Source organism: Vicugna pacos, chromosome 3 (genome assembly GCF_048564905.1).
Source record: "Vicugna pacos chromosome 3, VicPac4, whole genome shotgun sequence".
NCBI classification, from domain to species: Eukaryota; Metazoa; Chordata; class Mammalia; order Artiodactyla; family Camelidae; genus Vicugna; species Vicugna pacos.
The window spans coordinates 86,673,486-86,802,776 of NC_132989.1; the positions used below are offsets into that span (position 1 = coordinate 86,673,486).

The 129,291-nt window shown below is 39.5% G+C and overlaps 2 protein-coding genes across 7 annotated transcripts; one reads left to right on the forward strand and one right to left on the reverse strand.

Annotated features, from left to right (window-relative positions):
- Positions 1 to 3,410: 3,410 nt before the first annotated feature.
- On the forward strand, positions 3,411 to 39,892 carry MOCS2 (molybdenum cofactor synthesis 2). 5 transcript variants are annotated; one of them, XM_006205983.4, is made up of 7 exons: positions 3,411 to 3,516; positions 5,250 to 5,371; positions 6,536 to 6,680; positions 8,848 to 8,975; positions 9,559 to 9,709; positions 10,602 to 10,725; positions 12,591 to 12,715. In XM_006205983.4, exons 3-7 carry the CDS (start codon positions 6,544 to 6,546, stop codon positions 12,657 to 12,659), a joined length of 609 nt encoding a protein of 202 aa, XP_006206045.2. In that variant the 5' UTR covers positions 3,411 to 3,516; positions 5,250 to 5,371; positions 6,536 to 6,543; the 3' UTR covers positions 12,660 to 12,715. The 5 variants fall into 5 exon arrangements, 4 of the variants coding, with proteins under 4 accessions (XP_006206045.2, XP_072814805.1, XP_072814807.1 ...); XM_072958704.1 differs by lacking the exon at positions 3,411 to 3,516 and adding an exon at positions 3,559 to 3,873; XR_012071501.1 differs by lacking the exons at positions 3,411 to 3,516; positions 5,250 to 5,371; positions 12,591 to 12,715 and adding exons at positions 36,563 to 36,667; positions 37,627 to 39,892 and having other exon boundaries at positions 6,549 to 6,680.
- Positions 19,588 to 112,987, reverse strand: ITGA2 (integrin subunit alpha 2). 2 transcript variants are annotated; one of them, XM_072958703.1, is made up of 30 exons: positions 112,813 to 112,987; positions 88,582 to 88,702; positions 74,574 to 74,683; positions 71,971 to 72,062; positions 68,403 to 68,517; positions 68,114 to 68,241; positions 65,662 to 65,810; positions 60,823 to 60,973; positions 60,390 to 60,555; positions 57,790 to 57,866; positions 55,613 to 55,751; positions 54,154 to 54,299; positions 52,450 to 52,593; positions 50,439 to 50,642; positions 49,597 to 49,733; positions 48,229 to 48,368; positions 44,966 to 45,117; positions 42,684 to 42,794; positions 42,021 to 42,103; positions 39,575 to 39,716; positions 38,381 to 38,473; positions 37,719 to 37,795; positions 37,549 to 37,632; positions 34,182 to 34,284; positions 32,642 to 32,752; positions 31,554 to 31,658; positions 29,635 to 29,748; positions 25,977 to 26,066; positions 22,676 to 22,792; positions 19,588 to 22,212 (listed from the first exon to the last, which is right to left on the reverse strand). In XM_072958703.1, exons 1-30 carry the CDS (start codon positions 112,868 to 112,870, stop codon positions 22,132 to 22,134), a joined length of 3,540 nt encoding a protein of 1,179 aa, XP_072814804.1. In that variant the 5' UTR covers positions 112,871 to 112,987; the 3' UTR covers positions 19,588 to 22,131. The 2 variants fall into 2 exon arrangements, with proteins under 2 accessions (XP_072814804.1, XP_072814803.1); XM_072958702.1 differs by lacking the exon at positions 19,588 to 22,212 and having other exon boundaries at positions 22,230 to 22,792; positions 112,813 to 112,973.
- Positions 112,988 to 129,291: the final 16,304 nt, after the last annotated feature.

Genomic DNA, 129,291 nt, shown 5'->3' on the forward strand with positions numbered 1-129,291 from the left:
CTATGGTCTTTATACCTACTTCATATTTATTATGTTCTATGTAATTGTTTAACCTCTTCTTTTTCTCTGTGCTCATAATACAGTTGACTCTTGAACAACATGTGCCGACCCTCCATGCAGGGAAAATTCACGTATAACTTTGCCATCGGCCTTTGGTATCCATGGTTCACAGATTCCATCAACCCCAGTTAGCACAGTACTGTAGTGTTTACTGTTGAAAAAAAAATCTGTGTATAATTGGACCCATATGATTCAAGCCCCTGTTGTTCAAGAATCAACTGTAATTGTTTTCAGAATCTCCTCTAGACTTACAGTTCAATAAATAGCTACTAACCATGTGTGGTTATTTATATCTAAATTAATTTTTAAATAGTTTTAATGTAAAATTCAGTTCCTTGATTGCACTAACCACATTTTAAGTCTTCAGTAGGCACTGTGGCTACTCTAACAGGTAGCACAGTTATAGAACATTCCAATCACTGCAGAAAGTTCTACTGGACAGTGCTGCTCTATACCAATAATTAGGTCTCTGCTTATATTTTTCTGCTTTCTTATATATTTATTGCTTGGTTTTGTAACAGTCCTATGTTACTCCTCGACATTTCCTTGTAACCTTTATTTCTGTTTTGTGGTTCTATCTTATCCTTGAAGTCGTCTTATACAAATTTGTGTCCTTGTAAATTCTCTTACAGTGTAAAGCCCTGTGGGGAGGTTTTCCTTGGCAAGGATTTTTGCTTTCTACTATATTTTTTAATCTATCATTTGCAACCTACATTTTAAAATATTTGTTTAACTTTATTTAAGTTTCACCAAAATATATTTTCCCTTGTTTACATTTTGTTTCATTTCTCATTTTACTGATACTTAACATGGAAAGATTTGTCCAGACCTATTTATGCTCATTTATAACCTAAATTCTCTTTCACTCCATTCTTTTTTCCTTACTTTATAAGCGATGCTGCAAGGTTGGCAAATATGGCCTGAGGGACAAAGTGGCCCATTTCCTATTTTTAAAAATCATTTTATTGAAACAGAGCCCCACTCATTCACTTACACGTTGTCACCAGCTGCTCTTATGCTACAACCGGAGAGGTGAGCGACTGTGACAGAGCAGAGTGGGATGTCTAAATATTTACTGTCTGGTTCTTTACAAAAAAGTTTGCCGAACCCTGAGGTACAGAGAAGGAAAAACGTGGAGCCTGAGGGCAAGGGGTAGGATGAGAATTGAAGTTGGAAGAGACTTTTCTCTGCTAAGCCTGCCTGCATCCTCCACTGACCCAGCCAGGCTCTGTTCTCTCTTTGGGGCTTTATTAAAGATCTTCAGCCTGGGTCTATTTCATAGTGCCAGGAGCACCTCTTTATATCCAGGGATAAACTTGGGTGTATCATCAGATCCTCCTCAGCCGCTAGTTGGATTTGGGCCTCTGAAACTTTTGTTACTTTGAAGGAAAGGCAGCCCCACTTGTGCTCTTGCCCTGTATTCAGGTGTCAGACATTTCTACTCTTAGATTGCTGACAGATGTGTGAAAGTGGATTTGGCTCCCCTCTTGAGCACCTGCAGGATGAGAAGGGCTTTTCCTGGCCTGTCCACCAAGGATTCTGGGCTCAGCCCCTCCCTGCACCTGCAACTGCCTCAGGTCTCTTTTTATTTCTGAAGGGGTGGGATGGGACTTCTGTAGATTTCTGATTCACCAGCTTCTGTTTGGTAAGATTTTTTCAGCTTTTTGTTTTCCTCAGCTCTCCCTCTTAGTGCTTCCAGAAAGTGAGTACTAGGAGCTTTCTAGAGCCTACACCAAGCTCCTTAAAAGAGCTTTGCTTTTCGTTTGCTAATAGCCCCTGTGTGGTATTTTTTCTCTGCTTTTTAAACTATTTGTTTGGTATCGGTTCAATTTTACAGTAATGAAATTCTGAGATCTGGCTTTCCTCTGCCATCTAAAGCTGGGAGATTGTACACTGGTTTTGGAATACGGTCAGTCAAGAACACGACCTGCAATTGGAATAACTAACCGCAAGGGGGAGTGCTTTTTTAAATTTTTCATTTCCCTCAATAAACAAGTGTATGTATTTTATCCTAGGTTTTATGTTTGTATTCAAAATGACCAATGAATAAAATTATACAGGTTCAACATAAACCCATCTAGAATTGCTCATTTTAACAAATCACCCTCCTGACCCTAACGACAAACATGCACCCTGCTCCTCCCCTACTCATTTCCTTATCACTCATCACACACTGTCCTTACTTGTTTTCTTACATGTAGCCTGTCTTCCTAACTAGACAGTAAGGTACAAGATGCAAGGTCTTTATTTTTATAGTTCACAGATGTATCTTGAGTGCTTAAATAACAATAAGGACTCAATAAATATTCATAGAATGAATACATTACTTAGAAAAATAAAGCAACACAGAAATTACAAGAGGAAGCAAAAGTATTTTTAATATCATCCACAATTCCACTGGCCAGGTACAGCAACTGTTGTCATATAGTGAATGTTATTCCATCCCTTTTCTCTGGGCATTAAAGTTTACACACACATACACACATATGCAATTACACTATATACTATTTTCCTTTCAAGATTTTACTTTATTTCTACTTGGATTTAACAACAGCAAAATAACTGAAGTGAAACGCAAGAAATTAAAAATCCTGAGATTATTTATTCACAAGACATAGTTGCCCCTAAAAGATCCTTCTAAACTTAAGATTATGGGAAATATTAAGAGGCTTGAATCAATGTTTTGTAATTAGATCTTCCGATTTTGAGCAGCTTCTATTACTTTTTCAAAATATTCTGATGTCATTTATATTTTATTCCATCACCATAAGCCCACAATTATGTTTGTTTTATATTTAAATGGATTAAAATCTCACCTCCAGTTTATTTATTTATTTATCATTAACTTCCTTGTTACTGAGTTTTAAAGTCTGATTACCCTCCTGATTGATGGGATTTTCGCCCAAGGAGATTTTTTAAAGAAGGGCTCTTGTTTATGGTATTTTTTCAGTTTTTGTGGGCTTAGGAGTACCAGGTTTGGCCTTTACTGACACCAGCTTGGCTGTATGTAATATTCGGGGTCATGCTTTTGCTCTCAGCCTTTTTAAGGTATTGCACACCAGCATCCACTGGCATCAGATGTTTCGGACAAGTCTATGGTCATTGCCGTCATTCCCCTGATTTTCTACCTGGATGTGAATATAATTCTTTATCCTTGATGTTTAACAACTTTGCCAGAATATATGTTGGTATTAGTCCTTGTCAGCTTTTCCTGCCATGGGCTAATACTTCATATCTTCAGCCTCATTTCCCACTTCCTTGCAGGGACACGACCACCTTGCCAACTATTTGTCCTTCTGTGACCTCATTATGCTGCTTTATATCCCTCTGGCTTGGCACAGCCTATTAAAAATCCCTCACCACTACCCCAACCTACCATTTGCTGCCGCTCATTCCAGCAGATTTAGCTAAAGCATCTATCCCCTCCATGAGGACTTCCTAGAGCACAATCCTCAGGTGACCGGCCACCCTCTCCCTCCACTCTCATGAAATGTAACATGTATCCCTAGTATTACATTTGCTGCACTGAATTACCATTACTGCTTTATGACTGTCTCACATCCAGGATTGTGAGCTCTAAGGGGAGGGCTGCCTAACTATACCCTCATATCTATGCAATTCAGAGCAGTTCTCGTTGGTAAAAAGGTGGAGGTGTTAGATGGAGTATGCGGATAAATTACTAAGCAGCTAGTAAACAGGAAAAGCGGAAATTTGATACAGTTCGAGTGCTCGGATACGTTGAAGGCTTTAAGTCTTTATGGAACAGTAATCCGGAAGGCGGGGTAGCTAAAAAGTGTCAGAAGAAGCCTACAGGTGAGCAAGAGGAAAAGCCGAACTGCCGGAACGCAGGTGGCAGGGTTCCAGCAGAGCCTGGGGACTGCTCTCCCGCATCTCGACTTCTCGTAGGAAGAGAAGGCATGCGTGGTCAGCCCTTTTGCCTTTTAGTGACACCTACAGCTCTCGCTCACCACCGCGACCCACCAGCGCGTGAACCACCTTTCCGCGGTTCGGTCAGCGGCGCAAAAGCTGCGGGAATAGCGGGGCGGGGCTAGCTTTGCGCATGCCCTGTGTGGGCGGAAGGGGCCGGCAGGTTGCGCCTGCGCGCTTCGTGGACCTGGCGTCTCCGCCTCCGCGGCCGGGACGCCGAGCGAGGGAGACGGGACGCCTGGCGGGATGGTAACGCGGTGCCAGGTGAGGATGGGGAGCCGTCCAGATGTGTCTGTTCTCGCTCTTTCCCGCCACAGACCTAGCCCTGCTCAGCTAGGCCCCGGCGGCCGTCGCCACCACGGGGGCCCCTCCCGGCTTCGGAGACTTTGCGCCGGCCTCCCCACTGAAGGGCAAGACCACCCCTAGAACTCTTGGTGCAGGTGACGGCGTTTGGCAGGTTTCTAAAGGCACCCACGGTCTTTGCCCACCTTGCTTCTAGATTGTGCGTTCGAAGACAGGTTTCCAACTTAAAAAGAAATGCAGTTAACTGAGAACTCTGATGAAATGTGCTTCATCTGTGCATTTGCAAACCTTTGATTACTTGCAGACTTTTGATTATTTCATAGAGAATAATTTGCTCTGAGTGACATTTGGCTTATTTTACTTGGTTGGAGTCCTTAGATACCAGGCAGTCTGCATAGGTTTGTCCTAGGAAATACCAGTTTGTCCTGTATTTCAGGCCCATCTGCTTTTGTAAATATCAGGGTTTGTGTGTTACGTAACTTAATTCTGGACAGCTGGGTTCAGTGTAATGTAGACTTGAGTCAAAGGTTCTGTGACAATCGTGAAAGACGTGTCTTTCCCGTATTTGGTCATTTATTTTATTTGTGTAATTCATCTCTTGACTCAGACATTTGTTCCTTCACTGCCTAAGTATTTATGAAAGGTGCTGTAATATCATGTTAATTAAAGGCCCACTTCATGGTTTCTAAGAAGATATTGTTAGAGTTTTAGTTGTGGCATGCGAACATTTATAAAAGTAAAAAGCATCCAGAAATTAGTCTGAATTGTACTTAAAACAAATTTTTTTCAAAATTTGAACTTGTAGATATACTGAAAGTTTTATGGGCACTTAATTTTCTCTAACTTATGAAGTGTCTTTAGATTAAAGAAATACATCTGGAAAACAAGAAAACCCAGCAAGGACAGTCAGAAAAGGACTATGAGTTGTTACTGTTAAAAGCGTTTTCTCTCTTTTTCAGGTTGAAGTGTTGTATTTTGCAGTAAGTGCTGAAATAACAGGAATTCGTTCAGAGACCATTTCTGTGCCACAAAAAATAAAAGCATTACAGCTGTGGAATGAGATAGAAACACGCCATCCTGGGTAAACATTTGTAGAATGCATGTGATTAACAGTTCTTAATATTTAAAAATGTGTGAGTAAATGATAAAAGTTAAAAAAAAGTTAATTTTGATTTACATGCTTAATGTCAAAGGGTCGTTAGTTGTATTTTTCTGAAACTACTCTTAAAAACTTAAATTCTAGTTTTTAAATGCAGAATTGCTTAAGAAAAGTTAAAGATATTTTACTGAAAAAACACAGTGAACTGAGATACTCTCAAAGAGACATGATTATATTTGCTTTTATAATTTACAAAATACTGAAAATGTAGATTTTTGCATCTTTATAACATTATATGAATTTGTTACAAATTCTGTTAAAAATGTGTTCTTTAAACTTTTATGTCCTGCCCCTTCTTTAGATAACTCAAAATAGAAATTTCTAAGATTGAAAGAAAATTGAAGGACAACAAATCTTAGCTGCTGCTAAATTTGAGTTTTTGCAATATTTGATTTTTTTCCTGGTTCTTGAAAATGTATAATTTTACTGCTGTTTTTTCTGTCTCAAGTCTTTTGTGGAACAGAATATGAAAGTGGTTTATTTGAACGTATTCCATGAATATTAATAGTGTCACTCAAATCCCAGTGATGTGTAAAAGATAGTCTACAATGTATGTTCAAAAAGAAAACCATTCTTTCTTGGCTTCATGTCTTTTAAATTCTTAAAGTGCTCTGTTAATCAATGAAATGTGGTGGGGCTTCTGGCCTATTTTACCTTTAATCATTTACCTACTGAGAGGCACCTGGTGCTTTGGAACCTTCCTAGGTACACTTAGTATGCTTGTTTACTAAAGAAAGCTCCTGGTAAAGGCAGGAGGTACTAATTAAGAAGTTTTCCTTTTTTTTTTCCTGACCTGGTCTGAATGTTGTCTCCAGTCTAGTATTTTTTTTGTTTGTTTCTTTAATTTCCCAAGACACATAGCATCCAATAAAGAGTTGTTAGCAGTTTACTGTGTTCTTTGTGGAGAATAAGTGTATTCTTTAGTGGATATATCTTTTCTCTGCAAAATATCAATTTGTTTAATTAGTAATTTTGTAGAAGATGCTTTATAAAGTAGTATTTGTGTAACTTTAGTTGCAGCTGAGAAGATTTGGGGTCTCACACAGCATTGCTGCATCTAATTATACTTTTTTTAAATTCCTTCAGGTTGGCTGATGTCAGAAATCAGGTGGTATTTGCTGTCCGTCAAGAATATGTCGAGCTTGGAGATCAGCTCCTCCAGCTACAATCAGGAGACGAAATTGCCATTATCCCCCCCATTAGTGGAGGATAGTGCTTTTGAGACACTTGGGTATGTGAGATACACTTTCCTTAACCAATCTTGTGGAGAAGGATCATGTAGATGACAACTTTTAAATGGTTTGATTTAACTGTGTCCTCTTTGTAAGTCTGTCTGCACCAAATCTTATGAAAGCAGCAACTCTTGCATTGATGCAGACAGACTTATACTCGTCATCTCTTTATCAATTCTGTTGTAAACAGTTTGTCATTTTGATACATTCATTCTATTGATTTATCATAGTTTATTGAGATTTTATTTCATGTCAGGCCCATTGCTGGACACTGGAGTGTTTAATATCTCTGTCTTGCAGAGGGGAAACTGAAATTCAGAGAAATTAAAAAGCTCATCTGTGATCACATAGCTAACAAGTGGCAGAGCCAACATTTGAATTTGGATTATTGGACTCCATGCACTTTTTCACAAATATGCTTGTTAATATTGGGCATAGAGAAATGTAGAAAAATTGCATTACTAGAGAGTAAAAAGATCACCCTTCCTAAAAAGAAAGCTTACCATTTTCTAGGTATAAAGAGACAGCTTTATTACAGCTATATTGCAAGTGACTCTAGGACCAATGTCATCTTTCCATATTTCCAAATAATGTAGTCCATATCTGAGTAAGGTACTGTACAAGAACATTTCTCAGTGTGATCTGGAGAGACAGAATGAGGCTTTATTTGTGAACTGAGGAATAAATAATGTAGAAATTAACAACCATCCTCAATTAAAAACTCTTGGTAAGTTAGGAATGAAAGAAAACTTTCTTAATTTGATAGTGTTTTTCTCCAAAATCAAGAGAATGTATCATACTCAATGGGAAAACATTGATTTCATTAAAGAAAGAAACAAGCCAAAGATGCCTATTTATTTTTTTCACCTACTTTTTTCCCCTTACTCTCCTGGAGGGTAGTGCCCCAAAATATGAAGAATAAACATCGCAAAGCAAATTGCCAAGCATGTTGATCGTGATTGGATTTTCTTAGTTCTACTGTTTGGAAATAATAGAATTCCTTGTTAGATATGTGTCTCAATTTTATTTTGATTATAGAAAAGTGCTATTTTTTGGAGTTTGGAATTTATTCATAAGACAATGGGCTGCCATGGAAGGTGTGCGTGTGTGTCTGTGTGTGTGGTGACTAGAGCTGTTCTTTGGGAAGACGACGATTACTCAACAGCATTGTGTATTATTTGAGTTTGATAGGATTTTAGAACCTATGTTCTTATAGCGTCAAGTTGTGAAACTCAGGGTGTGATGTTCGTAGACCATGTTTGTATTTACTGTATCATACTGCAAGAGAAAGAAGTAGAAGCAGCTTGGGTGGCATGTACAGGAGGTTGAAACATCCTGGAATCCACTGGCATATGAAAATTTGTCTTTTTTTTTTTTTTTTTTCTCCTGATAGCATGAGCCTCTTATCTTAACCACACTTCCCCAGCCCCCATTCTCTGTCTCAGAACCCTGTTTATTTCCATATGCTTTCCGTAATTGTAATTCCCATTTATTCCTTTGCTCTTTCTCCAGTGTAAGCACCCTGAGTGCAGAAGCCAGGTCTTTTGTTCCCTGGTCTATATCCAGCGCAGGGGATCCAGTTTCTGACCCTTAGTGAGTCTGTTATAAATGCTGATGAATGAAATGACAAATGCATGGCAAAGGACTTTTACAGCATCTGGTGAAGAGGCATGCAGTCCATTCCCTTATTTCCTCAATTACCTAACTGAGCTTATGTCTGATAGTGAAATAAACCTAGTTCCTGTGGAGTCACCATCATTTCTGCTCTCTCTCCTTTTTAGATAAAGAAAAAGGCAATTCTGGGTGTGGTGCATGGTAATATAGGTGTTAGAGGTGATGTGCATGTGGGTGAAGGTGTCACGTCTGAACAGGAGGTTAAGAGTAGCAATTCCAGAATTTGGAATACATTGGCATATGAGGTAGATTACATTTTAAGTGGTCATGTTAGTAGTGAATTCCTTTTTTATCATGCTTGATTCACTAGGGATATTTGTGAAATTACTGAGTTCTGCTAAAATTTTACACTTGCTTGTTTTTATCATTCAGATCAAATCATGCCTCCTAACACATCTAATGCGGAAAAAAATATAAATTGAAACACAGCCTATAAGTGGAGTGTTCTGCCTCTGGTACCAATATTTAAGTTTCTTACTATCTTATTTCTAGGAAAGATGTGAATGAAGTTGAAGGGAAATCTAAAGACATAATAAAACTCACATCTGAGAAGCTTTCCATAGATGAAGTCTCACGGCTGGTGATTTCTCCACTCTGTGGTGCAATATCCCTATTTGTAGGTGAGTTGCAGTTTTTACAGCACCTATTGACTATACAAGACAATAGAAATTATCAAGTGTTTCTCATGTTCAGTTTTAATAGAGGATTTTAAGATACTGAGCAGTAAGCCACGATGACCCATGGTAGTGAGTAGAAATTTTTTAGTTCTTGTTTTGTTTTAGTAATCTTCAAATTAACCTATGTTAAAGGCGAAGGAAAAAAAAGTCGGATAATAGTCATTATTAGCAGAGAGAATTCTGTATTTTCCAAATATTGAGAGGAAAGAAATGGTGAAGATAGTATCTTAATGATAATCCTGAGAAGATAGTTTTCCTTTTAAGGGTCAAGTGCTAATTGTTAGAGTACTTACTGGTTTGTTGTATGAATGTTTTCAGTAAGCTTGGCGGATCAGTGTCATTTTACTTCCTTATCTTTGTGATAATTACCTTTTGATTTTCTAATCAAGTTTTTGTCTTCAGAAGATTTCAAAGTAATTTTTAGACAATCAGTATGCTACTTGTCTATTCAAAAATAATCCTTTTTTATTCTGTTAGTATGCATTTCTGTTTTAAGGAGAAATTTTAATAGTAATTTTTTTTTTAGGGATTACAAGGAATAACTTTGAAGGGAAGAAAGTCATTAGCTTAGAATATGAAGCATATCTACCAATGGCGGAAAATGAAATCAGAAAAATTTGTATTGACATTAGGCAAAAATGGCCAGTCAGACACATAGCAGTATTCCATCGACTTGGGTATGATTCCCTTTATCAATTTAAAAGTTAAGCATAGTTGTTTTCCACTTTTATACTAATTCTGATTCTAGAATCTTTCATTGGCATCCTGCACTACCCTGGGAGGGAGATTTGTGTATTCTGGCAGAGGGTGCCTTTTAGGCTGCTTGTTACGTTGTAGTATTTGGAGAGTGGCTGATGCTGGAACAAAGTCCAAACGTGCAAGACTCAGGCTCTGTGCCCAACAGCCTGGGCTGATATGTGCTAAAGGCCCTGAGGCCCTTTCAGAACTATTTTGTTGTCTGGACTCTGTTTAAATGACAGTCTCTTAAGAGAATTTTTTTATATAAATGCCTTTTAAGGTCCTTAAATTAGTTTGCCTTTTTGTACCACAAAGAAGAGTGACGTTCCATACTTTGAAAAGAACCTCACAATTGAGACTAAATTTATCATCTATTAGTTATTATTTTATTAGTAAGTGTAATTTTAAAAATAATGTTAATAATTCTGTTATTTACTATTTATTGCTATTTAATATTTTAAATTCTCTGTTGTATTCATCCTGGGATAACTTTGTATCTTTCGACATTACCTGGCACTGTGCCTCGTTTGTTTGAATCAGGTATTTATTTGTTGAATCAGTGAAAGTTGCCTTTCTCCTTGGTGCCCATCAAATAAATTTAGTGAGTAGCTGTTAACAAGTTAGTCACAGCCTCGACCTCCCCTCTGCCAAAAGCAACTGGGATGAATTAATGTTTTATACTAAATGGGATGTTTCAGTAAAACAGAACTGAGTGTTTGGTTCCAGGGATGCTTCACTGGAAATTCCCCCCTCCCCATGTATCTAATAGTAGATTCTTTAACAAGTATCCTCAGAGGAGATGATGAATTTTTTTTCTTTGTTTTGCTAAAGCTTAGTTCCAGTGTCGGAAGCAAGCATTGTCATTGCTGTGTCCTCAGCCCACAGGGCTGCAGCCCTCGAAGCTGTGAGCTATGCCATTGATACTTTAAAAGCCAGGGTGCCCATATGGAAGAAGGTAAGTCCAGACCATCTCTGATTTTGCCTTTGGGCATGATTTTTCTCAGGAATTTTTAAAGGCTAAGGAAGAAGAGTACATACAGAATTTGTATTCATGGGCCTTCATTGACTTTGTAGAACCTTGTTTTTTTAATCTGTGAAATAAGATGTCTGTGTAATAATCTACTTTTGAAGGTTGTTAAGCATGAAAAATACGTGCCCCAAAGAATGCATGGTGCGGAGTAGACCACAAGTGGTAACAGAATTCCTCGTCTGGGCCATTCCGGTGGTTCATATATGAAGTAATACTTAGATTAGAATTCCCTTCAGTTAGAGGGTCTTTCCTTTGGAGAGTGGGAATAATGTGTGGCTATTTAAACAGTGGCTAAAATAGGGGTTCCTCAGGATAAAAGAGCATTCTGGAGCTCCCTCATCTTTGGAAGAGAAAAGGATAGGATATTGCCTCCTTGGAGAACATGCATAGTGAGTGGATTTAAAAGCCTGAATTGGAAATTCTAGCTTATTTTCTGTCCGTACGTGAAACCCATCAATAAAAGCAAACAATTCTCTGGTTAAATAGAACATTCTGAAGAGGTGAAAAGGCCCAGCTCCCTAATTTCTTTCCTGGTGTGCTAACCTCCACAGTGGCATTGCTCTGTACTCTCAGACATGTGTAGTGACCTTTAAGAGCCTAGAACTGCCTGCAGCTTTGTGGCTGAGAGCAAGGCTGAGGAAGGCATTCACCGCCCAGTAGAGCAGAAGGCCAGGAGCTGAGGCCAGAGGGCGAGTCCTTCCTAGGAGCCTCTTGGCCTCAGGCAGTGGTGCAGTGAGCATATTGGACTCTGAACCACTGTGACATTTAGTGACCATATTTACTGAATAAAAATTGAAACCCACTGAAACTCAGGTATCTGGCTGATTTGCTGTGAACAGGGCGGCCACAGTTTTGATGGAACATGAGACAGGCCCCTGGAAAGAGCCAGGCACGGAGAGCATTCCAGAATGAGCTGTGAGCCTGGCTGACAGCGGTGGCTTTCTTTCCCCGAGAGGAAAGAATGAACAGTCAGCTGACAAAGTAGATGAGAGGGAACCCCCTTTACCCCTAAATAAGGCAGTGGGCAGGAGTTGGGGCACGCTCTCGTTTTTATGCTCGAGGACCAGCTGGGCTTTCTATTTCCTTTTCTATCCGTAGAGGGTGGGAGGGTGTACAGGTGTTCAGAGGACAGTTGAATTAGGATTTCTACTCCTACAGAAACAGAATCTGACTAGAGAGGGGGAAGAGAAAACGATGATTCTTATTCCCCTTCCTCCCCAGGTTAGCTGAATCCTAGTCTGGTTCTGGTCTCAGCCTGTGCTTTAGATCATCTGTGATACAGGCCAGGGGTGGACAGGGGGCTAGGGCACATACAGAGCGTTTGTCCCCAGAACGCAGCGCAGACTCATTTAAGAACCTCTGTGGCAGTTTCTTAATTTCACAGCTAATAGAAATGTCCTTCCTGCCTTTGGAAAAGCATGTTTAGAAATAGTAGGAGTGTTTGGAAAGAAAAAAAGGTTTAAAGACCTTCCATCTTCCCTGTATAACCTTTGCCAGGCTGTCTCCTGTCTTGGTCCTGAGTGGAATTAATTGTGTATTCCTTTCTGTGGTTGCCCCTTGTCTTGTTAAGGCTTCTCTTCTGTCATTTCTCCTACCGGACTGAGTCCTTGCATGTAGGGAACATGTTTATTCATTTTTCTGCTCTCAATGCCTTATGCAAATAGCCATTGGATTGTTAAAAGAGCAACAGATTTAAATAGTTGTGATACTCATTTTCATGATTTATTCAAATATACTTGCATTTATTAAAATACTCTCTTTTGAACTTTTGTTATGGCTCTGTTTTTTAGGAAATGTATGAAGAATCATCATCATCTTGGAAAAGAAACAAAGAATGCTTTTGGGCAACCAGTGATTAAATCATTTATGGTTTTTAGAGTCCTAAGATCTTATTTTGATAAATTTTTATCTTTGATCACGTTTTGATTTTTCTTCTCCAGAAAATAGTGTACTGATACGTAAATGAGTGGAAAAAAAGAGAGAAAAGTAAAATAAAGTGTGTTTAGAATGAGGGCTTATATGGGAACTAGAGACAGAGGAAGGACTTTAGGAAAAGAATGGAAGAATAATTTAAGTTTGAGGAAGGATACTTGTGGTAGGCATATTATTCCATGACTAAGTTCTGATTGTAACTTACACTGAAGTGTGGCCCCCTTCTCAGTGACTGTGTCTCAGAGGCTGCCCCCAGCCCCTCACCCCTATACCCAGTGATGTCATTGTTATCAGGGGTGCATTATAGGAATATTGGCAGAACTGGAAGTTACAAAGGTCTTTACCAGACACTCTTGATATGATGTATTTTTAGAATCTATGTATTTTAAAAATAAGCTAAATAAACACATGATTTTAAAGTTTAAAAGCTGTATTTACCTATTTTTAAAAATTCAGTAATAGCTATTTCAAAATATGGAGATTTCTATTATTTCAGAATGTGTAATCTTACCATAATACCTACTGTATTTCGTTAGTTATTAGTATTGTATCAATACATGAATTAGCTGAAAATTGTAAAACCAGGCAAACTAACTAGCAACAAGGATGCTTTGTGCTATAATGTTAGTTATAAAATTGGATCCACAATCAACTGAAAGGGAAAATTATATAATTATTTAGTAAAAGCATTTTCAGATCATTTTTAATTGCTCAAGTAACCTTGTCATTAGTGAAGTTGTTAATAAAGCTGTGCTTTCTGGAATCTTTATACTAAACAATGGTCCAATTTTTGTGTGGACAATTTATATGCTATTTTGATAGATCTTAGTATATAAATTCCATACAGTTTGTTTTGTAATTGACATATAGTGGATTTACAATATTGTGTTAGTTTCTGGTGTACAACACAGTGATTTGGGGTTTTTTTGGCAGATTATATTCCATTATAGGTTTTTACAAGATACTGGGCGTAATTCCCCATTCTATGCAGTAATTCTTTGTTGCTTATCTGTGTTATGTATAGTAGTTTGTATCTGTTAATCCCATACTCCTAATTTGTCCCTCCCTGCTCCCTCTTCACTTTGGTAACCATAAGTTTACTTTCTATGTCTATGAGTCTGTCTCTGTTTTTAGAGATTTATTTGTATTATTTTTTAGATTCCATGTGTAAGTGGTATCATATAGTATTTTTCTTTCTCTGACTTATTTCACTAAGCATGATATTCTGTAGGTCCATCCATGTTGCTGCAAATGGCAATATTTCATTCTTTTTTATGGCCGAGTAATATTCCAGTTGTGTGTATTTGTGTATATAATTATACACATATCTTAAGCCAGTTATCTTTGATGGGCACTTGGGTTGCTTCCGTGTCTTGGCTAGTTTAAGTAGTATGGCTGTGAACATTGGAGTGCATGTATCTTTTTGAATTAGAATTTTTGTGTTTTCTGGGTATATACCCAAGGGTGGAATTGCTGGATCATATGGTGGTTCTATTTTTAGTTTTTTAAGAAACCTCTATACTGTTTTCCATAATGTCTGCACCAATTTACATTTCCATCAGTAGTGTACAAGGGTTCCCTTTTCTCCACATCCTTTTCAGCATGTATTATTTCTAGACATTTTGATGATAGTTGGTTTGGACTGGTGTGAGGTGATTACTTCCTGTGGTTTTAATTTGCATTTCTCTTGTTTGTTTTCTGAGGGGGAGGTAATTAGGTTTTTCATTGGTTTCCGCTTTGAGGAGGTACTGGGGATTGAACCCGGGACCTCTTGCGTGCTGAGCATGCGCTCTACCACTTCCTTCTAGCCTGTAGTTTCCACAGAGAAATCAGGTAATAACCTTACAGGGGTTCCCTTGTAAAGGATCGTTTGTTTTTTCTCTTGCTACCTTTAGAATCCTCATTTTAACTTTTGCCATTTTAATTATGATATGTCTTGGTATGCGTCTCTTTGGGCTCATCCTGTTTGGGACCCTCTGTGCTTCCTGTACCTGAATATCTGTTTCCTTTTTTAGGTTTGGGATGTTTTCGAAGATAAGACATGACACCATAAAACTCCTAGAAAAGAACATCGGTGAAACATTCCTTGACATAGATTTGAGCAATATTTTCTTAGATCAGTCTCCCAAGGCAAAAGAAATAAAAAGAAAAAATAAACAAATGGGACCTAACGAAACATTAGTGAAACACTTTTTACCTGAGGAATTTATTTATTCAAATCTTGAGTGCCTGTTCTGTGCTGGGCACCACCAGTGGTCCTTGTCCACCATCTTTATGGACCATGGGGAAGGTCCTGTGTCCTGGCTTTGGCTGGGACCTATGGGACAGCCATGTAGACATTAGGAATCTCCTCTGCTTCTTTGGTGCTTATTCCTTACCTGTCCAGAAGTTGGGCCACAAGGATCTTGGGAAGGCAGACAAATCCTCCACCAGCTATTTCTCTGCTGTGGTGTCTGGCCTCAGCTTTACCCTCTCTGAATTCAGTGCCTCCCTCTCCCTTCCACCAAACTATCCTGCTCCCATTTGAGAACAGGGGCTGGTGATTGGACAAGAGTCAGTTGCATTCTGTCTGAAAGCACGTTATCATTAGGTTCCTGGGCCACCAAGTGTTCCTAGGATTTTGTACCTATGTGTTAGTATGATATTTGTTTATTATGTCATATATGTTCCTCTGAGATATGTGTGGATTTCAGGATTTTCCTTGGCAGATATTTCTCCAGAGGGTCTTTATTGATGGTAGTTACATTTTTAAAGAATATGACTTTCTTTAAGCATTTTTTTTAAAGAATCGTGCCTTCATTAAGTTGGGTTTGTTTTAAATTAAGAACACAAACTGTTATGCTTTTCAGTCTGCAATACAAAGGTTAAGGAGTTAATCTGGGGCATGCTGAAATTGGGATGGGACATCTCTGATGAAAGCTTTTAGTTCATTGCAGTAGGACTTAAATGGGGTCTTTGTTGATCCTGACTTTCCTGGGAGTGGCAGAGTTAATTGGTGGTGAGACAGTAAGGGGCTAGCATCACTCTGACACAGCCTTTCTAGATCTGTAACTTGGCTGCTTAAGGAATCAAGTGAGTAACCTAAGAAAAATAAGCCTTTAAGTGGATTGTAAGGTTTAAAAAGTCGCTTCGGAACTGTGGCTCTGTATGACAGCATAGGTAAGTCCACTCAAGAAGTAGGAAATTCAGATGACTTGCGTTTCAAGTTTTTCAACAGGTAGTAAAATGGAAAGAATTTTATCTTTGAATGAAAGTAACAACAGATAATCAACATGATATATTTCATGGTTTTGTGGATATTTTTGTCCTTTGGATATGATGTTGAGTCACAGTACATTTTCAGTATGTTTTGAGAAATAGTGATTAAGAAACCAGAAGTTTGAGTGTGGATCTTAGATCCCTGAATGACCTTTTGGAGGATTAGAAGATGAGACCTGGGTATCTCTTGAATCCAGCCCTGCCCTTGCCCTTGCCCTTCTCTTCTTCCTCTCTTTATTTAACTTTATAATGTGTAAATGGAATTGCTTGATACAGTCAGAATTCAGCTGGAGTGATATGTCTAGGGGAAAAAAAGTGTATTCTAAATTATCTAGAAAGAGTGCTATGAAATCTAAAGCTGATTTTAACATGTTCTAAAGTGTAGCTATGATTTGATTTACATACATTTTTGCTTGCTATAATTTATTAAATATTTTGACTTTTCTTCCTTTACTCCCTTAGTTTTCAGCTTATTATGAAAAGTATAAAAAGGAATGCCAAATATTTCTCCCTTTAATTCACATCTCTCACTGACAATTTGGAATTCATGATGTTGACAGGTTTTTTTTTTTAATTGAAGTATAGTCAGTTACAGTGTGTCAGTTTCTGGTGTACAGCGTAATGTCCTCATCATGCATATATATACATATATTTGTTTCCATATTTTTCATTAAAGGTTATTATAAGATATTGAATATAGTTTCCTGTGCTATACAGAAGAAATTTTTTTTTTATCTATTTTTATATATAGTGGTTAACCTTTTCAAATCTCAAACTCCCAAATTTATCCCTTCCCACCTGCTTTCCTCCGGTAACCATAAAATTGTTTTACTATGTCTGTGAGTCTGTTTCTGTTTAGTAGATGCATTCATTAGTGTCCTCTTTTTCCTTTTTTTTTATTTTTATTAGAGTCCACATATGAGTGATATCATGGTATTTTTCTCTTTCTGGCTTACTTCACTTAGAATGATGATCTTCAGGTCCATCCATGTTGCTGTAAATGGCATTATTTTATTATTTTATTTTTTATAGCTGAGTAGTATTCCATTGTATATATATACCACAGCTTCTTTATCCAGTCATCTGCTGATGGATATTTAAGTTGCTTCCATGTCTTGGTTATTGTATATAGTGCTGCTGTAAACATTGGGGTGCATGTATCTTTTCAAATTAAATTCCTTCTGGATATATGCACAGGAGTGGGATTGCTGGACCATATGGTAAGTCTGTTTTTAATTTTTTTAGGAATCTCCATACTGTTTTCCATAATGACAATCCATCTGTCACTTCTCTTGAGGCAATAATTTGTGTGATGTAATTAGGTAGCTCATCCAGCAGAGGGCGGTGGAGTCAGGGCTATGTAAGAGCAACTCGCGTTAGCTTTTTATTTTGCACAGAACCAAAAAGTTCAGTTAATAGCCTTTTTCTTTTGGTTAGGTTGGAGTGGTCCTCAGATAAAAATCAGTGCCTGTTTTTGAGTAAGATGATTTCCGGTTTTTAACTGGTATTTTAGTTTAAATATTAATGGTTGTGGTAGGATGAGGAATTTTTTTTAATGCTCTGTGTAGTTTTTTAACAGGCGATGTAGAATAAATGAAAGGAATTATTTTTTAAAGAAACAAATAAAAAGCTGTTTTTTTGATTTGGGAGAGAATGGTAGCTTTGATACAGGTCTTAGCAGTACTTCTTAATCTACTCTGTGACAAAACAAAAATAAATGTTGTTCTTCTCCAAAGTTGTATTCTAGTGGACAGAGCACACCAAACACACTTACTGGTGGTGGTTCTGCAATAAGCTGCTCTTATGACATAGTTCACCAGAGCTGAGATGGAGTGAATGGAGGGCGGCGTGTGAGGGATCCCCTGATCGGGAACAGAGATGCTTGTGCCTCAGTGTGAAAGGCAGCACATTCCCCCTAGGCTCTGCATCGATGCACCAGCTATGCAGTGATGGCCAGTCTCTGAGCCTGGTATGTAGCTTGTTTTATAATCATACTTAATCCTTAAGAATATATAAACCCTCTTGCTTACTGTTAAAAAGTTTAAACTATGCAGATGACAGCTCTGATAGGGTGTAACACTTTGGCCAATTTTTTTCTTTTTTCTGTCACAAGCACATATTTCTGGAGGTAAATTGTGCCTTGGGGCAGTGCTTTACAAACTTTAACATAACATGAATCATTTGGCGATCTTAAATTTCCGACTGGAATTCAGTTCTCGTTGTCGCCTGGGATCTGCATTTTGTAACAGGTTCTGGGTAATGCAGCGCTGCCTACCCTTTGACTGCACTGTGAGGAGCAAGGTTTTACAACTAGTCTCCGAACTATGAAGACAGTTTAAGGTTCCTGCAAAGCATCTTTGTGGCCAGTGCTACTAATGTAAGAGATTAGATACATCCTTACTTTTCTTACACTGTCCTGAAGGTGTTCTTAGGCACAGTGAGTGCATAAGATATAGTGAAACACATAAGTTATAAAATTCAAATTCCAAAGTAAATAGCTTTACTTTCAAAATGATTTAATGATATTTAGTAATGTGGTATGGTAAAGAGTGGTTTACAATTAAGTAATACTTTTCATACTTGAATAGGAGAAAAGCTCTTGTTGATGACAGTTCCAATTTGATTTTTTGTTTCTTAGAAATCAAATTGTGACACTTCATTGTACAAACATGCATACATTTCAGTATTTTTGGTGTGAAAAAAACCAGTTAATCAAAAAAAAGCAAATATACTTATCACATCTTAAAGATTTATACATTACATATGAAGGAAACTATCCAAGACAATCTTTTAAAAAATACACATTTTGAACATAGTCGTGCAATATATACATTTATATTTTGACTTTTATCTGCCAAAATATTTCAGGTACATACGAAACCATCTTTTTATATTTACATAATGGCTACATTTTCATTAAAGTTCAAAGTAGTAGTTAACATTCTTATTTATTTCAAACTTTACCCCCATGTAAATACCTTTTACCTCTAGATGCTTAGTCTTTTGAATTGATTAAAATGAGTATGTGTTAATGAAGGGCATAGTCCTGGAAGGTTACGTATGTGATTATTTTGTGTGTGCAAATTGAAGTATTAAAGGTGGACCAGGGAGCTCAGTTTGAGGAATCCTGTTTAATGTCTTAATTTATGAGATTTTCATATATTAAGTTATAGCTGTGTATCAATAGTTAAATACATTATAAAATTACACCTTTTATAATAACTTTTAGTATAATCACTTGTGTGATTATGATAAATTGGTTGTAGTTTTCTTTTCACAGTTAATAGATAACTTTGACTACTTTATATACAGCCAGCTAGGAAAAATTTCTGGCCAGCTCTTAACTTTGCTGCAAAAATGATGCACAATTTCAAATAATGCAATTTCTTCACAGACTATTTTACCATGTTACTATTTTATAAGGCTTGTGTGGCAGCCATGCATATAGCACCTCCATTTTTATCACATTTTGTATATATTGTCTATACACCATTTATGAAATGGAAATTTAAGACAGCATCTTTTAAGCCCCATATTCTACTTAACTTTTAAAACAAAAGTATGACTGAATAAGAATACATAGCTGTTTTTTTCAAACAGTTTTTTAATTTTTTGGATGAATATTCAACCTTTGTTTAAAAGTGTTTGAGAAATAATTCCTCTCTAGAGCCTCTGCCTCAAATCTGTTGTATATTTAGGCAACTTGCTCTTAGTAAGCACAGTGGTTCTCAATCGGGTGATATTGCCTCCCAGGAGGCGCTCCACAATGCCTGGAGGCAACTAGTGGGAGAGGCTGCTGCTGGTACTGGTAGGTAGAGGCCAGGGATGCTTTTAAACATCCTGCCATGCACAGGACAGCACCCACAAGAATGAATTACCTGGCACCCAGTGTCAGGAGTGTTGCGGTTGAGAAGCCCTGCCCCAGTGGGATAAACAGTGCAGAGACAAGTCGTGACTTTTTAGGGGGAAAAAAAAGGGAAACTGCCATCAAGGCAGATTGTCTAAGGCAGGTCTTGCCAGAGCTCTGTGTGTATGTGACCTCAGCTTAGTGTTTATCTGAGGAAGTGAGGCAGAGTAAAAGGATGACATCCTGTAATTCTCAGTATATTACATTGAAGAACTAGCACATATATACAGCCGTTACCCAGTTTATTAAATAGTCTTTATCAGCTTAATGCCAATTTCTCCTCCACTCTTTTTTAAATGAAAATTTTATTGGACTGAGACAGTGTTTGAGTCCACACAGCTGTTATAAGATTGGTTTCTAGCACCTGTAACTAGAGAATACCATGCTGTTCTTGCTACAAACTCCAGGCGCTTTATGGCTAATTGTTTGCTTTTCCTTTGTTTCGTCAAATACAAAGTAATGAAACTGTGCAGACAGCCCATGACTGCCATTACAGAGGCCAGGCACACATGGGCAAACACCTGTTTTACTCTGACTTCCTTTCAGAGTCAGATTCTTGGAGGATTGTCTATTTGCATTACAAGAAACCCAGATAGTAGATTTTTAAAGTTAAAAGCGTCGCTGCTGAGCTCCAACCCAGTCTCCCCATTTCATAATGAGGACACTGAAGTTTACAGAGGCTGAGTGACTTGTCTGAAGCTTTAGGTATGTATATTCTGACATAAAATAGTCCCCCGGCCTTCACTGGTGCCCCCTCTCCCAGTCCCTCCTAGAGCACATGTGGGCTCAGAACCAGTGAAAAGAAGGTGCAGAAGAAGTGGGTGGTGTTGCTCATGAAGGCCCATTTACATCCTAAGGACCAGGATGCTTGTTACAATATGGATCAGCGGGTCTCATCCCAGTCTGACCCTTAGACTCTCAGGCTCTGGGGACTAAGACGCTGCCTGGGGAGCAAACTCCCGGGTGAAAGTCCTTCTGGAAGTTTAAGTCCTTCAGAAACAGACAAGCACAGCTGGTGTACGTGCTGACTTGGTGGTTTCTAATGTCTCCTTGTAGCTTCTTGCAAATTCCTGAGATGTTTATACTTTACCTTGTTTATGCTGCCTGAAATCCCAACAATTAGAAATTCACTTGCTTATTTTTCTTACATGTTTAGCAACAAATGAAAATAGCTCCCTGAAGTTAAGGGGATTGTACGGGGATTCACTCCAAGTATGGAAGTTAAACAGATGACTTCCTCTTCACACCTGGTGAAGAATAGCTGTCCCGGGAATGGGAGAGGGTGAGTAACTCTGGCGTCCTAGAGAGGAAGGCAGGCAGTAGTAGCCTTCGAGAATATGGGGCACCAGGAGGTTGGGGAGAGGTTCAATGTGGAAGGAGGAAGGTTTCCAAAGAAATCACTCACCTTTTAGCAATTCACAAGGTCCCTGCCTGCCAGCCAGCCAGTCATAAACCCTAAAGGAGAAAGGAAATTTCCTCTCCCTTCCAGGTGGGACCTCCAGCAGAGAGAAATGCGGTTACACATTTTAAACAGAAGTTTGTGCTTTGGCCCCTAGACACCCCCCACCCCACCACCTGAATGGCAATTTCCCCTGCAGTAGGCACACAGGAGGCTCCTAGCAGGCGGTCAAGCATGTTTTGATAAGTCCATCATTGCAAGAAAGGGACTGGGAGGAGGCAGCTGTGGGCTGACAAAGCAAATTTTACCTAGGTTATAAACAAAATTATCACTGAAAATATCCTCTGTGGCAACTTTTGATGAGCAGCGTAAGTTGAAGACCTGTGTTAGTTTCCCATCAGCATTAATAGCCAAGCTTATTACACACCTATACCAAGTACTCTTCCACTTTTGTTGTTGTTTAAAAACAATCATTTTAAATGATTGGGTCCCCCCCACCCCCAGATAAGGGTTATTATATTTTTCTTTAAGACGTCTACTGTTTGGAAGCATTTCATGTTTCTGACACAATACACATTATAAACTGAACCAGCCAGCGTAAAGATCACTTTTTCCCCACATAAAATAAGTCTTTTACCCTTTATACTCCTAACCCTCTCAAACCTCCCACGATTTCTTTACAAACCGACCTGCAGTTTTCTTAAAATATCAGGCTAGTGTACCTATCACATTATAAAATTACACTGGGATTTTAAAAAAAAAATCCATTCATGCAAATAGCAAACCCTGGCTGTGACGCTCCCACTTCCCACGGCAGTGGGAACTGCTGGGTGATTCAGCTGTTGAGTTCTGTGGTCTCATCTATTTCATCTGGATTTTTGGTCATTTTTTCATATTTTCTTTTGAAGAATCCAAGCTGTAAGAGATGATGTACAGACGTTACCATCAGAGGCTTATTTTCTATGGGGCTGGGACCCTGCTAGCTGACGGCTTTTTCTAAAGCCCTCTGGGAATGATGGGGCTCCAGAAGAGGCAAGTGTGTGGAGTACTGACCTGACATCAGCCCCTCCGCAGGGAGAGTCATACCCAGAGTTGAACTGCACAAAGTTATATTTTCAGGGTCTACTTACACTTGCAGCTGAACAAACATTCAAGGGTCTGATGAAAGGAAGATGGAAAAAAAGGGACCAGGACCAAGGAGATAAAATTCTTACTGTTCCCAAGAACATGAGTGAGAAATTTCAAGTAACCTTTTGTTTCCTTTTTTCTTACTAAAGGAGGAGAAAGTACCATATAAAACTTAGGGTTGCTGTTTGATAAGGAAATTCAAGACAGAAGTCTTCAGGAATCCGTAATTTAAAATATGAAACATGTCTTACCTTCCATAAAATTGCAACCAGAGCTAATAGCAAAAGGATTCCAGCGATTACACTTCCTACTATAACTCCAGTTGGTACTTCGGCTTTCTCATGAGGTTTCATTATCGTAATGGGGATCTGTAAATGTGTATACACAACAACTGCGTTAATTAATTTTAGCACGAAAAAAGACTGAGATGGTCTAGCCAAATCCTGTAATTTTGTAAGTGACGATCTAGAAAGGGGATGTGACTTCCTCAGGCTCATGATCCTCAGTTAAACACTGTGCAGTACGAGCTCCAGAGAAGACAAGCTCCAGAGAAGATGTGCCTGCAGAATACAGGCAAGGCAAGCAGGTCTTCCCGTTTCCTGCCTTTAGTTGCAGCAGTGTTCAGCAGACACATCATCTCTGGCAGTCTCAGATGCTTTAATCACTTATGAAATGGCAACTTCAGTTGTTGGCATTCAGTCTCATCAAGTGAAAGCATTTAGCACCCAGTCTTTGGGAGGGGACTCAACAAATTAACAACCCAAATAAATCCCTTATGGTTAAACAACAACAACCATAACTTTGTACTGGGGTCCTAAAATAGTTATCTCACTCTCGCTCAAGATTACTTGATATGGATTGTTTAAAAAGTAGAAGTAATATCTCAAGGCTCAAGCTGACCTTTTCATGATAAAGTGTCCCTGAGGCTACATATGATTTTTTTTTTTTGTATTCCAGTAAAACTATTTACAGAAGCAGGTGGCAGCCTCAACCTGGGCCAATTTTGCCTGAAGTTTACACCCCCCCCCTTTTTTTATTAAGTTATAGTCATTTTACAATGTTGTGTCAAATTCCAGTGTAGAGCATACATATATTCATTGTCACATTTTTTTTTCGCTGTGAGCTACCACAAGATCTTGTATAATTTCCCTGTGCTATACAGTATAATCTTGTTTATCTATTCTATATATGCCTGTCAGAATCTACAAATTTTGAAATCCTAGTCTGTCCCTTCCCACACCCCGTCCCTTGGCAACTACAAGTTTGTATTCTGTCTGTGAGTCTGTTTCTGCTTAGTATTTATGTTCTTTTTTTTTTTTTTAATTCTACACATGAGTGATCTCATATGGTATTTTTCTTTCTCTTTCTGGCTTCCTTCACTTAGAATGACATTCTCCAGGAACATCCATGTTGCTGCAGATGGCGTTACGTTGTTGGTTTTTATGGCTGAATAGTATTCCATTGTATAAATATACCACATCTTCTTTATTCAGTCATCTGTTGATGGACATTTAGGCTGTTTCCATGTCTTGGCTATTGTAAATAGTGCTGCTAAGAACACTGGGGTGCAGGTGTCATTTTGAAGTAGGGTTCCTTCTGGATGTATGCCCGGGAGCAGGATTCCTGGGTCATATGATTTTTACTGTCCACTTCCTGGCAGACTCTGTGGCTTTGTAATAGCCTGGCTAGCAGTAAAACTGTATATTCTATTTTTTTTAATTGGAGAAAGAATCATAATATTTTCCTCCACACAGTATATTCTTAAAGAGCTACAGTGTGGAGCTAGACAAAGGGAGAAAACCGAGCTCGTTTACTTGGTTTAACACTGAATTACAGCAGCAGGTGAGGCGCTTTTCACCACAGAATGTGAGTTGGGCTAGACTTGAGTCTGGCCTTCTGGTGACTGTATTTCTTCTCATTTGGGTCTTCAAGAGCTAAAATAAGGTTTTATAAACTTAGGAATAATACAACTGTAAATTCATGCAGCTTACTGGTTAGTGGCAGTCACATCCCTACTTCTCTCTATTCCAGTATTGCCTAGTCTGGGCTACATGCGTCTTTTGGGAAACACAAGTACAGGATTTCTGTATCAGACTTTTAAGTGGGACTGGGATTCTTATAAATTTAAGACTCACTCATTCACCTATAGGGATATGTCTATTATTTGGATTCCAAAATATTTTTAAATGATTTGGATTCAAAAAATATTTTTAGAGATACAAGTAATAGTTGGCCTCTTATTTATTAGCATTGTTCAGAGAAAACCAGGAAAAGAAATATCTCCCAAAGGGTTAAAATTATTAATTTGAATTTTTAATTAACATGTATTTAATACTGCTTTCTGAAAAAAAAAAAAGCCTTCAGCAGAGGTCCAGGTATTGTCTGAACACTACATTTTTCTGAAATGAACTTTTAAAATATCTATAGTACCTTCCCCTAAAGCTAAGTTCATAGTACTTTGAATTTGAAGCCCACGTTTCCTTTGGCTCCATTTCTGATTTTCCACACCCCAGCCTCTGAAGAGAGGGTGTAGGCCTCTGCTGATGGTCCTAAACCAGAAGCAGAAAAGCACCTTCTATTGTGTGGAGCCATTTCTGCTGAGACAGCAGTGGGAGAGCAGCGCTGGCAGCTCCCCTCGCAGGCACTGCGAGGCTCAGAGTGCACGAGGCCACGGGCTTTCTAACCAAGTCCATAGGCTGCAGCAGTGGGCTGAGGCCAGCTGCCAAGCTGGCCTTGGGGGCAGACTCTTGAACTGGCTTCCAATTCAAGAGTTCCAATTCAAAAGCATCGGGAGGAAAATGCCCAGAGCGTTGCCAGCAGATTAGCTGAGCGTGGAAATCCCACTATATCTAAATATGGCATATTCTAACCAGAGTTCCGGAGCAAAGGAAAGTTGTCCCATGCCAGCCCTTGGAACAATAAGCCTCTGTTTTCTGTGAATGTACGTTTCTTTGCCAAATCTTTTTTTTTTTTAATCAAGAGGAGCATTTATAGTTTTCTGGACTGAAGAGCTAATGAATGGATATTTCACACAGTGTCAGCGTCTAGTTGTAAGGGGTATTACTGGGGAAAAAAAAGAGCCCTCTACTAAATACCTTATTTATTAAGCATACTTTAGCACATCTCTTTAAAAAATACTCTAAAGTACAAAAATGTGATTCAAGTGAGCATGACTTAGATTTCATGGCCCAAGACCTACACTGCTTTATGTAAGCATGAGCAGGACGGAAGAGCTGGTGGTGCTGGCTGGAAAAGCGAAACGGGAGATGGGAGCCACAGCAAGATGGCGCCCCTTCCCTTGTGCCTTTCGTCAGATCGTCACTTCTGATCCAGCTTTGCCAACTCACGGGTGAGGAGGAAGGCAAGGATACCACTAGGATTTTGGGAGTTGCAAATGCCCTTGCCAAAAGCTCAGCATGATAAACATTGGACTTTCAGAGCTTCAGTAAGACACTTCTGTATACACGCAGCTGAGAAGACTGACTATTCTAAGCTGTCAGAAGTGGAACGCCTGGGATCGCCTGTGTGATGCACAGGGTGTGATGCACTCACCGTGACGGTGTTTTCTTCGATCACATAGATCTGAGGGTTATAGGTGTCGATTTCTGCAGCTGCTGTCAACTGTACTGTCTGGAATGTCGACTGGAACATAAGAGTAAAGAATATGTTTTACCCTAAATGCATAAATCTCAGCAGGTTTGTTATTTATTTCCCATGGAAAGTGATGAGCAAACGCCAACTCTTAAGACTCAAGCATCTGTATGCTTACATCGCTGATACGTGACAGGGCTACCTGGGAGAAGGGCCTGGGGGACTTAAACTGCGTGGGTGACTGGGCCCTGCCACAGTTAATTAAACCGAGGCCCTGGGGGAGTGGGGTCCAAGCCTCAGCAGGCTAAAACATCACTCCAGGTGATTCTGACTTGAAAACAGGGATGAAAAACAAGGGTTTAGCAATGAAGTTTTTAATTGGGAAAAATCATAGTTTAGATTTTTAAAAGTTAATGAAGTTTGTGACATGAGGGAAAATTGAAAACTTGGTATTTTTAAATACCTACCAGAATAAGGCACAAAGTAGAATGGAAAAATCAGATTAAAAAGGACGAGAATTTTTCTTCTGGATACACGTGTGTACAGTAATACTGTTTAAAAGCTTGAACTTGACCACACATGTCAGTGACAGACACCATAATAAACATTGTCCAATGCTATAAAACATGAGTAATTTCAGATTTCCTAAACTAAGCATTTCTATAAAAACACTGGATTTGACGCAGGCATATAGGAAGGACATATTTTTATGCTGATGTTATTAATAACCTCCTGTTATGAAATAACTTTACGTGCATTCCTGAATCTAATTATAGAAAAATAATGTTTTTAGTGGACACATTATTGATGTGTACATTGTTTTCTCTGTAATCAAATATCAGGACTGATGCTTATTTTGAAATAGAATTCAGTGCCCAGATAGGAGAACTACTTTCACATGCTCTGGCTACTAGGATTTAGTTTTTCTGGTTACTGGGTCTCATGATTCAGTATACCCCATGAGGTAATTTGCTAAACTCTATCTGGGAGCCAGAAAACGAGAATGCACATCCAAAAAGTGAGCAATTTATTTCCTTTCCACTGGCTCAGTCTTTGATTAGTCTTCTTAATTTTCTCAAGATGGAAGATTGCATCAGAAGTGAACCCTGATCACTGGTCTCTTAAATATATTATTTGGGGAACACTTAGAGTATTGGTAATAGTTTAAAATTTAAAAAGGGAGTAGCAGTTAAATGAATGCTCACTGAATAACTGCTATAGACTCAAGATAAAAGGATATCCTTATAACACTAATATATCTGTCCACCTCAGCCTGGCCCTTTGTACAGGTACACAGTAGCCTGCAGGGTTAACAAGTAGTGGTCAGTTTACCAGACATACCTGGGCGAGTGAAGTCACACACCTGCCAGTATTCAACAAGCCGTTTCCCCCACTATATATGAAAATAGGTCTTAAAAAAGTTCTTCTGTATAGCACAGGAAACTATATTCAATATTTTATAATAACCTTTAATGGAAAAGAATATGAAAATAAATTATGTATGTATATGCATGATGGGATATTGTGCTGTTCACCAGAAACTGACACACTGTAACTGGCTGTACTTCAATTTAAAAAAGGGAAAAAAAGCCTTTTCCTTACAAATGGCAGCCAACAATGACATTGATTTGGAGGTGTGAGCAGTCACTTTGTGATGAAATTGCTTGAAACACTGACTTGCACTGTCTCAGAGAAAGGGTAAGAGGCAGGTTACTAGTGGGCTCTAGTACAGGAAACAGGATGTGTATTTCAGACTGGATCTCCTTGGTGGTCTGAGAACATCCACTTGGCTGTTGAAATAACTGAAAACAAGGTGAGGATAAACATTTGACCTTTTGAGAAGGATGACGATGTGTAGGACTTTGATGTACAGTAACTCTCATGGGTGTTTTTCAGCTTAACTCTCAAAACCATGCTGAGAAAGCATATATAATACACTTCTTTAGGATTTTGCTCCCAGAAATGAAACTGCTGTTTCTGAAAACCTTGGGGAAGGTACTTTAAAAAGTCTTACAGTTAAAATGATGGAGCTTTAAACAAACTCAAGAAAAACCAAATGCTTTTTACAGGGCTGGCGTGATTGCCTTTTGATTAGCAACAGTCAGTTTTCCTTCCCAGCTGGCAAAGGTTACTAGGAAAACATTTGTTCCTCAAATCCAAGGAGCCAAGAACCAAAGGGTGAAACTGAGCACCAGACTGCAGCAGCTGGGATGGTGGTGTAACTGCCTGCCTCGCATCTTTCGGGACTTAGAGGTGTCCTGAAGGCTTGAAAGCAAATGCAACTAACAAGAAAACAAAAGCAAGCAAGGAGAAAGCCAAGCTCCTCACTCCTCCCCTTCTCTGTTTTTCCCCTGCCTCTACAATTCCTCCTATTATGTCTGTATCCAAGAATATTGCTTCTGTTTTGGTTCCTGGGACAAGTTTGGAGGGAGGTGAGTTCCCTGATCTTCCACAGAACTCCCTGTCAGGGAATGGGGTTTGTTGGCGAGATTATGAAGTGGTTGAAAATAGGGAGTAGAGTCTGGTGGTAAACACCTTGAGAACTTACTTATTAGTTAAAAAAAAAAATTCACTGAGAGCCATAAGGCCCCCTAGAGGTTTCAGACTAATTTCTATTTTGCTGCCTCAGTGAGAGCCAGGGGTAGTAAAATGAATAGCTAGCCTCTTATGTAGTCAGATTTAAGGAGCCTCGTCTATCCTACATTTTCCACGCCAGACTGAAATTCTGGCTACTGAAAATCTCTGCTGAAAGCAGATATCACTACTGCAAAATCACACCTGCCAACTGGAAAAACACACTGACAGTTTTGGCACTTTCTTTTTGAAGATTTTTTTTTTTAATTGAAGTATAGTCATTTTACAATGTTGCGTCAATTTCTGGTGTACAGCATAATGTTTCGGGCATATATATATATATACACACACACGTTTATTCTTTTTCATACTTTTTCATGATAGGTTACTGCGAGATACTGAATGTAGTTCCCCGTACCACACAGTAGAAACTTGTTTATCTGTGTTTTGACATTTTTCAAACTTCTCATGAGATGAAAAATGACTGAAAATTTGTAAGTACTCTGGGGCTTTCACCCAAGAAAGGGTGAAAACAAGAGAGCAGACTGGTGACCTGACTCTCAAATAGGAAGAGGGGTCCTTAGGATAGAGTCATCTGCCAGGTGGTGTGGGATCAGACTATCAGCTGGGAGTGCAAGGAATGAGGCAGGGACGTGCACACTTTGATGGGAGCGAGGGGAGGAGACCAGGAAGCCAGAACTGGCAAGAGCCTGAGAAGGAAGACAAAGAAGGTGGCCCACTGCGCCCCAAGCAGGGGAGGGGGTCCTGACCAGGTCCCCGAGATTCTGCTGTAGGAGGCTGATGGAGTCTAAGAAGCAGGCTCTTCACAAGCATCCCAGGTGATTCCGAGGCGCAGTCAGGTTGGGCACGCTTCTTTGGCAAGGGAGGAAGCGTATCACTTTCCAAGGCAAGAGTGCTCAGGGTCACTTGGGCACGGCTGACGCTAGCCAGAATACGAATCTTGTCAAGGGGGGTGACCTTATTGACAACGCAGCCTTATGTTTCCTTGCTGTTGATAAACCAAACAAGTAACGCTGGTACTTACTGCTGCGAAGGTCCCGTTCCAGACCCTGGTGGACACATTGAGGAAGTACTCGCCCTTCACCTGGAGGTCTTTGAGCCAGCAGGTGACATTACTACATGAAGCGGTCCTGCAGGTCTTCCAGGTTGGAGTCAGCGGGAAAAGAAAAGGGGGAGTTAGCATGGGCTTTGAAAAATAAATGCTAAAATTTTACAAAACAGATAAAACCCAGGACTGGGAAGGATCTAGGGAAATCGGCAGTCTCATGAACCATTAGTAGTTATAACCCTTCTTCTAGAGATTTTTGCACTTTGCCTCAAAATGTAAAACGTGCAAGTCCTCTGCCCCAGTCACTTCCCACCTGAGTGGAGGCCTCAGAAGAGAATCATAAACATACGGAGAAGAGGACACCAAGCCTGTTTATTGCACTACTGTTTCTGAGAGTTAAAAAAAAAAAAGAATTTGTGTTTATCAACAATGTACTAGTTAATTATTGACTATACATGCATAATTTAGTCAATCACCTAATGATAAAGATGCATTTGTTAAATTTTAAAGTCAACAGTAAAAGAACCAGTGATTGCCAAGGGTTAGTGGGGAAGAAGAGAGGGCCAGGTGGAGCACAGCAGAGAATCTGGGCAGCGGAGCAGTTCTGTGCACATAACTGTGGACACACGGCACTACGCATTTGTCCAAACCCAGAAAGTGACCAACATCAGGAGTAAACCTAATGTAAACTGTGGACTTCGGGTAATTATGATGTATCAGTGTAGGTTCATCAGTTGAAACAAATGTACCACTCTGATGTCAGAAGATTTGGATAGTGTAGGAGGCTGTGGATAGGAGAAGGGGGGCAGGGCAAGGGGTATTTGAGAAATTTCTGTACTTTCATCTCAGTTTTGCTGTGAACCAAACACTGTTCTAAAAAAATAGTCTATTAAAAAACCCTGACATATTGGCCAATAAAAAAAAGGTAGCATGGGCCTTTTATATAACTGTATACATATACATGTATGTAGATTAATGATCAGAGGTATGGAAAAGAATGTTCATTAAATGTTAAGAGTGGTCTGCTGTTAGCTTTCTGGAGAACTTCAGTTTCTTTGTAGCTTTTTGTGTTACGTTTGTTTTATATTGTTCACAGAAGTTGCTGTATTTACAAAATCAAAACATTTTCACAAAAATAAGGAAAATGTAGAATATTTTGGCATACCCAGAGACGTGTTTCTCCTGGGCATTTTTACATACTTCTGTTTAGGTTTAAACCACATTTATGCTGTAATTACACCATAATTATTTTAAAAAGAAACTGTCATTCTCCTAGTTTTCTATGTTCCGGTCCTTCACGAAATCAAACAATTGCAATGAGAGGAAAACAGAAGACTTACAATGTTGTTCATTGGGGAGACTTGTGGTTTGTTTAGGTTTTACTTTTGACTAGATTTTACTTATTTGAATACTTAATATGTGCCGAACACCATGCCGGACACTAGACAAATCTTGTTCCCAAAGAAAGCGGCATAGCTCTGAAGCAGGAGGTGATAAAATACCGAAAATAGAGAATGGGGGTCAGGGAGTCAGATTTAGCAGCTCAATAAAAAAAAAAAAATCAGTGTTTATGTGGAAGGTGAGGGGGAGCTTCACCTCCCACACATGCCCAGCTCCTGCTCAGCTCTTGGCAATGTTTCCAAAGTGCACGACACAAAAACAGTTTTACACAGAGTCCTGATTTCATGAAATCTGGAACATGCGCTTTATAGTAATGGTGTTAAACCTCGATTTGATCGTGTATTTTCTGTATCATGATTCACACAGGCCATCAAAGGCAAAATTAGAAAGTTCTACAACATGAGGTGGCAAGGGGAAAAACAGTGCCTCAATTTCCAGGTTAAACACACAGTGAATCACCAAAGGAAATTTTCACCGCATTAACCTGTCCTCACCAAGTCTTTTATGTGCCGGAAATTTTCACTCTTGAAAGATACAGGAGAAGATGTCTGTCCTATTTTCAGTGGATTTATTTCGGCATTGCAGCTGATGTCACCGGCCTACAGAGAAGGATGTCAAATCAGTCTTAGGCAGTAAAATGGTTTATGATATTCCTTCCAACCTGTTAGGAAGTCCTGTTGTCACACACGGGGGCAAGGGACGGGCTGCTGGGAACCTCTCCCAGTGCTGACCTGGCCACACTCCTGGTCGCCACTAATGGAAGCGCTGAAGTATTCAGATCCTCCTGACATGACCTGATGGGGTGGTGCAGGTCCTTACGGCCCATGTGTGAGGAGGTCAGTGTGCAGTAACAATGGGCTGTGGGTGATTTAGCTCAGGGTTCTTTTCTGTGGAGAAGTTGAGGAGTTTGCTTTCCTGTAGTCACCTCTGAACGCCACGGAAACAACACCGCTGTAGCATTAGCTAAGTGCCAGAGTAGGGCTGAGCCACCGTCAGGGGCTTTGGCTACAGCATGTTAGAACTGCCTGGCGGGGGCGGGGGTGGTGGTGGCGGGGGGCTTTTAAAGAAAACACCGGTGCTGCAGCCTTAGCCCTGGAGACTGATGTCACTGCCTGGGTTGGGCCTGGGTGTCACTCTTATTTAAAAAGTGACCCCCAGTCGTTAAATGCACAGCCAGGGTCGAGGGCTATGGAGTGGAAGTCCAGGCTGGCAGGTTGAAGACAGGTACTGATTGCAGCTGTGTAGACCAGCTACTCTCCCATGTGGGTTCAACCTCTCACTTCCCAGTCAACTAACTTCTCTATAAACAGGGCATTGACAAAGTCAGATCTTCACTTGGTCAAAATGGGGTTTGAATAATGATTTCTGCTATCTGTAAACTCCTAGACTCAGACATTTGTTTTCTTATAATGATATCCTGCTTCTAATATGAAATTAACTGCTAGTTAATTTGCACCCAGGATGCATAGGGGTTCTCTCTTTAGTTTGATATCTACGAGATGGCAGACATGGTCCCCCCAACCTCATGGGTTCATTTCTTATCAAAGGTGCACAGTTTTGTAGGTAGTTTGGCTGCCCTTACCTGGTCTGTGTGCACGCCGGTCAGGTACATCAGTGGGTTCTTGTCTTTGGTGTATTGAGGGATGCGGATGACTACAGATGCCATGCTTACTGGAACACTTCCTGTTGTTACCTGCGTAGAAAAAACATTCTCCTGATTGTTGCTACCTCATACACATATTGCAAAGAAAGTGCTCTGTAACCTTGGTGTTGATGAAGGGTAACTATTAAGTGCTAAGACTCAGTCCATATGAAAGTGGGTCATTACTTTATGGTCTCTCTTTGGGTCCCTGTGTTTCACCGCTTGGAAGAATTTCAGCATCTACAATTTTAACTGGTAAATAATTTGTGACTTAGGAGATGGTTTTAAAACACCTACCATCCATGGATTTGGAGTGTTACGGCATGAAGTCCCACTGTGCACCTGACTAGCAGTGTGGCTTGGGCAAAGAACTTGACCTCTCTATGCTTCAGCTTTCTCATTTGTAAAATACAGATTATCAGCAACTCAGTAGGTATGCACAGGTACAGCCTCTGTGCTCACTGGTGGGAAGTCTGTTCTAGTTGCCAGTGCTCATGCCCTACTGGTTGTTACATATTGTTAAGAACACTCATAGGAATAATAATCCTACCAATCTCATTACTGATCTGGGAATTAAATGAAGTAACATAGATAAAGCATTTGATACAAAGACTGATACTTATTACACGTTCTAAGAATATTATTATATTGTTACTACTAATTGACTAAATGTTTCACTAAAGAAGTAATTGTCAAATACTATGCACATTTAATAAATTTCAGTATCTGGATTACAAACCAAGACTCCTTGCAGAGTTGCAAGCTGGTGACAGACTAGTAGGACATGTTCAAAACTAAAATGGTAATGACTTAGAGTAGTGGATGAATTCTTTCCTTTTTATTTTCCAAAGTTTATGTAATATAAAATAGTCATTCTCTCATAAATTCATTTCTCTTTATATAGCAAAACAATCTTTAATAATTGCTAATGAACAGTCAATAGAAATAGATTTAAAAATATTTTATATACTACTTAGCATGTACAGAACACGTATTTGTATACAATGGTGAGCTTTTCAAATAGAAGTGGTTTCCAAGGATAAACTGGCATACTAATTATATCCCGAAGACTTTTGCCCATAGTAGTACCATTATATTAATATTCAGCATTTGCTTTCAAAATGTATCAGATATCCATTACCCAGGACACATAACTATGCATAAAGCCCAGCTGTTTACTTATCAATGGTCTATCTTTGTGGTTCTCAAAGTATGGCACCTGGACCAGAAGCATTAGCATCACCTGGGAACTCGTTAGAAATGCAAAGTTAGGTCCACCCTAGACCTTTTGAATCAGAAACACTGGAGCTGGAGCCCAGTGACCTGTATTTTAACAAAGACCCCAAGTGATTCTAATGCGTGCCGAAGTTTGAGGACCACTGGTATATTTCAACTTTTATTTACTTTCTTCTCCTCCTCCTGGCCTCATTTTCCTTCCCCGTTTCTTCTAATTTCACATCCTTATGACAGGCTTACCAACCTTAATGGAGAAGATGAATTTTGGACCGATATCTTCAAAATTGTGCACGATAGAAGGAACATTTCCATCTGAAGAGACTTCATAAAAATTTACATTGGTAGATCTGTTGGATAATGTTTGTAAAGTCAGATAAATATTTTAGTTATGCCATTGTTCTTGGAGCCTAATATTTCTTTTATTTAAGTATCTTCTATCTTTTGTTACAAGTAAAAGGTTTTGCATTTAGGTATAAAACATTAGATGAAAACAAATGCGTGTTATGGACTTATGGTCCAGGTTACATTTCTAAGGCTAAAACAAGTTCTTTTCAAAACTTTTCCCTTCATGATCTTCTGCTGAGACTCTGTTATATGTGTCTCAGTTACAAAGTTTCTTACATAAGTACAAATGTATTACTTGAGAACTTATAGTGAAACTCCTCTCAAGATTGCTATTATATTGACCGGTATGTTAATATAGTAGACACCTGGTCCTTATTGACTGGTTTGAAAACCAGAGGACTTTCCATTTGGTATGATGGCTGAAATACAGTGACAGGGTATCGGGTATTAGCTCCTGCAGTATTCATCACTGGATGCCTGTGAATCAGGGTATACCTTTTGTTTATTATTCCTCCTCCCTATTCCTCCCTGGTTCCAAACTCTGACACTTTGGTCTGAATTGGGGCTGGTCAGTCTGTTTCCACCACTAGTATGGAGACCAACTTGAAGACTGCTGACCCAGAAGTTTTATTAGACTAGACCTAGAGGCATTGACCTAATTGGACTTCTTTTTTTGGGACTGCCAACTAGTGTTTGCAAGTGGAGTGATGACCAGGCCATGGGAACCCCCACAGGACCACTCAGCTTGGATGTAACTGGATACCTTTCCTTTTCTTCACTCATTTCTTTCAATCCGAGGCTGGATTCCAACCAGAGTAGCTACATTGAGAGTTGTGGGGCAGACAGCAGGGGTGGGAGACTGAGAAGCAATATTTATTCCCACCAGACAATTTATCCTAATTATAGGAGGCTTACTCTGTTTTCTTAAAAAGTGGACTGGACAGTTTCTGAGATAAGAGTCTTTTTGATTTCTTTACTGAAAATCTTGCCTTTATTTTTTAATGCCTTAATTTTTCCAAATTCTCAAAAGGAAAATATGTCATAGGGACTTAAATATAGATGGAGTATTTCTCAAAGTTTTGTCTATAAGAGGAAATAATGATTTGTCAGCCTTACATGGAAAATGGGAAAACTGAGTAGGGCTTAAAACAGAAAGTCTGGCTGTATGTGCATGAATTATTCCCTTTGCCTTCCAGAAGTCCTCTGTGGGAGCCCCTAAGTATGGCCAACTTTTAAACTGATTAATATGCTTTGCTTTTGCATTTTAAAGAGATCCAACCTTTTTTCCATTTGTTCCTTAAGTGTTCCTTAAGTTACTCAAGTGTTGATCAGTGTATTTATAATAGCAGTTAGCTATACTCAGGAAGGTCCTGTTACAGAAATAATCCTACTGTCACTTATTTCCACCCATATTTACCCAATTGCATGTTTATACAGTATCAGAGTGGTTGCTAAGGGATACACTCAATGATTGGGTAGGACTTTTTTTTTTCCAAAAAAAAGTAAATAAAATGTATGTTTTTGAGGCATGCATATATCTTAGTATATAAATTAACTCTATGGCTGAAAAGTATTCTGAAAAGAATCAAATTAATCACCTCTAATATGACTGTATAAGACCAGAGGAGGTGGGAAGGGATGATGTCACTTTTCATTGTGTATCCTTCATAATGTTTAGATTTTCTATCCACGTACATTTAAGGCTTTTCTTTTTAACAAAACATCAAGAGAAATGATCTGGGTGGTAGGTTTAGAAGCCACTTCAGCTTTTTTCTTTATACTTCTCCATATTAATTTTTTAAACTATATAATATACTTTCAAGAACATCAGAATGTCTGAGAACCTAATTTACCATCACAAAAGTACATAGCTAAGCTGTTAGTAAAAGTGAAGTCTCACTTCAATATTATATTTATTTCATGTTAAAATATCTGAAAAAATTGGCCATGGTGGGAGAGTGGAATCATAACAAGGCTCTATAAACTAAAAGCATTTAGGATGAGAAGGAAGAGTTACAGTAGGAAGAAAAAAGTTCAGGTAAGAGTGGTGCTAGCAATCTCTTTGGCTGTGTCTGTCTCCAGTTACTTATTTTAGCAGCTGAGGGCCCTTTGAAGTCTGCAGTTACTGAATACTTTTTCAGGGATGGATGACTTGGGCTGGACCTTGTTTCTGCTTTTGCTCTTTGCAACTCACTCGATACAGAAGCATTCTTTTCATCTTTGCTCATGTGTCTCGAGCTCTAGACATAATGACGTATTTTCCTTTTTGTTTTTGTTCAGGGAGCTCCTGGATGACCCACATATTCCACGCTTTTAGGGGCTGGAGTGATGTTAGAGAAACCTGCGGTCACTGGATTCGCAGCCTGGCCTCTTGGGAATACACTGGTGCGTGTTTTCCAGGGGTCCTTGATCTGTGCTGGGAAGCTGCCTTAGTGTGTCAGCAGGTAGAGAACTCTGGTTCCCAGGCTTGGAGGTGGGTGTCACCTGCGGTTTGTGGACCTGCATATCTGTGCCCCAGTGTCTGTGCCCATGAACCCACTTCACTGCTAAATGAGAATGAAGGTGATGATATTAGCACCTTGAGTGTTTATATTACTCACCTCTCAAGACACCTGTCTCTGAACAATTCAAAAAATAACTGGTATCGACTATTACCATTTTGGCCAGGGCTCTCAGATTTACTTGCTCTAGGCAGCCAAGAAAAGGGAAGAGCTCATTTCTTTCTGGGTGACCTCTTTTGAAAATCGCCTCATTTCCTCCTGGTTGCAAGAAACTTTTAATCTGTTATGTCAGGAATTTTCCACCCAGAAACTAATTTCCTGTGACGAGATTCAATATTTGTGGTGGACCTACTGTATGCCAAAGCATTGTGCTTATGGCTTTAATATCCAGGAATGGAGCTACCACTTCAGATCTCAGGTGGACAGCAGGACACAGGCGTGGGAATGAAGTGGTGGCATCTCCTCAGGGCCCTATGCACTCTGCTTTGATGGCCCACCTGAGGACCTGCAAGGACTTCCCTGTGGCATATGGCAGATGGTTATTCCTTTGCCTGTCTGGTGTTGTCAGTAAACCTAGAGGGTCACTGAAGATTCCCCTAGGGACCAGTCTGTCCCTGAACTTCTGTTTAGTTGACCCTAGGGGGAAACATTTTAATTCAAATTCCCCAGTTAAGAATGAGCATACAGACAACTTTAGTCACGAGCCAAATGTGTTACAAGCCAGAGTGATGGCCATGGTCACAGGCTGCCCACTGTTTCACCTACCTTGTTATGTGAATTTCTGCATCATACAACAGAGAAAGTTGGAAATTGACTGAATTATCTGCCTGGTTTTCTTCCCAGCTTTCACTGTTGAAAGGAACATTAGGAAATTACTTAAAGAGAAATGTTATAAAAGCCACCCATTATCAAATCATGACTTCATTATGTTTTACCTTGAGGCATTGAAACTGACAGATGCCTGATTCTGAAGGTTCTGAAGATTGAAGTCGAAGTTAATAGTAAAAGTCACCTATATACAAAATTAAAATCCATCAATCTATGATGCTTTGTACTCAGGGGCCAACATGAAAAAAAAAAGTGTCCCATAAAAGTAAACTCACTCTCTGATTTCATTTGATTCTGATTTTTATATAGTTAAGCTTTCAAATTTTTAGAACATCCGTGTATCTGTCCACCTTGCCTCACTTTCAGAATTGAACTAAGTTTAACTACCGTATACAAACAGCACACCACCAGCACTCACACTTGTCCGAGTTTGAAGGCTTTGTGCTAATGTGAAATTTGCTTACCCAGGGTTTAACAAATGATATCCATGACTCTGTGTAAAGCACTTTGACCAGAGTTGGCAAGTGTGTTGAGAAAAAGAACTTTCCATATGTGCTTTTGGAATGAACTGCTTGAGGGGAAATCTCACATTTATTAATAACTTAAAGAAAACATGCAGCTATTGAAAAACTTCCTCTAAATATGCAACCAGTTATTTTGTGGTGCCTGTCAAATGATGATGCCTAATAGAGAAGATGCTATGTTGGTGAATCAACACCAGAGCCAAGAAGGGGCCAGCATGGGTGTGAGAATGAAATGCAAACTGTACCTGTTGCTCCCTCTTTAAAGCAGGGTAACCTACGTCGCAGGTAACAGACTTCTGAGACGAAGCAATCTGGCATGTCACTTCTGTCCCATCAACCTGAATGAGACCAAGGAAACAATGATCAATTAGTATTTAGTGCGTGCATGTGAGTGTGTGCACATATGTGCCAAAGGGGCTGCTAAACCACATGGACATTTTAACAGTAAGGTTGGTTCATATCCAAGTAATTATCTCCCAAGAGTTGAAAAATTTCGTATATATTGTCCAGATAGCTAATATACTATGTTTATAGCTAAGCAGGATACCCAGCAAGTCAAAGGAGAGGTCAAATACTGGAATTTTTTCCCCCAGAAGTCAGTCATAGTTCTTATATTTCAGGAGCACAAAATAACTTTAATCTGCTATTTAGAAATGCTGTCTTTGATATACACCTTTCAATATATTTGAAATTTTGTAGTTTCAGGAGAAGAGAACAAAACCATATCTTGGTCTTTATATTTTAAATAAAGAATCTTTTTTAGTTTTCCTCAGGCTTTATCTCTTTGAAATAAGAAGTTGTCATCTGGCAGAAGAAATTTACAGAATAAGTTTAGAACATAAATCTATTAAGTTCATATTGACTTTAAACTGGATGAAACCATTTTTTAATCCTTTCATCAAGTAGTGTGTTTGGAAAATCTCAGCTTTTCCCTTCTCCCCTTTTCATTGCTTGGTGACAGAGGAGGGACCAGGGGGCATTCATGGTCAAGTGTGTTCCTGGTATAGCAATCAAGTCAACATGATTAACTGACCCTGCTGGAATGCATCATCTTGGCAGCAGCAAGACCTGTGGTTACAAAGCTCGGGCTGAGCTGTGGGGCTCTAATTTCTCAGAGCAAGTGCAGCTCATGGCATCTGTGCAGCACCACGGCAGCCTCATCACACAGATGGCTTGAGGAGAGTTTACGGTAGAGTCTGGCTACTGCTGCCAAAGGAAAAACTGACCCACGCTGTGAAGTAGAACTAGTCTAGATACACAGCCAGGCTATGTTCTCAAGTGGTTTAACTAGTTGGGAGCCACACAGTTAGGATTGCTTATGCTGAGGGTTAAGGTGCTTCTTTAGACAACACAGAGGACACAGAGCTTTGAGTATAAAGAAGAGAGTAATTGACAAGTACAAAACAGAGCAGCAATTAACACAGGATGCCATCACCTACCGGCATGGACCAGGAAGCAAAAAACAGGTTTTCAGAAAAATCAACAACAACTCTAGTGTTGTATGCACTTTCCTTTTGGTTTTTCAGTTTTACTGAAAATGTTAACCTTTTGTTTTGGTTGCTGACAATGAAGGGCTGCTGTCTGTTAAAAAGGAGAAAAAGAAAAAAGTCATTACAGGTGAAAAAAAGGGCCAGTATTCAAATACTTCACTCATTTTAAAAATAAACTCTTTAGATTTACTGAGAAAATTGCTTAATAAATTTTCTTCATAGTAAAATAATATTGACAATAAATGAATAAATGCTATTAGTTTCTTCTTTGTTGCTTTTAATTACATTGCAGAAAAAGGCGCCATCCAAATACAAGTGGTTTTCTATTTTTTAGTGTTTTACACCTATACATATGAGAGAAATTGAAATTTATATTCTTTATTTTTTTATTGAAGTATGGTTGATTTATAATAGTATATTGGTTTTAGGTGTTCAACATAGTGATTCAGTCTTTTTATAGATTATACTCCATTAAAAGTTATTACAAAATAATGGCTATATTTTTCTATGCTGTACAATGTATATTTGTTGCTTATCTATTTTATACATAATAGTCTGTATCTCTTTATCCCCTACCTCTATCACACCCCTTCCTCCTTCCCTCTCCCCACTGGCAACAACTAGTTTATTCTTTTTAATCTGTGAGTCTATTTCTGTTTTGTTATATACATTTATTTATTTTTTAGATTCCATAGATATAAATGGTAACATAGAGTATTTGTCTTTCTCTTTTTTCACTAAGTGTAATACCCTTTAGGTCCATCTATGTTGTTGCAAATGGCAGCATTTCGTCTTTTTTATGGCTAAGTAATATTCCATTGTATATATACGTGTGTGTGTGTGTGTACATATGTATGTATAAATATGTGTCATATTTATCCATTCATCTGTTGATGGACACTTAGATTGCTTCTATATGTTGGCTACTGTAAATAATGCTGCTATGAACTTTGGGGTGCGTGTGTCTTTTCGAATTCGTGTTTTTGTTTTCTTTGGACATGTATCCAGCAGTAGAATTGCTAGAGCAAATGGTAGTTCTATTTTTAGTTTTTTTGAGAAACCTCCATACTCTTTTCCACAGTGGCTGCACCAATTTACATTCTCACCACAGTATGCAAGGTACCCTTTTCTCCACATTCCTGGCCACCATTTGTTATTTGTGTTCTTTTTGATGATAGCCATTCTGACAGATGTGAGGTGAGATCTCATTGTGGTTTTGATTTGCATTTTCCAGATGATTAGCAGTGTTGACCAACTTTTTATTTGCCTGTTGGCCTTCTCTATGTCTTCTTTGGAAAAATATCTGTTGAGATTTTCTGCACATTTTTTAAACTGGGCTTTTTTTTTTTTTTGATGTTGAGTTGTATGAACTGTTTATATATTTTGGATATTAACCCCTTATTGGTCAAATCATTTACAATTATTTTCTCCTATTCAGTGGGTTTTTAGTGGGTTGTCTCTTTGTTTTGTCAATGGTTTTCTTTGCTAGGCAAGAGCTTTCAAATTTGATTAGGTCCCATTTGTTTATTTTTGCTTTTATTAATTTTGCTTTAGGAGATCAGAGCCAAAAAGAAAAAAGAAAAAAAAATACTGCTGTGATTTGTGTCATAATCTGCCTAAGTTCTCTTCTAGGAATTTTATGGTTTCAGGTCTTACATTTAGCTCTTTAATCTATTTTGTGTTTATTTTTATGTATAGTAATGAGGAAATGTTCTAAATTTACTCTCTTACATGTAGCTGTCCAGCTTTCCCAGTATCACTTATGAAGAGATTGTCTTTTCTCCATCGTGTATTCTTGCCTCCTTTGTTGTAGATTAATTGACCATAAGTGTGTGGGTTTATTTCTGGGCTCTCTATTCTGTTGCATTGATCTATATGTCTCTTTTTGTGCCAGTACCATGCTGTTTTGATTACTGTAGCTTTGTAGTATAGTCTGAAGCCAGGGAGCATGATACATCTAGCTTTGTTCTTTTTTTCTTAAGATTGCCTTGACAATTTGGGGTCTTTTTTTCATTCAAATAAATTTTATGGTTATTTGTTTTAATTCTGTGAAAAATGGCATGGGTATTTTGATAGGAATTGCATTAAATCTGTAAATTGTTTTGGGTAGTATGGCCATTTTAACAATATTAATTCTTCCAATCCAAGAGTATGGGATATCTTTCCATTCCTTTGGATCACTTTCAAATTCTTTCATCAATGTTTTATAGTTTTCAGAGTGTAGGTCTTTCACCTCCTTGGTTAAGTTCATTCCTAGATATTTTGAAATTTAGATTTTAAAGGTCTTTAGTAGTTATGGATGTTTCTTTTGTAGGAAAAAAAAATCTCCATAAACATTTATTTGAATAAAGTAACCTAACATGTCTTTTACACTGAACGTTAAAGTAAAACTTACTGAGCAGCTGGCAGCTGTTGAACATCTAGAACTAGATCAGAGATACAAACTCCATCATCTCCACAGTCTTTATAGAAAGGAATCTACAAAAAGGAAAAACAATCCCAAAGCGTGCTCTTGAGTTAAAAAAGCAAATTATGGAAGAACATATGCAGTATTATTCCATTTACATCAAGTTCAAAACCATGTAAAAATAAGCAGTGTTTTAGGAATACATGTTTAGCAACATCAGAAAGAAAAGCACCAATAAATGCAAAATTCAAGATGATGATTTGCCTGGTGGCACAAGATAAAAGTGGGTATGATGGGGTGGGGAGCGATAGAGAATTTCATAGGTATTGGTACCATTTTATTGTTTTTAAGGGGGTGGTGAGCACAAGATGTTTGCTTCATTGTTGCTTATTTCTTCAAAAAATATTTACTGAGCACCTGTGGTGGGCCAAGCACTGCTCAAGGTGCTGGGAATAGAGTAGAGAACAAGGAAGGCAGGAATCTCTGCCTTCATGGAACTTACATGCTGGTGAACTTGACATACAAGTAACTGTATTTCACTTCGAAAATTAACAGTGTAAAGGCTATGTCCTGAGTATCTTTCAAACGCGACTGCAGTGACTGTGAAACTGTTAGCCAGTCTGAATTCCAGGAAGGGCAAACCACACTTACACTGAAGGCTTTGGCTGTCTCAGAGTAGGCTTCGAGGGCAGGGCTGGTGCCAGGGTTTTCCAGACTGATGTTCACACACAGATGCAAAGAGCTGACAACATCAGAGGGCTTCTAAATACACACAGGCACAGAGTCAGGTTATGAGGGCACAGCAGTTTCAAAACAAGAAAAATGAGCACACACATGTTCACAATTAAAGAAAACAGTCCATTCTCAATTATGCAGAATAGCCCTGTTTTGAGTTTTTAAGACTCTTGCTTCTTCTCTTCTGTCCTAATTCTACTCTTAGCCCTTCTGCTGCTGAGAGATTTAAAAACTTGAGTTCGGTAAAAATCGGAAGCAGCAACTCTTAGTTAAGCTCATCAGTAATCTCATTCTTGATACACGACTATCTAATAAATATTTAGATGAGATGTCCAGTTTTAAATGCTCAAAAGATCCCTATGTCAGTACCCAGCTCTTGGGTTGTTGGCTATGTTACTCTAATTCCTATTGCCAAGACCTAAGGAGTCCTTAGATGTCCTGACCAAATCTCTGCAAGAGAATATTATGACTTAGAATAGGAAGTGCCCAGGGTTGGCTGTCAGGAATGGAAAGGGGACTCTCTTCCTTAGTCAGAACCTAACTCTACACTACAAAACACCCCTGAAACCAAGCTCTTCAGCCTCTGGCCTAGCTGACTGTCAGAAGGTGCACTGCACTTTGCACATAGAAGATGGTGCACAGATCACTCAGCAGTCATTAAAACCAACGCCATCCAGCTCAAGTACAACATCGCCTCTGTCTTTAGTAGAGAGGGTGGAGGACTTGCAGTGTTCCAGGAGTCGTGGCCCACTTCTCGTTTTTGAGATTTCCTGTCTATTGAAACTTATACAAATGCCAAATCAGGGTTGCAAATGTCATCTAGCATTCTTCTTCAAGAAAGAATGATATCTGTACAAATGGTAAACCCTAAAAGTGGAATTTGCCTTTTCCTAGAAGTGGTATCTTTCTGATCACCAGGATGGCTTCCTGACTACAAGAAATGTGTCCTTGGCTGGCTGCAGGGTTGGAACATAGGATGGACTTTGGTATTGGTATCAAACATGGTGTGTTAACTGGAACACTACGTCTTAGCTGACCATAATAGCACACACCTTGTGAAAACTTTGCAAGTACACATGAGAAAGAGCAGGACGGACAAACGGATGGACGGATGGACAGACACACAGAGCGCCTGGCTGCATGCATTCCCCTACAATGGATTGCATGTTTAATTTGATCAACCACTTAGCACAAGGTTAGGAGAGAATGGAATCTGGCTTTTATTCCTTTAAAGAATTTATATAATTGGCACATTAACAGCAAAAAAAGTCCAGGCCTTCAAACAAGAAACCTTCAGCTTGAACAATAAATTAAATAACTCAACTGATTTTTCATCTCACTATTAACTTTGTTTTTCCAACTCTTGCGCTAAGCATTTCTTGAGATGTGATTTCTGTACATCCATCTACATCAGAAGTATTGGGGTCCTGCACATTCCTTGAACCTTCAAACCCAAACCTTTCTGGTGGTGGGGACTTAGAATATCTATTTTATAAAAGTTTCCTTGGCAATTCCTATGCATCTTAAACTCTGAGAACCACATTCTAGGAAAGTTCTTTAACAGCTCTTTAAAAATGGTTTTCTGAGTGAATTACACTTTCAGATACCATTACATGGTTTCTAGGGGGAAATATTCATATAATTTAGAAAATAAATTTTCTTTTAGAAGTTTTGTCCTGAAAAGCATTTTTCCTACTCGAGAGATTTTGAAAATCCTCGTGAACTGTAGTAATTAACGGCATAAGATTAGAGCAAATAATGTTTACCTCATAATCTACCATTCTTCACCTACATCAATTTAAATCCAGTAATGGAAATGACAACTAGAATTGTCTTTTTCAGTAGCTTAAAAACGAATAAAGTTTCTCCTGATGGGAAAATGTCAGAGTAAAATTTACTGTCAACTAAAAGTTCTTCCTGTTAAACATCTTAAAAAGTGCTGTGTTTGATTGCTTTAGGAATCTTATTTTTAGCCTTTTTACTGGCAATCCCAAATAAAATTTAATGCAACTAATCTACATAATAATAGAATGTACTCATACGTATTAGCATAAAGGAAATACACTTCCCGTTCATAGACAAGAAAAGCATTAATTAGAAGGACAAGCGTTTTCTAACTCATAAGCTTCCATTTTAGGGTTTCAGCCTTCATTAGTCTTTAAGAAGAAAAGGGATGAAAAGGAACGACTCAGGCCTACCTGTATGTGGATGATGTACTCAGAGCAAGTCTGTGCTTGATTTACGACCATGGTCTTCTGCAAATACCTTTCATTATTTTCTTTAAATAACCCCCTGGAGGTGACTCTGGATGAATACTGGTCTGCATCAAGTGTGATGTTATATACAATGGCTATAATGAAAAAAAAAATACAAAGAAATGTTATGACAAACTTTTCAGGAAAAAGCATTCCTGTTTTATTGTGTCTTGTTGGGGGAAGTCTCTGCCTTCAAGAAGACAAGAAAAAGTCTTCCCAGGGATGGAGTGGGAACCATGGAGAGCCTGTGACATTTGTAATTCTAGCTCTGGTGTGATGTATGTGACAGCATACAAAGAAATGTGATTCAAAGAAACGTAGCTTGATGCAGTGGAAAGAAAAGTAGACTTGTTGCCGGGAAATCTACTGAATGAAGCTGGTCTGATTACTTCCTCAAATATCAGTTTCATTGTCCATAACATGGTGATGTGGAAAGGCACTGAGTGCCTACAATTGAACACCTTCTTATATGTTATCTTATACAAGTTTTACAGTAAACCTGGAATGCGGATATTATTATCCTATTTTTCAGATAATGAATGGAATAACAGAGGTAAAAAAAGTCCCCTCAGTTCGCACAGCTAGGGCACAGTCAGGAATACAATTTGGGTAGTTTTGAAATCAGACTCCATGTTCCTGCTGTTTCTCTGCAGTTTTGAGGATTAACTGTCATTTGAGGATTCATTTAGAGACTCTAAGGGAACATGTTTGGTGCCTGGCAGATTCCAGATGCTTACCTGGGGAAAGGCATGTAACTTTGCAGTAACAAGTTTTGAATCAGACAGACTTGGTTTGAATCCGAATTCCACCATTTAAGAGCTTTAGGCAATTTGCTTAACTTTTTTGAACCTCTATTTCCCCCTTTATAAAACAGAGATAATGATACTAACCTAGGGAAATGGAAATGAGAAACAAATGTGATAAAAACTGATGTCAGTGGCCAATGTATAAACTGTCAGAACCTTCAGTAAAGTCTGCTGGCTACGTGTCCACATTGAGAAAGAAGATATGATACTGTTACGAGTATCGACTGCCTTGTTTGGGATTACTCTGTCTTCTTTTATTACTTTCCATATTTTAAAGGTTGATCCTACTTCCAAAAACATTCTTACCTTTAAAATATCTATTAGAAATGATAGATAATTTTTCTTGCTCTAGTGACTTACTGAGGTTAACAAAGAAAATATTAGAGAATCAATAACAAAATAAGTGGAGAAATAATGCACAGGGTAAGTCACGGCAGGGAAGTGATTACACCTAGGACAAAGTACACATGGTAATACTCTTCCATGTTTTTCAAGCACCTTGAAAAAAATGACACGGTCACATAGGCAATATAATCATTGTTTATGTTATTAACTTTAAACTGTAGTGCGCACCTGATGCAATAAACAATGGAGACCACGTACTTTATAAAGCCACTTTTCATAAAAGGGAAGATAGGGGCCATGTCTTGCATACCATCACTGCCAGGCATCTCTAAATGGTGAACAATCATGCTTGAGTGGAGCCAAGGCATCAAGACAAAGGATCCAAAGGGAAAGATGATGCCCAACAGCAAGAGACCTTAGACAGCGAGCGGAAGGGAATGACATCCTCTGACAACAGAAGGCCTTCGAGTGGGAGGCAACAGAAGTGAAGTACAGTCAAAAATTGAAAGGAAGATACATGAGACACATTCATGCTTCAGGGCTAGGGGAGGTGACTGGATAGCCAACTCAGAGATTTTTCATGTTTAATGTTTTTTCCTCTGGCTTTATTGAGATACCACTGACATGTAACACTGTGTATGCTTAAGGTACACAGCATAGTGATTTTCTATACTGCAAAGTAATCACTGCAATAAGGCGAGTTAACACACCCATCACTTCACAAAGTGATTTTTTTTTTTTGGTGGCAAGAATGTTCACAATCTACTCTTAACAGTGTTCAAATGTAGAATACAGTATTGTTACTGAGGATCACCAAGCTGTCTGTTCCATGTAGCCACTTCATGTTATTATAGTAATGGTTTTTGACCCAACTATTATGACTACAGATGGCTGTGCTACCAGGAGGTCTGTGACATGTGCTGCAAAGAGTTGAGTCAATGTTTGAACACCTGGAAGGAAAAATGTCAGATGAATGAAAAGTAGGAAACATGGTAAGCATGCTGAGATGCGAATCTAACTTTGTGTCCTTAACCTTTTTATTTCTTTGTATGAATCATGACAAATAAACTAACTGAGAGGGTAAAAACATAGAGGCAGGTTATTTGTTCTCCACCTAATGAAACAGCTATAGGAATACAGGTTTCTAAAATTTAGAGTCAAAATCTGATGGAGGGAGGTTTGGGCCCATGAAACAGTAGTAAATGAAAGAAGGTAGTGTTAGATCAAGTGCTAATTCAATTGCTACATATTGAGGGTACTGAGACAGTTGGGGCAGGTGAGATGGAGGTGAGGTGGGTGGTTAGATAAGACCTCAGAGAAGATGCAGGACCTTAACCAGGTCCTGAAAGATGACTAGACCCGTCCAGAGAGAGGATGACAGTTCCTACTGACATCTGCTTACAGTCTTCCTTACCCCCTCCTGCTGATAGGACGTATTCCAGACTTTTACTCACTTCCCTAGGTTATTTAGAAAATTTAAAACACTGGTCACATTATATATTGTTATGACTGAACTATTATGCTGTACACCAGAAATTGACACAACATTGTAAACTGACTATATTTCAATAAAAACATTTTTAAATACATCTAGTCTTATATCTCCTCTCATTTCATGCTTATTAAGTTTTCAAGAATAAGAACATTTGATACTTGTACCGAACACACTCTGTCTAGATCATGGCACAGCCAACATACAGTGTAGTCACTGAAGATGAGCTATAGTTCAGTGTCATTTGCATGTGCCCGAGGTTTTAAGTTAGGAAGCTGTGGATAACAGAAATTTGAAGGACAGATTGGGAGAGTCCATGATTATATCATTGAAATTATAACTTTCTGCAGCAGAATGTTACCTTCTAAAGATGATGAAGGAAGAGCTAAACAAACCTTCCATGCCTAATTAACCATTCTCAGGCACTTCAGATATGTGGCAATTCAAATGTCTGCAAGATCTTTATTTCTTTTGGTCTCCAAATCCAAAGTGTAGGTTATATTCAGGACTAAAACTTTATAAGCAAACCTATATCTTGTACAGACTATTTCAGGTCTACTCACCCACTTGGCTGTTTTGTTTAGTGGGTCTAAACTTTGCACTGAAGCAGAGTTTGAGGTTTATCTCAGCATTTTTGTTGAGCAAAGTGATTTTTTCAGGTGTGAATGAAGCATCTACAGATACATCAGCAATACTCTGTGACCTGAAAAACATAAATGTTTTTTTAAAAATTATTCTTAGGAAGTTATCCAGAAAAAGCAGTCTTAGAACCTTATAGGAATGTGACCACAAAATGGCATTAACCTAACATGACTGATCCCCTCAATAAATTGATTTGACTCCATGTCTTGACTTTTTAGAAGAATCACATCCACCTTCAAAGAAAAAAATTTGGCCACCATGGACTATCATAAAAGGGAATGTTGTAACATAGAAGGCTGTAGCCTACCAAGCATGAAGCCTGCCAAGATGGCTACAGGGTGATGTTCACTGAAAGGTGTGATTTCTTACAGAATTGTTTAGAAATCAGCCATATAATTATGTAATCACACCTTCTATTTTTCTAATGCTACTCCCAGCTGATTTTAACCGATTTTATTCAGTAAATATATTTTCTTAAATATTATCCTTGAGTTTTTTTTTTCCATATGAAGTTTTCATTAAAATGATGCACTAAAAACCAATGCATTTCATCCTTTGAAAGAACAAGGGGATGTTGTAAATAGCTTTGTTAAACTCAGAAACAACACAGCATTAGTAAGTAACTTTTTCTGTTCTTGATATATCTGGGTATCTAAAGCACATTTTTCAACAGACATGAATGGATAACTGAACTGTATTTTCCTGGGGACTCTCGCTTGAACTCTCAGTTTCTTTCTGATTCTATTCCCTCACCAGCCCAATACATTTATTTTTGTCCTTGACACACATTGAATCCTTTATTATTCCCCCTGCTCTTAAACCCCTTTTGAGGTCAATGAGAGGTCAGCTAACCCTAAATAATGGCTCTTGTTTACGACTACTAATTTGAAAAGATACCTTTTGACCACATGAAAAGTTGCTCTTTACTTGTGTGGTCTGAGTGTTCAATATTTTTAGAGCATTCTCATGCGGATTCTTTTCTGAGAGCTGAGGTAAAGCTGTTCAGAAGATAATATACAGAAATATCCTGAAAACCATTTCAAGGGCTTTGTCTTTTCAATGCACTTTTTCTGCTCACCATATGAAGAAGAGAAACTTGATTCTAATGTTAAGCAGATATTTTTCCCTCCCATCAGGAAAAACATATTCCTTCCTCTATGCAAACTATGACACGTAAATGTCCTAGAGTCTTATATAACATGTGACATTTCAACAAGCCCAGCACAGCAGTGTGTTCTACTTAGCAGGGCAGTTTTTCTTTAGCTCGTGTCTGGCTCTCCCTGACTCACCAGAGCTGAACGACCTGCCCAAAGGCACCAATGGACACATCGGTGATGGAATCCCCATTTAAATCTCCATAGCCATCCAGGGATCTCCCGAAGTACTGGAGATGGCTCCTAAAGGCTCCATCAGATCCCAAGATTTTCTAAAAGAGCAAGTGTGAGATGAAATTGTAGTGCACAATGACTGAAAGAGAAAATTAAAAAAGGCACCAACCTCTCCGCCCTGTAGACAGCCATTTCCCACATGGTTTTATTCTCGACAGAATTCCATTGACTTTTTTCCAGTCATATCTGACCGGATCTGACTATCATTCTTGCAGCCACATTTTCATCCAAGAAACAGCATGAATCTCCCATAAAACAATAAAGCAGCACCAGGCAGTGGAAGATCAGTGGACTGGTGGGGAGCGGGGGCAAGTTTGGGTCCAGATTCCTCTCCATGCTGACTTCCTTCCAGTCTTTACTCAAAAGCTGCCTTCTCAATGAGGCCGTCTTGGGCACCCTCTCAAATACCTGACAACTCCTAGCCCTGAAAAATTATTCCCTATTTCAGTATTTTTTAAAATTCCTTATCATTTACTGCTACCTATAATACTTTATCTTATTTATATTATTTTCCCTTAGTCTCTTTCATGAGAAGGTAAGATCCATGAAGAGCACAATTCTGTCCTGTTCTTGACAGCATCCCCAGAGTCTTGACACCCAGTAGGGGCTCATTCAATAGCTGTTGAAATGAGTGAGTGATGTTATAAGATAAGAGGGGTGGCCTGGGAGGTCTGCCCAATACTCTCCACCTCCAACATGACGATACTGCCACGTAAAGACATCACCATGAACCTACGGATTACCTGGGAATACCTCGTGCGAATGGTGCCCTTACGACCATTGTAGATGTACACTGCTCCGGCGTTCTGATTTTCCAGAGGTGAGCCAACGATCACGTCATTAAAGCCATCCATGTTGATGTCAGAAAGAGCCGCAATCGCTGAACCAAACCGAGCATTTTCAACACCCTCGGGGCCGTCTAGAAATAGGTGCGAATTCAAAACGCCCTTGCAAAGGGGGTAGAAGGGACGGTTAAAAGGGGGGAGGATATAGCTCAAGTGGTAGGGTGCTTGCTTAGCATCCACAAGGTCCTGGGTTCAATTCCCAGTACCTCCTTTAAACAAACAAATAAATAAGTAAACCTAATTACCTCCCCTCCCCTCAAGAAAGGGACGGTTAAAGCAAACCATGCAACTTTCATAATTCAAATTCATGGCAAATGATGTTCAGACCAGTCTGCAAACTGTTAAAAATAGATAGGATTTTAAACCTAGAATTCAAAATTCTCTATGGTGAGAATTACATAAAAAAATTTTTTTTGCAAATAAAGTCACAGGCTATCTGCTCATAAACCAAGGTAGAAAGAGGCAATTCTCTTCACTGTGGCTGCACAACCTACATAAAAGTATCTATTTCTTTGTCTTGCTTTCCTCAATATTAGGGTCTTCACCTGTTTCCAAATTTTTTAATTTAAAAAGTTTCTGGTAAAAATCTAATCTCTTATATGAAATTAAGGTGGAGATAAAATAAAATACAGTATCTTAATTTAGTCCTTTACTTAAAAACCATTGAATGGTAGTATTTATAACAGTATAGGAAGTGAAAAATGAGATTATTAATATCCTATTATAAAAAACACTAAATAAATCTGCCAAGGAAAAGACCTTTTCTTGTGAAAGATACAGTTTTTTTTTCTTTCAGATTTTGAAATCAAGAATGGAAATATTTCATGACTTCACAAGAAAGCAATGCTCCTCAACCATGAAACTTGGTCAGTGTGGTTTCCTTCTCTATAACAGTCTTACTGAAATCAATCTGTTACTGAGTCAGGTGAAATATTGGAAGATCTCACCTTCAACAATTAATGATAAATCAGTTTCTGACAAGAAACTGGAGATTTCTTAAATTTTCAAACTAGTAGATATGTACTTCTCTTATTACTCAATTACACATTCTTTATAAGCTTTAAAATTGTTTTAATTGCTTCTGTTCGAGAGCTAATTTTTACATTAATTTAAATAAATAAGGTAGATAAAACATCATAGTAGCTAAAAATAATATTTACCATATGAATATCAGCTTCTCTTTTTCCATCCTTTTCAGTCATCTCATTTTCTCTGTCAACCTGTGCCTTTAATTTTGGTTTTCAGGTTTCACTGCATTCACTACCCTTATGTGTGTGGATTTAGAGTTCAGTCTACAAGTTGGAAAAACTGCTTTTTCATGTTAGAGTATGCTATGTTTTATGTATAAGAACAGGGATTTCCAAGAGTTGGATGTATACCTACATGTTACACTAAGCAATGGAATTTCCTGACAAACTAATGTAGAAAGCATTCAGGATTATATGGAGATTTTCAGAGTGCCTGGTAATCTGTCCTTAACACTGTAAAATGTTAACAAGATAGTTTTGCCCTTTTATCTCTTTATAGCAAAGAAGAGTAACTGAATGAGATGCTTGGGAAATACACAGATGTTTGTGTGTGTGCGTGTGTATGTATTTCAAAAAGTGACGTGCATTTATAACGACTTTATTTGTAAAGAGAACACATATTCAAGGACCTCTCACGGAAAACTGCCGTGCACTATCCATTAAGCTCTTGGTTATGCTTTTCAATGTGATTTTTAAAACTATAACTTATTGGTGACATCTTCAAAATGATGAAATATAAACCATACAATATATGAAAATTATCATCCAATGATAATATGTTTTCTTTATTCTGCAAAAATGCAGATTAACTTTTATTTATCAATAGTAGAGAAAAATCAAACTAAGTCAGTTTAATAATTTTTTTTTTTTTTTTTTTTTACCTCTGTGATGGTATACAGGTAGACTCTTCCCTCCTCTTTCTTTAGGTCATTCATGAACATTGGCGCACCTACCAAGAGCACATCTGTAATGGTGTCTTTATCCACATCGACTGAACACAGCACACTACCAAAATAGGAGCCAATCTGGAGTAATAAAGCATATCAACCTTAGGATTCCTATGCTCCTAATATGACACTGAACTTTCATTTACTCATTCAACAGACAAAAATTGAGCATTTGCTGCTGGTAAGAGGGTAGGAACATAAAGATAGATAACATAGTCCTTTCTCTCTGGTTGTATTGCAATGTGACACTTGGCTCTTAGACCTTAGGGGGCAAAGAATCACTAAAAAAGCATCTTTAAAATACAGATTCCTGAGATCCATTTCCAGAGATCCTGCTGCAATGTCTAGGGGGCAATCAAGAAAACAGTATTTTAAGTAAGCGTTAAAGATCACGTTTAGGAGAGAAATGCTTAGAAGGTTTGTGAGATGTTATAGACAAAGGCAGCAGGGGAAGAAGGAAGTGGAACAAATAATTGTGTTTCCTCAGTAAAATACAGATAGAGGCAAGTGCCAAATGCTGTATGATCAGAGTGCACAGGAGTCAGGAAGACTAGAAAGATTAAGTATTATTTGAATTACATCTTGAAAGACGGCAAGGAATTTTCTAGGTGGAGAGAAGGGGGGCAGCACAAGTGATGTCAGTGTCTACGGCATGACCTGGGACAGGAGAGTAGTTCCCGGACGGACTGGGCTGGGAGGACTAGATGGAGGTAAAATAAAATTGAACGTTCACCATTCCACTCCACCAAGGGTCAGGGCACGCCTGTGTGAATCCCTCCCGAGGATTCGCACATGAGTAAGAAATGATTCCTTCCATTACGCTTTCATTGTTTTTCTCAAAAGCACCACTCTTTAAAATATTAAGAGAAAGGAAAAGTATGTGACCACAGCTGGTTTGTGGTCAAGGAAGTCAGAGACTGAGGCCTTCTTACTCCTGGAAAAGCCACAGAGACAGTGGATCAGACTTGATCCCAGAGAAGGGGAATCTGTGGGTAGTCGGTTTCTCTGATTTAAGGAAGAAACATTTTTGTTGGTTGGTAGAGTTCAATGATGCTCATTTCAAATATGTGCCAAGCCCACGGGTCAAAATTACTCAGCAAGGAAACAGGACCCCATCCGCTGATCTTTGCTCTAGTGGGCCATGACTGGGAGTTGTCACAGGCTCTGATAGCAAACTGTCACCCGTCAGAAGAAAGTGGCAGAGAACAGAGTCGCTTTACGTTTAGAAACATCAGAGCCTCAGGACACCGTGGCTGGCCCGGGTGTGGGGGCTCAGTCTGCATGATGCCATCCTGCTCCCTACTTCTCATTACTGCTCCTCCAGATCCTCGGCTCCTGGTCGGGGCTTACCTACAAGGCAGCGGTTAGGTGCCTGTCATTGTTGGGCTTTAAGGACAGCTCAACCCAAGAAAAGCCGTGACCTCTGAAAGGCAGTTAAACTCTCAGTACCCTGTCAAAAAGCGATGGCAGCTCTCAGTATTGTGAAGATTTAAGGAATATTCAGGTAGACGCGGACTGCAGAGCCAGCCATGGAGCAGGCGCTCAATGAGTGCTAGTTTCCCTTTCTGCTGACCTCCCTCCCCACCGGCTCCTGGTGTCCCTAAAAGCAGTTCCACCTATTCGGACGATGGAATTTACCTGGTCACCTCGGTGAGACTGAATAACTGTGACGTTGCCATTCTCATTAACGCTGTACAGCACTATCAGGCCAGTATAATTTGCCCGAGGAGCACCAGCAACAAAGTGGACACTTTTCCTAGTAGAAATCGAAGCCACAGAGTAACCTAGGAGAGAAGGAATTACAGAGTGGGTGCTATGGAATATCTGGGCCAGACAGGCTGGTGAAGTTACTGGAGATGATCAGAGGTCCTTTTGGTTAGTGTGATGAAAAGTTCTCGGTGCTCCAGAGCAAATCGCCGGGGGCACGTCTTCCTTTTTCTAAGATGAACTGCTTCCTTGATTGATAGCACTGCCCTGTGTAGGTGGAACCTTTCCCTATAAAGCTGGCCCTTGACTCGGGGTTGTCCCCATCAGCCACTCATGAATCTGACACCCAACAAATATTTCTTGAATGAATAACTAAATGAATTTAAAAGGTCATATTGCACAGTGGGAGGATCATAGGCGTTGCAGTCAGACAGTCCCAGATTCAAATTCTGAATTTGCCACTTACTAAGTATTTTTTACCTGTAGGCAAGCGATTAACCTCTTTGGCTCTCAAAGGTAAAATGAGGATAACAACACTTTTTCTTTCTTCCAAAGAGTAGTTGGAAGGATTTAAATGTTGAGATTGTCATACTAAGTGAAGTAAGCCAGAAAGAGAAAGAAAAATGCCATATGATATCACTTATAGATGGAATCTAAAAAAAAAATGACACAAATGAACTTATTTAGAAAACAGAAACATACTGATAGACACAGAAAATGAACTTATGGTTACCAGGCAGGGGAAGCGGGGATGGAGGGATAAACTGGGAATTTTGGATTTGCAGATACTAACTACCATATATAAAATAAATTAAAAAAAAAAAGATCTACTGTATAGCAGAGGGAACTATATTCAATATCTTGTAATAGCCTATAATGAAAAAGAATGTGAAAAGGAATATATATATGTATAACTGAATCATTATGCTGTACACCAGGAATTAACCTATTATAAACTGACTATACTTTGGTTAAAAAAAAGTTACATACAAAGAATAGCCAGCTCAGGAACTGTCCCATAGTAGGTGCTCAAAATCAGTGGCTGCTTGTTATAGGAAGAAATGACTAAGAACTCGTAACTGATATAAGACACCCACTTACTACTCTGGCTTTTAGGAACTATTTCCATTTTAGAGAAACACACTGATGTCAATGAGAGAATAACAGCTGCTTGAAGAGCCAGGAGAGATTAACGAGTATAATATATAGCACTGCATTAAGCAGGTACAGGCTAAGACCTGACCGGCCAAGAGGCAACACCAGTACGTGTAATAAATCTAGTGATCAGAGGGCGGTAGATCGCTTGGCTGAACTGATCCTGAGACTCAACAAGAGGCTAGTTTAAAGGAAGGAACTTACATTTGCTGAGCCAAATGCTGCCAGGCCTTACCTAAATATGAACTGTGATTTCTGTCGTGCAGAATTTGGTCAAAGGCTTGCTTAGGGAAGATCAAATGCCCGTGAGGTGTCTGCTGGACAACCGTCCCACTCCAGTCGTAAGCTCCTACGGCACCCAGCATCAGGATATCCTAAAATAATGGGAAAGGGAAAAGCATTAAAACAAATCACCTTTAAAGCATAAGAGTGTAGGGTGGGCAAAACATTAAATTAATGGTCTAGATTTAAAGAAAAATAAAACTAAGCATGATGAAGTAAAATGTATATGAATTGTTAAAACAAACAAAAAAGAGACAGCAGACAAAAAATGGAATCACTTGTGCTACAATGACATCACCAGACCCAGATCTACTACCTAACCTAGTTCCAGTTTCAACTTCTGCCAGGAGTGCCCTCTTAACTGGTCAGTCTGGAATTTCCCGGTCAGCACTAGTGAGGTAATCCGCCAGAGAGACACCTTTTGTCCCCCACAGGAAGGTGACCTTGCCTGAAACAATCCATCCTTTCCCGCTCTGCCTATAAAAGCCTTCCATTTTCTCTTGGCTAGATGGTCCAATTCACGAATCGCTGAATAGAACCAATTAGATCTTCAAATTCATTTGGCTGAATTTTGTCTTTTAAACAGATTGTACGTTGACATATCTCTGAATTGTTTTGATATATTTTGTTCTGGAAAAAAAAGCCTTCCCACAAGCTACGTCACCTTGGGCTTCGTTTGGTATGACACATTTTAAAGATGAATCTGTACTACATATAGCTATCTTTGAATTTCCAGGCAAAGGCACACGTTTGCAAATGCTGAACAGTCGTGAGCCATTAGAAAGGAATCAGAAGGGAGGGAGCCTCCAGCCTCACATCTTCCTAAGAAGGGCTCTGGATATGAAGCCCGCTTGAGAGACAGGAAAGCTGCTACCCCAGCTGGTCAAGGTGACTCTCTTCTGACCTGGTCTGTTTTCAACTTCCTCCCTCTTTCTTCTTGATTCCTTTTCGAATGTTCCTCCATCATCTCTACCCTACCCACCTATTTGAAAATGGCACAGCTACAAAAGGTACCTATGGCTGTGACAATCACTGGTCAGCGCCAGTGGGAACAGCAAAATCGGACAGGCCACTCTGGGTTGACTCAAAACCCAACCTGAATATTCAAAGCTATAAATCATCACAGAAGGCAGGGTTGGTCACGATGGGACTTATTATTTGTAAGTTTTTGATCTTAGATCTTAGAAAACATCCAAGATTACGATATTGGATTGAAAAATACAAAGTCATTTAAAAAATATAGCAAATAGGGAAATGATGGGTCCCATTTTGAGGATAAGAGACCATGAAATTTTGTGAATGATAATTCTGGGACTCTGAATCTCTTCAAGGAGAATACAAAAACTTCAAGAAATTCTGTGAAACATTCTCTGGGCGGGGTTCATTTACATTCTTTTCTGTGAGAAAGACCCATAACTTTTATGAGCATCTCTACCCACTGGAGATCCAGAAAACATCAGCACCTTTCATTCTAGAGAGAAAATAAGCTGATCCGGGTCCTTTATCCTGCCAGTCACATCTTCTGAGTTCACACTGTCCCCTAAGTATTTCCCAGTGTCACCGATCTCTCTGCCTCTTTTATCACACTCCCCTCACATCCTGAGCAGAATGAGAATCAGAGGCCTGAGAGCTGGATGTTTCTGAGAAAGAACACATTTCCCTGAGCTAAGAAGACTTCCCATCTCGCATTTTCCCCTAACGCTTCACTTCTTCACTACTTTTGCTGTCTCTTCTCTTGTAAAAGAGATACTCCAGCAACTCAGAATTTAACAGTGACAGTGACGACATTTTGTGTTTTTAACAAGCTTTTCCAGTAGTTCATTGATTTAAAGAAAATTCCTGCAGTGATAATACCTTGAATTAACATAGTGCCTGTTCCTTGGAGCAAAGGCTTTCTTGTATATTATCATTTTTTTCCATAAAAATTCCCTGTGAAATAGGGAAGGGAAGGCATTATTAACCTGTTTTTTTCAGATGGTAAATCAGCAGCACAAAGAAACCAAATGGCTGTGACTAGGAATGAGAACTCTTAATCACTTGATGGCTGTTTTTCCCATTTTACACAAGGCTATCGCACCCAGAAGCGCTAAGCCAAATGACCGCATGGCTGGAAGTGATCTGAATACACACATTTTGAGGAGAGTAATCTGCGCTGAATCCCACTTGTGACATCTCCATCTGGAAGTTGTCTCCGCCTTGAACGGTACCTGGGGAACAACAGTTTCAAAAATGGTATCACTGTTATTAATTTTATTTACTTATTTATTTTTATTTTTTATTTTTAAAATTTTGGGGGAGAGGTAATTAAGTTTGTTTGTTTGTTTATTAGTGGAGGAGTTAGGTAGTTAGATAAGTGGGAGCAGTGGGCAGATAGGAGGAGGAGAGGGAGGATGGTCCGGAAGATGGTGTTATGCCCGCCTCCAGCATAAAGGGACTTTACTTCTTCTTAACAAGTACCAGGAAAAAAAAAAAAAAGAAAGAAAAGAAAAGAAAAACTGGTTAAGACCCAACAGCCACGACCTCATAGTAGCAGAAAAGACCTAACCAGACATGACCAATGTTCACTGTATTATAATTAACATTGAGGTTTAGTCCCCCCACCCCATGGGTTTTCCTGTGTACACCATGGGTAAGGACATGCGCAAAGGGCCCCAAAATGACTCAGCATTCCAGGGACACGAGCCATCAATCAAGAGACCTCCTCTAAGTGAGGGTATAAGAGAAAGGGGAGACATAAAACAACTGCTTTTTCCTCCCTTGGATCAGCACGCCTCCATTTCTTGGGGGCATACTTTTCCTTTCCTTTTAAATAAATTTTGTAAAATCTTTCCCTACACAACGCACTGTCTCCCAACTGCAAACTTGTATTTTGGGTATGATAGGAACCGGGGTCTTTACCTTTTGTGGTAACAGAGGTACTAGGGATTGAACCCAGGACCTCCTGCATACTAGGCATGCGCCCTACCACTACGCTGTACTCTCCCTGTTATTAATTTCAAATCAAAATTTCAAACACACGTACACACACACACACACACACACAAACTCACACAGTGTTCAGATGTCCACTCAGAAATGTAGAGCTACCAGATTCTGGGAGGGAGCAATCTCTAAGGAAGTATTCTAACAGATCTAGAAATCCACAATACTCTTAAGGTAGTGTTTGAAGCTGGCATTAATCTTGATTATGCATTAGTGTACTTATTGGCATGCTCATGAAATTCCTGATATCAAAGAACATTTAACATAGAGGGTGAGGTAAGATGAAAGTGATTGTCTTTTTTTTTTTCAGTTATTATTACTAGTCAAGAACCTAGCTGACTTTATAGCTTTTAAATATTGGTACTAAAAAATGCACACATCTCAGATACAGTTGGAGGAGCCAGGCAATTGATCTGTGGTGAAGACCATGCTGAGAGATATTTGGATTAGGCTTCAGGAACCAGAATTCACAACTGAGTAGGAATTTTCCCAGTAGAAAAGTCTGTCCAAGTTCTACATATGGGCTTGCCTCAGACACTAGCACTGTAAGACTCAATTAGAACTCATTTTCCATACTGTGCGGCCAAAATGGCTTCATTTCACTCATCTTTGCAAAAAGGAAGTTAAATTTCTGGACTGCCACATTAATGTGGAGAAGACAAACTATACTGCACAACATAGTCACTTATTTAGAAGATGTAATAATTTACACAATTTTTAATAAAGTAGAGTATTGCTCCCTCAAAATTCATAATAGCAGCTATCACTCAAAATCATTTCTAGTTAGCTTCTAGATTGCACTGTGATCATTCATATTCATGCAGGCTGCCACAAAGAAGCAAACTTATTACCACAGATAGTCAAATAATTTTGTATTATCTCAGGACACAGATTCTGATGATGATTCAAACAACTTAGACATACCCTGGATGTTTAAGTGGCAATAAAATTTTTTGGATAGACCCTTCCAGTGGATAATCAGAAGATGAAGACTTGACTATAGGAATTAATATTTAATTTATGCAACCCCCTTGGATCCAGCTTCTGAAGCCAGATCTGACGCACAGTCGCTGCTGAATAAAATACACTCTTCATTGCTGAGGGTTACTTTTTACCAACTGGGAATTGTTTTCCAGGCCTCCTTACAGTGAGCTCTCGAACACATGCTACTTCTATACTGGCTAGACCTTCCGAGGTCATATAAGTAAAGAACTGTAGATCTTATCTTCACTGCATTTTTCTAATTTTAGAAGTGCACATTTGTTGCAAACAGAGTCAAGAATTTCAGAAATTATGTAACCGCGTAAAAAGGTAAAACTTTTTATGATTATAAGAAATATTCACACAGTGTAGAAAGGTAAAATTATTTATGACTATAACAGATATTACTAAATTTCTGCCTCAAAAGGTTCTACAATTTATAATGTTATCAACAGTATATGAGCTTCTTTGCTTCCCCATAATTTCTCCAAGATTAAACATTTCTAATCTTTGTTATCTTTTAGGTACAAAGTAACACTGATTTGATTTATATTTTAAAATAATTACTAAAATTGGGAATATTGTCTTATGTTTATTGGCCATTTATATTTTACCTTTTATAAACTACTTATTCATCATTCTTTGTCTATCTACAGGAGTTCTCTCTATACAAGGCATATAAGTTACATTAATAGAGCAAGTATGTGGTGATAAAGAATCCTTGAAGAAAGGTTTTGAAAGAAAATTCTGGAAAGAAGTTCTTTTACCTTCAATGCTGAAAATCTGTTCTCCTAATGTCCCAGCCTTTTCTAGTAGAGCTGCTTCATCAGAGACATTGAAAAAATACCTTTCTGTTGGAATACTGGCAATTGCTTTAATTTCTTTTATTAAATTTTTAGTATCAAGGGCATTTCTGTTTAAGTAACCAAGAACCTTGGAAACAGAAGAAGAGGAGAAAAAGCCATTAGTGCGGTGCCTCAATATTCCCATCAGCACTTTCTACCTATTTCTGAACACAATAGGCCTTCTGGAGAAGTACATCATAATTTACTGGGACTGAAAATCAGCAAGAAGCAGATTAAGAATATTCTTTTATATTAAGTTATGAATGGCCAATAAGAAAGTGCAGTCTTGGGAAGTGATGTTATAAAGTAACATTTATCCATCAACTAAAGACAAGTAAAAGGAAAAGCCACTTACTGCTATGCCAAACCTCAGTATGTTGTCATTGTTACATTGATCAATCACAGCCTTCAACATTGAACCATCATGGGATTCACCATCAGTCACAACCACCATCACTTTGGTAGCACCTGGTCGTCCACCAGCAGCTGCTGAATACGCGGAATCTCTGTGGTAGATAAAATTAAAGACTCACCACCAAAAGATAAAGTTATCATGAGGACCTTGGTTCGAAATATAAATATGAAACTAACTTCTTTGAGCATAACCTATTGTGATTTATAATTGCTCTTTCTACCAGTTCTGGTGACTTTTTAGCTACAGTCTATTCATAGCTTATAGAGAAACATGAAAATATAAACATTGCTTGGCATTAAAAATAACTTCCATGATTTCCATGATATGTGTGTATGTATTTATATCAGGAAACCTTAGAATTATCTTCTGCTAAGAAAATTAAACTTATTACTACTAATCAACAGAACAAAGATATTCATTCCTGTCATAAATTTCACTATTGGACCTTCATTATTTTTTCAATAGTAAATTGTTTCTTTTTTTAAGTAATAAAGACACACAGTAAAAGAAATCCAAAGCATTTAGAAAGGCATGAAACAAAAATTTCACACCAAGCCACTATTCCAAAGGTAATCACCATTATTAGTTTATGTTTCCTTCTAGAAAATGATTCATCTAGAGATACATATGCAAAAGTTACTCCTTAAACTTTTTATACAAATGAGGGCATGTGCTATATAGCTGTTTTTCATTTTGATGGAGATCTTTCTATATTAGCCCATATAGAGCTCTCCTTTTACTAATGGCTGTGTGATTTTATTTGGAGGAACCATAGTTTATTTAACCAATTCCCCCATTATTATGCATTTAGGCCATTTTGAATTTTACAAATAATGCTGTAATGAATACCCTTGTGTATATATCTTGGCATAATTTTTCTTTTTTTAACAATTTTTTTATTGAAGTATAGTTGATTTACAATGTTGTGTTAGTTTCATGTGTACGGCAAAGTGACTCAGTTATACAGAGATTATATGTCTGTGTGTGTATACACACACACACACACACACACACACATATCTGTTCTTTTTCAGGTTCTTTTCTTTTTTAGGTTATTATAAGATATTGAATATAGTTCCTTGTGCTATATAGTTAGTCCTCGTTAGTTATCTATTTTATAGTAGTATTGTGTACATGTTAATCCCAAACTCCTAATTTATCCCTCCCCACTACCCTTTCCTCTTGGTAACCATAAGTTTGTTTTCTATGTCCGGAAGTCTGTTCTTGCTTTGTAAATAAGTTCATTTGTATCATTTTTTTAGATTCTACATACAAGCGATATCTTCTGATAGTTGTCTTTTTCTGTCTGACTTACTTTTCTTAGTATGATAATCTCTAGGTCTATCCATGTTGCTGCAAATGGCATTATTTCATTCTTTTTTATGGCTGAGTAGCTAGCATTCCTGTGTGTGTGTGTGTGTGTGTGTGTGTGTGTGTATGTGTATGTATATACACACATACAAGATATATGTATCTTCTTTATCCAGTCATCTGTTGATGGACTTTTAGGTTGCTTCCATGTCTTGGCTATTGTAAATAGTGCTGCCGTGAACACTGGGGTGCATGTATCTTCCCTAATTAGAGTTTTCTTTGGATATATTTGACATACTTTTTCAAATGTATCAGGATACAATCTTAGCAGTTAAATTACTTGGACAAAGGATTTACACATTTCAAATTTTGATAAATAATACTAAATTGCCCTTCAAAAATTCCACCAATTTATATTGCCATCAGTGTACAAAAATGGTTCTCCACCAACTTTCCTTAATAATGAGGATTATTAACTTTTTAATGTGGGACACTCTTACATGTGAGAAATAATATATAATTGTTTTAATGTGCATTTTTTCATTTTGAGGTATAATGAGCATTTGTATATATTCATTAGCCATTTATATTTCTTTCTTAATGAACTCTTGATTTTTCCTTATCTTTGCCCATTTTTCTGTGTTTTTCATCATTTTCCTGACCAGTAAGATTTGTGATAATAAAGATATTACCCTTTGTCAAATATATTGTAAACAATTTTGTCAGTTCTTTAATCATTTTTAAAATTTTAGTGATATTAATTCTGGACAGAAATTTTATGTTTTGATATAATCAAATCCACTAATTTTTCTGTGTGTCTTTCATATTTGACATGGTATTTTAAAAGGACCTCTTATCTCTAAGACTTTTTTCTTTAATCCCCCAAGTTTTCTCATAATCCTTTAACAGTTCCATTTCCTTAGATTTAAAGTTTTGGTCCAGTTGAAATTTATTTTGATTCCAGCAGTGAGGCAAGGATTCAGCTTTTTTCTGTTTCTAGATTGTTAGCCAGTTGTTCAACAACATTTTTCTGTCTATTGGATTCTCTGGTTACACATTCTTTCTGGTATCATCATATAGGTTCCACCTACATGATGACAACTTAGTCAATATCTGTTTCCATTCAGCCTTCCCATCTTCAAATTTATATATTCAATGAACTGAATATTTTCACCCGAATACATAAGGAACACTTAAAAAACATTATTTTATTTCCTAAAGATTTTCAGTATTCTACATAGCACAATACAAAATATAGAAAAATATTTTCTATTTCACAGCCAGTCAAGTTTGAACTACAGTACTCACATCAAATTTTTGAGTGAATTATACTCTTTACAACATACAGTAGAACTCATACGTGATTATAAGCTTGCTGAGGGTAGAAACTGGACCTCATTTAGATTTGATTATCTGCAGGGCTTGGAAAATAGATTGTAACTGTAGGCACTCAATGAAATAAGATCAATAGAAATGGCAATATTTACTGAAAGAGTATTGGAATTCTATTTGATGTTGTAAAGAAACAGACCAAGAAGAAGAAGAAAGGGAAAAGGAGGAGGAGGAGCGTGGGGAAGGAAGGAGGAGAAAAAGTGAAAGAAATAGCAGTAATTCAATTCTGGAAGATGTGACTAAGAAGTTAGGTGATTCTCCTAAGAATGGAATGATTCCTATTAGCTTGGGAAACAGTGGTAAGAGATATGATGGGGAGAAAACCAAAGTTTTGAAAAAATCATGAAAGCCATTCAAGTCCTGTTTTATCAGAAAGTGGCCAATCTCCTTGAGAAGGAAGCTCCTGAGAAGGTCCTCAGGCTCTTTCCAGGGAAAAAAGGCCACACCTACATTTCCTGCTAAAAATACAGGCCCTCTGCCATCTCTAACTCCTAGGAAGCCACTTTCTAAGTCAACTTAGTCTTCCCCTGAGTCTATTTTAGTGGACCAGGAAGGGTACTTTGCCTAATGGCAATTGGCCAACAGCCTATGAGATAGCTTGACCCCAAAGAACATCTTAATAAGGACAAAAAAGATTAACCAAACCAATCATATCTTTTCTTGTAGGGAATCTACTTTTGAGACATAGAGGGAGAGTCACCAGTTGATAGAAGCAGCAACTAGAATATAAACTGTCTTTAAAAAAGGAAAAGGGGTGGGGGGACAGATATAATAGGAAATTCAGAAATAGAAATGACAGGATGTGGTGATTGACCAGATATGTGATCTAAGGAGGAACAGAAAAGGAAACCACCAAGTTTTTAGTCAGAATGACTGGGAAAAAAGGAAGACAAATGAATCAAAATGGCAAAGTCATGAGGAAGGGTAGGGAAAAGAATAAGTCAAGTTTAGGATGTACTGAATTTGATAAGTGAGCCAACATTCCAAATAAAGATATTCAGAGTCAGCTGGATGACTGTGTGAATCTGGGAGAGAGTCCAGGGCTGACAACACAGCAGCGGGGTGACCCATGCAGGGCTGATGCTTGTGCATCCATGAGAGTGGATACAAGGCCTAAGAGAAAAGGCTATTAAAAAAGAGGGTTGTTTAGTGAAGAAGAAGTAGAAAAAGCCAGTGAAGAGGAAAAATTGTTGACAAAAATTTGACAGGTTTTCTAGAAGTTTCTGGTGTCATGGCAACTGGGGTAGAAATAGCAGTGTGTGCTCATTCTTGTCCAACATTCAGGGAAGCTAAAGAGGACGAGGCTTGAGGCGGGACCAGCGGGTCACTGGAGGAGTAAGAGGACCATGTTTACTTGGCGACAGAGCCATTATGTTTCAGGAAGTGGAGGGAGAGAGTACGGACTCTTCTTTCAAGAAATTATGGTAGTGGAAGGAAGGAATGCACAGCTGGATGAAAAAGTGCAGGAAGTAGGTTCAAGGGAAGGTGAACTCACTGTTCTCATTTTTTAACAGTAGGGGAGTGTTCAGCATTTTTGTAAAGATATCTGATTAAAACTTGAATGAAGATGAAGGGCAGCAGGGCTGAGAAAATAGGGAAACTGAGCTAAGCAGTAGGAGAATATTCCATAGTTGTGAAATTCACACTGCCCCAGACTGTAATAAGTATAATTAGCTCTTCAATTTAACTCAAGGTCATTAACACTTCAGATACTATGGCCCTTCTTAATTTGTATGAAGTGCGCCATTAGCTCAAGTCATCCGTGGCCTTCAAAAATATTAGCAATGAATTGCAGACGGCTCCATCTCCTACTTAACCTAAGGTCTCTCAATTTCATTTTATTTACTTCATAGAAAATCTTTAAAAAATTGCGTAATAGCCTATAAAAATCCTAGAAAGCAAAGATTGAACGATTTCATTCCTGACTGCCTTCTCAAAGTGTTCAAGGTACAGAATGTTTCAGACTTTCTTCTTTATTAGTTCTGATTGAAGTGTGCATACCTTTGTCTTTCTTTTTTTTCACTTACAGGCACTTCTACTTTATCAAAATGCTGGCCTCTTAGCTCCGTAACTTACCTTGCATATTGAATTGCTTTGAACGTGTTTGTGAGGTCTCCACCATACTGGGACGTCTGGGAGGTTGCTCTAATCATTTCCGCTTTGGTTTTGAAAGTATTCAGATTAAACACAACTCTCGGATTATTGGCATATTGAATTAACCCCACCTTCAAGAGAAGAGATCATTACAGGGTTGTCATTAAGTTAGAAACCATTTCTATTTAACCAATATAATGAAAATCGAAAGTGCATTGAGACATGGACTGATAGCTGAAGACAGTCATTCCCAACTTTTTTCTTAAGAATAGCTATTTTCTTCCAGTGGAATGACTTCTTTGTCAGAGGCCATCAGTGTACAGCAGCCGCTCTTATTGATAAGCAAGATAATGGGCTATCGTGTACCATTTGTCATTCAAGAGTGATAGTGACAGATTTTTAAGCACTGCTGTAAGGATGAATATTAGAATCAAGATCATAGCAGGAAGAGTCAAATGATATAAGTAAATGTTCTAGTTACTAATCGATATAAACATGTAGGTAATTATAAGCAATCATAGAGAGAAGATAACACCTCATCAATTGATGATAATCATATAATAAACAGAGAACTATAGCTGAATACAAGAAAAGCTGATATGCTAATCAACGCAGTCAGTTTGGATGATTTCCTCTAATCTAGTGTGCTAGATTTCCTCTAGTCATAGACTTTAGGAAGAAAGCTCCTATATGTGCATTCAGGGCAGAAAATTTCTGGCCTTCAAGGAGAATGCCATTAGAAAGTCTTATGTGAGAAACCTGAGAGGCAGACCAACTTCTGAATAAGATGGTCAGGCACACACCCTAATCCTTTAGATCAAGGTGGTCAAACACATTTGTTAATGTCCTGGTTCTCAGCACTGAGATCACCTAGGATTTGGAGCTTCTAGAAAAAGAAGTGGTAATAAGGGGCTAGTGGTAAAAGGATCTCTGAAATAGAGGTCAGTATGTAAGGAAGGTGGAAAGGGCAAGGCCTGGATTTCTGAGTTCAACCAGCTACTTTTGCTAGGAAGGCAGTTAATGAGGCACTGGGAAAACGGCAAAAAATATGATACTGGTGAACCCCTCATTTTACGATAGGATCAAAAGTAATTCAAAGGATTTCAAAATCTAGGATGAGACGAAGATGGTGGTGACCTCCTGACGCAGCTCCAGGACTTCTGTGTGAGAAAGAGGAAGTTGTGGAAGAAAATTTTTTTAAAATGTGGTGTATTAGGACTCACAGAAAGGTCACATTCAGATCATAAGAAAGGATACTGAGTAAAACCACCTCCAGAAATGAAGAAGATGCATTGGGTTTGGGAGACAGATGAGAAAGGCTGGTAATATAAGAAGTCACTTTATGGAGGTAATCCATTTAGAGACAGAGAAAATAAGCAGATACACATGAAAACTCGTATGAGGGGCCCTACCAGTGATGCTCTCCAGAAAGCAGTGCTGTACCCAATCTTATTTAATAGAATTTTCTGGTTAAAACCCACAGTGAAACCTCTAAAGTTTTGGCAGACATGAATGTCCTCTTGGTATTAAAAAGCAATGTTAATGGGTAAAACATGTAACAGTATTTTATAATACTGTATAAGGAAGAAGAAAAGCAAATTTCAATACAGATAACTGTAAAGCTTTTAGGGAAAAGTGTTTCAACAATTGTTGGACCCTGGAGCATCAGATGCAACCCAAGAACTGGGGACCTTGTAAACGGTTCCCATGCATATTGGTTTAATGTGCTGCTATAGCTGGAATGACCCAGGGAATGGCAGCTCCAACGAGCAAGACCAAAAACAAAACAAAACCAAACCCAAAACTTTAAAAATGCTATTCAGTTTTATAAAAGCATGACATTGCTGCTCCTGAGTTTTGGTTGCCTACCTCAGGAAGAGAGAAAACCAAATTAAAGGCCCCTTAAAACACAGAGAGCTATACAACATTATTGAAAAGACTTGTCCTGTGTAAAAATTGGAAGGCTAGAGTAGAATGTGATAAAAGACTATAAAATACTAAATGGGAGAATTATGCTATGTATGAACTTATTTATAAAAACACCAGAATTCAAAGATAATTGTTTCACCAGTAAGGAGTAAATGAAAAAAATTCATTATTAGTCTGAATGTGTGTGAAAAAATACATATTGGATTTTAAAATGTATTGCTAAGTTCATGGATTAGAGGAGGAAAAAGTAAGCAACCAAAGAGGATTAAAATGCTGTATCACGCATCTGAGGCCTGTGTCTGAAACAGGAATCCGAGCTTCGACACCAGCCCTGGGCAAAGGCGTAGATAAGAATAAATCAAAGCAGTGCAAGTTTCAATTAACTTTCAACACTACCATTAAACACACTTAATATGGGAATGGGACAAAGGCAAAGGTTAAGACCTCATACCTAATAATATTTTCTCGGAAAGAAAGTCGTGGGTTCGTGTCTTTATGTCCATACCTGTGTCTTTGTGGGGCCTATATCCAGGCCTTGTACAAATTTTTCCAAAAAATTCTTCACTGCATCCCAGGGATAAATACTGTTTGATTCATCACATACAACCACAACATCTATGAAGGAAGGGCAGGCTACAGAGGAGAAGATGAAAGAAACACATTTCCATCAGTAAGGCAAAATCACATCCACATACAAATGAGACAAAGTAAGACAGGATGGCACCAGTTGATACAACTTCCCCGCTCCTTTAATGTAAGGCATTGCTTAGACCCTCTGCACATTCATGACTTACTCTGAATTGCAGGTGAAAAGCTGGTCAGGAGCTTAAAATCGGGACTGACGTCGGAACAAAGGCCAGTTGTGTAATACTGACTTCCACACTGCTGTGCCCACAGGGGACCACAGGTCTTAAAAGAAATGACAAAACACATGAAAAACCTCAAGCCTCCACCTCGTGAAACTCTGAAATCATTTCCATTCTTTCACAAGACACCCAGAATCAGACACTGGGAATCGTCAGCTCTTGAGCCTAACAAGTCAACAGTGCCTTTGAGTGAAAGTGCCCTGGAACAAACAGAGGGGAGGGAGGAGTGGGCAGATGTGCTGTGCCCCAGGCAGGTGGCTCAGGACAGGGGCGCTGGGGCCATCAGCGGAGGGAGGAGCCAGCCCATCAGGTCACCCACCAAGCTGGAGAACAGGGGTGCTTTCCTTCCAGAGAACACCCAGGAGAAAAAAGCGTGCAAAGTTCATTTTTTATCTCTTGGTTACCTGAGTCCCAGGTGCTTCCTCTATAAAATGAGGATAATCAGACCTCCTAATGTAAGGTTGTTGTGATGATGAAATGAGTCTATAGATAGAAAATACTCAGAACAGTGCTGGGCAAATGGCAAGTGGTACATCACTGTCAGCCAGCATCATTATCATTGTTAGTCCTCGGTCTCTAGGTCTCCTCTGGTCCCTTCCATTTATCCTGAATTTAGCAGAAACCATAAACCCTCAAGGGCCAGGCAGGAAACCTGGGAGACAGCTCGGGGCGGGAGGAGAACCTCGGTCAATGAGGAGCCGGTGCCTCATGGGCAGGGCGGGCCGCTGCGGCTCCTGCCCGCCGGCTAGGGTGAAACAGGCCCCGTGTTACCAGATCTCCCAAATTCTCAAGGAGAATCAAACGGAAAATTTTGTGTGAAAATTTATAGTTGAAAAAACCTGAAATACTCTATGTGCTAAACAAACACAAAGAAGGTTCATGAACTGCCACTCTTTAATTTTGCAGCTACCAAAATATCTCTTCGAGGACTTCAGAACTGTCTATTCTCACTCCCTAGAAACTTCAGTCATCCAAGTTAGCACCTGCCTTCTTGCACACATAATCCTCCAGTTAATCCTGTCTCCATTAACCCAGTCCCCCATTATCCCCTCTCAGCAGCCCTTGAATGCCGAGAGCTCCTGATGAAATCATGATGAAACCATGTGGGGAACATTAGATTAAATAATATTTAAATCATTAGATGTAAAAGGAGAAAAAAATGGGAGAGACAAGTTAAGTCATGGTCTCAAAAAAAATCTACAAAGTTTAACCTTATGTAAAGCTATGGATCGATTATTAAAACTTAACCAAGAAGTGTGGACTTGCAGAAAGTGATTGGAAGAATAAAAGGGAATTTATTTGACCCAGTTTAATTGTTGGTCGCTCAAAGGAGAGGCAGCTGTGGTCATATTTCATGCTCAATGAACAAAGCATAGTTTTTTCCCTTATAAAACTGCTTCATTTTGCCAATTAGTTAGGGGAAATTCATGATTGATGCCTTGGGTTAGTTTGCCAAATAACAGATACCAATTACTGATTCCTATACCCCCATCCCGAAGTCAGTTTTTGTTAATCATCCTGAAAAATAACAACACATGAAATATTCAAAAATATTTTTTTTCCTTTTAAAAGCAATGGAAAACAGCATCAAGGAGTTGAAATTAGAATATGCCAACTGTCAATGCCAGAACAACATTCCTGCTTTAAGCCCAGAACTGAAGACGTTTTTTTAAAAAAAAAAGAGAATGATGATTGTCAGTCTTTTCCACAGAATTCTTAAGACTATCTTAAGATTTTGACCTTTTAGGTATGGAAAGGAAACTCTGGCTTTTTTCTTTTTCCTTTCTTCTTTTCTCGCTCTCTCCGTCCCTTCCTTCTTTCTTTAACTTGCTACCTTGACTGTTAAATTAATCTCCCAAATTATCTTGCAATTTTATTTTTTAAGTAAAATTTATAAAATGTTACATTTTATATAAAAGTATATAAAGTTACATATTAAAATTTGAAGTTACAGATTAAAAACTTTGAAACATATTCTGTAATCCTTATATCTCAGTATGTTTTTCTTTCTTAATTTATTCAACTTTAAAAACAAACAAAAAGACAAAAGCAGTCTTATGACAGACTTTGGAAGGTCATAAACCTGGAAGGTTCATTGTAATAATCATTTATGCATTGATCTAACACATATTATAAGCAATACCTAATTTACCAAGGTACCAAAGTCTGTCTAATGTTTATCAGTAAAAATAGAATGACACTGTTCAGACTTGATTATATTTTAGAGTAATCCAGTTATACACATAGGCTTTTAAGTTAGCATATTGATGGTATAGATAGAATTAATATAAAGTTAAATTAAGCTAAGAGTATTTTAACAGGGCTGATCTACTAAATTACATCTATGTGAGCAGGTAGAAATATCAAATGAGATTGGGTTTTTGTCTTTAAATTTTTTTTTTGGTGTGTGATGGTTTTCATTTTTTGTACATAGTCACATCTTTTCAATAATTTTTTACATTATTTTTTCTTTTAGTTTTAAGGTCAGAAATTCTTACTTCTTTCAAGAAACTTCTATTTTCTTCTAGCTTTTTATATTAACTCTTTGATTCACTTGAAAGTATATTTGGAAAGTATAGCTGGATATGCTATTAATTGTTCCCAGATCACTCAAATAAAGCGTCTTTTTACTGACTTGTGGTGACTTTTCACAGCATTCTAAAAAGTAAATGGGAGTAAACACTGACATGAAACAAGATGAGACCATACCCAACCTCAAATATCAGATTAGCCAACGGTCATAGGAAATGATCAAAAACAAAAGTACTTTGTAGCTATGAAACCGACTTTCTGAATTAGCAATACCTGTCTTGAATGTTCCTACAGGAAGGAGAGAAATGAGAGCTAGAATTCTGCTGTTATCAGCAAGTACAAAGCACATTTTCCAAGGGCAAAGAATCGTGTCCCTTTTGCTCCCTTTCCCCAAAACATTCTGTGGCAATGGTTTTGCTGAATATCTTAAGACATCTACACATTAGCACACTGTTAGTTCATGTTGGCTCTCTACCTGGCATGATTTATCCAAAATCAAGCTTGAACATGTAAACCTCAAGATTTGGTTTGAAGAAGGGGAAAAGGGTGGGAAGGGATAAATCGGGAGTTTGAGCATTGCAGATACTAACTACTATATATAAAATAGATATACAAGTTTATTCTGTACAGCACAGGGAACTATAGGCAATACCTTGTGGTAGCCTATAATGAAAAGAATGTGAAAATGAATATATGCATGTTCATGTATGACTGAAACAGTATGCTGTACACCAGAAACTGACACAACATTGTAAACTGACAATACTTCAAAAAAATTTAAAAGAAAAGAAATGAAACTGTCAGATAGCTTACTATGTGAAATTTAAACCAATTATATATGGGTAGCTAAAATAAATAGCAACTAGTCCTCATGGGGAAAAAATTTGGTTTGATAGGATTGATGGTGAGAAGACACTGACTTCATACCCTGAGAGGCATGAGAATTTGAAAAGTAAACACTCACAAGAAATCCTCTGGTTCCCATGTTCCTTGTCAGTGTCAAGCCAAGGCTCATGTTGGTTTTCATCTCAGTAACATTGGAAATGCTTGTGGAACCTTTCAAAGGGGAGAAAATTTTCAAAAGTGATTAAACCCTCATCATTGATTTGAAGCTGTTTATAAAAATAAAAACAGGTACATTCACATTGACATGTAGCACTGAATTTAGTGCGTGTGGTATATAATCAAGTGGAGGGAAATGAGATGCTTTCAGTGCTCACTGAATTAAATGCATGCGGCTGCAGGATGTACGATACTAGGGATTGGGGTCTACAAAGGTCATGATGGTTCTAACTAGTGCTTTATTCTGGATCAGAAAAAAATCTCCTCAAAGTGTTATCAAAGAATGCCATATAGTAGAATCTGGCTCAAAGCAACAGTGAGTGAATGTTAAAAGGAAATGATGACACCAGTATGTAAAATAATAGATAATCTCTCCCACTGAACTAGGGTGTTATCTACTGTATCTGTTCTGGAGCTACTGAAATTTGAAATTCTTCTCAATAATATTATTTACTCATATCTTCTAATCTCTGCCAAGGTATACACATAGAAAAATTATGATATTTATGTATATGTATACATACATAAATTATGCTAAACTATCTGCTGATATACACACATAAAATTTCTAAAAATAATACAAATATATATTTTGGGCTGAGTACTCAAAAGCCTTAAATAGTTTATCCCCATTTCCCAGGATAACCATGTTACAACTTCATCCTTCTTCTCAAGCCTCCGACTCAAGCTAGATCCCATCACTGCCTGTGAATAGCCTGTCCACTGCACAGAAGAGAATTACACTCGAAGGGTCATCTCAGCTTCTCTCATCTTTACCTAAAGGTCCTCCTAGAAGTCCTACTTCTTCTCTTTCCTTTGTGTTTCAGAGAAGGGAGCATTCTTCCTAAGACTCATTTTCCTAGGTACCAGAGATGTTAATCCCATCTAGTTAACTCTATTCTTGACCAAAAGTCATTTCCTTCTCATTGCCTCCTTCCAGTCTCCCTACAAATAGATCATCCCCTTTTTATTAAAAATTTTTTTTCTCTTTAACCTGCTACCCCATCGAACTATTTTCCCAATTCTTCTCCACTCCTTAACTTCCTGAAATGGAGGTCTAATTTCACTTTTTCACTACTCACTGCTCCTTAATTTCTTGTAATCTATTTTCTCCTCTCAGCACTACTGGATTTATACTCTAGGAAAGAAAACTACAAAATACAGTCTGTTGGAGTGCAGAAAGAAGATAACAGAGCTTCTATGTGTACGCTTTTATTTTGTTAAGTTTATTTTTATTTAGGAATTGTTCTAAAATATATTTTATAAATAAAAAATAAAACATATAAAGGTGACTGTTCCAAAATCAGAGGTTATGATATGATATATTAGGGGTAATATAATAAAACTTTTGAACTATATAATAAAACTTTTGAACACTCACCCGTAATGTATATTTTTATTATTTTTAGAAATTGTATGTATATATACATGAGCAGATACTTTAGCATAATGTACATTTACATACATGTACATAAATAGCATAATTTCATGTATACGTATATATGTGTAAATATTTGTATACATGTATTATATGCATATGGTGAGTGTTCCAAATGTTTGGAGAGCAGTGATCTATATCACCCACAACCTTAAATAAGTCAGTGATCTGTACTTAGTCCTCAAACTCTTCAACCTCTGTAGCATTTGACACCACTGATATTCCAACCACTCCACTGAAAATGTTTATTAAGCTCCTACCATATGCCAGAAATTATGCTAGAAATTAGGTATACAGAGATGTGTAAGAAGCACTCCTGCTCTTGTTTCTAAGTCCCCATGAGTATTTTTGATTCTCTTCTTTTCCTTGATCCCCGTAACAGTGTATTTTCCTAATTCATGCCTTAATTCTTCAAAACTCTGATTCCTTAGTACAGGGTATTTGAGGAGAATGATAATCAAACTGAGTAACTTTTTACTTGTATCAGAAAATATTACTTGGAAATATGCCTCATGTAACTTTCTAGTCTTGTACCTTAATAACTTTTTTCAGTAATAGAAGGCATCTGAGATATGGATAACTAAAACAGCAAATCCAAAAAATTACAAATAATTCCAAATTGGGATTGTTATTTCATTAGAATGTATCATTCAGACATGACCAGAAACACAGAGTGTTCCTCAGCACTTCCAAAATCAGCCCTCGTACTGAAGTTTCTATATTTCATGGTTTGTTTTGAGGAGGGAGAGAAGTATGGATAGCTTCAGGTTTCTGTAGGTAATCAGCAAAATAATCCTAAATGTTGATGGAAGGTGGTCTACAGTCTGGGGGTGGATGGTCCAGGAAGCAATATGTTTCCCATGCATCTTACCTTATCGGGTCATCAATCTGTGTTGGAGATTTGGGTATAATTGGGCCCCATATGACTACAGAAATAAAGGTGAAAAAAAGCTGTCTATATTTCTTTAAGACAAAACTATCATTGGTTTTGTTGGTTTTCAGTTGGGTATATAACAAATGAGATTTTGTTATTTGTTAAAAAAATCACATTGCTAATTATAACTTACTTTGCAAATTCAGTTTTTCACATGTAGCAGTGGACAGATCAACAGGGCATTTATACACATCTCCCATTCGGTTCTCAGGAAAACCACTCCAAGGTGAACCAACCAGTAACCTAGAAATAGGGATTTTTTTTTTTCGCATCAGACATAAAATGTAAGCTATAGTTTTTTAAAGATAAAAGTGACCATAAAACAATAAAAAAACCCCACACATTTAATTTCAATTTCTAATAAATGAACAGTTTATATCTGTTCAGCTATAACTTGCTTTCTTTTCCTCTCAGCTAATCAAGCTCTTTAATGAATGTCTGCAGTACAGCTGTCTTGCCACACCTGGGAGGTCTCTAAAGCAGCGCTGTCCAACAGAAGTAGAATGCAGGCCACAATTGTGAGCCACATGTGCAGTTTTACGCTTTCAAAAGCCACATCAATAAAATTAAAAAGCAAAGGTAAAACTAAAATAATATATACTATTTAACTCACTAAATCCAAACTAGCATGCAATCAACATTAAAATGATTAATGAGCTATTTGACATTCTTTTTTTCCATACTGTTTTTGAAATTAAGTGTGTATTTCATACTTTGAGCACACATCGATATGGACAAGTAACATTTTAAGTGCTCAGTAGCCACGTGTGGCTAGTGGCTGCCATATTGGTCAGCATAGCTCTAAAGAATGAAACGATATTAAAACCTCAAGCAAAAACTAACATTTGTTGAGTGCTTGCTATGCTCTAAGCACTTTCATATGCTATTTAGGGAGCAGACGGGTTATCTAAGTGGCTTTCTGTTTACTGTCTATATAAGGGAATCCTCAGCAAAAATACAGAACAAGAGTACTGTGGGGCTCTCCTTGTATGTATCGTGTTTAGAGCCAGAATACAGAATGCAGAGGTCAGAGACAGGTCCCAGCACCTTCCCTTTGGTAGTTTCACGTCCTACAGAGCATTTCTAATTAGATACTGTGCATTTCCCTGTAGTACCACTTACAGGACATTTCTGGCCACAGAAGAATGGACAAAGTCCATGAAACAATCTAATCTTTAGAAACTCCAGCAGGTTAACTTACTCAGCAGCATCCAGTGACTAAGGAGGCATATCTGATTCAACATTTTTTCCTTGTCAAAGCTGGGAATGATTAGATTATCAATCAATGAAACTTAAACTCTTTCATTAGCTTTCTGTCTAAATATTTTATAATTATTAATATGTGTTCAATTAAGTGCTAGAGTGGATAAAAAGTCTAAGGCACATTTCTGTCTACTAAATGTAGCAAAACTATTTAAAATACATGACAAATAAAATAATAATCATCCAAATGAATGGGAAGAAGCAAATAAGTTCCCCTTCTTGGAAAAACATTAAAATGGTGAGAGGAAGCAAAAATAGGCATCGAAGGATGAGGCTGGTAGTCAACATTCTTATCACAGGGAACAGCATGAAGAATTATGGGAAGAGGTAAAAAAATTATTTTGAAAGACAGTTAATGATTCAGTAATAATCTTCTCCCCTTACTCATCCTATACAATTATTCTCAAACTAATATTTTGTAGAGCATTCTAGAATACTTTCAACCAATTAACTTTGATTAAGCTTAGAGTTGAAAGATTTTTGTCTCCTTATGAGTAGTTACTTTAGCATAATTTACCTATTAAAATATTGCCTGTAGAAACCATCAACAACAACAAAAAGACAACCCACTGGATGGGAGAACATATTTACAAATGATAAGACTGATAAGGGGTTAATATACAAAATATATAAACAACTCACACAACATCAAAAAGAAAAAATCCCAATCAAAAACTAGGCAGAAGACCTGAAAAGACATTTTTCCAAAGAAGACATACAGATGGCCAACAGGCACATGAAAAGATGCTCAACATTGTTAATCATCAGAGAAAGGCAAAATAAAACCACAGTGAGACATCACTTCACACCTGTCAGAATAAGCTATCATCAAAAAGACCACAAATAACAAATGTTGGTGAGGATGTGGAGAAAAAGGAATCCTCATACACTGTTGGCAGGAATGTAAATTGGTGCAGCCTCTACAGAAAACAGTATGAAGCTTTCTCAAAAAACTAAAAGTAGAACTACAATATGACCCAGTAATTCCACTCCTAGGTATTTATCCTAAAAACCCAAAAATGCTAGTTTGAAAAGACACATGTCCCTCAATGTTCATAGCAGCATTATTTACAATTGCCAAGGTACAGAAGCAACCGAAGTGTCCAACAACAAATGAATGGATAAAGAAGATTTGGTATATGTATACAATGGAATGCTACTTTAGCCATAAAAAGAATGAAATTTTGCCATTTGCAACAACAGGGATGAACTTGGAGAAAGACCAGCACTGTATGATAACACTTAAATGTGAAATCTAAAAATATAAAACAAACTAGTGAATATTTAAAAAAAAAAAAAAGCAGACTCATAGACATAGAAAACAAACCAGTGGTTACTAGTAGGGAAAGGGAAGAAGGGAGGGGCAATACAGGAGTAGAGGATTAAGAGGTACAAACTACTAGGCAGAAAATAAATAAGCTATAAGGATATATAGTACAACACATGAAATATAGCTAATGTTTTATAATAACTGTAAATGGAATATAACCACTATGTTGTACACCTGAAACTTATGTAACTATACCTTAATAAAAAAGTAATACACCAAAAAAAAAATGCCTATAGACTAGACAGGAATACAGGAATACCAGACATATAAGTTAAGGTTTTTGAAAAAAAAAATCTAATATTGGCCTTACTAAGTCTGAATATTTGCTTTAATGGAGAGAGAGAATCAAGGAACAGGATTTGAAGTGTGTATCTTAAATTTTTCCAATTCATAACTCAGAGAAAATTAGGAAAATTATGACAACTCTGAATTGTAAAAACTATCTTCCAGCAGTTGATTTTTTCTATTTGTACATGTCCTTGGTCTTTATTCCACAGTGGGACTACACAGACCACCTCTGAATTGTATATGCAGCGTATATCTTAAAATGTAAGAAAGAAAGAGAGAGATAGTCTGGCTCTTGCTTATTTCTTCAACCCTGTTTTTTTCCATGTACTTTCCTGAAACTGTATCAGTCATTGAACTCAGCTCTTCCACCAGATCAATCTTTTACTTCTAAACCTCCACCTGTTCCCTGCCTGGCAAAGTTCTGCTCATTAGTGAGGTCTCCCATTAGACAACCACTTCCTCCAGGAAGTCTCCTGGTTCTTCCAAATCTGAGCAAGGTGGATTTCCTGAGTGCTCTGAGCTTTCCCTGTCCCAGTTTTCATCACATTACTCTGTGAGCACCTGCCTCCTGACCACTCCCCCACCAGAGAGGAACCGCCCACAGGGACTAGGAGTTGTGCCTACAGCACTGAGTGACCACTTGTTGAACAAATGAATGAAAAAACAAGTGAACAAATGAATGGATGATTCTACATTATTATTTAAGAGAATTCTCTTGGTTGAAAAAAATCGAGAAGAAACATTTTAATTCTGTTTTTATTGAGGAGCATTTCTTTTTTTGTCCAAGTTAGAGTAAAAAAAAAAAAAAGGTGAAAAATCTCAACCAAATTGTGAGGAAAACATTATACTTTTACTGTCCCATCAGCTGTTCCTGATTCAGTCTCCATATATCTGTGATGCATCCAACTTGTGTTTTTATTTTTTTAAATGAAAGCTGACTGAGGAGTCTGCAGGGAATAAAAATAGCCCCTTCTAGCAAGAAACTATAATGGCTTTGCCTCTTTACATGCTGGGAATTGACATTAATGACAGCAAATCTTACAACAGCAGGTACTGAGTGTAAGGCTTTCTGAACATTATTAATTTTATGTGCAGAACAAGTCTGAGATTGTTTTATCTCCATTTTACAGAAGGAACTACTGAGACCCAGGGAGATGAGCAACTTACTCGTGTTTACATGGGTCGGGAGAGCCAAAGATAACTGATTCTGACACTGAAGCTCCTAACCCCTTGGCTATTTATTCTCTTTCCTCCAGAAGCAAGGTCTGGCAAAGGGCCCAGTTGGGAAAACTATTTCAACAGATGGGTTGGGCTTTAGAATCATCAAGGAGTAGAAACTGGAGCCTGAGGGTCAGGCCACACCTACTGAGGTGGGGTGGGGTGGAACAGGGGACGGACGTGTGCGCGGGCCTTGGCTGTAAGGTTTACAATCCGGTAAGAACAGGGGATGTTCAGGTGGTCCCAACTGTAGTCACTTGAGTGGCTTCTATGGTGCACACGTCCCAGCCACCCCCACCGCATTCCAAAGAAACACACTGAGGAACAGAAGTTAAATATTTCTCATCTACAGTGTAAGCATCCTGTTCTCAGAGCCTCCAGCAGTAAAGCCTCACCACTCCCTCCCTGTTTTCTCAATGAGAAAGTCAAAAGGCTACTTGCTGTTTCCTGTTGACTAAGCATTCCACGGACACCCTCCCTCTCACCTCCTCCCACTTCATCTCACAATTCAGGATTTGATCACCTGGAACCTCAGGAGGGGTTACCTGACTATAGCCATGAGAGTTATTGCCCCCCTCTCACGTCAATCAGACAGGAAGAAAGGAAAGTTGTGTGCCACTAAACAAGAAGGATGCGAAAGTACTTGAGATTCTCTCAAAGCATGTATTGACATCTCTTAGCGGGACTGCACCATCTTAACACACAACAATAGAAGACGGTGGAAAACTAAACCGTTTTGGTGATTGCTGAAGAACAGCAAGGCTGCCCTCACCCTAGATGACTCATTCTTTAAACACGGTGAACCACATTAGCAATTAGTAAGCCACAGGTCATACTCGTCACTACAGAGAGCATTCCCAAAACCATTGCCCACCTCCTTTATTGGCAACACTTTCAGTAGATTCTCCTCCTCCCTTGCACCCATAGGTCTCAATGAAGTCCTTGTTCCTGACAACTCATCCTCATAAGGAAAGGCTATGACATCACCTGTGGCTACTCTGAGGGAATTGGGACATTCTTAAATTAATCAGACAGGAAGCTGAGGGAGGCAGGTATATTCATCTATAAAATTTTATGTAATCAGCTGTGGCAGGAAGAAACATGCCAGGAGAGAATGTTGTAAAGGTGGGGAACAGGATACATTAGTGGGTCAACCCTGCTGAAGACGGCAAAGTCTCTTTGAAGTAAGGGATTTAATTTAATCACAGCCAGACAAAGAGCTGCATGAACAGTCGTGTGTGCTGATTCTAAAAACAAAACAAAAATCCCAAGATATAAACTTCTCTTTTCCTACACTGAAACTGGGAATTCTTCCAAGACTACTTAAAATAACACTTACTGTTCAATTTTCTTGTGGGAAAATAGTGATTATACAGAGTTCCAAAACATAGCCAATTTGCCCACCTCCAGTGGAATTCAAAATACTTTGTTTAGTTAGTAAACAGTATTTATGGTGGCGTAGGTAGTTTTAAACCCACAATCCAGGGACTGTTATAAATATCTTCCTTTGGTCTAAACACTTTGAGTGGTCCTTCCATACTGGAGATTTTTCTAGAGATTATTGACAGAGGTGTACTTAAAATACTAGGGCAAAACATGTTTTATTTGATTCAATAAATGGTTCTTGAGCGCCTATGGGGCCGACATGTTGCACAACTCTGGGGGCACTATTCCCACATGAATGGCGTGCCTGGGCCTTGTGCAGAATACAACTTGTGAGACTGTATGTGGTGGCCAGGCCAGCTATGTGCCAGACTCAGTTCTAGGCACTGGGAATACATTGGTGAATAAGTCAGCCAAAATTTTATGGCCTCATCGAGGTTCCATTCTAGTGGGAAAAGACAGACAATACATTTAATAAGTAGGTAAAACATATGGTGATGGCAAGCAGTGCTTTGTGGGAAAATGAGCAGGACAGAGTTAGGAGTATGGGATGCAGGGTGTTGTAATATTTATCAGGATGACTAGGAGGCTTCAATGAGAAGGTGATGTTTAAGTAAAGGCTTGAAGGAAGGAAAAAAGTAAACCCTAAGACTCTGGTGGATGACTAGTCCTGGCTGTGGGAACAGCAAGTGCACCTGTGGCTGCACCAGAATGCATGAGGGGGGACATGGTAGGAGATGAGGTCATACTGGTAATGGGCCCAGATCATGGAGAGACTTCTATGACACTGAAAGGACTGTGCTTTCCCCTTGAGTGAAATGAGAGAGCTACTGGAGGGTTTTGAGCAGAGTAGTGATGTGATCTAAAATATTTTAGAAGGATTTTGAAGGCTTCTCTCTTGAGGATGATTGCACTGGGATAAAGGTGAAGCACTTAGAAGGCACCTGCGATAATGCAGGTGAGAGGTGATGCCGGGCTCCTACGGTGCAGGCAGAAGGGAAGGAGGTGACGAGTGTCCTTATTTTAGATGTATTTTGAAGACATGGCCAGCACGATTCCTTGAGAGGTTAGTTTTTAAAGAAAAAAGATCAAGAATGTGTATGTATATGGGACATCGTGCTGTACACCAGAAACTGACACATTATAATTGACTGTATTTCAATAAAAAAAAAAGTCAAGAATGACCCCCAAGATTTCTGGCTAGAACTGAAAGCAATCATGTGGTCTTTGTCACATTAGGGGAATATAGTCAAGTAGAGCAGGATTTTGAGGGAAGGGAAGCTCAGGAGTTTAGGATGAGTTATTTGTCAGTCTGAGATGTCCATCAGACATCCAAGGGGATATTTTGTTTGAGATCAGAAGTTTATTATATATAATACTCACATTAAGGTGAGAAATTTAAAAGCCTACAGTTTATAAATACTGTTCCCTATATGGTTTAGTTCCAGGCCATGTCAACACAAGGAGTCTGGTGAATTCTGTATGGCTCCCTGATTGCAACGTTAACAGGAGCTTCTGATGGGAAAAATTCACCCATAAAGGCTTTGCATCTCTAGGAAGGTATAAGACAGGTAGGAGAGTTCATTTTTAGCCTGTGGTTGGGAAACGTTGCTATTATAAATGGAATAAACTCCTTGGCATATGTTGAAAGGCAATTTTAGTATCCCTGCTTCATTATGCTGCCTCAGACCACTTTGGCTGCCAGATCGCTTCCTCAAACAGTGGGATGGTTGAACCCTCAAGATCTTTCATTCAGTTCCCTGATGCAGAGTCCACCAAGCTCATTACATGAAACATCTTAAGCCTATTGTTCTGTCTCATAAAATCCCTGGAAATTAGCTTTTGCACTAGAAGCAAACGAATCAATACAAACTGATTCTATTAGGTTGGCTCACCCAACATGTAGTTTTCCTGAAGTTAAATTCAAGAGCCAAAACATTCAATTTAAAGCCTTGTGATGATATAAATTCCACATTCTTATGCGCCAGCAAGGATGGAAGGAATGCTTTTAAGACCACACATTTTTATAAATCAAAGCCCATGAGACAGTACCTTTCAACTATGTGCTTTGACAGATGGTTAATAATGATTAAAAGTTGGAAAAGCAACAATATTTATAAACTGCTTTACAGTTTATAAGGCACATCTATGTGCATTATATTCTTTGATCCTTATAGATAGATACACGGTGAGGTCAAATGTTATAACTATTCTTGTTTTCATATAAAGAAACTGAGTCTAAGTGTCTAGATGGCAACCACGCTTATACCTGCACCTATGTCCTTTCATTCCAAATCTCCAATTCTCTCCACCATATGAAATTGAGTAAGAACTCCTCTAGAGGAGAGGGTACTCACTGTGGCCCCATCACACGGGCCCGGAGCAACTTAACAAATAGGCTCCACCCTTGCCACTTAGCATTCTCTGGACCCTTCTTCAGATGGAGTTAGATGGATGGGAAAGTTTCAGGTAATCAACCACCAGGAAGGTGTATGTGGGTGTGTGTGAGTCCCATTCACTATCATGAATGAACACATTCTAAAAACAGACATATAGGCATTAACACAGAGGAAAGCTTAAAATCAGGGGACTAGCTGGTGAAGCATGAGGACTTTCACAGACCACTGGAGGTCTCCAGATATTCTGGGGTGGCAGATCTATCCCACATGCAAGTCACAGAAGATGGTATGTGTGTGTGTGTCCCTGTGTTTGTGGGCATACACACAAATCTGTGACCAGAGCCAGGGAAGGGAGAAGTCAGTCAGAGTAAGGGATATTTAAAGTGACTTTTCTGCTATAGATTTTTATTTATGATAACACAAACCATTAAAAAAAATTTTAGCCATAAAGATTATTTTAACTTAGTGGCAAAAAAATGAACTATGGTGAGATAAACATAGGTGAATCAACACTAGGGGGGGTCCATGGGGTTATCAAGTCGGTACTTGGTTCCCTATTTATCCCACCCCTACTGTTAGTCAAGGGAAAGGCATTGATAGGAAACCCGCCACTCTGCACACCTATATTGATAGTGTTGAGTAATGGTTTGAGTACATGACAATAGCATAATAAATATTTATAAAAATAGTAACAATAAGTTTTTCAAACTTAGAAGTGCAAGAATATATTACAGTCAGACTTCTAATGCCTTCGCAGAATCAAAAATACAACTAAGTTATAAGTTGGTGAAAACAACTAAAATGTAATGGAAAAACAAAAAGGAATATATATGTTATGGATTTACAATAAAAGCAAACCTTGTGAATAAACAAAGCATGCTAAATGACACTGCCAGGAAAACCTAATGGCAAGAGATTTTATCTGGGGAAAGAGACATAATATTCAAAGGCCATATAATGAAAGACAAAGATTATTTTTGTAAAGGGATCAGAATAGCATTCCTGACCAAGAAGAAGAAATGGAATAAAGCTAATCCAATATGCATGGAAGCTAATCCCTAGCAGATGAGAAACGGCTGAGGAGGCTGCGGTGGAGAGAGGTGGGGAGGAAAGAATTATTAAAAATCCAGGTTTTCTTCCTGTATATTTTTACACAGCGCTAATAACAGCACCTCATATATGCATAGTAGTTTAGTCTTTGAAGTGCTTGACTTTTATTCTCTCACAAGGTGCCCAGAACTTCTGCCCTGGTGGGGATGGCATTGTCTTTGTGCTCCAGAGAGGTTTTGTGATTTTTCCACAAGTCACCCAGCTAAGTGGTGGGGAAGCTGAGGGTAAAACTCTTGTGCTCTGGCTCTTGACTTATATGACAAATCCCTGATTATGAGAGAATAAAAAGACAGATGGAACCATCATCCCTGCCCAGGCAACACTTTTAACAAACGTTTTGATTCAAATGCTGAATGAAGTTTATCTTACTTTATAAAGTTTATATGAAAATGTTATTTACATTATTATTCATAAATGCCCATTACATTCTGCTACTTTCCTCCTTTGATACTTATAAAAATTCATCCATAGGGTACACTTTATCTCCATTTTGCATTAAGCTACCCTATGCATATTACTTCTTAGCTCTGTAAAGTTAGGCAAACTAATTAAACTTTTTAAGTCTTACTCTTCTCTTCTCATTTGTAAAATTGGTAATAATTTCACAAAGCTTTAAGAATTATCCTGAGTATTATGTGTTTGGCAAAGAATGAGTATTCAGCAAATACCGGTGTTGATGTTGCCAGTGTACTGTATGACATCATCTCTGATGTCTGCTGTACAGTTGAATGTTTCTTCATTATTTACCTAAAATTTTCTTACAGAGCTATTTCTTACAATCTGTCATATTTATAACACACAAAAGCTTTCCTAAATGTTTCTTAATTAAAAAGTAAAAACTATAATATAAGCTTATATATAGATGGAAGTTTTTGGGGGGCCATGACACACGTTCATTTTATTTCTCCTGTTAAGGAACAAGCATGCAGCGGCCCTCACCAGAACAAGAAAATACATTACTGGAAATACCCCCAATTCCCAGACAGTCCTCGTCACACAAGTGACTGCAGTGTTCTAAGGTTTTTGAGTCATATAATGAGCTCAGATCATTCTTCAGACAGGCCGTCAGATTAGACAAACAGAAACAGTGTGTACCACTGCAAGCTTTCAGGAAATGACTTTAAACATATCACAATCCTTTGTGTAACTGTTTGTGATAAGGATTGCATCACCTACATTTGAACATCCTGTGTATAAAATGAAGACTCCAAAGTGGGATGACCTTTTGCCCACACTGAAGGGGGAAGAGACCACAATCTTACTTACAGACAGAGGGGAGCTCCAGGGCTCTACTTGGAAGGTAATTGCTTTTAAAATTACCCAGCTCATTTGAGACTGTTAAAAAGGTTCATGAATTCTCAAAGCCATATCACCACTGTTTCTAGAGTGAAAGTCTACAGAGTAATAAAAGTGTAATAAATGAAACTAGCAAAGGAGTTGAGATTATTTTGTTAAAATCTTGTAGATCCCAATGCAAAATATCCCCCTGCAAATGCTTAGCAACATGGGACATATGGAACAGCTAAAGTTGACTTTAAAAATAGCAGAGTGTGATTTAAGAAAACTTAGACTAGCGAGTTGTCAGAAGGAAAGAAAGGGCTGAGAGATGGAGTTGGGGCTCAACAAGACAGACTGTAAAGAAAATCAACGTATGCAGAGGAAAACCCCACCAAAACAGCAGCCTCAGCACAAGCTTTAAGGGAGTGAAAAAATAAGGGTGTGCGCACGGGTGTTGTGTGTTACGTATGTAAGGTCTGAGGGGAAAAGAGTCACAGTTTATTAAAGGAATTCATAGTAATACCACTTTCTGTGGCCAAAGATAACTTGATTATTATCAGAAGGAGAGGTAATGTTTAAACAGTCCTTCCACATCTGCTACTTCCATAATGTCTGTGCGACTGTCATAAATTAGGAGTGGGGGAGGGCACGGTGCCAATTGTCAAAACAAATAGGCCATTCTGGACGCCAAGTTTCGTATTATTTTCCTTGCGCCTGAGAGCTGGGAAGGCTGCCGGTCCTCACTGTGGCCCACCCCAGCACGGGGATCCCGCCCCAGCCCTGCCCTCCGAGGGCCCGGCCAGCGGGAGCGTCCCAGGCCCTGGGAAGAGAAAACGAGCTCTCAGCAGTAAGTGAACGCAGCAAGTGACACTAAAGGGACCCAGTCCCCGCTCACTGCGCGGCTGGCACTTCCGTCTCTGGCGTTCCTCCCGGCTGCCAGCTCTGCACATCCGTCTTCCTCACTGACTCTACTCCACGCGCCTTCAAGTCAAGGGCTGTGTTTTGTGCATCCTGCACTTCACGTAGCGTCCAGCCTGTGGTGGACTAGAAGGCCACGTCCGTGACTTGGACGTTCCAAGGCCAGGGCGGTGAAGGACCCGGGCTGGCACACCGCACCCGCTTCTGGTCTCTCTCCCTCCTGTTCCACTCCACAGGGTGGGGCCCTCAGGTAAGATGGCGCCCTCCCCTTCTTTCCGTGTGGTGGCTCTGCCCACACCAGCTGGTGGTTACATCCAGGCTTGAGGGAAGGAAGACCTTGATAAGCCTCACACTACACCTTACCAGAAAGCTCTACACTGGAGCTAAAAGCACCAGCCCAGCCAACAGCAGCCTGTGCCTTGTTCACCAGCAGCCAGTGTCCTTGTTTGTGTGTCTTTCAGGAATGTCACAAGAAGGCCAAGGCAGAATTTAGGAATGTCTGGTGTCCCCCGTCTTGACATAACCCTGTCAGTACCAGAGTCTCACCATCAAGTGCTGACCCACTTGTCTGTTAGGCATGCTTTGTATGCTTAGAGGGAATCCTGGGGAGGGGCAGAAGAATGGCTGTCTGCCAGGTTGCCAGCTTTTTGTCCCTTTTGGTCTTAACTTCCTACCTGCAATGTGGCCAGTGGTTGAGTTGCCTACAATCCTTGATAGGCTTATCCTATCTACCAGCATCTATTACTCATGGTGGCTCTTTCCTTGTCCCAGAAAAACTGTTACTTCGAAAGAATAACCTCAAGCTTAACGCCAGGTTGTCCTCAGCAAGGCCACGCTTGTGAAGGTCTTTCTCAGCTCCTACTGAAGTCCGTCTACTAGAATTCAGTTGGTAAACTGCCTTGGGTCAGTCAGTTGGAATCAGGACTTTCATTCGGTTCTTCAAGAAATAATTATTGACACCCCCACCCTACTCGATGCTTTGTTCACTGGTGTGTGCTCAGAACAGTCTGGGTACTGAGCACACACCAGGGAACAAAGCAGTGCCCCTACACTCAGAGACAGGGCAGAAAACAAGACAGTGAGCACATAAACAAAACTGGATAATTTCAGATGGTAATAACCGCTGTATGGAAAATAAATCAGCATAAAAGGCTAGGGAGTGAGTAAGAGGTGTGGTCAAGTGCTCATTCAGATAGGCTGGCTCTGACAGGGCTCTTGGAGGAGGCGGCATCTGTGCTGAGACTGAGAGATAAGAGCCAACCAGCTGAGTCAAGATCTGGGAAGACCGCTCCTTCCAGGAGAACAGCACGTGCAGACGCTTTGAAGAGGCTGGTGCGTTCGAGGGGCAGACAAAAGATGGAAGTAACGGGCACAGAGAACCAGGGTGAGGGGTGAAACCTGAGATAGGAGAGGCAGACGAGACCAGATCATGAAGCACCCTTTAAGAAATTTTAATGTATTCTAATTACAGTGGAAAGCCACAGAGGGTTTTCCTCTAAGGGGTGACATTACTTGGACTGTGTTTTACAAAGTCCACACTGGCTGCAGTGGAAGAGTGGAGGCTGTAGAAGGGAAGCCGGAGAGGGGCTGAGAAGCTGTGGCTGCTGTCCCTGCAGGGGCTTGTGTGGCCTCGGATCAGGGGCACAGGAAAGATGGTGAGAAATGGTCTGTTGTCTTAGGTGTTTTGGTGGTGGGGACAGCAGGACTGGGTAACGGAGGAGATACAGAGGAGGGGAGAGAAGGGGAGAGGTCAAGGATATTGCCGTCACCTGCTGATGGAGAAAATCAGATATTTGTTTTCTATCAGTTCAGTCTATGTCTATTAGGCATGAAAGTGGAGATGTCTGATATGGCTGTGTGCAGTTCAGGAGTCAGGGCTGGACAGGTAACATGGGAGGGCATTACAACTTCACCTACTAAATTCCAAGGTCAGACTATTCCGACCAGAACATTTTTCAGGTTTATGGCTATCAAAGCATAATTAGCTAACTGTTAGAGATGCTCTCTCTCTCTCGTACCCTAAATGATGACAGTAAGTGCTGCTCTTTGGGTTTCCAACCATAGTGTTTTTCTCCTTCCAGATGACGGACAAACTGTCTGCAACATGTATCGCTTCCCACGTCTCCTCACGGTAGTTAATGCTCTTCTCCCACCTGTTCATCTCCACTCCTTAAGACCCAGCTCATGATTCGCATCCTCCAAGATGCCTTCTAAGATACACTATCCTCCTGACTGATAATTTCATTTTGTTTCCCCATCACATAGACAGGCATGCTCTAAAATATGATAAAGATTCCAAATGTTTCTTCTAATTCAATTTTTTTTAGAGTATCAGACAAGTTCATACAGAAAAAAAGGGTATAAATTATAGCTCTTATTTGATAAGCCAACAATAGCCCATGTAAATCGTTGGAAAGAGCTCTAGATGATCCAGACCCAGGGTGAGTCTGGGGCCTTCTGCTGCAACACGGAGCATGAGACCCTACGTCACATGAGGTAAGGTCCACAGACTTAGAATGAAGCCAGTAGATAAAGCTTTGCTGAAGGGGAAAATTTAGGGGACAATTCTACCATCTAGAAATGGCCCAGAGGCAGCATTAGTTAGCTGAATATCTACAAAGCCTAATCGGTACCGATTTACAGAGTAAGAAAGGAAGACAAGTCTGTCTGTCTATCATCTATTATCTATATATTTAAAGTCACATCTGGTAATATGAATTCACTCTGGAATATTTAGACAATATTTTTTTACCTAGGTTTTAAAAAGTACTTCTATGCCATCCCATTAATTATCAATCTGCGAGTTATCAACTTTCAAAGAAAAATCCTTCATTTAAGAATATTTGAGGGCTATTAATCATATATTCATGTACCAATTTGAACAAGCAATTATAGTCAAATATTAAATCTGTTTAGTGTTTTTACTGAAATCAGAAAGAAAAGAACATTCTTACCAGTTGCCTTTTGGATTTATAAACTGCTGTACCGCATAGCCAAACTGTTCACTTGAAGGACCAGAGAAGATCTTTGCTTCTGGGAGACCCACATTGTATGCCACACAACAGTTTAAAATGCCTATTAAAGAAAAATGAAAACGTAGTGCATATTTACAATTTGTGAATATAAGTTTGTAATGTTCTCAAAGGCTCCTTGAAAACAAACAACTGGCTTGATATAGTAATCATTTTCTTTATTACTGTTTACCAAGAAGTGATGGCTACTGCTGTTTAAGTACTAATTTGGGGCCCCGGCACCATGCTCAGAACTTTATATGCATGATTCATTATTTCTTCCATCCTCATAGCAACCCTAGGCTGCTAAATTTAAATTTGTTTTGCAGAAATTTAGGTTCGCGAAGGTAAGTGTGTCTCAAAGGAAGAACGTGGTAAGGGCAGGATTTGAACACAGGGCGGTCTAATCAAGAGCCTGAGCTCTTAAACCACACAGTTCCTCTAGCAATTCTTAAGTAACTTCATTTCTATTTGTCCTTCCTAACGCAGTAAGACTTTAAACCATCCAAGGGCAGAATAGGATAGAATCTCCTATATCTTCTGAACCTCTCTGAAGATCTTGAACTCTGTGTGAAATGTCTGTTGAAAAAGCATTGCTGACTACATCAAAGGAGGCAGAACAATCACAGTGCCTTGAAAACTGTATCATCTTCATTTCTGAGGATGAAAGTGTAGGGAAAGGTATCGTATCTTTTTTATTCCAACTGTCAAAAGTGGCTGTGCTTTTTGATGACTCTTTGTGAATACTCAAGAAATGATACTCACTTTCAAAATCAACAAAGGCCTTCACAGGATAGATAAAGCCTTGATAGACTTTTTTGAACAACTTTGTTTCCGATGGAGAGGGAAAGTAGGGAAAAAGTAAGGTTAATGAAGTCTCCCTCTGTGACACTGACAGCATTAATGCCAGCCATCCTTTGTTTGGGAGAAAGAAGGTTGTGTGGGCATTAACAGTCTCTATGGAGATGGCTTTAAAACTGACATCAAAGTTCATTAATATGTGTTTTCACTTTCTGGGCAACATTGAAAATGTGCAGTATTTCATAAGTCTGTTGTTTCAGGCACAGAAAGGACAGAGGAAAAGGGCTGGCTCTTCCGTTGTGCCCACGTACTTCCGAGGGCAGATTCAGTAGCCTGCTCCAAAGGAATAGCCAGGTAAGTGATGGAGCTTTAGGGACTTACATTAGTTTTGGGTTTTTTTTTTGCTGTTGTTTTTGTTTTGTAATTGAGTGGTTTATTGGCATGAAAGTATCAACTTGTTTTTCCCATCATATATTTAACAGTAGTTTCAAATTTATACTCAGTGCTTTCCAAGACACTCAAATGTTTAACTAAAGCTGAAAAGGAGTCTTATAATTCTTGGAAGATATTTATTAAATTCAACAACGTTAAAAGAGATTTTGATGGCATTGTTCACTATCAAGTTTAAAGAATGCTTAAACAAAGAAATAGAATGGTGTATAATTTTTTTCAAAGATCTTCTATTGCAGTGTTACTTTTTCTACATATATTTGCACCATTATTATATTTCTGGCTTCTCAAATTATTTTTGTCAAGTTCATTATTTGTAAGTATTTTATTAAAATTTAAAAATAATCTTTTTCCAGTGTGATAAAAATCTTGGGGACAACGTAGTTGATGTGCCTCTCTGCCAAAACCATTCTACTGCAGATTTGTTCACTCAAAAGAGCTCAGCTCATTATTATTTCTTAGAAATAATGTGCTGGGTGTTGGAGGCAGGTTGGCTCAGTGGTAGAGTGCTGTGCTTTGCATGCACAGGGTCCTGGGTTCAATCCCCAGCACCATCATTAAAACAATAAATAAACCTAATTATGCCCCCTCCCCAAAATAATGGTTGAAATGGTAAGTTAAAAAAAAAATATGCCAGGAAGAGAAGGACCAACAATAATTTTCAAATACTCAGTAGCAAAATCTGTACAACTTTACATTTGAAAAAGTTCTCCTTAATACCTGTTTTTTCATGTGGACCACTGCTTCCTTATAGTTTTGAGGAAATAAAATGCAAAAGAAAATAACTTAGCAAAATAAGCAGAGAACCAGAACTGACATTCAAAATACTGCTCTTTCCAATCAACAGTTTAACTTCGCCCCATAGCAGAGAATTCAGTAAATCCTATTTAAATATGTTAACAATTATCTGACATACTAGTAAAGCTCTGGGAGGTGATGTCAAAGTGTCCCCTCTTTTAAAATAGTTAATACTGAAAAGACCACATATGGCTGTATATATAACGACCTCATTTTTTTCCCTATTAATTAGACCTTGGCAGATCATGAATGACATGACATCAAGATGGAGTCCATTTTATCAACTAGCAGTCATATTTTACTATATATATATATATATACATATATATATACACATATGTATATACTTACATGTATTTACTATATGTGTGTACATATATATGCACATATATATCCATATATATAAAATATTAGTTAAAAATTTAAATCACATCATTTCATCTTTCTGCTTAGAATACCCCTATGCCTTACCACTATCCTGAGAAGAAGATCCAATTTCCTTACCACAGTTTCAAAGGTCCTTCATGATCTGGCCCTTGTGTATCTGGTGACTCTTACTTTCCAACACCTCCTTGCTCACTGTGTTCCAACCACACCGGCTTTCCTTCTGTCCTTTGAACATATCCTTCATTCTGCTTATGGCCTTTATAGCTGCTTGACCCATTACCTACAACATTCTTCCCAGCTCAGTATTTATGACTTGCCACCTACTGATCATTTAGTTCTCTGCTCAAATAGGTCTCTGCTGGCCTCGTTGAGACCTCCCCTGACTCCTCTGTCTACCAGCAACATCCTCCTCCTTCAGTACATCAGAATCACAGCACTTGTTATCTGAAATGATCTTATGTATCTACACTGTTTTGTGTCTCTCTGCCTACTAAAATCTAAGCAACTTGAGGGCTCAGACCTTGTATCTTTTATTCACTCCTCTTTTCTCAGCACCTAGGATAATATTTGTCAAATGAAATGAATTTTTAATGAATATATTTCTTTGATGATGACTTGAAATAGAAAATTAGGGGTAAGAAAGATCACTCATAATCATATCATTCTATTTTAAATGCAGTTAATTGGGATATGCTATTTCCTTCCAGTACTTTTTCCTCTAATACTTAAACCATAGTGTATATTACAATTTGTAGACTCCTATTTCTTACTGCTTGTTTGCCTGCCTATGGCAGAATCATCTCGACTCATTTGATCCCCACAACAACTTTGTGAAACAGTAAAACCTGGCTATTATTACCAATGCACAAATAAGGAAACTGCAACTCGTGGGGCTTAGGTGCTTTCTTGCTCAATGCCACACAATTGGTGGTTGAGTTCTGAGTCCTGGTCTGGCTCATCTGCTCAACCTTATCGTCCAGAATTTCCATTCATAAATGGTCTGCTTATTTTCCTCACAAGCATGTCCTTCTCCATCACCATCCCTTCATTCCATTGATCCTACACCTCTTCTTTCCTGCTACTTCAATCCTTCCCTCAAAAGCCTGCCTCTTTTGGGGGTGGGAAGGGACAGAATGGGATTTCAAAATTTATAGACACTGACAGGCATATGTAGAATAGATAAACAAGATTATACTGTATAGCACACGGAAATATATACAAGATCTTATGGTGGCTCACAGTGAAAAAAAAGTGACAATGAATATACGTACGTTCATGTATAATTGAAAAATTGTGCTCTACACTGGAATTTGACACAACATTGTAAAATGACTATAACTCAATAAAAAAGTTTAAAAAAAAAGAGCCTGCCTCTTTTGATAAATATGGACAATCTCAGTTCACTGCGCTTATTTTTTCAAATATATGTTCACAACTCACTATCTATGTCACCATTTCCCACTTAGACTATGATAGCTAATTAGCTTCTATAAATTTAATAAGTATTCTGTCTAATTCAATGTCTATTTCCTCTTTACAACTCCACTGCTTATAGTAACATGTTCCTATGTCTGTCCTCATAACTTAACTGGATCATTTGGAAAATAACTACCCTATATGGTTCATTGTGTTTCCTTTCTGCCAGAACATGCCCACAGAGAGAAATGGATCATTCAAAAAAATATTTATCCAACTCCTTTGTGCTAGGCATTTTTCTAGGTCCTGGAGATATAGCAACGAATGAAACAGACAAGATCCCTGCTCTTTGAGCTTTCATTTTTGTAATTTGAATAAAAAACAGTTATATCATCATGGGATAAGTATTACATTTCAGAAAACTACAAAGAACCTTGGACTAAAAGTTGAGAAGATGGTAAATCTAAGTTTGAAGGCTTCACAGAGGTGGTGGCAATCCATCTGGACCTTGGAGGATGAGCTGGAATTCACTACCTAAAGAGGAAGGCCAGGGTATTTCCTGGCACAAGAACATCCTGCTCAGTATCATGGAGACATGAAAGAGAAGAGTGTGGAGAGTATGAAAAACTGGCACAGTAAGTCGTCGATTATTTCACTGATTTATATATTCCAGGTCTATATTAGATGCAGTGAGTTTCAGGGTGACTTCAGCTTTGCCCTGCCAGGTTCATATTATCACCCAGAGTGTAACTCTTCCCTCCCTTGCCCTCGTGTGGATGTCGTGAACACAGTAATAGCACAGCAGAGTATTTATCCAAGGTGACCTTGCTGTGCATTTGTTGACAGTAACTGAGCCCATGCATTCAGTGAATCTCACCAAAACTTACTGCAAATATAAGCAACATATCTCCTAGAGGTTTATCTAAATTCCTCTATGTTGCCAGTTAAAAGGGGGTTGTGTTTCATCCTTGATGATAACCTGGCTTGTTGCCATTTTAATATCCATAGGCAAACCAGATAGTTAAACACACATTGATTAATGCAGACTTTTTTCTTCTACTCACTTAAAAATTTTATAGCACCTCCTGCCCTGAGAGTTCCTGTTCATCTCTGAAATAGATTTCTGGGAAACCTTAATAATTTAAGAATTTGTTTCAGCAAATATGGAGTTTATTCTCCCATTTTATCCTGTAGCCCAATTTTAAATGAATAGATAATTCAAAAGAGAAATAAATATGTTTTGGGATTAGATAGAATTAACCCAGTTTTGTTCTCAAAATGTAGTGAAGCTCGCTCTAAAAGGAATGAAATCTTTGGGAAACAAGAGTAGAAATAAGTGTATTAAACAAAACAAGTCATTTTATATTCAACAACAAAAATTTGTTGGGAAATTTTATTTACTTCCATGATGTCATTGTTAGAGCTTAATGACATATATTTGTAGTAGAAAGTGGCAGAAGGAGAATCTAATTGGTGTGGCCAGTGCAAAATTTAAGCATATCTACATATGTTGAAGGGCCGGTGGTGCAGGCTTTTCATAGGAGGGGTTCCACTGAAAAAAAGATTCAGAGACATAAAGGGGGAAAAATTCATATCTCTTAATAAGAGAATTAAGGCCAAAAGTAAGAGGTAGAACTAGGAAGAGATGGTATATTGCATTCTGGCCCATTCCTGTAGATGTTTGCTGGCATTTTAGGGGGGTAATGTCTCTGTGAAATAGTGAACAAAAACATAAGAACTCCTTCAGTTATAAAATAAGTAAGTTAGAGGGATGTAAGGTACCGCATGGTGACTGAAGTTAATAATACTGTACTTATATTTGAAAGTTGCTAAGAGACTAGATCTTAAAAGTTCTCATCACAAATAAAAAGTCTGCAATTACGTGTGGTGGTGGATGTTAACCAGATTTATTGTGCTGATCATTGTCAATATATACATGTGTTGAATCATTGTGTTGTACACCTAATATAATATTATATGCCAGTTATATCTCGTAAAAAATAAAATCCAAATGAATCATGTATGTGAACGCTAAGGGCCTGAATCTCTATGACAGTGCAAGCAGAGGGTGTCACTGCTTTAAGGCGGTGGAGTACATCTCTCTCCCATGCCCGGTAGGGACTGGTCCTCAGAAGCTGCGGAGGTACTGGCAGAAGCAGGGGTATAGGACAGTGACCTGAGCATTGCAGGGGCAACAGGAGGGTCCAGCCATCACCGAGACATGGGTGAACACTATTAGGGGACAGCGAAGTTTCTGAGAACTATGCTTAATAGTCCAGGAGCAACACCCTCATTTAAATCAGGCCTGGGTGAAACTCTAGGTTTGATCGGTCTTGGGGCAAAATTTCTCCCCATCTGGGGGGGTCTGAGAAACTAGAAAACAAGTTCCCTGCTTTAAAAAAATAAGAGTATGACAGGCATGGGATAGACATTTCCATTTAAAAGGGAGGGACTGGAAGGAATAAAGGAATCACTGGTACCTAGAAAGTTTAACACAGCAGGTCAAATTCCATTAGGTTTCAAAGCCTGAGAATAATCCTCTGTTGCTCAGGACTCCATCCTCACAGTCTGCAAGAGCCCTACGGGCCTCTGCCTCTCTGTCCCCTCTGGTCCAAGATGGCAGCCTTTCTGCTGAGACAACATTCCTAAAAACATCATAGGTCTCCTGTGTATGTCATGAGCATCCATGCCATCAGACAAGAGAGCTCTCCACGGATCTTTCCTGGATGACTCTGCCGCTATTCCTGGCCTCTGCCAAGGTGGTTGAGAGGATCCATGAATCCATGAATCATACACCTAATCCAGTCAGCAAAATGTTTTCCAACTACACCCTTGGCCTTCTCTTGAGAGCACACTTTCCTAACAATGAGTCTCCTAATATTTGCTTTTGTGGGATAATCTGGGCAGGCTGAGAATTTCTCAAATCCTTAAGTACTGTTATTTTTTGTTTAAAATTTCCTTCCTCAATTTCTCTCCTTCCTTTTGCCTTTTACTACAATCAGCAAGAAAAAAGCAGATGGCACCTTCGACATTTTGCTTGGAAATCTCCTCAGCTAAATATCTCAGTGCATTGCTTGAAAGCTACCCACACGACAGTGGGAGATAATTAGGCCAAATTTTCTGCCACTATATAACAAGGATCACCTTTCCTCTAGTTTCCAATAACATGTTCCTTCTTCCTTTCTGACCCCTCACAGTTTCCACAAGACAACCTCCAAAGCTCCTCTGTCTAAATGAAGAAACAGTCACAGATTTGGGGGACTAGGAGATAGAAATATCTTTTGAGGGACCTCCATCCAATTCAACTCAATACAGTGGGGATGCCAATAATGTAAGATCCTTACTAATGTTTACCTGGGCCATTTCCTGGGGCCGTGTTTGCAGGGAGCAAACTTGAGGGTGAGGTCATCCCTCTCTCTCCAGGACAAAGAACAGTTTTGCTGACTTCTTGCTATAAAACAGCAGGTCACCCAGCTCAGTTTTTCTCTCTCAGAATGCCACCTACTGTGTGTGCAGGCACCCATTTGCATCTCCTCCTGTAGCCCTCGTTGAGACTTCAAGGGGAAGCACAAGGGGAACTGACGTCCACATGCTCACGCTCATGCTGCCCGCTGCACTGTGAGTAATCAAGTCCTTTGTCTCTGACTCAAGAATCTCATGTCATCTGCCAGTGTCCATGAAACAGTAACAGGCTAACGTATTGGCTCGTACAAAGGGTAAAATCAAATACAGACCTGTCAGAGAATAAAAACTGGGAAGCCAGGATATTGAGGGCTGAATGACAATGAAAATGCATAGCTCTTGGGGGTTCAGAGAAATCCTGGGAGGGCACTGTATTTTCTTACAAGGTGGAATAGGAACTTTAAAATAATCATATTTCAATTTTAAGAAGCAGACTGACTCCAGCTGAACTCTGGGTAATAATTTCATAATTTGTTGTGCTTCATAATTTATGGACACTTTTTTATAGTGAATGCATATATCATTTATTTGACTGTTATTCTGTATTCATATTAAAGAAATATGTGCATCACTTCCATGGCCAGAAATGAATGCATGAATATATTCTTAAGCCTAAGGCGTTGTTATCAATGAATTGTATCTCTCCCAGATTCCCACGCTGAAACTCTAATTCCTAATATGACTATATTTGAATACAGAGCCTTTAAGGAGGTAATTAGATTAAAAGAGGTCATAAAGATGGGACCATAATCCAGTAGGTTGGGTGATCACGTAAGACAAGGAAGAGACACCAGAGATCTCTCTCTCTGTATGTGTACAGAGAAGAAACCGCATGAGGACACAGCCAGAAGGAAGCAGTCTATAAACCAGGAGGAGAGTCATTTCCAGAAACCAACCCTGATGGTCCCTGATCTTGGACTACTATCTCCAGAACCATAAGAAAATAAATATCTGTTGTTAAAGCCGCTCGTTCTGTGGTATCTTGTTATGGCAGCCCCAGCAGACTAAGACGGGGTAAATCAGATGATACCAGGAACTGTCAATTTACTATTCTGAGTTTCAAAGATAATTCTGTCAATACACAGAGGCACAAATATAAACAGAGAGAGAGATATACTAACTCCAGTTATATCATTTAAGATTCATAGTTTGTATGAAAAAAAAAATCCAAGAGTTTTTGGTGACAAAGTAATTGCATCAAATCTTGGAGAACTGTAGCATGGAGTTAGGTGATTTTGAGGCTCTTTCACATTTTTTGACCTTACAGGCAATGAACATCTTCAAAAGTCCACGGCAATTGCTTCTTAAGTCCATTTATTATGATTAAGTACTTCCTAACAACTCAATAGATGGCCTTTTCTTCATAAAGATGTTGCAGGATGAGTTGCCGTTTGGCAGACTGTCTCCCAGTAGCCAGGAGGACCAGGCAAGCTACTGGAATACTAGCTCATTGATTCACTTTCTGTTTTAACACTTTCTTCCTAAATTCCTTCTATGTGAAAGGAGAAACTCCTCTCTCTCCCTCCCTCTCTTTCAGAATAGCAGTTTTGTGCGTTTACCACATCAGCGCCCGCTGAATAGCTTACTCAGTAACAAGATATGCCTCACATATCTCAAGGCCATGTGTGGAAATAATTGGCATAATTGAAGTTAGTATTGCTTCTATCATATCTCTGGTCATAGGTCTCGTCTCTATAAACTCTTGGTTCCGGTCTTCCCCTGCCTTTCTAGCCTGCACACACCCTTCTTCAACTCCCAGGATACTTATGAATTGCATCTCTTATTGTGGTGTACTACCCTGAAATAGTACTCCGCTGTTCTCGTGGGGAAGTTTCGTCTCGATAGCTGTACAAGCATTCCCTATCCAACCCGCCTGACCCCACCCCCTACCCTATCTTTTTATCTCACTCGCTTGGACTCCCAGCTTTTCCTTAAATGCACTCTGACCTCAAGCCTTTTATATTTGTTCCCTCTGCATTGAACACTCTTCCCAGAGAGCATTCTGTTTCTGCGTCAAATAGCAACCCATCAGAGCTGCCTTTCCTCACTCCCCGGGATCCCCATCTCCTGCTATTCATGCCATTGTGTGATCCTCTCCCCTGAGTGAGGGCAGGAGCTGTGACTTCAAAACAATAGAACTGAAGATTCAAAATGTAGAATGAAATACCATAGGATGACACTTCTATGATTACTACATAAGATTGTAACTTTCATCTTGCCAGTTTGCTTTCTCTTGTTGGCTTTGATGAAACAAAGAGGACCATAAGGCTAGGAACTGAGGGCAGCCTCTGGCTGAGAGCCAGTGAGAAACTGAAGCTGTCAGTCCAACAGCCCTGGAGAAAATTAATTCTACTGACATTCAAAGTGAGCAGAAATGGATCCTTCCTTGGTTAAGCATTCAGATGAGACCTCTGCCCTGGCCAACACCTCGACTGCAGTGTTTTGAGATATCCTGAAGCAAAGGACCCCAGTGAAGCCAAGCCCAAATTCCTGGCCCACAGAAATTGTAAGATAATAAATTTATATTATTTTAAGTCACTATATGTGTGGTAAGCTGTTACATAGCAGTAGATATAACATAACCCCACATGATACAATACCTTCCCAATCTACACTCCCTGCCCAGCATTCTCTGTCCCCCTTATTTTGCTATATTTTTCTTAATAGAGCATTGCTACCTCATGTGTTATATATTTTATCTTTTTAATTTGTCTGTCTCCCTAATTAGAACCTGTGCGGGAAGATCTAAGTTTTGTAGGGATTGAAGCATCTATAATTTGAGGCAGGGTGGCTTCTTAAGGGAAAAAAATTACAAAATTATGAATCAAATTCAAGTACAAAATTAAATATTTATTTAGGATGAGAAAAGCAATCCTAGCAAATTATATATTTTTAAAAGCTGAAAAACAGAAAAAATATAACACACATTTTCTGATGCCTGACATACTTCTATAATACCTTTTCCCTACAGTTTTTGGCTCTATATCTTTTGATCACCTCTTCACACACACTTGACAATTTTATAAAATAGTATTCTCTAAAGAGTATTTAAATTTAGGGGGTATGGTAAATTGGATTTTTAAAATTTCATTATAGTTAAGAAAAGTTCTTTTCCTTTTCATAACTCCTTATTTGTAATGTCATGTAAATGTTTAGGACAGTTTTCCAGTATCATACAGGAGGTACAATATTTTAAGGCACCTCAAGTTTTCTTTTAGAGGGATTAATCCAGAAATGTTTTGAGTTGATGACATGTATCAACCAGTTTATTGCTAATGTCTTTGTTTACATATGCTGTATTAGGGTACAAAAGAGACAGTGACCTGAGCTTTTGAATATTTAATAAAAATATCAGGCATGTGAATACATGGAAGGAGGTCTGCAGAGTGAGGGTCCCTGAAGTGTAAGCATCACTGGTTTTCTGGTAAATGTGCCTTTGTCCCTAAAAGTAGGGACCTTGTTTTCCTGCCATATTTGTTTGCTGCTATATCCCTCAGTACTCAGAGTAGTGCTCAGCATCTACATGGTTATAGGTCAGTGATAATCAACTGAATTAACAGGTAGACTGCTCATTGTCTGACTTTCCACCTAATAAATTATGCATATAATGAGAGATGGATAAAGACCAAGTTCATTAATAAACATATGTTCCAGATTCATACTGGTTCAAAGGAGGGTGCTTGAATGAGGGCAGGTTACCAAGAAGATAAATAGGTAGATGGATTAAAAGACAGATTAATAAATATGTATACAGATAAGTACAGACGTATGTCTATACAAATATAAACACACATGTTATTTTCGATTTAGAATTTTAGAGTATATTTACCTCTGCTTTTTACCTAGGTATGGGAGAGTGCTAGAAAGAAGACCGACTACATTTGGGGGTGATAAGGTGGCAGAATGCTGGAAGTACAAAGATTATTATTTTTTAACTGAAAAAAATCCACATACTGGGCACGACCAACAATATCTCATTGGCCTCTGAGGTTTGCATAGCTCTGTGACCTTGGGCAAGTTCCTCATCCTATACAAATAAGCCAGTGCTTTTTCACCTGTGAAATGGACATAATCTATGAGCCGACCTCATTGTGAGCAGACAGTGTCTATAAAACTCTCAACCCCTTGTCCAGCAAATAATGAGTGCTTAGTAAAGTCAGCTTATTTTTTTTTCACTATTAGTATCATTATATGTTTCTGATGAGAGCATACCTTTTGAGAAATTTTAAAAGGCATACTAATCTAGGACCCCACTTTCACTCCTAACATGAACAGCATATCCTGAATACACTTCCATTTCAGTTTCTGAGAACTGCTGTGTAATGGTAGGAGGCAGTGTGCCTGCATTTTGCTGAGGCACGCTCAGAACACACCACGAGAGCCAACGAAGTATTATCAGCCCATGGACCCTCCAGGAAGCCACAAAAGCAGGAAGTAGGGTTACTCACACTCTGACTTTAAAACTAAGAAAACAGACTTCAAACTCTCAAGTGTAGCTAATCATTGCCTAGAATATGTACGACAACGGAAAATGGTCATAGGTAGCATGAGATCCTTTAAACACATACAAAATTATGAGAAAACATTCCCAATAGCACTGTCTTCACGCTGAAAGGACAATACTGCAGAAATAATTTAGAAGAACCTTCTCTCTCCTCTCAAAATAAACAACTAAACTTAGAAATTACAGGCCCTTTGAAAATGACCACACATTCACTGTATACAGATTTTAGCTCTCCAGCGTCTGGCTGATAGCTATAATGCTTAAAAAAAAAAAAAAGTAGTACAAAAGCCAAAAGCACAAAATGACCCTTAAAACTGCTTTTGGAATATTTTGGTGTAAGTTTCCTGCTTTCATTAAGAGAGAAAAATGCAATTTTTCTTTAAGAGTCCTTGTTTGGAGTGTTAAATTTTACATTCACTAAGGACCTAGATGCTACCATTGTCCTTCACAGGTGACGTTAGAAATGGAAAGCACAGCTCCTGGAGGGGCCGCCTTGAACCCCCCAATTCCTCCAAGTGTCTGACACTACTGCCATGTGAGTGTGTCCATTAAGGTCCCTTAAAATAATGAATGATGATAAAAATGGATGAATACCAAGAATATGGATTTTGAAAAGTAATATTAGATAGGCTTTTCCACTCATAATTCCATTTGATCCTCCCAACGGCAGGGAATAGCTTGCCTGTGACTTACCCAAAGTCACCCAGGGAAATGGCATTAAAATTAACATTTAGTCTTCAGAACCAGAGTTCTTTCCCTGATGCCGTGAACATTAAATGTGCTTAATATATGTTTGGTTAGTGTAGTGGCACTCAGCTGGGAGTTATTTTGTCCCTTGGAGGCATTTGGTAATGTCTAGACATATTTTGGGTTGTCACACTGTGGAGGGGAGGGGAGGGGAGCGTCCACTGGCATTTAGTGGGCAGAGGCCAGGGACACTGCTCAACACCCTACAGTGCACAGGTAGCGCCACGTGCCACTCCCACTGTCCCATCCCCCAAAAGAATCATCTGGTCCCCAATGTCAACAATATCAAAGTTAAACAACTCTGATCTAAACAATCAACACTCTTGTAAACACCATTACATTGATTAAGTCACTGTGGTGGTTTTAAAACATGTCTGGGACATAGTTAACACCCTCCAGCATCATCAAGATGTTGAGTAAGTCTCCTCTCTGAGAATCTAGGTGGGACTTGGTGATTGCTTTGATGAACAGATGCAGTTGCATGATTTCTGAGTCTAGGGTAGAAAAGACCATCCAGTTTTTGCCAGTTTGGGGGGAAACACTTGACTTTGAGTCCCTGAGTTGCCCAGCAAGAAGTCAGGCCACCCAGAGGGTGCCATGCTGGAGAAACCTCTTGATGTGATCACTTGAAGAGAAAAAGCTACCTACCCTCTGATGCGATAAGAGAAACCTCAAGCTAGAACTGCCCAGACAGGCTCTTCTCAAAAGTCCTACACAAGAAGCCATGAGAGATAACAAACAATGGTTTTCATTTTAAGCCACTAAGTTTTAGGGTTATTGGTTACATGGCGATAGCTAACCAGAACAATCTCCAGATTCGGAGACTCAAAGTCAAGTGCTCTGGCAAACAGAATGTCTTCTCTTTCCCCTTAAAGGGTTCCGACCCACGGAAACACGGAAATCTTAACTAGAGGACTGCCACCCCTCAAGTAAAAATGAATTAAAACCAGTCTGTGGGAAATAGGTGACAAAGAGATGTTTGTCAAAGAGATTTTCAGAAGAAATTCTGAAGGCCATCTTGAAATGATGGACCATGCACTGCACGTTGGAGTCCTGGGCTTTAATCATTTTCAAAGCTGGTGATTGTAAAATTGAGGCATTTACTAGATGACATTTTGAAGTTTCTTCTATGCCTAAGTTCTAGAATATCGTACTCTACACATATTTTTCAAAAGATGGGCAGTTTTAAATTATAACTTAAAAATACACCCTGATGAATATAAAGAATGAGCACCACTTTACAACCACCGAACTACAAAGTTTAAAAAAAAAAAACCCTACAAAACTAAGTTAAAATCTACTGTTGGTAAAATTGGTAAAAACCCCCACTGCTGATGACCACACTGTACCGTATGCAACAAGGGCTAAAAAATACACACGCTTTGACCCAGTAATGTCTCTTTTGGAAATTGTCCAGAAGGAAAAAGAAAGAAAAAGCTTCTTGTACAATGATATTTATAGCTACATTACTTGCAGTAGGGGGAATAACCCACAGGAAACAATCTAAATATGGGACAATGGGACAATAGTTGACCATGGCATGGCAGGATGCATTAATGTAAAGTTATAAATATGAGGGCCCCATGGAAAAGTATATACAAAAGACATCACATGAAAAAAGTGAGCCAGTCATTTTCATATAAATGGTGAATTTATTTATAGGAAATTATATTTACTTATAAATATCAAAAGAAATATATTTTTTCTGTTAACATTAATATTTTAGTATGTCATTTTCTATAAGAATATTAAGATATTCTGCTTTCTAAAGAAAAGTTACAAACTGAAAGTATTAATCAAGTTTAGTACTTCAATGTTCAACCTCAAGTTTATTTATATTATGCGAATTCTATTTTTATTTTTAAAAAAATTTTACCAGTCATTTTCTGAGTGCTTACTATATGCTAGGTCCTGGGAGTACAATGATAAATAGGATGAAAGGTGAGCTTAAAAATGTATTCAGAGGGAGTGACAGTCAAGCTGAAGATAAATTACGGTGCTGCTTTATGAGAACAGAAAAGGGGAATAGGAAAGAGTTTTTTTAGGGGTAAAAAAGGTGTCTCAGGACAGAAAAGAGGTTTTTTGGTGGGGGGTGGGGGAAGAAGCCTGCACTATCCTAATGCTTTTATTCATCTTGTTATTTGTCAATAGAGCCATCCTAGTTAGACATTTCAAGACAAAAGAGAAACATTCCAAAAGCAAACAAACTCTCGAAGTGAAAAGAAAAGCTGATCAGCTAAAGGGAATAGTTTAGCCAATTTGGAGAAACCTGCAAACAGAGGGTTTGGGGCATATACTAGCTGGAAAGAACTGGGAAGTTTTCAGCTTTGCATCCATCCAGAAAGTGTGCCTTTAATTCACATTACAGGAGCTGTCATATGCGTTTCATTCATTCAACAAAACTCAACTTGGCACAAGTGAAGAACACATGGGCCCCGTCTTCTCTGCGATCCCTGGGAGTTAGAGCCACATTGATAGATCACCGAGATAGGATGTGATAACTGTTGTGGAAGGGTCCACATGAGGAGGACGACTAGACTGGATTAGGGGTTGGGAAGGCTTCTTGGGGTGGTTGAGCCTCAGGGAAATTGCGACTTAAAGGATGTACAGAATAGGGGTTGGGGGCTGAACTGTATTTCAGAGAGAACACAGGTAAAGGTAAGAGACCATGGGATTATACTCTTAAAAAGAGCTAAGGTCACATCTCACTTGAACCATAGCCCCCAAAAGTAATAAAATGACACAAATATATTAAGGTCTGATGATTTGGGGGCAAAAAATAAATACTGTACTAATACAAGGGATTTATTAATTACTGCATGCTATGGTCTGAATGTTTGTATCTTATCAAACTTCGTATGTTGAAATCCTAACTCCCAAAGGTGATGGTGTTAGGAGGTGGGAACGTTGGGAGGTGCGTAGGCTTTGCCCTCATGAATGGGATGAGTGCCTTATTTAAGAGGCTCCAGAGAGGCCCCGAGCCCCTTCTACCATATGAGGACACAGCAAAAAGGCACCGGCTATGAACCAGGAAGAGGGCTCTCAGCAGAATTCAGCCACGCGGGACCTTGATCTTGGACTCCGCAGCCTTCAGAACTGCGAGCAATGCCTTTGTTTACAAGCCAGCGGCCTGTGGGATTTTGTTACAGCAGCCGGACAGAACTAAGACACGTTGATATTTACATAAATTATTTATGTAACCATCTTTCAATTTGGCATTAAGACTTTTTTATTTGGGCTATTTAATTACATTTTATACTGAAAGAGAAATAAAGATCACATAAAAGTCTCTCAATTTCCAAGGTTAGGTCCCCTCACCCCCCGCCACACACACACACACACACACAACGTTAACGAGTACCTAGAAAACTAAGTCCGTTACTCTGTAATATCTATTTCATGCACTAACATTCAGAATACCATTACAAAAAGGTTATATAATTCAGAAAGTTCAGTGTCCATATTCTAACAAGTGTCCAAGAAGCTATTTGGTTAAAGGATCTGAGGGAAGCTGGCAAACAATTTGGAATAGAGTTATCTGACAGAACCGACCAGAAGGCAGCCTGTATGCAGTCTGCATTTCTACATGGTATCCATGGAAATGAGATCAGGTCCGAACAAAGACAAACAAAGGCCACCTTCAAATGAACCAGGAGAATGACAACTGCCAGTGTTCAAGGCACCCATGGGCACAATAGCTTTGCACACGCTCTTCAGAACACAATGAAATAATCTCTTATACTGACAATACGGTGTCCGACACTCTTTTTTTTTTTCATTGCTCTGTTTAAACATTAACCTCATTTTTACACAGAAAGCCTTTCAATGACCAGGAGTTATGTACAGCTTCTGGAGTAAAAACTGTCTCTAGTCACTTTAAACTAATCACAGGAAGAATTGCAGTCACCCTTTCAAAACATGGACTAATGTAGTGATCTTCACTGACAAAACCGCCCAGTTTCTGTGAACTGGTTGGTTAGCAGAACAGACCATTCTCTCAAAGGAAGAAAAACATGTTTGAAAATTATTAACAGTCCCAACATTCAATGGGCCTGAAAACATTACGAAAATATGCAGTTCAAGTTTATACTGGTTAGGAGATGCAATTTACATGTACAAGAGTCAGAAGGCATAGACCGGATAAGACACTTGAATATAAGTACTTTGAATTAATTCTAACATCAACAAAATTAAGAGTAGGCATTAATTTCTTTTCTAATATATATTAAACAGAAATGTTTAAGATGCCTTGGAAAAAAACAAAAACCACTGAGTTACACAGAAGTAAAGGCTTTAAAATTTTACTAACAGAACCTTTCCAAGATGACACTAATTCTCTGTGCCAAATGGAACTATGATTTCTGAAAGGCTATTTGGGGATTTTTATTATACTGGCTAGAAATAAAGCATTAAAAGCTTAGCTGGAGAAACATAAATCTATAGCTTTAAAAGAATTTGTTTTTTTGGAAATCTGACAAAAGCACTGAACTTAATTCTATGAATAAGATTGGACTATTGTTATGTATTATACACCCTAAAAACAGCACTAAGCTTATTCATTTCAACTGCTTCAGTAAATATGTTCTGAAACAAACAAAAAGGTGTACATGGGCTCCCTCGTCCACCCATGCAGTCCCATAGCTCTGCTGTCTTTCCTCCTCGAGTGCCTTGATCAGCCTCACCTTTCTCACATCAATTAATACCCTCTCCGTTTCATAGCACAGAACTGCTTTCCTTTCCCTTCTCTCCTGTGACCATCCGTGGTTTCTAATCTGTCACGGGGCTGCTGTTATTGTGGGTCATCCAATTCCCCCTCTTCTTTTTCCCTGACAGCACCCCTTCCATGGACACCAGTGCCCCTCCTCTCCTCTCAGTTTCTCTTGTTTTAGGGACTCCTGCCACATCCAGATGCCTCAACGTGATTTTTCAAGACTTACATGTCTACCATGTGGTACCCTAAGTGATAGAAGGAAAGAAAGCTCATCACCATAATGTTTACGAGCACATGTTTCTCCAACAATTTATTTGTTTGTCTGTTTTGAAGGCAGCACTCCCCTCTCGTGCCTGGAGCTCCTCTCTCCTCTCCTCCTGCTGAGCTTCCTCACACTGTCCCTCACCTCCGTTTACTCCCTGGCCTGCTCCACTCTGCTTCCCGTTATTTTCCCTCCATGGAGACTGCCCTCCCCAAGCGAGTCAGACTGGCCTGACTTCTCTGGAGAAGCTGACCTTATGGGCCAGCTCTTCCTTCTTGAAACATTCCCGTGGCCCCCACTCTCTGCAGTCCCCTTTCTCCCACTCCAACTGCATCTTCTCTCTCTGTCCTGACCCTCTAAGGTAGTTTCTCAGGTTGGAGCCAAGTCGTCTTCTAGTCTCTGACTCATCAGCGTCATGTCTTCAGTCACTCTGTAGATGCCCACGGCTCCTACATCTCTGTCCCCTCCTTGCTCTCCTCCTGTTCCTTACAGGGCTCTGTATCACCATCTACCACCTAGATGTGTACGCCTAGATGTCAAATTCAACCTGTCAAGCTGAACTGCCCACCTCTTCTAACCTGCCCTCCATCAACTCCTCCCGTCTCAGTGAATAGACCCCTTTGAGTTGTTTCCATCAGAAACCCAGGCCTCAGTATAACCTTCTCCCTATCTCCCTGCCACCAAAGTAAATCAATCACCAAATCCTGCCCATTCTTCCTTAATATCATCCACATCTGTCCCCAGCTGTCCTTCCCTACTGCCACTGTTTTTTTTTTTTTTAAACCGCCATCATCTCTCAATCGTGGTACTAAACTAACACTGACACTAGGCCCAGTTCTTTTGTAAGTAGTCTTGGTGCCTTTAATCTGGCTTCCATTCACTCCACCATCCGCCCTGCTGCCAGAGGGACCTGTCTTAGGAGCCAGCCTGAGCATGTCGCTCCCCTGTTAAGGCCCTTCAAAGCCTCCCCACTGTCCTCAGGATCAACTTCGTGTTCCTTTCCATGGCTCACAAGGGCTCACCTCCCAGCTCTCACTTTCTGTGAATACCTCGAGCAGTGTGTTCCGGGTGTAATGACCTTCTCCTTTGCTATTCAAGCATCTAAGGTGTCTAGTCCAGGAACTAGGAGACTTGGGTCCTATTCCTGATTATGTTACCAGATTATCACTTCAGCCATTTTACAAGGAGAGAACTGGGCTCTGACCTCTGAGGCCCTCCACAGTGGATCTGAATGGCAATGATTACTTCCTGCCCCCATGACGACCTCTCTAGAGGTTTGCTATGTGTCACAGTCATATATCTCCATCCTCTGAACTCAGCATCTCTTTCTGTACCACTCATTCAGCAATTAATTACATGAGACCTTATGACATCTATTATGTTATAGAAACTTACATCTTTATGTTATAGGCATAGACAACACAACCACCTAACAAAAATAGCCTAAGTTTTAATACACGGAAACTTTTTGAGACACCGAGAGGTACGATGGCTCTAAATTTCAGTAGCTCAGAAACTCAAAGACAGTATCGAAGACCTGCTTTCTTTTTATCTTTCCACTAGGCCAGTATACTGGCTTCATCCCCAAGCTAGCTGACATCACTGTTCAAGGTAGCTACGGTTGTTCCAAGATTCACATTGAGAACTGACAGTGTTTATTAACCAGCACCTCCCTTAGGAATGAAAAATTCTCTCCCAAAAGTCCCTAAATGGATCTCCCTCCACATCTCATTGGCCAAAATTCCATTATAAGCCCATGTCTAAATCAGACACGGGTGAGAGGTATGGCACCAGCAGCACCGGCTCCGTCCAATCATCCTTCAACACGCCCTGGGTCTCCTGGCTGTGCAAAGGACGGGGGCGCCCAATAATCGGACTTCTGTCAGAAAGGAGGATACCAGGGCATAAAATCGGTCAGCACCCTCCAAGGACTGAGACAACATGTCTTCCTCGTGTGTGGGCTTGTTTCCATACAGACTACAACCTCTCTGGACCACATTCAAGTTTCCTATGGTTCCGTGTTGGAGCCAGCACATTGCCTTACATAAAGCAAGTGTTGCATGAAGATATGATCAGAAATTAGTCTTATGGAATTCACTGCAGCCAAATCAACAAAACATCTGTCATCGGAAGGGGCATGATAGGAATCACTTGCATACACAGAACCTACTGCTGTCTCAGGACTTGTGGGATCAAGATTCTTCTCTTTAGAGAGCCATTATTCTTTGTTTTCTTCCAGGTAAATCATTAGTTACCGTAACAAGTTAAAACACACACACACACACACACAACCTCCACATCTTAATTGGCTGATTGGAGAAATAGCTTCCCATGGTTCTTTCTCTCCTACACTGTGCTGAATCTTTCCATAATGCCCCGAGCCTAGCAGGGCTGACAGTCTAGAATAAAACTGTGCCTTTAGTGGTCACATTTACATGACGTCAGGACGATACTTTTGGTCCCAAATATTCTCCCTATTCTTCCTGAAATTCTTTATTTTTGACACACTGACTGAACGATCTTCATTTTGCTGAGTGTCTAAAATTCCCTCATTAGCAGCTCGTGTCTTTACATTAACAGACTCCTTTTTATTATACCCAAGGCTACGAGCACATTAAGCCAGGGGCAGTCATCACCCACTTTAGAGGGAATTCACTCCAACTGACGCATTCACTGACTCTTGGCATTGAAATCTACCTGTCTTGGTGGTCATCTCAAACAAGGTGGTACAGGCAACACTGGAATTTTAATTTGTCAGGACAGAGAAGGCGCAGCGCTAGCATTTAAGCAATTACTTCCAAACCTGGCTGTACATCTGAACTGTATGAATAATTATTTTTAAATACTGAATCTTGAGCCCCAATCCATGAATTTGAATCAAAACAGTGGCCTGTGAGCCAGGATTTAGGAGAGTAAATCTTCATCAGGGTTGGGCAGGTGTAGCTGGAGAGCTTTGCAGCAGGGGAGTTACTTTATCAGATGATGGTCTAAGGCCGTTGAAGGGCTGAGAGGAGAGGGGTCATCAGGCATGGATCCCACAAATGAGAGATTGCTTCAAACTTCCCTTTTTGTTATAAATACTTCCCTACTTAATTCTTTTACTTAGGACGATCTCTTTTAGCAGAGGACAACAGTGTTGCAAAGGGATGAGAAAAAAAAAAAGGAAAAAGCATTAAGGCAGTGAAGGCAAAGAAAACAGTCTGGAAAATATTCTAACAGTAAATATGGTATGATCAGGTGCCGTCAGAACACAGAAGGGTGTGTGCACGTGCATATGAATGGCTTGGGGTGTGTGTGTATTGCGTGTGTGCATAAGTGCAGCATGTGTGTTCGTGTGTAAGCGTGTGCTGGGAAGTGTGGTCGCAAAGGCTGTAGCCAGATGGCAAAGGACTTTTTACAATGTGCCACAAAATTTGGACTTTGTACTACATGGAATGGGGAGCCACCAGACAGACATCTGAAGCAAGGGGGTGGCTGGATACAGATAAGTGTTTAGGAAGATAACACTGGTGACAAAGAGGAGAATGGACTGGAGGGAAAAGAGACAAGCACAGGAAAACCAGTTTAAAAATGATGGTAGTCCAGACACAAAAAAGTGAGGGCCTGCACCGGGTGGCGTCAGAAGGTACACGAGCCGGGGAGAACAGAACTTGGAGATGGGCCATGAGGTAGAAAACAAGAGAAGAGTCCTTGTTTTCATGTTTGCAGGACAATGCTGCTATTCAACATTAACAGACAATACAGGAGAAAATTTCAGGGGACAGGTTTTGACTTCAGTTGGGGACATGTTGAGCTGGACGTGCGTATAGGGCACCTAGACAGAGATACTCAGCAGCAGATGGAAACGCTGATCAGGAATCAGGAGAGGAGTCTGGCGGGAGATGCTGGCTTGAGTGGGGAGCTGGCCGGGAGAGAACTGATAGAATGAAGAGAATCCAGAATGGAACTCTGCAAACACCACCCAGGACGGGGCCAAACAGCAAGTCTGTGAAGGAGACTAAGAAAGAACAGCCAGGAAAGTAGAAAAACAGGGAGAACAGAAGCCAGAGGTGGAGGGTGTTTCAGAGGAAAGAGCTGCCAAATTACATACTAAAGGAGGACTTGCTTACTAAGAGGGAAATTAGAATATTTACAGCCTGAGGGGAAAGTAGGGATTTGAAAAGAATCACTAGCAAGGGGGTGCTCGGGGAGCAGAGTACCAGAGGCCCAGAATCCAGAGGGAAGGGTTATCCTCGCCCAAGCAACACACTAGAGAATGTTATGATGTTGTGCATTCTTAAATTACATTTCCCTTTCCCCTATGGACCTATTATTTAGTTTATGGATTATCCAGGCGTCTTATGGTCTTTCTTTTCCATTCTCAACCTCCTAGTTACCATTTCAATGATTGCAAGTGCTTAAACCAAGGAACAATCAATGAAAGGCGATAAATGTGTCATTAAAATCTGAGCATGGCTTTTTCTCAAATATCTGTGGGAAGGTTTATGGAAATCAAATTAGAATCTATGTGTTAAAATGAAATTTCAGGGTTTTAACTTTCTGAGTGTTTGGCTGGAGCATATGAGAGATATAGAAACATACATGCGTATAAGCCTTTCATATTTTAACTTGGTATTATATATTACACATTTATACATGGCTATAATTTATAAACAACTATATGTGTGTATATAAGGGTAATGATGAATACTCAAAAATTGTATACAGATTGGGTCATGCCACAAAAAATTACAGCTGCCATTTTTCAATTGTTCATGTTAATTAACCTTGGATGTTCATGGTACCAAAACAAACAAACAAAAAAAACCAATGATGCTGCTTCCCTAGGAACTTCAGTTGAGATCACAAATGACAAAGCTTTATTGTGATCATCCTGAATTAAGACAAGACCCTTGGGGGTGCAAATAACTGGGGCAGGAGGAAGGAGGACATATAGGAACTACCCGTACAGATGTCATTCTAAATCATCTCTCCTGCCTTGCAGCCAGTCGTCCTTATTAACCAACTCCAGATAAAATCTCCATACCTGACTTCATGCCTGGACCAGCACCACATTCCACTGAAGTATTTCTCACTGTTTTTGGAAAAACAAGCCTCAACACTTCATACATAAGAAAATGATGTTATGTTTCCATAGCTTCTGTTAATAATGGGTAATTAAAGAGAGATGAAAAGCTTAGATTGCAATGTCCATTAGCTCTTGGGAAGGTGGTAGTGTTCCAGGGTCTGATTTTCAAAGTGAATCCGACTTTATCTGAAACCCCTAGGTTAGGGCTGATGATTCCTCAGAACACTCTTGGGGTCCCAGGAGAGAAGAGCTGTGAAGCACCAGACGCAGGGTTAGACAGAAAAACTAAGATGCCTGTTCTCCGCTCAGGGGCGGGGGTGCTGTTTCTCTTCCTCTAACCTGGAGAAACTGCTACAGGGTCATCTGAATCAGGTTTCTTCCATGATAAAGAATGGCAACTGGGGGGAAGGGTATAGCTCAAGTGCTAGAGTGCTTGCTTAGCATCCACAGGGTCCTGGGTTCAATCCCTAGTACCTTCTCTAAAAGAGAATAGTAAATAAGTAAACCTAGTTACCTCCCCACACACACAAAAAAATTTTAGAAAAAAAAAAGAATAGCAATTAGGTAAACACCTCTAAGGAGATTTATATTCTTTGTAAAAACAGTTGAAAATCTCAGACTACTTTCTGTTGTTGTTGTTTTGATAGCTATTCAAACTACAAAATACAAACGTGATTTCCCCAAAGTTCTTGAAGTAAGCACACATTCGCTCTGGATAAGGTTTGGAGGAAGTACTCTGGATGGGCTGTGGTCCCGCTGCAGCTGAGCACCCTCAGCCTAGTTTCCCCACTTAGTTTAAAAGGAGTCAGGTGGTGGGTGGGCCCGGCTCTCCCCTCCTTGCAGTTGGTGCTGCAGCTGAGGGTAATTCTCTTGTTGCGGCGCCTAAGATTAAGAAAGTGGAAAGAACTTTTCCTGGCCGAAGTTCACATTCGTTGAACAGACGACGTTACAACAATAAGAGGAAGGCAGAAGGGAAGGAAGAATTCTCCTCTGCCAAGAATTTAAGAAGCGCTGGGTTTTCCTCTGTCCCCTATGGGAAGACACGTCCTGAAGAAATGGGGGCATCATTCACACCCTGGGGTTGGAAAATAGCATTGTGGGCTCCCAGGCTCCTCTAAAGCCACCAGGAATCATGCTGAGGGGGGCAGGCTGCCGCCCAGGACCAGATTTCCGGGACGCACAGAACCTCCGGGTCTGGGTCTGGTGCGGCACCTGTCTGAGCCAGGCTGCAGGATTCTGGGTCTCCACGCGCCGAACTAATCCCCACTCCCCTTGTGCACGTGTGCACGTGTGCATGTGTGCCTAGAAGCAAAGCGCGCTTCGAGTTGACTTTGAAGGGTGCATAACAGACAAGGTGAGACATGACTTATGGGGACATCAGGCGGGGGAGAGCGAGAATGGGGAGTCTCTTTCCTTCCCGCTCTAGATGGCTGAGAGCCTGAGTCCACGTGGAATCAAAGTGGAGACGCGCTCCGCCTGGGCCCTGGTGGCACAGGACTCCTCGCTCCTGCCCCCAGGACCCACGCAGGTCCCTCCTGAAACCGATGCGGCGCAAACCCTTCGCTTACCTTGACTGAGCACTAACACCAGCCTCAGTAGCGCGCCGCCTGTCCGTCCTGGCCGCATCCCGAACCCGCCCTGGGCACTGGAGCTGCTCTGGGTTTGCACGGAGACCCCAAAACCCAGAAACTCTTCAGAAAGCGTCCCGAGGGCTTCTCTCCTGCGCGCGGGTGTGAGCAGGAAAAAGTTGCCCGGCAGCTCCTGGGGCGGCAAGGCCCGCCCCGGGCCCGCCCCTCCGCCTCCGCAAACACCGGGCCTGCCCCCGCCCCGCCCCGCCCCGCCGCCCCGCCGCCCCGCGGGCTGCACCTGGGCTCCTGCACAGCCCCGGGAACCTCGCCTCCACCCTCCCTCCACACGGTCCGAGCCCCGGGATTTCGGAAGCCGGGGGTGGGGTGTGAGGGGACAGCTTCCCAGGGGCCTTTCCTGCTCCGGAAGGGACGGGCTGGGCACATCAGACGAGCGAGAGCCAGCCTGTAACTACCCCGCCCCCTGGCAGCCTGACGCCCGCCCGCCGGAGACCCCAGGTTCTCCGGAGACCCAGGCCCTCCTGCAGCCCTTCCCGCTCCCCGCTCCCCGCTCCTCGCTCCCCGCTCCTGGCAGCGGTGGGAAGGCGGGGGTCTCGAGCCTCAGCCACGGCTCTCAGGGCTGCGCCGTGCTTGCCTTCTCTGTCTTTCCCAAGTGGGTGGAGAAACGGACAAAAATAAGCGCAGAATGACCAGGTTAGAAACTAACTCTACAGGAAAGAAGATCTGCCCACAAGTTGTGATTATCCCGAGGTGATATTTAAGCCAGACCTGCTGCAGGAGCGCCGTGTGCGCGTGTGTTATAAACCCTCATTCACGCCTCTCCTCCAAGAGACTAAGGAGCCGATCTGATTACTAAATTTAAGCGATTTACCTCAAGACACAGAGAAGAGAGCCCCCTCTGAACTCGTGATTCTTCCTCTTTGTTACACCGTGAGCATTTTCTTCCATTATTTCAGTCTCAGATCTGGAAAGAGGGCGTTCTCTAATCATATCTGAGATCTTTACTTCCCAACCTAGGATACAGGATGTTCACTTTTCTCTAAATCCGATTTTTCCTCCGAAAGTTCACCCACAAATTCCCAGCACATTGCTGAAACCAGAATTCTTCCAGTGACTACTTTTGTGTAGTCATCAAAGGTTTTAAGAAATTAAACTTAAGGAGTTACTAGTCTAATCATGATTATTATCACCATTCCAAATCTTTATGGAGCAGGTATTCTGAGGGGTGCTTGAGATACTGCCACTAGGAAGCAAAGTGGTTCAAGGTGTGAAGGACTTAACTGGTAACGGTCAAGTGCTCACCTTACCATAGCTAGGGCTGGAGTCTGGGATTGCTAAAGTATTAAACTAGTATTCATCAAGTGCTACTGCTTATAATCATGACATAAACCCAATACATCTGTACACAAAGTGTATAGTCCCTGGTTCTTTCCTGCTTTCTTACCTGTCACTTACTAACTCTACTTACTAATCCTGACAAACACTTGAAGGCATTTTTTCCTGACCTGTCTATGGTACTCACCTGCTTACTCAGACACCACACAGCACCTGAGAGCCTTTAAGTGGCCGTTCACTAACCCTGACACCCAATCTTGACTCTCCACACAGAATTCTTGCAGGAAGTCAGCCAGGTTTCAGGGAGATGAATATCTGTCTGTTTCCTTCTGACTCACTGAAATGTGAGTAAGTGTTTGGAACAGACCCTTGCTGGGGAGGCAGGACAGTTCCCTTCATGTGAGGCAGGAATCTGCGCTTTGTCTCAGGGTGCTGGAGAGGAAAACGCACCCTTCTTTGCTTTTGTGCTCAGAACTGGACAAGTTAACAGGCTGGCCTGAGGGACAGGGTAAATGAGGAACTGTATTTTTCCAGGGCAGGCAACAATTTCAAATTTCAAGAAGCAAAGAGACAAGTCTTGCCCCACATTAATTTTAAAGCCTTCCTAAGACAAAACAGTGTGAGAACTCCTGCCTTAATCTTCCGAGGAACAGTCCTGCCTAGGTGTCATTTTGCTGGATGTCACATTCTGAGCAGGAAAGAAGTGTAAGGCAGGGCTTCTCGCGCTCTTTGGCCTCAGGAGCCCTCCACACTTAAAATTACTGAAGATCTCCCAGATGAATGGATTTTAAAATGTGGTGTATACACACTTATACATAAAATGTCATTTATATATGATGAAATATTATTCAACCATAAAGGAGAAAGAAATCCCTCCATTTGCAGAGACATGGGTGAAACTAGAGGACCTTGTGCTAAGTGAAATAAGCCAGAGAAAGACAAATATTATATGATTCTACATACATGTGAAATCTAAGAAAGTCAACTTACTGTATAAAGAGTAGAATGGGGATTTCCAGGGACTGGGGTAGGGTGGGGAAAATGGGGAGATGTTGGTTAAACAGTGCAAATTTTCAGTTATAACATGAATAAGTTCTGGAGATCTTACATACAGTATGGTGACTATAGTTCATAATACTGTATTGTATACTTGAAATTTGCTAAGAGTGTAAATCTTAAGGGTTCTTACTACACACGGTAACTGAAGTGATGAATATGTTAATTAGCTCAGTTGCAGTTATCGTTTCACAATGTGTACATATATCAAAATGTAATTTGTCCATTTTAAATATATGCACTTTAAAATTGTCAATTACCCATCAACAGAGCTGGAAAAATATATTGAGGATCCCAAAGAACTTTTGTTTACATGGATTATTTCTACCAATATTTATCATAGAAGAAATTGAAACATAAGTTTTCCAATATTTATGTTAATTCATTTAAAAATAACAATAAGGGTATTACATGTTGGCATAAATAATACATTAATGAAAAATAACTGTATTTCCTAAAATAAAAGAATGAAAAATGGCTTTTGTTGCACATTTTTGCCAATCTTTTAAATGTGTGGATTAAAAATACACACTTGGATTCTCATATCTGCTTCCACATTCAATCTGTTGTGATATGTAGTTTTGGTGAAATTGTATTAATTAATCTGTCAACATATAGATAGGCAGTTGAAAAAACAGAACTTAACTGTGGAGATTTGTCTGATACTGCACCCAAACTCAACAAGTGGTAGCTTTTTAAAGACTAGCAGTGATACCATGAGTTAAATCCATTTCACCTACCTTCAATAATAATCAAGGTCGTTTTAAGACTTCCATGTCCTCTAAGCACACATAGCCAAAACAATGAGATGTTTGCCCGAGTTGTTTTCTAGGAACTTTGAATCAGCTGCATCTAGTTTGAGCTGAGCTGGTTGAGACTGGATAGGACCACCAACCCTGCAGCTGGACGTGCGTGAGTGTCTTCAGTGACCTTTTGAACGTGTGGAGATCTGTAGCTTAGCTTTGCCTACACAGATTATCTCATCTTTTTCCAATCACCGCTCCTCATGTTCCCCCAGCCTTGGACCTCCCTGCTTCTTTATTCATGATTCTGTGAATACCATGAGCCTTTGGGAGGCAGACTTGAGACTGGTCCTCCTAACTCCTCTCTTGGCCGCCTTGCGAATAAACCCTCTCTGCTGCAAACCTCGGTGTCTCGGCTTTTTGTCTTGCCATGCGTCGGGCAAGATGAACCCGGTTCGGTAACAGCTGCATTGTGGAACCTGAAACCATATCAATGAACTTTTCCTACCCTAGTGCTGGTCTGCAACCTCGGGAGTTCTCCAGGTGAAACTGAAAATTGGCCCTTCACAAAGACAGTATAATCTCCTGGGGGAGACAGGCAAATAAACCAACAGCCACAGGATAACTTCCAAAAGATGCATGCAGAGAGTGGCTTAGGGTCACAAAGGGGGCCATCTGAATCAGACCAGGAGGGTCTTGGGAGACTTTCTTGTGTAAGGAACACTTTTGCTAAATTTAGGACTCTATGTGGAATCAGCTGCGTCTAGTTGAGGTGAGCTGGTTAAGACTGGATAGGACCGCCAACCCTCCGACTGGGCATGCGTGTACGCTAAGTACACGGAGTGCAAGGAGAGGCAAAAGAAAGAGGCGGGTCGCTCCAGATTGGTAGGTGGCAGTTCTAATAAGCAAAGGAACTTGCATAGGAGGCTTGTCTTGGGGAAGATAAGTAGATCTCTGTGCCCTCCTGCAAAATGAAGAGTTTTCATGGAGTCCTTAATAGCATTCAGTCACACATACAGCTCAGATGATCTCAATAACACATTGTGTTCTCAAGCCTTGGAGGGACTGTTTTTGTGGGAACAGTGAGCAGAACATACATTCCAAACGGTGGAGGGTGCCTGTGAAATTGCCTGGGTTCGGCTCACAGTTACGTCCTCTCGGTGACCTCCTTCAACACCTGGTACATTAAACATCGGTCTATTGAGCACTTTGAATAGATCTCATACAAGATTTTGTCCCATCATGCGTTGTCCATTCGGGAAATACTGGTTCACTGAGTTATGCAGCTCTTCCAATTGTTGATACATTTCATTACACGATATCCAAAAAAAAAAAAAAAAAACAAGAAAACATATTGCCACCTATCTCATCAGAAAAGTCTACGTATCAGGAAGTCGTCATGCTTTTGCTGGCAGATACACATTTCCCCAAATTCTAATTTTCATTTGAAAGCTTGAACTTTATCATTGGCAAAACATACTATCGGTTGTTTGCTTCAAATGCAAGGCCAATTTCATTCATTTTTGAGAAATATCTGTGAAATGCCCAAGGCTCAATAATCAGTTTGTCTACCCATTGTTCTTTCAAGTAAAACTGATGTCCCACCGAAAAAGTGGCTAGATCATCCCTGAGACAACTGTCCTCCTGCAGCAGGCAGCAGAAATGCTTCATGTGTAGCGCCCAGATTTACTCATGCAACATATTCATACATCAATCACTCAAGGGTCAAGATATAATAAAAGCAACAATTTTTACAGCTTCGTCAAGGACATTCTCAAGAATAGCCTGCCTTCCTCTCTTCCTTCCTTCCTGCCTTCTCTCCCTCCTCCATCCCCTTCTTCCTCCCTCTCTCTCCATCTCCCCCACCTCTTGTCTCCCTGTGAGTACTCAGTGTAAAAGAATGCAGTGATTAATGCCCTTCCTGATCATTGTTCTTGCAGTGCAAGATCAGGGCACCATCACACTGCACCATCAGGGCAAACGTGAAAACGGTGAGAAGTGTAGCTAGTCTCTCTATTACTAGGAAAATGGTTTCGACCTGCTGTTCACTTAAAAGAGTCCTGAGACACCCAGGGACCACACTCTGAGGACCGCCAAGAATTCTTTTCCTTTCTTCATCTCTAGGCAGGAGTTCTGGGGAGAGGAGGCTCAGGAGTTTTTCCCAGCGCTCCCTTTTGATCTATTTTTATCTTCATATCGGGCTCTTTACTTATCTTATTTCCATATATACATTCACATAAACCAGAAACCTCTGCTCTCTGTCCTCAGAGCTACTACCACACCGTATCAGTTCTATCTGCCAGGGTTCTCTATGTAATCTCCTAATTTTGGTTCCGTTGCTACCCTCTTTAGTTAAAGCTCTTTTGATCTTTTACCGTGAGACAGTCTCCCAAATAATCTCTCTGTGCTTTCTCCACCCGTCTCTGCCCACTCTTTATACCATCATCACAGTTCTCTTTCTAACATGCAGGACTGGTCTGCTGAAAATCATTAGAAATCTACAAGAAAAAGTTCAAGTACCTTAGCATTTAATCTCCCTGTTGAACCCCAGCCCACCTCTGCAGTGTCTCTCACTGCTCCTCCGTCTTGCCTGCTACACTTAGGGCAAATTCACCCTTTCACTGGCCGAATTCTCCCATTCTTCTCTGCTAATTCCTTGGCTATTTTTCTGCCTAGAATACTTTTCTCCCTTTTCTCCATTTCTTAAAATTCTACTTCAAGGGTCCAATTTTATAATCCCTGCCCAGCCCTTCCTATCCCTTTATTCAGAATGAATTATTATTTCGTGGCTCCTGAACCCCTAGTTTAAAAAAAAAATCTTTCTTTTGCATATACTATGATGTGACTTGAATAAGTAATATATGTATACTTCATCTTCTCAATTAAATGTTAGATTTCTTAAATCTTTTATGTTTATATCATAAAAGTCTAGTCCTGTACCTGGCAAGTAAGTTCCTAAATCTAGGTACTAAATGGAAATGAATTTCCTAAGAGTTTGATATTCCTCTCCCTAGACCTGAAAAAGGTGATGAATGTGAAATTCTATGTAAGACCTGAAAATTTGAAAGAGAAGTGACTCCTGAAATGTCACCCAGGGAAAAAAATCCATGACAAGACTGAGTGACACTGAGGATCTACTGAGTTTGATTCACCCCCAAGATGTCCAGGCACTGACTGAGCTGCATGATGCCCCAAAGTAAAAGCGGTATTTCAAGTTAAAAACAAATGAAACAAATACAGAACTTCTATGTTTCCCAGCTCCCTGGACTTACCAACACACATGTACATTTTATTCATCCTTCTGTGCTAGCACCGCTAGGCTTAATTGTCCTTATTGCTTTCAGGCGCGTGGCAGACGCGTGACGCAATCTGCCTGCTCTGCTCAGAGGTCATTCTGAGTTTGCCCTGATTCCCCTCCAGGAGTCACTGAGTCACATCACCCTGTCTCCTAGTGATACGGGTAGACACATGACCCAAGGTGGATCAATCAGATTGTCTCTCAGGGATTTGTATTCAGAGTACAGAAATGCTAGAGACCTTGCTAACCATGTGGACTAGGACTTCCTGTTCCCTCGGGGTTTCTTAAATGAGTACCAAGAAAGCCAGTTTGCAGCTATTTCTAGAAAACAGAAATGGAAAGATGAGACCAAGAAACTGAAGCACGCATGTACCAGGGAGAGAGAGGATGGGGAGAGAGGTTTCTCAATTTTCTGTTTCCTGTTATTTGTGAGATCTGACTGCCCTTCCAAACTTGAGTTCCATGAAATGCTCCAGTATCCTCCTAATATTTTTTCTTTTTCTTTTAATCTACTTTGAGTGTGTTTCCAGGCCTAGCATGAATGAGCTTACCTTTAAGGCATGTATGTTTCTCTCATGGGAAGTCCTTGAGGACAGAGAACACGTCTCATTCACTTCTTTCACTCACGGTCCCTGAAAATGGGCCTGACACAGGCTGATGCACAGTAAAAGTTTGTTCCACTGATGAATAAACATATTTGCTCAACTAATGACTGACATCTTAATTTATTAAGATAAACCAGACAAAAGAAGAAGTTAAGTCTATCTCTTAGAACATGGAAAAGCTCAGTGCAGGGGAAACATTGTTCATATATACTTTAGATTTTTTTAAAGAAATGTGTCATTTGATGGGTCAAGCCAGCTACTCTGCCCTCTCTGGAAAACTTGGATGTTTCAGTCAGAGATCAGTTACTTTTTTTAAGGGGGAAAAATCAATCTTGCTTTAAATAATCTAAGTCAAGAATAGTTAATTGAACAGATATGAGGACACTTTAGAGAGCCCAGAGACATGAATCACAGTTTGGTCTCAGGGACCTAACGTGGACACTGGAAAGATAAGAATACAGTTCACTCTATAACTTTTAGCAATTATATGAGTTCTTAGTTTTGCCTCCCTGTGTGTACCTGCTCCATTCTCCTCTCTGTACACTGACCTGTCTAATTATGCATCATTTCCAGTGCCTGATAACTTCGACCAGCAAGTACCTCTAGCTTTCCATGGCCTGCCTCTAGTTCTGATTCTATGAGACCCAAGTTTAACTCAGTACTAGATCTTCTTTAGTTTGACACACTCTTAAGACCATTCATGATGATTTTTTCCCCCTTCAAGTCCTCTGCCAATCTTTGATTTTTTTACGTAACTTTTGTTCTTTTCTCAAGCTAAGACCCCTCCTTTCTCCACCATTTGACAATTTCACTTTTAATGCATCCTATGGCTGACACTCACTCCTGTTTTACTTGAGGTAATTTTGATTGTACCATTTGGATTGGAGTCAGTCCTTTTAGATGGAACTGAATTTCAAATATTTAACATCAAAAGGTCAAACAGAGCCAATTTTGCCGTTAGGATTCAGTTAACTGGCAGGCCAGGGAGCTTTGTTTACACATCAAAAGTATGAAATCAGCGAAGATGGGAGAGCCTCAAAAGATTTTGAACTTGAGTTTTGCCAGGAATTATAGTCTTAATCATTCAATCTAGATCTTTTCTGCTTCTGCTTCCCCTGTTAAGCTACATAAGAAAGCAACTGCTACTACTATTGCTACCTCAGAAACTTTGGTCCATTTGAATCTTGTCATATTTGTCTTTAAGTTTCTTGCATAGTTCTCTTCCAGACCTTCTATCGCACTTTCTTATAAATTCTTGTAGTGTCTAACGTGATCCTTCACTCGAATTAAGTTGAGAATCTTGCAGTAAATTCACTTTTGTCATTTATCCACATAATACAATTTTGTTCAGCACCTACCACGTGCAAAGTCATAGGCTGAGCACTGCGGTAAGAACCAATATGTTAACTGCCCAACCTCAGTGTAACAAATATTGTCCTCAGAGCCTTGCTCTAGCTGAAGTCACAGGAGGCATACGAGTGGAGAATATGGAAGTTCAGTCTGGTTTATGCCATTCAGTGGAATGGAAGAACGTTTAGGCACATTTTCTTTAGATTCAGTCTGAACCTTTATAAAAGTACAGTTATATGGAAGGTGGCTCATCAAAAACCTTTAGATCTGAAGGTCAATGGAAATGTTTCAAGGCTGCAGTTTGAGGGGACCTAGCATTTCCCAAGCCCTTAGAGCCATCCGTTTTCACACGCCATGCTGTGGTGGTGCAGTTCCTGCTCTTAGAGTTGCAGCCCGTGACAGATACATAGAGGCAGTAGCGACTGCCACACATTTGTAAACTGAAACTTGTCAGCTGCCAGTCTTTGAGTACAGACGAGATCCCATTCATGCCAATGCCCAAATGTCCTCCTCTCACTGTTCCCTCCTACCTGTGTAGGGCCCTCAACCCCTTAGCTATTTCTTGAGTCCCTGGGTTGTGACTTACACATCTGGGCTTGAAGATCAGGCTGCCATTGGCCTCTGCAGCTTGAGGCCATGCTCTCCTCCACCACTGCGTGTGTGTGGATCTCTGCCCATTTCCACACTTGTGATGACTTCAAACTTCATGCTGTCACGAATCTGCCTGAAAATGAGGAGGCTGCTACCTCCTCTCCGTCTGACATTTTCTTAGAGGGATTCCCAGAGAGGCCTGCATTCGCTCCAATGAGTTACAGGAGCCAGTGGGACTCACCTGTGGCCCTGCCTCCCTCTCCTCCCCCAGGTGCATACCTGGATCCAGGGCAGCTGAATTCCAAAGCGTTCAAACAAGTTACCACATTTTATCCAGAAGCACTGTTTCCTCCTGACCCTTGGCTTTGTTTCTTAGGCCAGCTCAGAATTTTTTCCACCATGCTTCCTTGAATTTTTGCTTCTGATCTTTTCCATTCTCCACCCTCTTCTTCCCCAGCTACCTAATTCCACATGACACGTATGACTAAATCTCAGCTCCAACCCCAGCACAACTCCCTGCCATACACTTAGATATATTTTGTTTAAGTAGAAAATTATACTAGTGATTGTTCTGGTTTTTCCTTTAACAGTTGCGTTGAGATATAATTGACATATATGAACTGCACTATTACAGTTGTATGATTTGATGTCTTGGCACTGCATATTTAAACTTTGAACAAAATTTAAATAATACTAAAAGATTTTTAAAAGTACACACCCACAGTTGTGTAGGAGTGTGTGTGTACTCCCACACGCCTGCATATTTGTGTGTGAGGTTGGAGGGCAAGGAGGAGGCACTCAGAGGAGACAGATTAACTCGAGGACCCAGACAGAGACAGGAGGGCTGGTCTTACAGAGCCACATGTCTGTTTGAGCTGTGAAACCTTCAGGGTAGGAACTGTCCCCAGGAGACAGTCATCCTGTGAAATATTAACCCAAGGAACTGGAGGTTTTCAAGGGGAAATATTAACCTCAGTAAAGCAAGGTGTCAGCTCTAAATCCCCAGGCTCTGGGTGTGTGGGAATAGATTAGAAGGATTACAGAGCAAAATGGTAAATGGTAGTATCATCCCAGGGACAGAGTAAAAGACATTGCTGCATTTTGGCCAAGTTGTACCATAAGTGGTGTGGTCAATGGTTTCCTCATTTTAGCAAGCGCGTGACTGGATTATGAGCCAGAGGAGGGACTGACTCCTCTACCAGTTAGAAGCCACAGAACGCACCACTTTGACATAAGGGCTCTTTTGAGCTGAAAGCAATTGAGAACAAACAGACTCAAGAAAAACTCTCTGCCCTTCCCCTCTCTACCTGGAGTGCAGGACAACTCTCAATCACCAGAGACTACTCCAGATTTACAAACCAAAAGAGGGCACCAGAGAAAATAACATAACAAGCCTTATCAACTAGCCCTCATCTTTCATTAATTTCTCCACATTTACTTTTCCACAGTTTGCAGCCCATAAAAGCCCAAACTACTTTTCCTTTGTCTTGTCATTTTCTCTACAAAATTCTTGTGCTTTGTTGGATGCTCTATAAGCCCAAGTTCCAACCACCCCTTCTGTTGGAGGAGTTGATTGTCCAGAAGATGTGACCAGCCAGTGACCCACGAGCTGGACCCAGGCAACCAGGGGCTCCTCACCTCATCCCCTGTCCTTGGAATGTGTGTGCCACCCACTGTTCCTCAACTAGGGGCCACATCTAGGATGCAGCCTGGAGAGAGTAATGTGTTACTGAGACATCTGGACAGTGTACATGACTGAACCTTGTTAAGCCCCCCATGTAAACTTTTAAGATTCTGGCAGGTGAATGCAGAGATCTACTCATCTTACAGCCGCCCAAGACAAGCCCTGTGTGTAAGTTCCCTTGCTTATTGAATCTGCCACCTACCAATCTGGAGTGGCTGCCTCTTTCTTTTGTCTCTCCTTGCTCTCCATGCACAGGGGCCAGTTTGCAAACAACACCTTTTGAGTTACTCATCACTGAACTTCCCATGTATATGCTCCTTGCACGACGTAATAAACTTCTGCTTTTTTTTTTCTTGTTTTTCTCTCTTTTGTCAGTCTAATTCACAGTGCCCCAGGCTGTGAACATAAAAGGGTGGAGGGAAAACATCCCTCCCCCACCAAGCATGTTCAGATGATGGATACCAAGAGCAGAAGAAGGCAACTATGCGCTGGGCACCATACCATGCAGTTGGGTCCATCATGAGGGGAAGAGGAGCAGAGGAGAAGGAAGCCAGGAGGACAGGATTGCTGCTAATTGATACCTGTGAAATCCACATTCTAGTGACCCACAGAAGATCCGAGGAAAGATCTAGGTCTGGTGGTCCTGCACAGCTCTAAACAGGACTTGAACCAGAGAAATCTTACTGTAATACCCCCATCTAGCTCATCGGCATGCCTCAGTGTAATGGCCCTCAGGCCTGGGAACTCAAGGATCTCACGCATCTGCTCGCTGTATTACAGGCAGACCTCATTTTATTGCGCTTCTCTTTCCTGCGCTTTGCAGATACTGTGTTTTTTACAAATTGAAGGTTTGTGGCAACCCTGTGTCAAGTAAGTCTATCGGCACCACTTTTCCAACAGCATTTGCTCACTTTGTGTCTCGGTGTCCCATACTGGTAATTCTCCCAATGTTTCAAACTTTTTCATTATTATTATATTTGTTAGGGTGATCTGTGATCAGTGATCTTTGATGTTATTACTACTACTTGCTGGAAGCTCAGATGATTGTTAGCATTTGTTGCAGTAAAGAATTTTTAATTGAGTTATGTACATTAGTTTTTTTTTTAAGACATAATGCTATTGCATACTTAATGGACTACAATATAGTGTAAACATAACTTGTATATGTACTGGGAAACCAGAAACTTCATGCAACTCGCTTTGTTGCAATATTCACTTTATTGATGTGGTCTGGAACTGAGCCCGAGATGTCTCTGAGGTGTGCCTGTGTGTATTATTGCATGTAAGTTACTTTTTACTTTTGTTTATAGTCTCTTCCCCACCCCCAGAGAAGGGTTTCCTTTTATGCCCCTCTCACTGGCTCTCAATATCTGCAGCAAAGCAGCAGAACTTCCTGTACTTTTCTTTGGGTTGTAGGCTGCAGAGATGGGCATGTGGATGGAGGGGAAGATAAGTGAAAAGCACCAGGGCTGATTAGAAAGGTTTAGATCAACCAGCTGTTGAATCACTTTCTATCCGTTAATATACAGTTCATTTGAACCCAAACCAAAACTAACTGTTGCTATTTCTACATGCTTAAAATTACAGACGTATGTTCTATAAACTGTGGCAAAAAAAATAAGTATCTATTTTTGACTAAAAGAAAAATCTCGTTTGTTAACGCCATTTACAGTGGAGATTACATTTAAAATAGTTTAAGAAGGTTATTTTGAATCTAAAGGAAAAACAACTTCCTTGTTGCTCTAAATTATTACAGAAATGAAAAATCTATGTATACCAATGAGCAGAGGGCAGTGAGAGAATTATTTGACTGTTTACCATGTGCTAAAAATGCCATGTGTAGTCTTCTTTTAAGTTTATTTTGTTTTGGCTTCTCATAATAACTTTATAAGCTATTGTTATAATGTCCATTGTGTGAAGCTTATTCTTAGAGAGCCAAGGTCAGGAAACAGCCCCAAGGATGTGCAGCTAGTAAATGGCAGAGCTGGGATGTGGACCCAAGTTTCCCAGACTCCAAAATCTGCTCTCTTCCCACCATATTAAAGGGCCAAATTATACTTTCAGATACAATTATACTTTGAGATACAAAATCCCAGATCACACTCTTCAAAACTGCTTTATAGGGAAAGGAACCATATAAATGTACAGGTTGTTAATGTAGCATATAGGATCTGAGTATTTCAGTCACCCTGGTCAATATTTGAGAGAGACGTTCGTTCTCTTTAATCAGTTTCTAGTCAAGGCAGCCAAATGGGCTTAGACTGAAAATGCCTTTTAAAGATCTGATTAAATATGAAGAATCAATCTCTCTTCTTTCCTTTCCTAGACACTGTGGCATTAACATCGGCATTTTGTTTCCTTACATTGCATCCTAAGGGGATTCTCTCCCATAAGGTCTGATAAAAAATACAAAATGAAAAAAATCCAAATATAATATAAACACAGTTCCCTCACGGTGGAATGCTACTCAGCAATAAAAAGGAACAGACGACCGATATGAACGAATTGCAAACATTGTGCTGAATAAGAAAAGGCAGGTACAAAATGTCACGTACTTAATGAATCCACTGACACGGCATTCTGGGAAAAGCACAACTAAAGGGACAGAAATCCAATCAGTTGCAGAGCAGGGCGAAGAGGGAGAAAACTGGCTAAAAGAGGCATAAGGAAAATTTTAGGGTGATAGAAATATTTTATATCTCGATTGTGGTGGTGGTTACATGACTATGTACATTTTTCAAAACTCAAAGGACTGTTATTTGAAAAGAATAATTTATACCTCAATAATCATGACTTTAAATTTTTTAAAAAAATCCAAAATAGAAAGGAAATATGTCTATAGAAAAGGAGATCTGTGGGGTAAATTCTAGACTCAGAAATGACATCTGGGGAAGGAACAGTGGCGGAAATGGAGCTTGGCGTGCATTTAAGGAAACAAAATGCCGATGTTAATGCCACGATGTCTAGGAAAGGAAAGGAGAGAGACTAATTCTTTATATTTAATCACATCTTTAAAAGGTATTGTCAATCGAAGCCCACATGGCTGTCTTGACTAGAAATTGATTAAAGAGAATGATGTTTCCTTTTATAGTCAGTGAAAATGATACTTAAACAAAAAGAAAATGCCTCTTTGGAGAGCTAGGTGACTGCTGGGATGTCTGAGCAGTCCCTCTTGCTCTATTGTTTCTATCAGCTTAAGGACCCCTCCCTCACAATGCCTCCCATGCAGTTCAGTCAACATTCCTAGGAAAATCTGGTGTTCATTCTCATTTTTGCCTTCAGCCAACTTCTGAATTCTGTGCAGTAAGGGAAGTTCCTCTCTTCATGTTAAATAGACCCTGTCACATTCAATCCAACACATGCTTACTGAGTACCTGTTGTGGCAACTACCTCTCGGAGAGCAGAGGGAAGACAAAATGGAAGCACAACGCATCCTGCCCTCAGAAAGCTGACAGCTTGTGGGTAAGATGCACTCATGCAATAAAGCCCACTCCTTGGGCATAAAGAATTTCTCACATGGCCCCTTGCAGTCAGTCCTCTCCCCCTATTCCAGCTGCAGCAACCAATTATCTGCCCCCTATCAGTATAGTTCTGCCTTTTCTAGAATTTCCTATAAATGGAGTCATCCAGTATGTTATCTTTCGTGTGGTCTTTAGCATAATGCTTCTGAGGTTAAACTACGTTGTTGGGTATCAATGGTTCATTTATTTTTAACTGCTGAGTGTATTCCACTGCATGGCTATACCATAATTTGTTTAATCATAAACAATTTTAAACCACTCTAGGCTGAGTGTTCTGTTACATGAAGCAAAACACAGCCCCAAATGAATTATTATTTATCCAAAATACTTCCTTTTTCTGGAACATGTATATGAAAGTATTTATCCTTCTTTATGCAAATGGAAGATGATTTGTTTTCATGTTTTGCTATAAAGTGTTTGGCAATTATGGCTTTGATATTATTTAAAATTTTGGGAAAACTTTAAAGGCACTATCAGGGATGGAATGCTTCAGAGTCTCAATTTCCCACCCTCTAAATACCATTCAAAATTTTGCTTTTACCATTTTTAGTTCATATTTAGTTTTTACTATTTTTTACTAAGTCACTTGCTACTGCTGAAATAGTTTTTATTTAAAACTTTTTACCCAATAGCATAATAATTTAATATCTAAGATCTTAAATAAGTAGAACTAATTTTTGACCTATGACAGCACTATATATGAGCTAATATATTATGAAATCTATACTTCTGCCTTATAAGCTCTCATAATTCTATTAAGAACCGACTTGTCACTATGAGAAAAGATCATTAGATGCAAAATGCATCATAGCTGTGCTGTATTTTATGTTTGCTCTATAATATGTTGTCTTGGTTTTCACAGTAGCTTATCATATGGTAATGATCCTAATATTACTACAATTTTATCAATTGGGTTCTTTTATTTGTATTTTTTGATAAGTTAAAACACTTGTCTGAGACTCCTGACAGTTGGTAGAAGGGAAATACACTGAGAAACAGTAACTTGAGAGGCAATTTTAGACATTAAATTAATATAGAGACAGAAAAGTTAAAGAATTACTTTGCAGAATAGGCAGTTTAAGGACCTCATCACTCTAGGATATAGTTAATAGGTTAAAGAAGATTGAGATCAACACACAGACAGCTTGGTTGAGGCAGAGCTAATATTAAAATCTGAAACATAAGGATGTGCTTTCAAACAATTAGTACTTCTCAGAAGCAGAGCAGGGTCTGCAGCTGGAGTGGTGAGAACCTCACTCTTAATGCTTGAGAGAGGCTGGCTCATACTATCTGGGATACAGTAAAGAAGTTTCCAGTATTGAGTGACTTTTAAATTACCTCCAAATCTATGACTCTATGATTAGCAAACACTGTATATTCATGGTTTTCCTTCCAAAGAGATATAATAACAGGATAAATAAAACTTAACTCAGTTTATCAATTCCTGCATTCATTCAATGGTAAACAAATATTCACAGAGTGTCTACTATGAGCCAGGTACTCCAAAGATAAATGTGTACTTTCCAGTAAATGTTTTCATTTCTGTTTCTGAGACTTCCTCTCAAGTCCCTGCCTTTGGGGGGAATAGCTTTAGAATCAGATGGATCTTGGTTTTTATTTCAGCATCACGATTTACTGGCTTTATAGTCTTGAATTAGCCCTTAAGTCCTTTGAGTCTCAGTTGCATCACTTGTAAAACAGAAATAATACCATCATTTAGTGAATTGATAGGATAAAAAAGTGTTGACAAGTTGCCTAGTCCAATGCCTGGCACGTGGATGCAGGCAATAAATATTAGTCTCCCCCCTTTTTTCCCTTTCCTTGTAGAAAAATGGGAGACCTCACCCAGCTACATCAACTTCATGCAAAACTACCTGCTTCACATCCAGCAACTCTACTCCTGGTCATGCATCTGTAAAAAATGAAAACTTAATTTGAGAAGATATATACACCTGAACATTCATAGCAGCATTACTTACAATAACTAAGATATGGAAGCAACCCAACAGGTGAATGGATAAAGCAGATGTGGTATATATACATATATATAGCCATACCCACAATGGAATATTACTCAACCATAAAAAGGAATGAAATTCTACTATTTGCAGCAAAGTGAATGGACCTCGAGAATATTATGCTTAGTGAAATAAGTCAGAAAAAAACAAATACTGTATGGTATCACTTATATGTGGAATCTAAAATATAATACAAATGAATGTATATGCAAAACAGAAACAGACTTACAGCATAGAAAACAAATTAGCAATTACCAATA

Excerpts from the sequence above, each read along its gene's own strand:
- MOCS2 (XM_006205983.4), top strand. The coding sequence starts at position 6,544 with ATGTCAGAAATCAGGTGGTATTTGCTGTCCGTCAAGAATATGTCGAGC. Across the intron at positions 9,710-10,601 it reads GCAGTATTCCATCGACTTGG|CTTAGTTCCAGTGTCGGAAG; the intron begins GTATGATTCCCT and ends GTTTTGCTAAAG. Across the intron at positions 10,726-12,590 it reads GGGTGCCCATATGGAAGAAG|GAAATGTATGAAGAATCATC; the intron begins GTAAGTCCAGAC and ends TCTGTTTTTTAG.
- ITGA2 (XM_072958702.1), bottom strand. The coding sequence starts at position 112,870 with ATGCGGCCAGGACGGACAGGCGGCGCGCTACTGAGGCTGGTGTTAGTG. Across the intron at positions 72,063-74,573 it reads TGAAAAACTGAATTTGCAAA|GTTCCACAAGCATTTCCAAT; the intron begins GTAAGTTATAAT and ends CCCCTTTGAAAG. Across the intron at positions 22,793-25,976 it reads TCGAAGAAAACACCGTCACG|ATCCCCATTACGATAATGAA; the intron begins GTGAGTGCATCA and ends ACACATTTACAG.